The 124,199-nt window shown below is 41.8% G+C and overlaps 6 protein-coding genes across 7 annotated transcripts in view; 1 reads left to right on the top strand and 5 right to left on the bottom strand.

The window, feature by feature from the left end:
- Nucleotides 1-3,753, bottom strand: part of LOC129456326 (ubiquinone biosynthesis protein COQ9, mitochondrial-like) — a 4,217-nt gene extending 464 nt beyond the window's left edge. Inside the window, exons 1-3 of the mRNA XM_055222538.1 lie at nucleotides 3,655-3,753; nucleotides 663-858; nucleotides 32-167 (exon numbers count right to left, since the gene is read on the bottom strand). Of these exons, the coding sequence (XP_055078513.1) occupies nucleotides 32-167; nucleotides 663-858; nucleotides 3,655-3,724 (402 nt within the window). The 5' untranslated portion in view covers nucleotides 3,725-3,753. The remainder of the gene's footprint in view (nucleotides 1-31; nucleotides 168-662; nucleotides 859-3,654) is intronic.
- Nucleotides 3,754-4,201: 448 nt separating this feature from the next.
- ciapin1 (cytokine induced apoptosis inhibitor 1) lies at nucleotides 4,202-10,505 on the top strand. Of its 2 annotated transcripts, none has more exons than XM_033967936.2 (9): nucleotides 4,202-4,263; nucleotides 6,770-6,931; nucleotides 7,052-7,195; nucleotides 7,264-7,325; nucleotides 8,421-8,571; nucleotides 8,651-8,724; nucleotides 8,823-8,944; nucleotides 9,100-9,181; nucleotides 9,302-10,505. In XM_033967936.2, exons 1-9 carry the CDS (start codon nucleotides 4,248-4,250, stop codon nucleotides 9,410-9,412), a joined length of 924 nt encoding a protein of 307 aa, XP_033823827.1. In that variant the 5' UTR covers nucleotides 4,202-4,247; the 3' UTR covers nucleotides 9,413-10,505. The 2 variants fall into 2 exon arrangements, with proteins under 2 accessions (XP_033823827.1, XP_033823826.1); XM_033967935.2 differs by having other exon boundaries at nucleotides 7,264-7,343; nucleotides 9,302-9,516.
- Nucleotides 10,506-51,970: 41,465 nt separating this feature from the next.
- On the bottom strand, nucleotides 51,971-75,318 carry tle3a (TLE family member 3, transcriptional corepressor a). The gene is made up of 20 exons (XM_033968022.2): nucleotides 74,727-75,318; nucleotides 74,414-74,514; nucleotides 74,195-74,258; nucleotides 73,961-74,005; nucleotides 70,287-70,349; nucleotides 69,214-69,318; nucleotides 62,900-63,113; nucleotides 61,283-61,290; nucleotides 59,665-59,787; nucleotides 59,548-59,598; nucleotides 59,327-59,479; nucleotides 58,840-58,972; nucleotides 58,057-58,214; nucleotides 57,903-57,976; nucleotides 57,027-57,276; nucleotides 55,084-55,331; nucleotides 54,175-54,322; nucleotides 53,539-53,689; nucleotides 53,031-53,107; nucleotides 51,971-52,470 (listed from the first exon to the last, which is right to left on the bottom strand). The coding sequence occupies exons 1-20, from the start codon at nucleotides 74,748-74,750 to the stop codon at nucleotides 52,363-52,365; spliced, it is 2,298 nt and encodes a 765-aa protein (XP_033823913.1). The 5' UTR covers nucleotides 74,751-75,318; the 3' UTR covers nucleotides 51,971-52,362.
- Nucleotides 75,319-99,035: 23,717 nt separating this feature from the next.
- Nucleotides 99,036-102,747, bottom strand: morf4l1 (mortality factor 4 like 1). The gene is made up of 12 exons (XM_033967865.2): nucleotides 102,597-102,747; nucleotides 102,099-102,145; nucleotides 101,959-102,026; nucleotides 101,807-101,893; nucleotides 101,604-101,681; nucleotides 100,812-100,837; nucleotides 100,575-100,666; nucleotides 100,261-100,362; nucleotides 100,077-100,165; nucleotides 99,832-100,004; nucleotides 99,339-99,423; nucleotides 99,036-99,276 (listed from the first exon to the last, which is right to left on the bottom strand). Exons 1-12 carry the CDS (start codon nucleotides 102,634-102,636, stop codon nucleotides 99,192-99,194), a joined length of 972 nt encoding a protein of 323 aa, XP_033823756.1. The 5' UTR covers nucleotides 102,637-102,747; the 3' UTR covers nucleotides 99,036-99,191.
- Nucleotides 102,748-103,495: 748 nt separating this feature from the next.
- Nucleotides 103,496-112,644, bottom strand: pias1b (protein inhibitor of activated STAT, 1b). Its single transcript, XM_033968062.2, has 14 exons — nucleotides 112,606-112,644; nucleotides 111,319-111,751; nucleotides 110,586-110,670; nucleotides 110,450-110,497; nucleotides 109,908-109,998; nucleotides 109,709-109,843; nucleotides 109,507-109,612; nucleotides 109,278-109,351; nucleotides 107,447-107,607; nucleotides 106,239-106,372; nucleotides 106,010-106,172; nucleotides 105,701-105,837; nucleotides 104,838-104,875; nucleotides 103,496-104,764 (listed from the first exon to the last, which is right to left on the bottom strand). Exons 1-14 carry the CDS (start codon nucleotides 112,627-112,629, stop codon nucleotides 104,450-104,452), a joined length of 1,944 nt encoding a protein of 647 aa, XP_033823953.2. The 5' UTR covers nucleotides 112,630-112,644; the 3' UTR covers nucleotides 103,496-104,449.
- Nucleotides 112,645-113,355: 711 nt separating this feature from the next.
- Nucleotides 113,356-118,549, bottom strand: skor1b (SKI family transcriptional corepressor 1b). The gene is made up of 7 exons (XM_033968390.1): nucleotides 116,945-118,549; nucleotides 116,780-116,870; nucleotides 116,367-116,471; nucleotides 116,217-116,273; nucleotides 116,054-116,128; nucleotides 113,745-113,819; nucleotides 113,356-113,453 (listed from the first exon to the last, which is right to left on the bottom strand). The coding sequence occupies exons 1-7, from the start codon at nucleotides 118,547-118,549 to the stop codon at nucleotides 113,356-113,358; spliced, it is 2,106 nt and encodes a 701-aa protein (XP_033824281.1).
- Between the last annotated feature and the right edge of the window lie 5,650 nt (nucleotides 118,550-124,199).

Raw genomic sequence — 124,199 nt, 5'->3', positions numbered from 1 at the left:
TATCATGATCCCTAGTTAGTTTTATATAGACCTCTGCCCCTGCTGCAATGGCCTCCATAGACCAGCCATGCACAGGTACAAACTGGAGCGCTGCACTCAGGATTCTGGCCTGCAGCTGTTCCTCAGTCTCGTACTCCTCATCCTGCTCTCCATTCTGCTCCTGGAAACTAGAAAAGAACACACAATTGGCACACTTTGCACAGTGAGCATCATGGTTTTGTCCTAAAGGTGGATGACATGCCAAAAAGGATCTTTAGAGCCTAGACCACATTTTTCAGTTTTTATAACAATTCATGACTTAAGAGTCTTTATATTGACTTCGAAAAGGCACTTAACCCAACTTTCTTCTGAAAGTTCAGACTAGACTCAGGCCCCACACACACCCTCTATTCTAAACAATAGAAGGGGTGTGTGGGGAATAATCAGATTATCATATAGCGTACAAATGGCATTGAAAGTGCCAAACAGTGTTAAATTACCTACATGTGCTACACCCAACAACTTCAATGCCTCACCATCCTCCCTATGAATGGCTTTCCACATCCAACAATTGTGGCCACTTTAGAGAAAAAAACTGATAGTCTTATACAATAGAACCAAAACACTTATGTAATGGACAGGTTAGTCATCTTTAGCCAACAGTCAAAATAGAACCTGTGTACCTGCTGCTGGGCCTGTGGCCCTCGTCTGAGGTTTGCTCTGAGACAGCATCCTCCGTTGGAACCTGCTGGAAGTTATGGTGCACATGATGGTTGGCACTGGCTGCAGCAGATGCGGCTTTGTCACATTTGGATTCATCTTGCATTCTCAGAGCTGCACCATGGAACGTGCGCTTCTGGACACACTGTGGAGCCAAAACTGTGCATAAAACATCAAATAATAGAGAATAAGAACCAGGAAAATCTGATTATGTAATTAAAAGTATTACTAAGATAAAACGAAATTGTAAAAGCAAATGACCAATGCCTCTTTTGATTGGGAAGATCATTCACATGTAGGCATAGATGGACACAGTAAGATTTTTTTTTTTTCAATACCAGTACTTACCTGCTTTTTGATACTGTCCTTTTTTGTAAGTGTAAATTAATGGCCAATATTATTAAAAGGCCAAGTTAAACCACATCTAGCGTGATGTGTAACTGCAACTGCAGTGTTGTGCGCGTTCAGTGTGTGCAGGCCTGTACGAGCACAAACCAAACAACTGTCTAAGACGCATTTCTGGCCTTCCTCTCCAGAAACAACTTGGTCAATTTCAATTGTATTTTGATTACATTATGCTAGTAAACTTGTGAATTGCTAATAATCATTAGCTTTCCTTGCAAACAATTGTTACCATGTCACCATGGCTCACATAACTGCAGCTTGCAAACAAGTCACACATTACTTACATAATATTGAAAATTACACTCATGTAATGCAAATAAACTAAATGCATTACGTGCAGTGCATCTGCCAAACCAAACCAAAACACGCTATGTAGCTACACAAATGCAATGACTACCATCAAGATTAGCATGAAATTATAAGTGAGGTACATTAGTTCTCATTTCATAATTAAATTTTACCTTCCCATCAGAAGAAAAGCCAAATGTGTTACTGACAGTTCCATTGGAGGATAACTATAATTACTTTTTTGAAGGATCTTACCCAACACTGTTTCTTATACCCAGTGTAGATCTCAGCTCTCAATTTATCAAATGCAGCTCCAATATTTACTCTTGCCTGACTCCGATGCTGGTCAGACTCCAAGTTTTCCTTTTTTTTGGTCGTACTAGAGAAAACCTTTTTGTGATTTCAGTATTTGATAGTGTTAGGGAAGTGCTGAAGACTGTCTCTTTCTTGATGATGCAGAATCCATCTTCCAACTCTGCTGTTATCGTCACAAAAACCACTGTTTAGTTATGGCAGTGTATCAGGAAGTCAGATCCCATATCTAACCCATATTGCCCTCATATAATTGGCTGTGTAGGCTTATAGACGCACCTGCGAGGGAAAAACTCATTCTGTGCGTCAGGCAATTGCTTAAGCAAGTATAGGAGTGAAATATTGTCATTTTGAGCATTTTAACTTGGGCAATGCACCTTTTAAGAATTTTTTTTTTTAAATATTTACGTTATAACTGTAAAACAAATGTGCATGCAAATAAAGCATGCTTTTTATTTACGCTTTTACTATGTGGTCACCCAAGAAGAGGAGGAGGATTATAGCAAACTTTACACAGACTCGCTTGACTGCATCTTTATGCTGCAAACTCCACACGGGATATTTACTACACCAAATTTACTTATGCTTTCGCTAGGACTGAGGAGGACGATGATTTCGGCTGAGTTTGGTTCATGCTATGCTAAATGTTTGTTTCAACTTTTTGACTGGATGTGGATTATTACGCACTTTGACACCCTGTAAAGGCCCCGCACTGGAGACTTGATGCTTTGTCAGGTTGATACAAGTTGCAGCTCTGCTTGCTGTTTCTTCATCTCTTGTTTTATGGTAAGATGATAAAGTTTGTCTGGACACATGTAGGCCTATGTTAAAACACTGGTGCTGCTTATGCAGAGAGTAGTCGTGATGTGCAAGCACCTGTGCTGCTGATGAATCAGTGCGGCGGAGTTATTGGCTCATTGACACAGGCTTAGACTGTATATATACACTGCCTAGCCAAAAAAAAGTCACCACCTGGATTTAAATAAGCAAATAGGTACAAGCAAATAGGTACGAGCCTCTAGGTACGAGTCAGGTCTAGGTTCAGCAACAGTCTGTGCTCAAAGAATGAGGTCAGCTGACACCTGAATATACTGAATGACCAGGTTATTTCATCAATGGATTTTTTTCTTCCCTGATGGCACGGACATATTCCAAGATGACAATGCCACGATTCATTGGGCTCAAATTGTGAAAGAGTGGTTCAGGGAGACATCATTTTCACACATGGATTGGCCACCACAGAGTCCAGACCATAACCCCATTGAGAATCTTTCTGGAGCTGGAGAAGGCTTTGTGCAGCGATCAGACTCTACCATCATCAATGCAACATCTTGGTGAAAAATGTATGCAACACTGGATGGAAATAAATCTTGTGACATCGCAAAAGCTTATCCAAACAATGCCACTGCGAATGTGTGCTGTAATGAAAGCTAAAGGTGGTCCAACCAAATATTAGTGTGTGACGTATATATATATATATATATATATTTTTTTTTTTTTTGGTGCTGACTTTTTTCTGGCCAGTCAGTAAAGATTATGACTATATGGTCTATGCATGTAGCAATACAGTTTCAATAGGTGATTTAAACTAACCATTCGAAATTAACGCAACTGTCTGCCAGCAAATCATGAATTAAATTGTTTTGTAGTTTCATTGTTATAATAACTTTCAGTCCAGTTATAGCTCCACGTTGGCATTCTGTTAGGTTTGAATTGAATGAGGCAATTTTGCAGCAAAAAGACAGCAGCCTGCAAGAAGTCTCCTGGTCTCTCACTCAGACAGACTTACGACTGCGGAATGACACAAGTTTGTATTATTCCACGGTGCCCTTCATTATCACCTTTTGCTCTCAGTGCTGTATTTGAGCCAAGGTCTGGGTAAACTACAACCGCACGGGCACGTTTTCAGCGCACTGTCTATAACAGGAACACACAGTGATCTCTTCGTACCTCTAGGCCGTTCCCGGAGTGCCCTTCCGGCTCCGTGTCCTGCTCTCAAAGCTCGGACCAGTGCCGCCATGACAGCTGCTCTCCTACTTCTGCGTATTTACTGCGCAACCATCTGCGCAGCACGTATTTGCGCATGCCAAATATAGACCGTGGTTCATACCATAAATCCATGATATAAACCAACACAACAAACAAGGTTGTAATCAGTCAACGCAATTTATATATATATATATATATATATATATATATATATATATATATATATATATATATATATATATATATATATATATATATATATATATATATATATATATATATATATATATATATATATATTATATTATATATATATATATATTATTATATTATATATATTATATATATTATATTATTATATTATTATATTATTTATTTATTTATTTATTTATTTATTTATTTAAAATACATATTTCCAGCAGCCCGGTGTTAGGTTTCTCGTCTTGCCCACAAAAATCAGTTCTTAAGATTTGGATTTATTTTGAAAATCCCAACCGGAAGCGAGTTCACTATTTTCATTGGACAACACGGAAGCGTACCCTAAACTCGAAACGATGGACGCTTGTAAAGGTACTGTTCCATGTCCAATGTTTGAACAGATATTAAAAATAGTTATATACTTGGTCTATTGCTTATATGTCCGCGTAAAGGATTGGGTTTGATGACAGAGGACGCCTGGCTGAGGTGACCGGACCGCAGCACCGGCGCATCTGCGTTACGTCATTTTACTAGAAATATACTCGCATCATAAACCCAAAGTTGATTTCCATTTAGGCTTGGAGAGGGACACTAACTACCCTAACGCTGTAGTTTATAGAGACTAATTTTGACTAAGAACATGGTCATCCAGCCCCACACGTTGACGAGAGTTCTGAAGTACTGCGGACGGTCTTAACCTCTGCATACGCCACATTTCCATCAGATATGATCAACGTCCAGACATGTGGTCAAGTAAACATCATTTATAGCTTAGGTTAGCTTATCTTAGTCTAGCCTATATCCTATTTTATTACATACAGCCTGTCTTTACAATCGGACGTGTCATTTGTGACATTGTGTAACAAGTTGGTCTTTAAATACTGTAAGTACTGTCCAAATACTTGAATCACGATATAAAAAATCTCTAAAGGCATTTGATAGTAAAGCACTTTCATTCCATGTTTGTAATATTTTAAATAAGTACCATCTTTATCTTTTAAAGGGCCCATATTACGCGATTTTCTGACCTATGTTATTATGTTGTTTCCTCAGCAAAACAGACCTGGAGTTGTGTTTTGTTTCATTCACACGTGTTTAACATAAAAGCCCTGCATATTTTGCCTGAGTTCTATTCTTAAATAGAAAACACTGTGTTCCACCTTGGATGTCATTTGGATGATTTAAGCCTTGAAGTTGCCTATCTACCTACCGAACAAAAGATAAAAGGAGCTGTTAACTTGAAAACTACAACTGGAAACACAAAGTGGAACAGAGCATTTTGAGCTTTGAGAAATCCTCTATCATTAGTCCATCTACTTCTCCAAACATGTGTGAATGAGACAAAACACAACTCGGGGTATGTTTTTCAGGAGGCAACAACATTCTAACATGAAGTTAAAGTTAAGTTAACATGAAGCTAAAGTTTTTTAACAGTTCTTTGTGTGTATTAACTTTGTATTTAGGTCCTAGTCCCTACAGGGGATATGGCCTCTTGCTTTCCCAACAATGAGTGCATGGGCTTCGCACGCAACTTCATCCTCTCCTTTGTCCCCTGCCTTGACTACAGTATCCAAGCAACCCATGCTGTAGGCATGGAATATGCATATTTGTTCTTGCTAACATGTCATTGTCAAACACACTCCTGGCATCAAGCACTATCCAAGCACCCATGCCACAGGCACAGGCCATATTTATACCTGCTAACCTGCTAAAATGAATGGAAGTCAGTGGGAGTCAATGGGTGACCCCGACAAGATGGCAATCCTGACGTAAAGTTTGTGGTAGAGCCTCAAATTTCGGTACAGACATTTGTCACATTTTCCCTCAGGATCATTTTCATCCGTTGTCCCAAAATCTGGAGTCACAAAAGGGCCAAAATAGAAATTGCACACTACACTCATTGCACACTTCCCATTATTGCACAATCCAAAATATTGCACATTAGACTCAATCAGACCCATGTCATATCTTACTGGGTTGCCATGGCGATGCACATAAGACCCCATGTCATCCTAATGGAAAAATGTCCTAATTTGCCAAAATTTCAAACTAATATAACAACTTATTAGATAGATATTTATATATATATATATATATATATATATATATATATATATATATATTATTTTATATTTATATTTATATATATATTAGATTGGTAGCTATATTATGGCATATTTTGCATTTATTCCAATGCAGATGTTTTTTTCATTCATGTTCATATGCATTGTCCCTGTTAAATAAACAAACAAACAAATAAAAAAGGAACTAAAGGAAACAGAGAGCCTTCCGTTTTGTGTGGGATCACTGATGTTTTTATTGCATTATCATCACCCTTTTTATTTTATTGTACACCGGGCTGTAATTTGTTTTACTCGCATAACTTTGCGTTTCCTGTAGCTCAGCTGCTATCTCTTATTTGGTGAGAATTCATCACAATTTATTGTTCATATTTTTGAACGAATGAGCCCAGCATGTAGTGCCTTTTTAAAACCATGAGATAGCGCTACAATGCATAAACACAACACAATGTCATTGTGTCAATACAGGAGGGGAATGTGACACATACTCAGTGGCCAGTGAATGTCACATTCTTTTACATGCCTAATGCTGTTAAAGTGTTTTCCTCTCCATTAAAAACACAAACAAAGAAAAAAATAGAAAGAAAGAGAACCTTTATTTGTTTTATAATGGAGGAATTTCCATGTTGCAACACAGACTACAAGAACAGCAGGAGAATTAAAAATAATATATTGAAGATTTAAAAAAATATATATATATTATATATATATATATATATATATATACACACACACACACAAAATGTACTTAAATCTAACCATTTAAACATAAACACAGTCATTTATTTTCTCTGCAGCAAATGTGGCAGGAGTTGGCCTTAAACTCGGCGACAGGGTCCTACTGGTTTGGACACAGCCTTCAGACCCAGAAGTCTTGAGGACGATGGCAGCTGACGTGCAGGCCTCTGTCGGCACCCAGGGAAAGGTGTCAGTGGAAAATGCAGAAAGACTTCTTTTATGTGAGTCAAGTCAAATGAATTAGTTCTACCAGGGCTAATTAGTTTGGTCAAATTACAAGATTTGATTCCATAATTAAAAAGAGATGTATAGTTTGACACTGATCTCCCTGCTCTGTATAGCTTCTCATGTGGCGTCGTCTTTTGACTGGGTTCTCTCGTATTCAGTGTCTGATTCCTCCTTCAGTCACAGTGCAGATGGCCTCTCAGAGATGGCCCGAGTGCTTAGGCCTGGGGGAAAGCTGCTTCTAGAGGGGCCTATGACAAGTAATTAATTGAAAACATATCTTTCTAGGAAGTTTCTGGTTTAGATTAATTGATGCTCTTGTTTTTAGGTTCAGAAAGGGAGAAGCTGGAGTCAGCTCTGAAATTGTCTGGCTTTGTTTCAATCACAGAGGTCAGTGCTGGCACAAAGGTAAGGGGTATTAACATGAAATCCTCTCTTAGAATGTCTGTCACATCCACTTTGTCTTTGGGAAAGGTTCATCCTGTCTTCAGTTTTAAACTTGGCATTGGAGATTCTTTTAGTCATGTTTTAGGTACTTCCTGTAGCCTTCCTCAGAAGCATCACATGATGATGTTGTGATGTGTCTTATCTGCTGGTCTTATCTGCAGTAGGGGAAGCTTACACTTCCTGCTAATGTGATGCCCTCTCCAGGACTGCATCCCATGTGAATATGACAGAATAGAACCAGAACACAAATGCGATGTAATATATGGATAGGGATGGGAAATATACGATAATAACGCTAATCGCAATAAAAAAGGTCCGCAATGTTTAAATGTTAGTTCTGGTGTTTGTCCACAAGTGCACCTCTGTTATAGCAATGACACTTTTTAGCTTCTGTGCCTATTCTGAATTGGGGATGGTTCTTCACCTCATGGTGACCATCATGGCTCATGGACAGTGGATCTGGAAACAGTGACAGTGCACATCTATATCCTCAGTTCAAGGTTAATAATTATCATGATAACATTGTTAATCGCAATTATTTTGGTCACAATAATCATGTTGTATAAATTTTAACATCATCCCATCCCTATATATGGGATAACCATATCTAGTGAAACAGTAGGACCATTTGGAATATGGACAAAAGAGACTCCAAAAGAGTGTGAAAGGGCCAACAGATAAACAATACACATCACTACACTATCACTTCTGAGGAGATACAGGAAGGAGCTGAAACATGGAAAGCAGATAAACAAATCTACAGTTTGACAAAAAGAATTGCTAAGATCTGGTGGTTTACCTCAGTAAGTTTGAGTCTTAAAAAGACTCAAGGCAAAACACTGCTGGCAAAACATGTTTCTTTTATATTCAGAAGTTTTCGCTCCAAACCTATTATCTCAAACTGCATATATTAACATGCAATTATTATTGTGCTTGTAGTACACAGGCCATGAAAAAAAAGTTTTAACGGTGAAACTTTTGAAACTTTCACGTTGAAAAAACTGTCACCCAGCCCTAATTGTTACTGTGCATGTCCAGGTGAGTCCAGTGGAGCAGAGTGCTGCAGTTCAAAGTGCTCTTGGCACAAACCCACTGGGAAGGACATGCTTGTCTGCCTCAAAACCCAACTTTGAGGTGGGCTCTTCAACCCAGATAAGATTGTCATTTGGAAAGACAACAAAAAAGCCTGGTATGACTTTATAGCTACTAACTCCTTGTGTCTTTGGTTTGTTGTGTATGAAGTATGTTTGTAATCTATTATTTTTTAGAGAAAGCAGCTCTGGATTCCAACACTGTCAAGATGTGGATGCTGTCTGCCAATGACATGGCAGATGATGAAGTGGTGAGATTATACAAGGCTCTATCGGTCACACTGACACTGGCACTTAAAGTGCAGTGAAGAGAGGCCTCACAGGTCACACTCACTGACTCTTTTTGCAGGATCTATTAGATTCTGATGCTTTGCTGGATGAAGAAGATCTAAAGAAGCCAGAGCCAACATTGCTCAAAGTGGCCACCTGTGGAGAAGGAACCAGCAAGAAGAAGAAGGCCTGCAAGAACTGGTAAGGAGGCTAGTTTTCCAGGAGTTTCCATCAAATCATAGCCAGGAATAGTAAAATAATATTTGATTATAGTAAACTACCGGTACTGTTCATAGAAATGGTGAATTGCCAGCCAGAGTTTGAGTTTACTAGAATCTGCTTTGTCTATCTGTTAGCACATGTGGACTGGCCGAGGAGCTAGACCAGGAAAGCAAGGGAAAACAAAGCAGTAATCTACCAAAGTCTGCATGCGGAAGTGTGAGTATATCAGCCCATCTACTGAGTATTTTTGCTACAATCAATATATTAACAATGTCATTGCTTGAATGTGATAAGATTTGTTGTCTTTTTTCCCTCACTTTGTTCTTCCCACATCAGTGCTACCTCGGAGATGCTTTTCGCTGCGCAAGCTGCCCATATTTGGGCATGCCAGCTTTCAAACCAGGAGAGAAAATCCTGCTGGATAGTAATATTCTCACGGACGCTTAAGTAGTTTCCTCCAAACCTTACATTCCTGTCTGTTTTTAAATCTCTTGACTTTGTGAAATATCTATCAATATGGCCATTAAACAATTAAGCACATTAACTGTCTTTTTGATTCAGCCTTATACATTTTGTCCTGGCAATATTGATGAATTTGCGATTTAGCCAAAAGACAAATTATTTATAAAAAGTATTGTTATGGATATAAATTTCACTGACATCGCTCTTTTTCAAAATACTCAAAACTACTCTTACAGCTACCCCTGTTGACGGCTGCTATAAATCTAAACATTTAATAGTGCACAAAGTTAGGCTAAAGGTATGAAGTATTCCTCTACAATGGTAATAGGCATATGTTCAACTGAAAATCCACTGGGAAACTACTTGGATGTGGGTGGAGAGCCACTGGTAGACCCTTGATGAAATCATAACCATATTATATTCCAGATTATACCCAGATTACAACCATAAATAATTTATGTAATTAAAGTACAAGTGACTCATTTGTGCTAAGAATAAGTCTACATGCAAGTCAGAGGAACCGCAATAGGAGCGGTGTACACACCAAACTATGCCAGTCTATACATGGGACATTTGGATACCATGATGCAAACTCATACAACAGACAATATTAAACTACATATAACATAGTATACTACATATAAAGTAGTATAAAATACATATGCACAGATCAGCTTCTTTTTTTTTTTTTTTGAAGGTATAGTCTGCAGACCTCCAACACTAAAAGACCATCTGGCACTAGCCTTTACTTAAAATGTCCTTAGTAGCAAGAATTAACTGTGTCAAAATGAATGTTTTGCCTCGCTTTTTGTACTTATTCCATTGCATTCCCCTTTTCCTGCACAGCTCTTCTCTCAGGTAGAATCACTTGTGTCTGAATTCCTTTCGGATAAGAAAGTTTCTCAACTTTCTAAGCAATACCTACAGAGACCTAAACTATTGGGAGGAATGGCTTTACCAAGTTTCAGGTATTATTACAGGGCCTCCAATATAAGACTTTTTAAATATTGCCTTCAATCCAAAATGGTTTTCCCTTTGGATTGGTTAGTCATGAAGTATTTTGTAAAACTAGAGCCTCATTTTTTTCCTTGCCTCACGGGAAAAGATGGTTAACTTTATTTTTATTTATTTATTTTTTTTGCTTTTTTGCGTGTGTCATTTTGTTACAAAAGGAGACTGCTGAATACCTTTTTACTTTTTTATGGTTTGTGATGTAACATATTTTTTGTATAATTTCTGTGTAAGTCAAATAAACAAATTTTGAAAAAAAGTCACATTCAAGTGATAGTAACTGTAAAGGTCAAGTTAACTCTTCTATACTTAACATACAGTCTGTGATGCTTAATAGCAAGTTTAACATGCTTTTATTTTTGAAAACTCCCTGTGTGAGCAGAAGTAACACAAAGTCAAACACAAATTTTCTTGATATACAGAAAAGACACTAAGGAAAGACAATTACAGTTAAAGCTGAAAAACTATGGTGAAAATTTACAAAAATCTCAAAGATAGCAACAATCGATAGGAGAACAAGGCTTGTTTTATTTATTACTGTGTATCTGAGCAACTTGCTGCCACATACACATGAATGGGATTCTGAGCGGCAGTTGCCACTTACTGTCCTATCTGCCCGGGCCTTAACTATGCAAATTATTTTTCTTAGTTTTTAAATGGAAAATACTAAATAAAAAAACTGGTGAAGCTCAGCGCTTCCTGGGACCTCACAGGCAGAGAACCGTGCTGCTGGGCTGCTGCAAACCAGCTCCACAATCCAAGTAATATCTAATCAACAGGTCAGCATCCTTTACATCTGAAGGATTGGACAATGTTTTGAAGACCTAAGTAATAATAATAATACAAATTTTTATTTATATTGCACTTTACATTTCAGAGAAATCTCAGAGTGCTACAGACACAGAAGAAACATATAAAAACATTATAAATCAGAGAAAATAATAAACATATAAAAAGACATTACAATTTAATTTACATTTACAGACATTAAAATAATTAATAGCAGTAAAAAACAAAAAGTCATAAAACTTGATAAGACTTTTTAAACTTAAGTACATTTATTGTGCAAATATTTTGAACTTGCTGTGACATATCTTGGACTTAACCAGTGGATTAACTACCAGAGAGCAGGCCCCAAACCAAGCCTGCTTCTAAAAAAAAAAACAAATCAAAACAAACATTCAAACCAACAATGGCTAATAAAAACTGGCAGAAGGTGTTGAAGACATAAAGAAATCTTTGGATTTTATGTCCCAGGAAATAACCAAAGTGGCAAAACAACAACCAACCCTGAAGGAACTAACAGATGAAATTAAACAACTGAAGACACTGATACAAGAAAAGGACAAGAAAACTGAACATTTAGAATCACAGTTTTTTTTGTTTGTTTTTTTAAAAAAAATTTTATTAGGACAATACATATTAATCAATGCGGAGTTAGCACTGGAGCTAAATTTGGAACAATATTCTAGAATGGAGGATCTTTTGATTTCAGGTCTTGGAATCCAACGCTCCTATGCCCAGGCTGCAGCAGGAGAAGGTAAACTGCTAACTCCCATCCAAAGTCCTGGTTTGTCTCCCCTAGAACATCAAGTCATAAAGTTCTTTGAAAGCAAAGATATCCCAATAGACAGCAAGAACATTGCGGCATGTCATACACTGCCGCAGAGAAATGATAAAAAGCCTAACATTATCATTCGCTTTGCCAATCGAAAGAACAAAATGGAGGTGCTGAAGAATGCCAGAAAATTGAAAGGTACAGGTGTTTATGTGAATGAACACTTTACCAAAAGAAATGCTGAAATAGCAAGACAAGCAAGAATGTTAAAGAAAGAAAAGAAGATTCAAGACACCTGGACGAGAAACTGCAAAATTATGATCAAGCTGAATGGACCCCCTGAACAGGCCCAGGTGATTGTCATAAAGGGCGTCAAAGAGCTTGAACAATACAAATGATACAATTTAGAAATGGATAAATTAAAATGAGAAGATGGGACAATGACAAGGATTTGGATTTATTATGCATCCAGATGGACTTAATCCAACTACAGCAAAGTAAGAATGGATTCAGATTATTTGAACTATGAATATTTTCAGTTAAAATCATGTGTCTATACAGAGTATAAACCTCAAGACATACAGAATGACCTCGATCCAGAGAATAACTTTTATACAAAAATAAAAAAAAACACATGTGAATATTACACAGAGGACCAATTTGAGTCGCAAATAAGTACAAACGATTCATTATCTGTTATACATTTTAACTGTAGAAGCCTAAATGCAATTTTTTCTAAAATTCTACACTGCTTGAAACAAACAAAAAAACAATTCTCTGCTATAGCAATTTCCGAGACATGGTTGTTTGAGGATCAATGCTCCCAGTTTCAGATTGAAGGATATAACATGTTTTTCATAAGTATAACCTTTCAAAAAGGTGGTGGTGTAGCTTTATATGTTGGTAAAATTTTGAAAAGATAGTGAAAGACATGTGCTTAGTCATTGATAAAATTACAGTAATTTCTACTGTTTTTCTTACAGTAGAAAAACAGTAGAAATTGAAACTGAAAAATCAAAAAACATTATATTAAGTTGTATATATAGAAAGCCTGGCTCATGTATTGATACATTTAGGGGAAAAGTGTATGATCTATATGAAGGTTTAAATGACAGGAAAATGTTTTTTGTTTGTGGGGATCTTAATATTGATTTATTGAATCCTTTATAACAAACTGCAATTACTGAATTCATAAATACAATGTACAGCTTGTGTTTATATCCGTCGATAACAAAACCAACTTGAATAACAAGAAATAGTGCAACACGGATTGACAATATATTCACTGACATTATAGAAAGTAAAATAACAAGTTGACTTTTAATAAATGATATATCAGATCATCTACCAATATTTACAGTCAAAAAGAAGGCCACAAAAATGCACAAAATGTCAAAATATACAGACAAAAAACTCACGAAACATTCAGTCAATGTAAACGTGATTTAATGGAGCAAAATTGGGACAGTGTGTATGTAGATAATGTAAATACAGCATATGAGGTTTTTCTGAAAACCGTTTGCCCTGTTTATGAAAAAAAAATTGTCCTTAAGTTAGTAGAGCAACTTTCTAACAAATTTGTTGGGAAGCCTTGGATGAGGTATTCAAAAAGCATGCAAGAAAAAAATTAACTACCTTTAAAAAAAACGAACAATTGAGGCAGAGGTTACCTATAAAACATACAAGAATAAATTAATAAGTATTATGAGATTAAGGAAAAAAGAATACTATTGTTCAATTTTGGAAAAAAACAAAAATGATTTAAAAAATACTTGGAATGTTTTAAATAAATTAATTTTAGAAAGGGCAAATGGAATGTTAACTTTCCTACTCACTTCTTGACAAATGACAGACATCTCCTCAGTCAGCTCAAGGAAATTGCAAATGAATTTAATAATTACTTTAGTAACATTGGTTCTAAATTGGCAAAAGATATTCCGGAATCCAACCAAGAGAATAATATAATCAGTAGAATAGCTAAGCAGGATAAAACAATATTCTTACAAGGTACAGATGAAAGTGAAATATGTACAAATGTCAAACAAAGTAAGAACAAAAACTCAACAGACTGGAATTGACTGGACATGTGTGTGTTGAAAGAAACCATTGAATATATAGTTAAACCAGTCACCTATATTTTTAATTTGTCTTTGCAGTCGGGTGTATTCCCAGAATGAATGAAGACGGCAAAGGTTATCCCTATTTACAAGTCTGGTGATCAACGTGACCTTACAAACTATAGACCTATTTCTCTATTGTCTCATTTTGCAAAAATTATGGAGAAATTATTCCATAAAAGATTATATAATTACCTCGAAAAACGTAATATACTCTGTGAACAACAATATGGCTTCAGACCAAATAGAACCACTACCTTGGCATTAATAGATCTAGTCGAAAACATATCTAATGCAATAGATAATAAACAATACCCCATTGGAGTGTTTCTAAATTTAACTAAAGTGTTTGATACAGTCAATCATGATCTACTACTCAGGAAACTGTACAGATATGGTATTAGGGGTGTGGCTTTCTCTTGGATCAAAAGTTAGTTATAGAAAATAGATCACAATATGTCCATATAAATGGAGTGGATTCAGAGCTTCAAACAGTGACCTGTGGCGTCCCCCAGGGGTCAGTGTTGAGCCCCTTGCTCTTTATCCTTTATATTAATGATATATGTTTGGTTTCAAAAGCTTTGCATCTTATATTATTTGCACACAATACAAATATAATACACTGTGGCAATGATTTAGAAACAGTAATTGCGGAGCTAAAAAAATAAAAATAAAAATGCTGAAAAGCTGGTTTGACTCAAACAAATTAACTTTAAATCTAAAGAAAACTAAATTCATAGTATTTACAAATCGCCGAATAAATGTGAACAGGAATCTTATTATTCATAACACAGTAATAGAGCAAATAAATCAAATTAAATTTCTAGGAATAATAATCCAAAATAACCTAAATTGGAAAAGCCACATACAATTTATAAAGACAAAATTATGTAAATCTTTAGCAATTATATCAAAAGTAAAAGAATGTTTGAACAAAAAAACATTGTTAATTTTGTATATTTCATTGATACTGCCCTACATGACCTACTGTGTGGAGGTGTGGGGAAACACATATCAAACAAATACCATTCATATTGCAGTTATCCAAAAACGAGCAATGCGAATAGTGAACAAAGCCTCCTATAGGGCTCATACAAATGAACTGTTTATCCAAAAAAAAAAACACACAATGAAATTCAAGGACCTGGTAGATTATAGAACTGCACAATTTATGTATAAAATTAAGAGTAAACAATTACCATTTCATATCCAAGATCTGTTTAAAAATCGAGATTGTGCTTATAATCTTCAAGCGCATGATGTATTTAAAAATCCAAGTGTCAGAACAAATGTAAAACAGCACTGCATTTCAACTGTTGGAGTAAATGTTTGGAACAGTTTAGATGATGTTGAAGATTGCAAAACCTTGAGCCTTGAACCTTGAGTTTTAAAAGTTTGTACAAAAAGAAAATCATAAACTCATAGGCTGAATGCTGAATTATGCTTTCTTGTTTCTTGTTTTTTATTTTTGTTTATATTGTATACACTGTTGAATACAGCAGCTCTTTATGTTTAGTACAAAAGGTGTAGGCATCATAAGCTTAGGCTTCTGCCTATTTCCTTTTCAGGCTTTATGTACTTTGATTTGCTTTTGTGGACTTAAGACAGAAATGTCTGAAACAAATAAAGATGATGATGATGATGATGATGGATACTGTACAGCCACAGCAAAAGCTGAAGAAGGTGAAGAAGTTTGGGCATGAGATTGTGTTTGATCGTGTATGCTCCCCCAGTCTGTGGGCTTGTCTACCCTTATTTAACATTGAGCAGTAGGAGGTGGTAGGCTCACTTGGAGGCTTCTCAGCTGCGCCGCGGATCTCGCTCTCACACATTGTTTATTTATTTATATATTTATTTGACAGGGACAATGCAAGCAGACATAGTTACAAAATGAACATTGCAGCTGATGTGATGCATATAGAGTTTATAGCAAGAGCTCATTTTCAACTCCCGTCCCTGGTTGGGCTTCTCCACAATTCACCAATATGCAAAGTATATTAAAACACCTGCCCCTTAAAATAGTTACATCAGTGCCCAAAAATACATTCAACACACGTTCTCACACGTTCTCTCACTCACCAACTGTCGTACTACTTATTTACAAGTGGGTACAGTTTTGACTCATTTTCAGCCAGTTCTTAACCCTATAGGTGAACATTTTCAACTCAGAAATGTTTTTATTTCAGTGGGCAGTGAGTTCCACAGTTTGCAGCTCTGATATGAAAAGGCAGACTGTCCAAAAGAGGTTCTGCGTTGTGGGATTGTACAGTTCTTGTTTATGGTGCCTCTTGTCACTCTGGTGCTGTTTAGTCTTTGTATAAATGTACTGAGTGATTCTGGGGCCACGTTATGAATACACTTAAAACATAATTTAAGAAAACATAAACTAGTAAAACTTTCAAAACTTAATAGATTATATTTTTTAAGGATGTGACAATGATGAAAACGGATTGGCTTTCGATCCATAATTTTGATTGCTTGGTTGTACAAAGAACCAATGTGCTTTGTGTCTGAGGGAGATGCCTGGGCCCATGTGTCATGCAGTAGGAGATATGAGAAAAAATCATACCATGCATGTACAGCAGGGCTGCCTGATTTGGAATATATTGCCTTATCAATTTAAAACAATTTAGATTTCTTTGTATTGTTTTGGCTATACTCTTAACATGCTTATCTAATTTTAGTTGGGGGTCTAGGACCAAGCCAAGATATTTAAAATCGTTAGCTACTTGTATTTTATCATTTTGCAAATTTATTTGAAATCTTTGGTCTACATTTATTTTTTTAATAATAAAAGACAGGTAAATTAATCAACAGAAAACAACCAAATGGATAACTGTCTCAGAACATCCCCTGTCCTGGGCCCTTCTTCTAGGCAAGGAAAAACAAAACAAACAAAAGAAAAAAAACAATGGGGAAAAAAGAAACCTCAAGGAACCAGGTGAAGGATGACTCCACTCCCATGGATGTGTTCAGAACTAATGCACATCCATTTGCAGATAGAGTTCAAGTTTATAGGACCAGAGCCCACTCAACAAAGGAACAGAGGGAGGCTTATCCACAGTAGAGTAGGGGTCATCCAGCCAGGTGAGGGATAGGAGGATCCGGGACCACAGAACAGGATCAGGGCACATGTGGGGCTCTGGGGCGGTCAGCAGCCAAGCACCTGAAACAGTCGCACTCTCCAGAGGTGTGGGAGGAGGAACAACATGTGAAAAGCAATGAACGAACTCCAGGTGACCTGAATGGTAAATGCTGTTGACAGGGAAAATAGGAGGAAACAGGATAGTGCTCAAGTTACCAAAACAGTGCTTTCACACACTGGGGGTGCTTCTCAAGTAAAAACGAATAGAATCCAGCAGCAAACTCATAACTAAGTTTGTGTGTGGAGGGCACTCATATGACTTTAGGCGGAATTCAGTAGAATTTCCCATAGGCACCCAGAACTTAAAAAGTGAAATTTTGAAAAAACTACAGGAGATAGCAACCCAATTTTGCTGTGCAAACAGGGAGTTGGTACCTGTACAACATAGAGTTTAAAGTTTGGTTCTATCTCTAACCCTAACCCTAACCCTCTAACTTTAACCATAACCCTCTAACCATAACCCTACCCTAACCTTAATCCTAACTGGTGGCTGATAAGTCGCAGGTGATGCACGAAAAGGGTCAAATGCAGATGACAATAATGTGAAGCTAACACTACGCTGGAGAGGTGCTGACCTGCTGCTAACACAGACCACTGCCACTCATGAGGTATGGGACATGTTCATTTTTAGTAATATTAATGAGGGCTGCAAGATAAATCATGATCAAACTGACAACTCAATTTCAATGGTGAAAATAAGCATTTTCAAATGTGTATTATTGCTGACTTCACCTATGGTTATGGAGAATTTGGAGCATTTTGTTCAGATAAACTTTCAACTGGGGTTTATGCACGATGAAATACTGTGTCTTTTAGCCCACCATCACCACAGTATCATTAGTCTAAGTACTTTGAAGGGACACTGCCAGCATTTGAGTTTGTTTAGTCGGAGGAACCAAACAGATTTGAAAGAAATTGCTATATCTGAACAAAATGCTCCAAATTCTTCATAACGCACTGATCATCATTCACACACAGCAGACTATACTCTCATAAAAATACAACTTTATTCTCGTAATATTACGACTTTTTTCTTGTAATATTAGACTTTTTCTGGCTTTGACTTTATTCTCGAAAAATTACGACTTTAATGTCGAAATGCTACGACTTTATTCTCGTAGCGCCCGCATAATTTATTTTATTTACGTGACCCTTATACTCCGTCGTAAAATCCTACTTTAAGAATTCAAATAATTTATTTGAAACTTAAGGTCATTTAGGATATTTTATTACAAGAACACTGTCAAATTGGTTATATTTATTATAAAATCTTGGGCTCATGGTCCGACTATTTGGTCACTAGAGCGTAATCTTTTGAATCGATCCATGTGCCTAATATGCGTGTTGCGTGTGGTTGGCATTGGCGTTTGCAGTGTGTCTCGGTTCCTGGATGAGCGGCCCATGGGCTAGAGCTGTCCCATTTCAGCACGACCTTTGCGGTCCACAGAGGCTAAACGGAGGAGCAGCCTTTGTCGGCCGGGTCCTTCCAGGGGTGCAGCCGTTGAATTGGGACATGGCTATAGTCTCTGACCGAGGGCCCCAATTCATCTCGCAAGTGTGGAGTTTCTGATGAGCCCTTGGAACTAAGGTGAGCCTCTCATTAGGTTTTCATGCACAGATCAATGTACAGTGTGAAAGAGCCAACCAGGACTTGCAGGCAGCCCTTGGTTGTGTTGCAGCCCAGAACCTTTCTAGTTGGAACCAGTACCTTTCCTGGGTGGAAAACACACATACACTGCATGCCCCCAAAAAAAGTCGCCAACTGAATTTAACAAAACAAATAGGTACAAGCCTCCTGCAGTTGGTCAGGTCTAGGTTCAGCAACAGTATGTGCTCAAAGAATGAGGTCAGCTGACACCTGAATATCAATAGATTTTTTCTTCCCTGATGGCACAGACATATTCCAAGATGACAATGCCAGGATTCATCAGGCTCAAATTGTGACAGAGTGGTTCAGGAGCATGAGACATCATTTTCACACATGGATTGTCCACCACAGAGTCCAGACCTTAACCCATTGAGAATCTTTGGGATGTGCTGTAGAAGCTTTGTGCAGCGTCAGACTCTACCATCATCAATGCAACATCTCAGTGAAAAATTAATGCAACACTGAATGGAAATAAATCTTGTGACATTGCAGAAACTTATCAAAACAATGCCACAGCGAATGCGTGCCGTAATTAAAGCTAAAGGCTTTTTTTTTATTGGTGGCACCTTTTTTTTGGCCAGGCAGTGTAATTCCCTGACATTTGCTGCAACAGGTATGGCACCATTTGAATTTGCTCTTGGCTATCTACCACCTGTTTCCTGAGCGGGAGAGTAGTATTGCTGTTCCATCTGTCCAAGACCATCTCAACTGATGCTGCCTCATCTGGAAGTGTGCCCGTGCCACCCTAGTGCATTCTGCTGAGCATAAATGGGAAATTGCTGACAGACATAGGGCTCCTTTACCTACATACCAAGCAGTTTAGAAAGTTTGACTTTCAACTAGAGACATTACATTGCAAGTGGAATCCAAAAAGCTAGTACCACATTACATTGGGCCATTTGAAATTGACAAGATTATTAACCCTGCAGTTGTAGGACTTAAGTAACCTTACATCTCTCAATTGAAAGCTGTTCATGTAAGTCCTCTCTTTGTTAAATATGTTACATGCATAACACATCTTTTGAAAACAAACACATGTGTTCTCACTTCCCTTCAGCCTTAAGTAACAAAATAGGAATTTGGAAGATGTACGCAATATGAACTTAAGACCTAGTCATTGTATCTAGCAGGGCATCTTACTGCACAGGCACTATGTGTGTAGCATTTTGGAGTGTCTTTAGATGAATCATCTGGTGGATCATGTGTTGATGGTCCAACTGACTCTGGGGTTTGAGAAGACAGTTCTTCCAGGTCAGAGTCCAGGGATTTTTCCTTAAACAGACTTGGATGCCTCCTGTTTCTCCTCAGGACTCATCCTGCTGGTGTGTACACGGTGTAGGAGCGCGGTTCCTCTCTTTGTCAAATGATGACTGCTGCCTCCCAGCACCATTGTGTTTGCGTGTGTACAGTGTCACCAGGTGTTAACACCGTTAGCGGTTTTGCATGTTGATCAAAATGCTGCTTTTGTTTTAACTAAATGTCCTGTACCTTGTTGTAGACGTCTTGTGGAGTTGATTGTTTCAGTACAGCACTTGTACATGGCAGTGTGCTGTGAAGAACTCTACCCATTAACATCTGTGCAGGTGATACATTCAGTCCAATAACTGGAGTGTTTCTCAGGGACAAAAGCACTAGATGTGCATCAATACCTGTCAACAGTGCTTTCTTAAGTGCATGTGTAACAGTTTTAATGGCACGCTCAGTCATTCCATTTGAAGAGGTAAAACCAGGGCTGGAGAATGTGAGCTTGATTTCCCATGAATTTGCGATTGACTTCATCTCTTAACTCGCAAATGGTACGTGATCACTCACTGTTTCTTTTGGAATCGCGTGCCTTGCAAAGACTGATTTCATTTTTTGAATCACAGAGTGAGCTGTCTTACTAGGCAGATTCAGAACTTCAGGGTATTTGATCAAGTAATCAACTAACAGGAGATATGACTGACCGTTCAGCTGAAAAAATGTCTGCTCCAGTGTTCATCCATGGGAGCTGCTGCAATAAGTGGCTCCACTTTTTTTGTTTTTTTGGTTGCATTTGTTGGCATTGTTTACACATCATAGTCTCTATATCATGTGACATACCAGGCCAGTACAGAACTTTTCTCGCTTTGGCTTTCATGTGCTCTACCCCTCGGTGAGCAATGTGCAGCTTTTCTAGTATCACGTGAAGTTTTGTGGTATAACAATCTTGTCTCCTACCATGACAATGTCCTTGTTAACACTGATGGTATGTCGCAATGGCCAATGGCTGTGGAGTATTTTGTCCAGACTTTTCCTTTCTGCAGGCCAAACGATCATGTGTCTGTCATGCACAGCCTGTAGCACACTGCCTGCTGCTACCACTGCTTTCAGCTTGCCTCTGTGGCCTCTAAAGTGTACACAACTCTTTTGTCACTTGATGTTTCCGTTTCGTTGTCATTGTCATTAGTTGTTGTGGCACGTGAAAGTGCATCAGCTATATACATGTGTTTGACAGGTATGTATGTGACAGTGAGATCGTATCTCTGCAGTTGTAACAGCATATTTTGTAGTCTTGCCTTACAGAGTGGCTTGCGCATAATTACTTCAAGTGGCTTGTGATCAGATTGCACAGTCACTGGTCTTCCGTAGAGATATTGTTAAAATATTTTGGCAGCAAACACAATGGCTAGCAACTCTTTTTCTTCATTTAGAATGTACTGTGTCAGAAATTTTGTCATTGCAAGAAGACATTGAAGGCTTTGTTTGTCCTCTGGTGTGGGCATATTCACAATAGCTTTGGTCTTTGCATCATCTGCCTTCAGTCCAGCTGCAGTGTGACCCATGTATTTCACTCTATTCTCTTTGAACTGTATTTTTTTCATTTACATTTGCAGTTTTTGCTCTTTCCATTACCTTTTGTAGGATCTCATCATGCTCTTGCTCTGTAGCTGCTGCAATGATCATGTCATCTGCTATGATAAACACACCAGGAATGTCATCAAAAAGCTCACAGTTCATTTGTTGAAAGACCTCGCTGGCAGATTTAACTCTAAATGGGCGTCGGAGGAAACAGTACCGACCCCAGGGCATGTTAAAAGTACAGAGCTTGGAGGACGGCTCGTCCAGTTTGATTTGCCAGTAACCATCCTATTCATCCAGAATGGTGAAGACAAATTTTCCAGCTAGCTTACTGCAGACATCCTCATGTGTGGGAATGGAGTAGTGCTGGCATTTCACTGCTTGGTTCAGATCACAAGAGTTCAAACACACCTTAGTGTCCCATTCTTCTTCTGTGTGATGACTAAACTGTTCACCCATTCTGTAGGCTCATTGACAGGTGTAATAACATCTGTGTTTTGTAAACTCACCAAGTCCTGTGAAAACTTCTCCATACTTAAGTGACTCAACTCGTTTCACCAGCTGCAGCTCTTCACATGCTTGTCCACCCAAGATTGATTTATCTGCATAGCTAGACACAAAAAAAATCAAATACAGCTTTGCTCTACCTTATTTCACATTTGAGAGACACCACACCATCTGCGTGTATGCAAGCTCCACCAAAAGCTATGAGTTTCTGTGGGCTTCAATTGAGGTGCACCGGAAAGTTTTTTGTAAACTGACATGGGAAGCACATTTGTATCTGCACCTGTGTCAAGCTTGAAAGTGACTGGCAACCGTTTGATTTTGACAGTTACAATCCAACTTTTATTAGTCTCTCTCTTGTCACCGCACGCCATTCCTATGTACAATGAATCCACTTCTGTCTCAATGTTGTTCACAGTTTTAGTTTTCTTGTAGTTACTGTTCTTTTCTGCAGTACATCTACACATCTTTGCTAAATGATTAGCTTTTTTACACAATATGTTGTTCCATAGGCCGGACACTGCCTGAGCTCATGCTTATTGTCACACTTGTTACAAACGTTTGCTTGATACTGTTTTGCAGGTCGACTGTGTCCTGTTGCTTTTCTTAACGCATCCACTGACATGTCTTGTGTGACTGGAGCCGACTGCATAGCCTGGATCTCAGATGGTCTGATCTGCGTATTTCTATTGCTTTGCGCAGAGTAAGGTCATTATCACGAAGCAGTCTCTCTTTTTATCTCGTGTCAATAATGCTGAAAACCGACTTGTCTCTGATCATCTCATCTTCATTACGTCTGAACTCACAGTCTTTGCTTTTTTGACGAAGTTCTGTGACATATCTATCCATCATAATTCCTACTGACATTGGATGTGACCAGAACTGATGGCATTCAAAAACAAAGTTTTTTGCGGGCTACAATAGCTCTTGAATGCTTGCACCGCAACGACGGTTTGAATTGCTCCATGCCATTAGCAACTTGTTTAGCTGTGTGTTGTGGCAGCTCAAACTTTAGCTTTATGCTCTTTGTAGTTTTTAACATGGGTTATATATATGTAGAAGACGACTGAGACAGGCGTGGTGCAGGTCCACTGTTTTTAATACAATTCTCAACACTGTTGTACAACAACACTGCCTATTGGCTGGCGGCGGTTATAGCGCTGAGCGCAATATACTACAGTGGCTACCAAGTACCTTGTCGATTGGGAGGGGTATGGGCCAGAGGAGTGCTCGCGAATCGTGCCCTCATTCTTGACCCTGACCTGTTTGCTGAGTTTCACTGTACCCATTGTGGCAGGCTGCCTGGTAGCGTTCATTGCGAGGGGGGGCACTGTCACACTCTGCTCTGGTTCCATCCTGCTCTTCCAGTTGTCTCCCCCTCCTCAGTGACTCTGGTCAGAGGACAGTGGAGACATGACCCAACACACTTATACCACTCTGTATGATGCATCCCTTGTCTTCCAGATTCCTGAACTCAGGTAGCTCTGTCCGCTGCACAGTAGGATAATGTTTGAAAGTGACAAAACTATTACAGGTTAGGCTGAAATTAGGTTCACACTGCATGTAATAAATATTATTCAGAGCCACTGGCTATTTATATAAATACAAACAGCTATATGAAGTCAGCAATAGTACATATTTCAGGAATGCTTATTTTCACCATTTTTAAACTGTGATTTCAATTTCATCATGATTCGTCTTACAGTCCTCATTACTATTACAGATTTCAATAGGCAATGCAACATGTCCCATACCTAATGAGTAGTAGTATGCAGTAGTATGTGTTGGCAGCAGGTCAGCACTAGGTTCAGGTCAGTATTAGGTTCACATTATTGTCATCTGCATTTGACAGGTGATGCATGTTATCAGCCACCAGTTCTATGACCCTAGCAGTGTTTGTCATACAGGAAGCTGCAGATGAGGAAAGAAAATTAATATCAGACATTTTAAGCAGTTTAAAACATTTGAAGCTTATATTGCGTAATTTGCACGTAAATATAAGTTTAATATAATGTAATTAAACATGAAATAAATTACCAAATGTTCCAACCTCCAAGCTCCACTGGCCAAGTGTCAGTGGAGTGGTTTCTTGGCCAGCCAAGAGACATAGTTGCTCTAGTGTGCCCTGGGTCTTTCCCGGGCCCTCCTGCCAGTGGGACATGTCCGGAACACCTCCCTAGGGAGGCGTCTAGAAGAAATCCTGAAAAGATGCCCAAGCCACCTCAGCTGCTCCTCTCAACATGGAGGAGCAGTGGCTCTACTTCGAGCTCCTCCTGTGTAACCGAGCTCCTCATCCTACAGTGGCTTGCAAAAGTTTTCATCCCCCTGGAAATGTTTCAAATTTTGTCAAGTCACAACCACAAATTTAATTTTTTTTTAATTTGCATTTTATGTGAATAAGTAACACAAAATGGTACATGAGTGTGCAGTAGAAAGAAAAGTATACATCATTTCCAGATTAAAAAAAATTAAAACAAAAACTGAAAAGTGCAGCATGCAAAAGTGTTCAGCTCCCCTAAGTTAATACTTTGTGGAAACACCTTTTGTGGCAATTTCAGTTGCAAGTCTTTTGGGGTATGTCTCCATCAGCTTTGCACACCTACACAGTGAAATTTTTGCCCATTCTTCTTGGCAAAACAGTTCAAGCTCTGTCAGATTTGATGGAGACCATTTGTGAACTGCAGTTTTCAGATCTTGCCACAGATTCTGAATTGGATTTAGGTCCAGACTTTGACTGGGCCATTCTAACACATGAATATGTTTTGCTTTAAACCATTCCATTGTCACTTTGACTTTGTGTATAAGATTGTTGTCCTGCTGGAAGGTGAACCTCCGCCCTAGTCTCAAGTCTTTTGCAGATTCCAACAGGTTTTCTTCCAAGATTGTCCTGTATTTAACTCCATCGATCTTCCCATCAACTCTGACCAGCTTCCCTGTTCCAGCTGAAGAAAAGCCCCCACAGCATGATGCTGCCACCACTGTGACTGTGGGGATGGTGTGTTCAGAGTGATGTGCAGTGTTAGTTTTCCTCCACACGTAGTGTTTTACTTTTAGGCAAAAAGGTTTGATTTTGATCTCATCAGACCAAAGCACCTTCTGCCACATGTTTGCTGTGTCCAAATCACTTCTAGTGAACTGTAAATAAGACTTCTTATGGATGGTTTTCAACAATGGCTTTCTTCTTGCTACTCTTCCATAAAGACCAGATTTGTGTAGTGTACGATTAATAGTTGTCATGTGAACAGATTCCTCCACCTGAGCTGTGGATCTCTGCAGCTCTTCCATAGTCACCATGGACCTTTTCTTCTTGTTCGTTCTGTAAGTTTTGGTGGGCGGCCATGTCTGTGTAGATTTGCAGTTGTGCCATACTTTTTCCATTTCCGGATGATTGATTGAACAATGCTCCTTGAGATGTTCAATGCTTGGGAAATCTTTTTAGATCCAAGCCCCGCTTTAAACTTCACCACAATTTTTTTTTCTGACCTTTTTGGCGTGCTCCTTTGACTTCATTTTATGGTTTGCTCCTCAACACTCTTTTAACAAACTTCTGTGGCCTTCACAGCGCAGCTGCATTTATACTGAGACAAGATTACACACAGGTGCACTCTTTTTAGTCATTAGGTCAACATTCAATCTTTCCAAAATCATCAGGCAACTTTTAAAAGCAATTGGATTGCATTCAAGAAAAAGGGGCCGACTACTTTTGCACGCTGCACTTTAAAAATTTTTCATTTTTAAAAATGCGGCAATGCGAGCACAGCTCCGGAGCAGGAGCAGTAAGTCAGACCTGTTCCCGGTGCATGTTGGACTCCGCCAGGGCTGCCTTTTGTCACCGGTTCATTATATTTATGGACAGAATTTCTAGGCACAGACAGGGGCCAGAGGGGATCTGGTTTGGAGACCACAGGGTTTCATCTCTGCTGTTTGCATATGATGTTGTCCTGATGGCTTCATCGGGCCAGGACCTGCAGCAGGCACTGGGGTGGTTTGCAGCCGAGTGTGAAGTGGCTGGAATGAGAATCAGCTCCAAACCCTCCAACCATGTTAAGGTGGAGGTTCAAGGATATGATATATTGAAATACATTTTTACATATTTTTAAAACCGACCTGATTTAATGTAACACAAGAGACAGTATTCCATAAACAGAAAGTATAATAGGCTCCTTCACTTGGCAGTTACAATATCAACTGACATTTTTTCCTAAAATAACACAAATTAATTTATAACAATGGCATATTTCCAAATGGCATTCTAAAAGTGATTATAATATATAATTATCAGCCTTTACATTTCAATACAATAATTTGAAGTTACGAGCAGCTCTCCTGTACCTCCACAAGCTTCAGAGAATCCTGCTGGGGATACAGAGCCTGTACAACCCATTTCCAACTGTTACACTTAGCAACGAGTGTCTCTAATTGACCAATCCTAACAGACATTTGGTGAAATTAATACACATTTAAACTGTTTAGCCATGTGTATTTTCTCTAAATCTTTATATTTCTGTTGTATTCATCTTTTCTGTGTGCTTTTGCTGTGAAGATGAGAGTTGGATCTAACATGGGCCTTGGATATTTATTTGTTCTAACCTCCGTGTTTTATTGTAACACAAAATAATGAATGGTTTAAATATATTTAAACATGTTCACAAAGTAGATAATCATATTGTGGCCATTTTTTTATCCCTGTGTCCAGAGACCAGAGCATCTTCACCGTGTCCATCTCCAAACAGGCTGTTGTCACTGTCCATGTGCTCTGTATTTGATTCATTTAAGATACATAATACAAGAGTGTGGAAAACTAAAGTCTTTTTGTATTTGTTTACTTTTAAACCCTTTAAGGACATTTGATGTCCTTAAAATATTTAGACAAAATCAAATCATATATAAAACAATAACACCATAAAAATGGTTAATTTTCATGATTACGTAACATAAAAAAAATATGTCCATTCAAGATGTTTTGACACATTTCTTCAACATGAAAAAGTTGTATTTGTTCTGTGGAGATTATGCCTCAAGGCCTCCAGGATATCAAATAAGAACACAGAATATTATTACACGCCACCACTCTCCACATTTTTACACAAATCCAGTGGCTTTTTTCAATATAATAGAATACAATTTGGTCAAAAAAATAAATAATCATGAATTGAATAAGTTTTATTTTAGTTGTTTTTCTAATTTGTACTCTTTAATTCAGTAATCATAGTTTCACTAGATGGCAGCAAAGACCTTCAGGTAGTTCAGTTGGGCCCCTTCCTATTCACTAGTCTTCTCAGGCCTCTGTCTGTCCCGCCCCCTCAGAGGAGACGACCAATAGGAAATGTTCGCTCTTTCCTTGCTCTTTGATGCACTCTGTGTGGGCTTTGCAGGGGCCACTCACACCTCGGACATACTACTGTTAGCCTGGACTACTTCTCCATGACAGCCTTTTTCTAATGACACTTGCAGCTGATGTCATCAAAATTCCCTGGGGGTGTGAAGCTAACTGTAGGCACTACTTTGTCTGAAGCTCTGTTACCCAAGTTAGACTTTAATCTGAGCTTTATTTTAACACAATTTGGCCATAAAGAACTGACTTATCTGAACTACAATAGGTGAGCTGATTGATGCTGTGAAACAAGTCCCTCTCAAATAATGTCACAGCATTAGCCAACAGTTTTTCAATGAGCTCTCACCTTTTTGTCGAATATCAAACTCCTAACAGGCAGAACCAGCTTGATCACAAGCTCCTAAAAATGTGCTTTTTAAATGAGTTTTTTCTTAAGTTTTCAGACAAGCTTTTTGACAGTGTTTGCTAATGTGTGTCTGGTAACTGCTGGTAACATTCCACTATAGAGATACATGTAGAACAGCCCCCAGTGTGATCTCTCTGCAATCTATTATAGTACATTTTACGTTTTCTTGGTGAGGGATGGTGACTTACCTCCATCCACAAGGCCCTAAAAGACCGCCAAAGTCCACTGTTTTCTATGTAATGTTACAAAAGTTGAAGTTTTACATTAAAAACCCTTTTCCTAACCTTAACCATTACAAATTTGTGGCTAATCTTTACACCGGTCACCGGTGAATCTACAGGCATAGGTGTGCAGGGGTAGGTCTGAGGGGGTAGGTGTGTTGGGTGGGTCTGAGGGGTAGGTGTGTGGGGTGGGTCTGCAGGGCAGGGGGGTAGGGTTGGGTTTAGTATCAGCCCAGTGACAATGGTGTAGCATCATTAAAGCAGTTTACTGTCCTGTGAGGTGAGGAGAAAGACTACTTCCAGCAAAGAGTTTTTAGGTTTTTAGCCTTGGAATTTATCAAATAAAATGACTTTGGCATATCTGAGTTTTGGTTTTGGGAGGTTTGGTGACCACTTAAAGGTAGACTCATATGATGTTAGAAAGGAAGAATAACACTATTCTTTACTCTCTCTCTTGACTTTCTTTGTTGTCTCAGTAACATTCAAACAGCTGATTGTACTCTATAGTAGCTAAGTCAATATTAGCAAAACACACAATGCAGCAGCAGGGCAAATAGCGCTCCCTACTGACCCCTGTTGCCCTCTGTACTCACTGAGTTTAAATGGAATATGCCATAACTTTGAAAATCTGCTCTCCCTCACGTTAGAGTCACTTCGCAGCAGTAGTAGTGGTGCCTCCCTCATCTTCCCCTAAGCCTGTGATCATGATAGTAGTCATCATACCGTGTAAACAAACTGCTGTCTTTAATGCCATAACATGAGGCATGCCCAGTCAGCTCATTGTGATGTGCTGACAGCAGGAAAAGCACCAGTGGCTAATGCGCTACTTAAACACCATAATGGCTCCTGTTAATGAATGCTAATTAGAAGAGGGAGCGCATTCTGGCACTGGTTGAGTCTCTAATATTGTTGCTACTCCACTGGATCAGCACTAATGCTTCTATGGCTGATATTAAAAACACATAAGCTCTCCATCTTTATCTGTTCCATCCAAAACTACTCCCAGCACAGCGCATGAACGGCCTCCAGATCAGGGTCATAGAGGGTGTTAGACACACAACTGTTACGTGACAGAAAAGAATGGTTGAATATGGATTTTTTTGAGTCAATACTGAGATCTGATATTTGACTTCTTGGGTCAAATATCCAGCAGGTGAAAAAGTAGTGCATTCAAATCTCCCACAATGCACTTTGAAAAGTAGTGTTCAGCACTGGTCACTAGACAGACAGAGCATGAGTAATGTTGTGTGATAGGAGTGAGTTCATATGTCATCACAGTATACGGGACTGGCTCTAAGCGTGCGCCTGGCTGAGTGTGCCCTCAATATCCCACTTTATGTACAACATGTAATAAGTGTTCTCTGGTTTATAGACTATGAATGTAAAAATGATATTGGTTGCCTCTGTCTGTGTTTTTACGTTTTAACAAGACATATTTTGTTAAAGTTATGAAGTAGCTACAATTGAGAAAAAATCAACTCGAACGTTATATTTGCCCATTGATATTCAAAGGGAAAAATAACGTATGTAACATAGGTAACATACATAACATAAGCACAAAGACACCAGTGGAAGTACGGTCTGGTGATACTCGCGGTCAGAATTCCAAATATGGAAATCTGCTCCAAATTGCCCCTATAAATGCTAGCCTCGATGAGCTTCATTTGGAGCCAATCACTGTGGGTGACGTCACACTCACTTAGTCTACTTCTTTATACAGTCTGTGATATAGTCGTTATTTTGCCAACCTGAGAAACACTATCACAAAACAGGAAGACCCATGTGGCCTGTTTAACGGTAAAGGTTAGACTTGTTATGTTAATGTCTGTTCTTTACTTCCTGATATGTGTAACAGTTAATTGCTTCCTGCCCTAAGCTGGAATGTTTCTGATTTTACACAGCAACACCCAGGAGCCTCAGAGGTGCCACTCAGCCAACAGATGAGTTCTTCATGTGTCAGATGAAAGCAGTAACCGTGAGACCATGGACCTCAGGCACCAAACCAGTTAAAAGGTGATTACTATAAATCTAAGAGGTGCTGACTGTGGGTGGGGCCAGTGCCTGAGGGAGAAATGGGTTTATGGCACCCGCCTCTCCTCTCAAATGACAAACAAAAGACTGCTGTTACTTCCTTATTTAGGATCATGCATGCAATCCTATCAGAGCATCCCCTGTTCCACACAGAATTCAGATGGAAGGCAGAGGTCTATATAACTCTATGTATCCACTTGTATGATTAGAGACTCCACGTAATCTTAACGTACTTTGCAACGACAACAGTGGCTGCAGTTACACGCTCACTCAAAATCTGATTATTATCTGATTTCTGTTTGTTACCTTTTAAGATTATTTAGACAAAATTCACAAAATTTGATGTGCGTACCATGATCAGAAAGAGTTTATATTTCTTTTTAATAGACCTATATTAAAGAAAATGTGATTATAATCAGATATTAAGCGTGCATGCAACTGCAGCCAATTACCTCTTTGGGACTGAATAATGGACCCACTTTCTGAAGCCTTAACCTTTTTTATACAGTTGTCTCTCGCTATACCGCGCTCACCTTTTCTATGTGATGTTTCTATGTTGCTGTTTTGCAGATTTTTCAAAGCTATACGCTTTTTTACAGTGTATGAACGTGCATGGTGTTCTGCATCCTGATTGGATAAGGGATTTTACAGCCTTAAAACATAATTATTTTTTTAAAAAAAAGCTGACTACTTTGCAGATTTTGCCTATTACGGTTTATTTTTAATATGAAACCCCCGCGATAAACCAGGGAACACTGTATTTAAGATGACAGAGAAGACGAACTTTGAGCCAATTTTAGTTTTGTGTGGCTAGGCCCAGTTATTACAGAGATATGAACCATGAACCAGGTCAACACATTTGAAATCTGGCAGATTCTGACCTGTTCTCCAGGTTCTCCACCACATATTTCTGTCGGTAATCTAGAATGTTGTGATGTCACATGAACACAACCTATTTATATTAACTAATTGGCTAAGTTTACATGCACACAAAAATCCTATTCTTAGCAGATATCTGGAGTTGTCCCATTATTAAAATGACTTTCAAATCCAATATGAGTAACCTGGAACCATAGCCTCACATCAGATATTGCTGTTTACGTGTCATTGTAATAAAAACTCCAGAGATCTGCTAATAATCTGATTTAGCTTGTAGCTGTAGCCGCTGTAACTACCAGTGCAGACTGACCTGATTTCACTCTAAACAGTGAGAATGTGTGAGGGGCTCCACGGAGGTCATTAATAAGAGCCTGTGCTGAGCCTGACAGCTGCTGACTGGAATGTGAGCCACAGCAGACAGCTACAGGCAGGTCTCTATTAGTGGCTAGCCTCAGCTGCCAAACAGACGTAATCAGAGACAGAAACACCGCTCACTACACCATCCCTTTCCCTGGGCTTATATATGCTCTCAACAGACCTGAGCCATTTCAACATGTTTCAAATGTATCTGCCTCCCAAGTGTGTAGTGATCTTTTGAATTATGTAATGATTATATACATGTATGAATCATTTCAATTCATCTTTCTGCTTCTTTCTGCTTCTTCTGCCTCTTATACTGTGTCAAACCCGTATGAAGGTGATGAAATGAGTTTTCCACTAGAGTTATCAAAAGTACCAATACCAAGACACAAAAATAAGAGACATTTAGACCTTTGCTGAACATTTTAAACTTATTTTTTTGTGTCAGAGCTAGATTTTTTGTGTTGAAAAGAGTGTTGTTATTATTATTATTATTATTATTATTATTATTATTATTATTATTATTATTATTATTATTATTATTATTATTATGGGATCAAAGTCAGTCTGAAGTATTGAGACTTTCCCTTCACCAAGTTTCTTCACAGACTCAAGTTTTTTTTTATCATTGTCATTTATAGTATATAGTATATTTGTTTTTGTTGACTTTTATGTGAAACATTTTTCTTCAACTGAAGCTTTAAATGTCCATAGAAATACATGTATATTTACAGCCCCTCACTGGTTTGACTTGTTCCTGCCACATTTAAGAAGTTTGATATTTATGTTGTGAGATTAGAACAATGAAACCACAAGCCGAGCCTCACTGACTCAGAGTCAACCAAACAGTCAACTACGGAGTCAACCGCAGAGTCAACCACAGAGTCAACCACACAGTCAACCACACAGTCAACCACACAGTCAACCACACAGTCAACTACGGAGTCAACCGCAGAGTCAACCGCAGAGTCAACCGCAGAGTCAACCGCAGAGTCAACCGCAGAGTCAACCGCAGAGTCAACCACAGAGTCAACCTCACGTTCTCCAAATTCACAAAAGTGGCTGTGAAGACTGGCTCTCAGTCATAAAGACTCCACATCCTCAGTATGTGTGTATATATATATATATATATATATATATATATATATATATATATATATATATATATATATATATATATATATATATATATATATATATATATATATATATATATATATATATACACACTTTTTTATATATTTTTTAAACTACTTTTGGGGTTTTTTCTTTTTGGATGTGGAAGAACACTGACCAGACTTGCATCTCCACAAACCTGACACATACTTGGCTTGGCTTGGAGGAGGGCCTCCTGCTGCTTGTTGTCTGACGTATGTCTGTCTGAAGTATGTTTTGTTTTTTGACAAGCTACCCACTCATAGTTTTGCTTATACAACTTATACAAATCCCCCCAGCACCATTCAAAGGGGTTCACTTTCTGCCATTGTTTAAGTGTGGTTTCTTATCACTTTGTTCATAATGACTTCTTAAGAGCAGTCCTCAGCTGCTGCCTGTAATTAACTGAGTCTGGAGTGGTATGTGAGAGCTAACCTTGCTGTTTATTACACTCACCGTATCACTCACAGCTTCATACCATTAAAGTGAGAGACTTGGGTTGTGTTTCTCGTAATGTTTCTAGTACTGTGTTTGCCTGTTCCACCTGGAGTCACGCCCACAGACTCAGCATTGATGTGAGTGCACTGTGTAACCTTTCTAAAAAAGTAGAGATGTGGAGACAAGCAAGTGATGCCACTAGGCCAAATTGCAGCTCCGATCTGTGGAGGGGCGAGCCCACCAATAGTAAGAATGCATGTCTTTCAAGTTAAATGCAGTACTGTGGAACAAACCAAGCAAAATAATACAAGCTCATTGGAGACAATCAAAACAAAAGGCACTGTTATTTACCAAAAGTGTATTAACTGTTAACAGCAGTGTTTTAACACAAATACAGCATAAGGAAGTATTTCTCTTTCTGAGTGGGCCTAACTTCAGATCTAAATCAGGTCTACAGAACTAAACCAGATTTGTAACATTACAAACCATGCAGGCCTGTAACTATCTATGGAGTTCTGCTTCTCGTGTTTAAGATATTTTACACCAAAAATACTCTTAAAACATAAAACTGCAGATTTTTGACCCAACTATGATGATCTTCTGACCTCTGACCTCTAACCTTGTCCTCAAATGGCCAAAGTTTCCTTTAACCCTAATCTATCAACCAACTGCTGCGTGTGATTAATACAGCACCACAAATAACATGCTTGATGAATGGAAGTGAGGTGCAGAGATGTGGCCTACAGTGAATGTGCAGAGCCAGCCTCTTTCTGTGGCCAGTGCCATCTGCCTCCCTGTGGGACCTGCTCCTCCACAGCGCCCCCTACATGCATGTATTAATAACTAACCTCTGACAGTGGCACCGCAAATGCTACAGAGGTCTGCTGATTTAGGAGCAGAGATGGAGGCTTATGTGACAGAGACTAAAAGTGATGTGATGTGTCTAAGCAGTAACATAATATAAAGTGTTTATGTCTGAAGCTCCTGACTGTGATGCTACAGGGATTAGCACGTTGCTGAAGGCTGCTAATGGTTGGTTCTGGGCAGGGGTCCTAATTCAGACAGACAGGTCCAGGTGCTGGAGAAGGACTGGGGGCCCTATGAATTTAATGGGAGCCTAAATTTTCCTAAGATCTAAATTGCTTAAATGATCCAAGATACTTTAAGGATGTGAGACTGGTATATGTATGTATTTTTATTTACTGTATTAGCTGACAAGACAAATAAACTGTGGCCTTTCAAAATCAATTGGATTGAGTGTAAATATCTCCCCCTGTGTGATCCAACCTTGTGTAGTGGAAAAAGTGACACTATTAATGCAGCCATGTTTGCACTCTGATTCTACAGATAAATATACCACCCACCCTCCCACCCCTCTGTCCCCCTTCCACCCCTCTGTCCCCCTCCCTCTTGTTTCTGCCCCCCTCCCACCCTCTCTCCCCTCCAGGCGATGCTATCACAGCCCTGATTACACTGTCGACCCAGGGGACAGAGGCTGGGCAGGAATCACAAGCAGAAAAACATCAGTCTCAATTTACTCCACAGTGCTAAATATGAGGTCCTCTGCCGCAGACCTCTCCCTGGTCCAAAAGACAATTATCTCAGTTGGTCACATACGAATTCAGCCCATGGCCCTGGATGTTTATGGAGGTCAAACAACACACACACACACACGCACACACCCCCCCCCCCCCCCAAACACCCCGACACACACACACACGCAGACACACTCACACACACGCATTGGGATTCCATGGTTCTTGGGGACACTTACATTGACTTACATTCATTTCCTGGAGACTGATCCTAACCTTTACCATAATCACTACTTGCCAAACCTTAACCTATTTTAACTCATATCTGAACACTAAATCGTGTTGTTCATCTAATAATAAAGGATTTATGTCATGGGACCTGATTTGCGTTCCCATAAGGAAGGCAGGTCGAGTGTGAGTGTGTACAAATTTTAGTCCCCATAATGTAATAAACACCCAGCCACACACTTATCTGGCCTCTGCGTTCTTCGGGGACGTCCACCAATGAGCAGCAGATACAACATTGATTTGAGATGGCACCGGTTTCACACTGGCTCCGCAGCTCTAATGACAGGATCAAATGCATCACACCTCCTCCACCGACCAGCCAATTTCCAGCCCCAACTCAATCACACGTCTAATTCTGCACTGGCTCCCAGAAGTGTCCACTCCTACAACACATTCATGGGATGGGATTTGATTATTATCATGAATGAAATGCAACAATAACAGCTCAAAAGGGCGGTGAGCACATCCATCTGCAGTGTCATTTATATTCAGAGGCTAACTGCTGGCTCCGACACAGATGTAATATGCACTTGGAATGAATTGGAGAGCTGTTAAATCCCCTGGGCTGGTAGGGTCTGTGCACCTTTTGCTCTCATGTTTATATAACAGTATAGTCCAATCACTATTTCCAGCTGGCTGAAGGTTGCCGGGGCAAGAGGGGTAACAAATGGGCTGGCTGCACCTTCTGAGAGGAGCGGCTGAAGCCTGGATAATGGCCTGTCATAATGGACAATATAGGCAGAGCCCTCCTGAGACCAGGAACCAAAGAACAAGTGCCTGAATTATTCATGGTTTCCATGGCGGCCGCACAGCTGCATCGCATTAGGCTCTTCATTAACTCTGTCGGCTTCTACAAAAAGCTCCGAGCTAAAACAGCACCACTATTTCCCATTGAGGGAAAACATTATCATTGGCTCTCGAGGGCTTTAGTCCTCCTTAACTGTGCCTGACTGCTGACCTTCTTCACATATAATAATAATATGGCTAGGATTAAAATGTGATTCTATCTTTGACGAGAGCTGCTGCTTCTTCTAATGATGAGAGTGACAGAGTCTGACACTATCAGAGAAGGAGCAACAGAGGAGGAGGAGCGACAGAGGAGCAACAGAGGAGCAACAGAGGAGGAGGAGCGACAGAGGAGGAACAGAGGAGGAGGAGCGACAGAGGAGCAACAGAAGAGCAACAGAGGAGAAGAAGCGACAGAGGAGCAACAGAGGAGGAGGAGCAACAGAGGAGTGACAGAGGAGTAACAGAGGAGGAGAAGCGACAGAGGAGTGACAGAGGAGCAACAGAGGAGGAGGAGCAAAAGAGGAGGAGCAACAGAGGAGGAGTGACAAAGGAGGAGCGACACAGGAGGAGCAACAGAGGAGGAGAAGGAGCAACAGAGGAGGAGAAGGAGCAACAAAGGAAGAGAAGTGACAGAGGAAGGGCCAACGGAGGAGGAGAAGGAGCAACAAAGGAAGAGAAGTGACAGAGGAAGAGCGACAGAGGAGGAGGAGCAACAGAGGAGGAGGAGTAACAGAGGAGGAGGAGCAACAGAGGAAGAGAAGCGACAGAGGAGGAGGAGCAACAGAGGAGGAGGAGTAACAGAGGAGGAGAAGCAACAGAGGAAGAGAAGCGACAGAGGAGGAGGAGCGACAGAGGAGGAGGAGCAACACAGGAGAAGGAGTAGTGACAGAGGAGAAGGAGGAGTGACAGAGGAGTAGGAACGACAGAGGAGAAGAAGGAGTGACAGAGGAGAAGGCTGAAAAGTGACAGAGGAGGAGGAGAAGTGACAGAGGAGGAGCAACAGAGGAGCTGAACAATGATAAATGAACAATAGTAACCTCGTCCTTTGTGTATTCTTTGGTTGGATATTAGTGAGAGCTCATAGACACAATTTATATATGAGTGTGTGTGTCCATTCGACAGTTTTGACCTCAATAAAACCTTACCTTATACAAGTTCCAGCGTCTGCAGTGTGCTCCTCACAGTTGTTCGGTGCATCTGGCTCAGAGCTACAGGCCAAATGGAGATGCCACATGGCAGCTCCAGATGTTGCTGATCTGTTTATGCAGCACTCATCAAAACAGCGTGCTGCCACTACAGCGCCATCTGGAGCCCGCGCCTGGAGGAGCCCGCGCCTAGAGGAGCCCGCGCCAGGAAGAGCCTGCGCCTAGAGGAGCCCGCACCTGGAGGAGCCCGCGCCTTTCACTGCTGCCGAGGAATTGTGTTTTGTATTATAGTCTTTTGCTTTCACTTACACCTCTGTATTTGACCCATCCATCAGTGACTATTAACTTCAGTCCCTATCGAGATTAAAGCCAGGAACTTGGTTCGCATTATCTACTTAAGGAAATACAGTATTGTTTATTTTCAGTTAAAGTGTGACTGAGAACCACCATTGCTAACAATATAGACAAAATCACATTTATCTTTTAGTTCATGCTTGACAGGCTGTGAGAGAGCTCTGTACAGTGCCAGTACAAGTACATTATTTCAAAAAAGAGAAAAATTTGATTTTTTTTAATTGCTCTAGAAAAAAGTCCTGAGAAAAAAAAAGCATAATTCAGGTACAAGTTTCGTTTATATATCTATATTTTCCAAATGTGAGTTCCTCCATGAACATCTTCTTGTTGCCCCAGCACAAATCTCTCTGAAATCATTATTTAGTCTTTTTGTAAGCAGCGTCCCAGATCACAAATTAATCTTTCATATGTTTCCAAAATCCAGCCTTCTGTAATCCCATCTGTGCGGCACAAAGCAGCGGAGGGCTTCATGAATAATTCACACGGCTCCTTATGTCTGTCATGTTTCGCTCTCATAAAGAAGATCCATTGATCTGGATTTTTCTTTACAACATGAACAAACCACATCAGATTCTCAGAGGTTAGAGGCATTTACATTCATCGCAGTCAATGTAGAATGCAGAATAATCACATCTGCAATGGGACTCTGTTTAATAAATATACTGTATGAAAGTATGTAATACAGGAGAGGATTAAGGATTCACTTGAAGATCAAAGTTGCTAGAGGCAGATTTTTTCAGAATAGATCTGAATTGTGTGACATCAACGAGCTTGTACCAACTGTTTTTGAACTCCACAATAACTGAACCTGTCGACATGAAACATGCAGAATGTTATATTTATTCCTTTATATTCAATATTTCCTCTCAGCAACAGTGAACAAAGGAGAAATATTACAAGAATATCACAAGATTTTTAATGAAAGAATAAATTAATACAATAAAATAGAGGTTCTCTTATCTTATGAGTTTTGTTGTCTGACCTCCCTGATACTCTCTATTTGAAATGGTGAGATTGTCATAAACACTTTACCTGATGCTGATTAATCAAGGGGGTGTTGGTTCAATTCCCCAATAGCCATGTTACATTTGTTGTGTTCTCGGGCAACACCCTCTCATGCCTTGGAGTAGCTGGAGCTCCATTGTTTGGTAATCCTGTTGTGCTTTGTTGGGTTTGTTTGAATTGTGTTGCTGTCTTGTTGTGAGCTAATTTAGGAACAAACATTTGCTTGCGCTGCAAACACTCTCTCTCAGGAAGTGCTTTTAATAGGATAATTAAGCTCTCGCTAATGAGCAGGATTACAGCTAATTATGACAAGATTTGTTTTGGCATTTGGCTGAGAGCAGCAGAGTGGAAGAGAGGAGCAGTGTGGGGGAGAGGAGGAGAGGAACAGAGTGGGAAAGAGGAGCAGAGAGAGAATCAGAGTGGGAAAAAGGAGCAGAGAGAGGAGCAGGAGAGGAGCAGAGTGGGAGAGAGGAGCAGAGTGGAAGAGAGGAGCAGAGAGAGGAGCAGAGAGAGAAGCAGAGTGGGAAAAAGGAGCAGAGAGAGGAGCAGAGAGAGGAGCAGAGTGGGAGAGAAGAGCAGAGTGGAAGAGAGGAGCAGAGAGAGAAGCAGAGTGGGAAAAAGGAGCAGAGAGAGGAGCAGAGAGAGGAGCAGAGTGGGAGAGAAGAGCAGAGTGGAAGAGAGGAGCAGAGAGAGAAGCAGAGTGGGAAAAAGGAGCAGAGAAAGGAGCAGAGTGGGAGAGAATAGCACAGGGAGGAGCAGTCTGGAAGAGAGGAGGAGAGGAGCAGTCTGGGAGAGAGGAGGAAAGGAGCAGAGTGGGAGAGAGGAGCAGAGAGTATCACTGTGTGAGACTCAGCGTCCTGTTGCAAACACATAGCTCAATATTATTGCTCTGGAGCTTAACAGCAGAGTTTATGATAAATAGGAGCTCTGTGACAGCTCTCTGTAACTGTCCTTACCATCGGAATGACTTTGTTGTTGTGTCATCTGACCTCCAGCCATGTGTCTTGGACATTTGGGTGAAGAGAGGGAAAGAGCTGTCAACCAATCACCACCTGGTGGTGAGTTGGACACGCTGGTAGGACAGACCTGGCAGACCCAAGGGTCTGTGGGGAAAGTCTGATGGAGCCCTGTGTCAGTGAGGTCTTCAGCACCTCTGGGAGAGCTTCTCCCAGATCCTGGGGGAGGCTAGGGACAGATTGCGAGTGGGCCTTGTTCTCTGCCTCTGTTTTTGGTGCAGCCACTCGTAGCTGTGTTCATAAGGTCTACAGTGCTTGTCACGGCAGCAACCCCCGAACCTGGAGGTGGATACCATAAGTAAGGGATGCCGTCAGGCTGAAGGAGACCTAACGAGCCTTGACAAATGACATCTGCCTGAACACTGATGCAGGCAAAGTCTCAGTCTTGATCCTGTTAGATCCGAGTGTTTCCTTTGACACTGTGGATCATGGGAACCTCTTACAGAGACTAGAGAACTGGGTGGGCATCTCTGGTACTGCACTAAACTGGTTCAAGTCCTATTTAGAAAACAGGGAGTACTTTGTTGAAATTGGAAAATGTATCTCAGATAAAATGTCCCTGACCTGTGGAGTGCCCCAGGGGTCAATCCTGGGATCCCTGTTGTTCAGTCTCTTCATGCTGCCGTTAGGCCAGTTAATACTCAGCAGTAATGTGTCCTACCACAACTTTGCAGATGACATTCAGGTCTATGTCTCACTAGCAGCAGGTGAATATGGACCAGTGGATTCACTCTGCCACTGCATCCAACAGATCAGTGTGTGGAAGTCATCATCTTTGGCCCACAGAAACATAGAAAAAGTGTTAGCAGTCACCTTCAGTCTCTCTCTCTAAAACCTTCAAATCAGGCAAGAAATCTAGGGGTAATAATGGACTCAGACTTGAACTTTAACAGCCACATCAAATCAATAACATCTGTAGCTTTTTACCATCTAAAAAACATTGCAAAAATAAAAGGTACACTGTCAAAGCCAGACTTAGAGAGACTTATCCATGCATTTGTATCCAGTAGGTTAAACTACTGTAACGGCCTGCTCACTGGCCTCTCCAAACAAGCCCCCGACTAGAACCAGGAAGTACGAGCACATAAGTCCTGTGCTCAGGTCTCTGCACTCGCTTCCTGTAGCTCAAAGAATAGACTTTAAAGCAGCTCTGCTTGTGTGTAAGTCTCTTCATGGCCTAGGTCCAAAGTACGTCTCTGACATGTTAGTGCCATATGAACCATCTGAGGTCTTCAGGGACCGGCCTCCTGCTGGTCCCCAGAGTCAGGACTAAACATGGGGACTCAGCGTTTAAGTTTTATGCAGCTAAAACCTGGAACAATCTTCCTGAAGATGTGAGACAGGCCTCTACTTTGACAATGTTTAAATCCAGGCTCAAAACAGTTCTGTTTAGCTGTGCATATGACTGAAAGGTTTTTATTCTGCACTCTTCTGTTTTAATGATAATTTTATGATTATTTATGTTTTGATTTGTCTTTCTTATTCTGTAAAGCACTTTGAATTACTTTGTGTATGAATTGTGCTATACATATACACTCACCTGTAGGATTATTAGGAACACCATACTAATACGGTGTTTGACCCCCTTTCGCCTTCAGAACTGCCTTAATTCTACGTGGCATTGATTCAACAAGGTGCTGAAAGCATTCTTTAGAAATGTTGCCCCATATTGATAGGATAGCATCTTGCAGTTGATGGAGATTTGTGGGATGCACATCCAGGGCACGAAGCTCCCGTTCCACCACATCCCAAAGATGCTCTATCGGGTTGAGATCTGGTGACTGTGGGGGCCATTGTAGTACAGTGAACTCATTGTCATGTTCAAGAAACCAATTTGAAATGATTGGAGCTTTATGACATGGTGCATTATCTTGCTGGAAGTAGCCATCAGAGGATGGGTACATGGTGGTCATGAAGGGATGGACAGGGTCAGAAACAATGTTCAGGTAGCCCGTGGCATTTAAACAATGCCCAATTGGCACTAAGGGACCTAAAGTGTGCCAAGAAAATATCCTCCACACCATTACACCACCACCACCAGCCTGCACAGTGGTAACAAGGCATGATGGATCCATGTTCTCATTCTGTTTACGCCAAATTCTGACTCTACCATTTGAATGTCTCAGCAGAAATCCAGACTCATCAGACCAGGCAACATTTTTCCAGTCTTCAACTGTCCAATTTTGGTGAGCTCGTGCAAACTGTAGCTTCTTTTTCCTATTTGTAGTGGAGATGAGTGGTACCCGGTGGGGTCTTCTGCTGTTGTAGCCCATCTGCCTCAAGGTTGTGTGTGTTGTGGCTTCACAAATGCTTTGCTGCATTCCTAGGTTGTAACGAGTGGTTATTTCAGTCAACATTGCTCTTCTATCAGCTTGAATCACTCGGCCCATTCTCCTCTGACCTCTAGCATCAACAAGGCATTTTTGCCCACAGGACTGCCCCAAACTGGATGTTTTTCCCTTTTCACACCATTCTTTGTAAACCCTAGAAATGGTTGTGCGTGAAAATCCCAGTAACAGATTGTGAAATACTCAGACCGGCCCGTCTGGCACCAACAACCATGCCACGCTCAAAATTGCTTAAATCACCTTTCTTTCCCATTCTGACATTCAGTTTGGAGTTCAGGAGATTGTCTTGACCAGGACCACAACCAATCACATGGCAATTGCCATGTGATTGATTGATTAGATAATTGCATTAAGGAGAAATTGAACAGGTGTTCCTAATAATCCTTTAGGTGAGTGTAAACTTGCCTTGCCTTGCCTTGTTGGCTTGTGGGACTCCTGAGGCAGGTGACTAGTAGCAGCGAGCCAAGTGTGCTGTGGCTCAGGGAGTCGGGGACTGTACCTCTGGACTGGAAGATCAAGTTGGTGGTCCCTCTTTTTAGCATCTAAAAAACATTACAAAAATCAAATTTATACTGTACTGTCAAAACCAGACTTAGAAAGACTTATCCATGCATTTGTCTCCAATAGGTTAGACTACTGTAATGTCCTGCTCACTGGCCTCTCCAAATGAGCCTTAAGACAGCTGCAGTACATTCAGAACACTGCTGCTCGGGTCCTGACTAGAACCAGGAAATACTTCACACATGTGTCCTGTGTTCAGGTCTCTGCACTGGCTCATATGGCTCAGAGAATAGGCTTTAAAGCAGCTCTGCTTGTGAACAAGTCTCCCCATGGACCAGCACCAAAATACATCTACCACACTTTAGAGCCATATGAACCAACTCACGCTCTCAGGACTAAACCAGATGTAACAAGACTAAACCGGGACTAAATAATGATTAAACCAGGACTAAACCAGGACTAAACAAGGACTAAACCAGGAGTAAACCAGGTCTAAACCAGTACTAAACCGGGACCAAACCAGGACTAAACCAGGACTAAACCAGGACTAAACCAGGACTAAACATGGGGAATATTTATGTCTTGATTTGTTGTATTGTGATTATAATGTCTTTCATATTCTGTAAAGCACTTTGAATTACTTATAAACTTATAAACAAATAAACTTCCCTTGCCTTTAAGAAGGGGGACCACAGAATCCGATAGATAGTCAAACCTCAGATTCAGAAGTAACAGTGCAGTATTTGTCCCAGTTGCAGAACACTGGACCAGCTCTATACTCACCACCGAGTGGTCGAGGCCTCATGGGAGGTTGCTCAAGTAGTCCTCATGCGCTTTATGGATCTGGAGAAAGCACTGGACCGTGTCCCTCGTGGTGTCCTTTGGGGGGTGCTTCGGAGGGTTCTTCACATTACCGGTAGTAAGTCAGACCTGTTCAGTTCGCGTTGGACACAATTAAATTGAATGTTTTAACTTGCTCATGAGATGCCAACATAAAAACAGTCAATTTCCTATTTGTCATGACCAAAGTAGAGCAGAACTGAACTGACCTGACATAATTATCTATTTGTGTGGGCATCAAAACCATAGGGCAAAGTTTCCATCACACGTCTTCTAAATCTCACTATAGTCTTGAACATTTGCACGGCCTTACTGAAACTGTAACCTCAATTTGTGAAATCCAGCACCAGGCCTGGCTTTGAGGAGCAGTTTGAAGAGAAGTCTAGGATCAGATTAGAACAGATTAGAATTAGGAGCTGGGGTCTGGGAGGGTGGATACAAGGATTTGGAGCGCTTCATGACACAGCCCATCACTGATAAGTTCTGCTGAGCCTGTGGTAAGAGGATTGGCCAGACTAATCCAAATCAAAGACATACCATGTGAATTACATCCCAAACAGGTTCGCTTACACAGATTAGGAAGTGCATGTAAATCCTGTCACACTGGCTTCAGTGCTGGAGACAAGCCACCACACAAAAGAGTGCGCTGGTTAGAGCCAGATCCATTTGTTAGAAGATTACTGAGCATGGCACCCTAATCATGCTCTAGTCTTAGACATGCAAACTCTAGAACATGTTTCAGTGCTTTACATTACATTGACTTAGTTAGCGAGGGCATCTGATTTTCAAACATTTAAAGTATGCATTGAGCTAACTGGTTCCTAGTGCTCACAAAGCTCTCCATGATCTATTAAAATAACAGAATAGGCTATTGCTAGCTTAGAGCCATCTCGAGTTGGATTAGTGGCCACTCATTGATACTACAACGAAAAAAATCCCTCCTGCCCAGAGAGGATTTTTCTTTCTTTCAATGTAACCACAAACTGCTCGTGCTCGGTTGACAGGGCACCTACAACTTTCACAAATTTCAAATTTTGTGGCGATTTTGATCTATTTTCAGGTCATAAACTTTTTCTCTGCTCAAAGTTTGTCTGTTGTCTTAAAAACGCTTTTTAATCGTTAACTTCAGCTTTGCTCTGTCTGCGCTTTAGCTCATCTCAAGCACTGATTGGTTGGAGCGGTCACGTGGTACGACATAAATGACCGTGTGAACGAGCCACACTGTCTTGAACGAGCCACAGGTTTAGAACATGGTTAAGAAGCTCCTGAAGCACAAAAATTATCATTTATGATTTGTATTTTATTTATTATTCTTTTGTCTCCTTTGCAACCGCATGGGGGGTAGCTCAACTGCATGTTTTATATGGACTTGTATACTTGTTCTGTTGGCTTTTTCTGTTTGTATTGTATTTTAAACAGGACGTCCATGGAACAAAAAGCCCAAATGCCCTCAATGAGTTCCCCTGTATAAATAAAATAATAAATAAAAGTAAAACCATAGTCACTACTTACTTAACCCTAGCCATCTAATCTATTTTAACTCATATCTAATAATACAAGATTTACACCATGGAGATTAGATGTTTTGTCCCCATAATGTGATTGTGTATTCTTATTTAGTCTCCGCAATGTTGTAAATAACCTCCCAAGATGCCTTACAGTTCACTATTTTTGTGACAATTATATGAAGGCATCAGCTTGGTATATTGTACTGTACAGCTTTCAGTGTCTGTCAATGCTGAAGAAAAAATAGCTTATTTTTTCCCCTGCAGAACAAACACGGCGTGTATCTGTGGCCCAGAAAGGCTTCAAAGAGCACACATCTGCTGGGAGCTGGAATGTGGAACACTGTAGGCTGCTGAGCTGTGCATTTATGCAGAGCTGCTCAGAGCTCCACAGAACAGGGAGCACAGCCCAAGAAGCAGACAAGGGCCACCAACCTGACAAGATGTGAATTAATAAAACATCAGAGAACCATTAGACCCCAATAGAACCAGAATCCACAAGAACCTGACCAGACTAACGGCCCGGTTGCCTGATCTATTCTATACCATGTGTTTTCAGTCATTTTATGTATTTTAACTACATGCACATTGACATGCTTAACACATTATTTTTGCCTTTTTACACAATAAAGAAATAAAAACAAGACCTAAAAGATTTTATTTAATTTTTTTTACTAAATCCAAGACACATAAAACAGAAGCACAGCCTGGCTGGGTTCATGGTTCCTTCATGTTAACCATGAGTTCCATCAGCTCTCTGACCAGTTAGGGCCCGATAAGTCCGTTTTGTACCAGCTTGGCCTGGCTAAAACCTGGGAAAGTTGAAACAAAAAAAGTAACTGATACTGGTTAAAAAGGGAAATAGAATCAGGACTTAAGAGAACATGACATAACTTCACATATCCCCAGAACCTGTTAGAACCCAAAACCTGGATAAAGACTTCATCCAAGTAGTAGTCTCCTTCAGGGACAGAAACCACATCCACAGATACAATAACACTGAACTGGACTTTGCACATGTCGGACTGTGAGACCCTGTGATGCATTTTACTCCTGATGCCCTGCATGCTGCTGCTAAGACTACTGTGCTGATGTTCATACTGGGGTTATTTATGGGATGGGCTCTTGCACCTTTTGTATCGGAGTTTACATCAGAACTGTGCAGTGTTTGATGCTCTAAATGTCGTTTGGTTGTTTTCTATGAGAATGATAATAAAGTCTTGAATCTTGACTGAAAATCAGTTATATTTGCCATGTGTTCACAAGTCTGTTCCATAGTATGAGAAACCAAGTGATTGTTACCAATTATTTGAAACAAAATGTATTTTTATGCTAGGTTTCAAATGATGTATTGATATGCACGGACCTGCAGCTGGAATGAGAGCAGCGTGTGTTTGTCTGGGGGAGTGTTGAGGTCAGGATTCTGTTAATGAGGGACATTCTGTGCATAATGGAATGGGCTGAGCCATATTGACTGTTGGAGCAGAGGCATTTAAACCTTTATGCGCAGCACTGGTTATTTATGCAGTGGTCTCCGGGCGGGGGCTCTGTTTCACACTGCTGAATGTGAGTGGATCAGGCCAGTGCACTGTAGAGCAGGCAGCCAAGCGTGGACTCATTCCTGGGGATAACGTGATGGCTCTAGCAGCACAATTATTGAGCTGTGCTGTATTTAAAGACCCAGAGATGGGCCCTAGAGGTTGGTGAATGAGTTTTGTGTGCACCTCATCAAATAGAAGAAAAAGCTGAACATGAGCAGAATGTCAAAACTAACAGGCATTCATAGCTGTTAGCTTTGTCGACATAAACATAGAAGTTAAAACTGAAGTTATATGCAATGGTGATTTTGCCTTTATAACTACAGCAATAAGTATCCCAATAATAATCATGATTCTTATTATCCAAGTTTAGCAAATATATATATATATATATATATATATATATATATATATATATATATATATATATATATATATATATATATATATATATATATATATATATATATATATATATATATATATATACATACATGTGCAGCACGGAGAGAAGTGAGCCAACTGTCAGAGGCCCAGAGAGGTGGAATGAAAAAACAAGTACCCAAGAGGTACAGCCAGTTGCCCATACCTGAAGCATTGGAAACTGCCAAACAAAACAAACAAAGGCTCCAAGCTTTGGCGAGCCACCTAAAGAGGTACACACGAGATAATGAAGCCAGACAAATAAACCGTCTGTTCGCAACACAACCAGCAAAAGTGTAGGCTCAATGGCAGGGTAATAACACCAGAGCAGACTCACCAAGGCTGGAAACTGAACAGTACTGGAAAGGTATATGGGAGAAGGAGGCGTCACATAACAGCGATGCACAGTGGCTGGTGGCTCTGAGGGAAGACCACAGCAACCTCCCTGAACAGAATCCAGTTACCATCACAATGGCAGACATCCAGGAAAGACTCTCATGTATGAAAAACTGGACATGATCCACGCCTACTGGCTAAAGAAGCTCACTGCTCTCCATGAGCGCCTGGAAGCACAAATGAACCAGCTGCTAATGGATAGGACGCACCCTGAATGGCTAACTGAAGGGTGTACAATCCTGATCCAAAAGGATCCCTCAAAGGGTACAGTATTAACTATCGGCCAATAACCTATCTCTCAACTACATGGAAGTTCATGTCAGGCATGAAGATAAGTGGGCACACGGATCAATACATGAGCACAGCGCAGAAGGGGATCGGCAAAGATACCAGGGGAGCCAAACACTAGCTCCTGGTAGACCGAACAGTCTCCCAAGACTGCAGAACCCGTAAGACCAACCTGTGCACGGCTTGGGTTGATTACAAGAAAGCCTACGACTCAATGCCACACACATGGATCACTGAATGCCTGGAGCTGTACAACATTGACAGGACTCTAAGAGCCTTCATTGCAAACTCGATGAGGTTGTGGAAAACCACCCTTGAGGCCAATGGCAAGTGACCATCAAATGTGGCATATACCAAGGAGACGCACTGTCCCCACTGCTGTTCTGCATAGGTCTGAACCCCCTCAGCCAAATCATCAACAACAGGGTCCATGGCAGGGGTGTCAAACTCAATTTCACTGAGGGCCACATCAGCAAAATAGTTTGTCTCAAATTTGCAAAGATATAAAAAAATATGTCTGTGTAACTGCGCAACTCCTGATAAACTGACATTTTAAGACAGTCATATATTTAAATTTACCTTGTCGCGGCCACATAAAATGACATGGCTGGCTGCATTTGGCCCCCGGGCCTTGAGTTTGACATATGTGGTCTATGGATACCCACTCAGGAATGGAGCCACCATCAGTCACCTCCTCTACATTGATGACATCAAGCTGTACGCTAAGAATGAGCGAGACATCGACTCACTGATCTACACCACCAGGATCTACAGCACAGACATTGGAATGTCATTCTGGCTTGAGAAGTGTATCCGAATGGTGACAAAGAGAAGGGGTCTCACTCCCAGAAGGAACAATAGCAGACATTAAGGACAGTTACAAGTACCTTGGTATCCCACAAGCAAATGGCAACCTTGAAGAGAAAACAAGGAAAGCAGCCACGGCCAAATACCTTAGACAAGTAAGGCAAGTCCTAAGGAGTCAATGGCAAGAACAAGACCCAGGCAGTAAACAGCTATGCCCTGACAGTAATCAGATACCCAGCAGGAATCATAAGCTGGCTAAAGGATAAGATAGAGACCACAGATGTTAAGACCCGAAAGCTTCTGACCATGCATGGCGGGTTCCATTCCAAATCCAGCACCCTGAAACTGTATGCAAGCCGTAAGGAAGGAGGCCAGGGACTAGTGAGTGTGAGTGCCACAGTCCAGGATGAAACATCCAAGATCCATAAGTACATCAAGGGCAAGGCTCCAAGAGATGATGTGCTAAGCGAATGTCTCAGACAGTGGAGCACAGAGGAAGAGGTGCTGGAGGAGCCATCATGGAAGGACAAGCCCCTGCATGGGATGTACCACTGGAACATAACTAATGTGGCTGATGTCAAGAAATCCTACCAATGGCTTGAGAAAGCTGGTCTGAAGGACAGCACAGAGGCACTCATCCTGGCTGCACAGGAGCAGGCCTTGAGCACCAGAGCGATAGAGGCCAGATCTACCACACCGGACAAGACTCAAGGTATCAGTGGTGCCTGTGGTCATCGGAGCACTCGGGGCAGTGACCCCCAAACAGATGGAGTGGCTACAGCAGATCCCAGGAATAACATCAGACATCTCAGTCCACAAAAGTGCAGTACTACGAACAGTAAAGATACTGTGCAGAACCCTCAAGCTCCCTGACCTCTGGGAGAGGTTCCGAGCGTGGAAAAAGAGGGGATGAGTCTACCGGCGGAGGGTGAGCGGGAGATTTTATATATATATATTATTTATTTAACATTTTTATTGGTCAAAAAATGAAAAACTAATTCTTAGACATTCTAAGATACCTAATATTTTGACATCCACAATTTACAACTACATGAGAAAACTGGGAAAAGCATTTAAACAGTGCTAAACAAAGACAAGATAAGCCCTATTATGTGTATCATTTGAGTTTTACTGAGAAGGACATTCAGGGTTATTGTTAAAGATATGATTTACATTCACAACACTCAAATGGCTATAGAATATACATCCGAACTTCTGTGGAGGAGGCTGATGGAGCCCCACAAAAAGGCACACCCTACTTATGCTGTGTGATCCCCCACCAACCTCACAATACAACACACAGTACAACACACTGAACGACACACCGTATGACACACGGTACGACACACCATACAACACACGGTACGACAAATGGTTCGACACACGGTACGACACACGGTACGACACACAGTACAACACACAGCACAACACACAGTATGACACATAGTAATGGAGGCCTAAGCCGGGAGCAGTCCTCAGCGGGACAGCAGGCCTTTGTCACTGACTGAATAGAGGTTAAATATCCTTCGAATCAGAGCTCTTTAGCTTTCTGGATGCAGTCACAAAAGCCAGGCTATTCACATGCTAATGATAGTGCTTTTCATTTCCTTTGTAACCATGGCTCGGCAATGCTGTCAAGCTAAAGGCCGACGAATAAAGACTTTTTCCCAGAGCAGTGTTTTTCTCATCTATTCCTCTTTTTCAGCAGCTTCTTACAAACTCTGTTCTGAACAAAAAGGATATAATTTTAAATAGAAAGAGCTCACACAGCCTTCTCCTGACAGTCATTCTGTTATCAGCTGAGGACATGCTGTGTTGAAGCCTCATGGTATAGAGATGGACTGTGTTTTAACTGTATTCTGAAGGAGATTCTCTTTGCTACTGTCATGTTCCCCTGGTCTTTATCTGGGCTCTGAGCTGGTTCTTGAAAAGCTCCTTTATCCTTTTAAACCAGCAGTGACAGACAGACCTCCCCGAGCCTCCGAGCACAAAACACTTAGGATGTAACTGAAATAATGAGCTATTGCATTGTCACAAGTCATACAATAACAACAACAATAATAATAATAATAATGACCAACTGCAGTAACCCCAACCTATTTGCTTAGTTAAATTCAGGTGGTGACTTGTGTTTGGCCAGGCAGTGTATTTTCATACACAGAATATTCATATCAATCAAACAAACAAATAGACTTAAACGGTAGAACATACACTCTGTTATGACTTGACCAAATAGAGGACAAACTACCATAAATTCTAATCTGAAAAAAGGAGCCACCTGTAAATACACAGAACATCAGAGCAGTCCGGTTTAATTCCTTATGGACTGGGGGGATTACCGAGAGCTTGGCCATGCCCTGCCTCAGTCGTCTATCTGAAATAACATCCTCTCCGAGAGCAGAGCCGCATCCACATGCACTAATCCTGATGAGTCCTACTGCTCAGCCACTGTGGGTCCAGGTGGAGGTGGGTCCAGGTGGAGGCGGATCGCTGCACTCTTATCTGAGGCTCTTTGGGTCATACCACCTCTGCTTATCTGCCCCAGGAGGAGGAAGAAGACGCGTGTGAAATGCAATGAGAAATAAGCCTGTTTCCATGGCAACCCCTACACGTAGCCCCTCCCACTGTAATTGAGAAGCTTTATTTTATTTAGCAGCAATGCCAAAGTGCCCAGGCCAATGAATGAGGAGGTTATTAGCCAGAGCAAATGCAATCCATTGGCACTACTGGGGACGTCTGTGCTGCTCATACACATGCACACAGTTTTAAGAATGGATTGTGTCTAAGTTAAGAACAGGCCTATTTGAGTCCCGGTTAATAATAGTAATGTTTTTTTGTTTTTTATAAAACCTTTCCAGATGCCCAAAGTAACAATTTCACACAATATTTAGTCTCATATGCAATGGTGGTCAGCTCTTTTTATGTCCTGGAGAACACTCAGAAAATTGTTGCTGACAATCTGGTACCTCTCCAACTGCATCATTCCCTCACATACACACACCACATTCATATATAAGTAAGGAAAGTGAAGTGTCTTGCGCAAGGACAGAATGACGGTATATTGTGGTCGATGTCAGGGGAAAGTTAAAATCGCTACGACCCAATGTTAATTCTCAGTCCGAGATGTTTGGGCAGATCATTTAGAATAGTATTGTATTGGCACCTATTTGGGGAACTAAAAAGTTGAAGAATTTAAGGCCTATGGCAGGGAAAAACAGACAGTGCTGTTGGGAAGTTTGAATTCCCAGTGTGCTATCGGTTTGGAGAAGAAAAACACTTGTCCTCTTATTTTTTCTGTCTCCCTAAGCCTCTGCATGAGAAATGGCTGAAAGCTCTCTGAGAATGGATCTGCGGAAGGCCCCACAATGAGCCCTTCAGAGTTCAGCAATAGGAACTTCCAAGTACACACTTTCATCTGTTTGATTATGTGAGAAGAAGAAATTGTACTTGAGCAGAGGGCTTAAGCTACAGATGCACACAGGAAGTGCTCTCTGGAGTGGGAACAGGAGGAGGATGGCACTGGGCTACAGCTTGAAAGCCTCTACCCACAACAGCCCGAGTGAAGAGGCAGCTCTAGAGAGGAGTCCAGACCTCTTCACGTCCTCAAGAGCAGCGCCTGCATCATGGTTGGAGTGGTGTGGCATGGAAACCCAGATCTTCCTCATTGTGAACTCTTAAGTACTACTCCTAAACTGAATGCATACTTGTACCTCAGTGACCGCTAAAGATTACTGTAAAAGCTCCAAGCACTGCTCACATGCTTTGGTGCAAATTACTGCTCAAGATATCCCCAAAAACACTTTGGCTACTGATTTTGAACAGTAGATAACATGAAGCGGTAGTGGCACAGTTGAAGTGTGTTTACCCTCCAACCAGAGGTTAGCCAGTCCAAAACTGATAAAAAGGGATGAACCGAACTGAATGAGAATACATCCAGACAAGAAAACATAACATAATAAAAGATAGAAAAAGAACAGACCCCACCTCATTTACAACAGACTGTCACTGGCAAAAATCCAAATGAGATTTCCCAAAAGGTCACCCCAGACTAATATAAAAACAGAATACTATTTTACAAAGTCTCTAAATGCCTTTCAACAGAAAACCACAACAAGCAAACACAGAACTGAGACCAAATAAAAATCTACAAAAGAGATTTTATTACTCCATAATGTACAGTATTCACAAGCTGAAGCACTGCTTCAGTAAGTCACAAACTCTCCAAAATAAAACAATAAAAAAACAACAACTGCTCCTTAGTGTCCCGCAGTGTTTTATGTACATGTTTTAGTCAGGAACGGGCAAAGGGTACATTCCAGTCTGTGTGCCACCAGACCAGGGCACGAGACCCAGGCACAACACCTGGGGCACGACACCCAGGTACGACACCTAGGCATGAAACCCAGGCATGACCCCCAGGCATGAGACCCGAACATGACCCTGGGCAGGAGTCAGTATGAGAGTCCAGTGTTAGACTGCTGTTCACAACAGCAGCTCAGTAGATCAGTCCATACACAGTGGTCAGAAGATCAGTAGATCACTTCGTACACTGTGGCCTTCTTGTCTCCAGAACCCGTCACGATGTACTTATCATCAGTGGAGATGTCACAGCTCAGGACGGATGAGGACTCTTTGGACTGTCAGGAAGAAAACAACACTCATTAGACCATGGCAGCAATGTATCAATGATTTAAAGTCTTTGTTTAATTTAAAGGTGTGCTTTTCACAGAGCAGAAAGAGTAAATAGATATTTAAATCTGTCCCTAGCTCTCACAAACGCTTTAGTACAGTTTTCAATTTTTTTACGTGCTGCTCTTTATACTTAAATTGTTATAATCTCTTTTGTAATTCTAGCTCTATAGAGCACACTGCATGGATGCTGCCACAGCTCTGCCTCAGGCCTTGCTTCAGACTCTGCTTCAGACTCTGCTTCAGACTCTGCTTCAGACTCTGCTTCAGACTCTGCTTCAGACTCTGCTTCAGACTCTGCTTCAGACTCTGCTTCAGACTCTGCTTCAGACTCTGCTTCAGAGTCTGCTTCAGAGTCTGCTTCAGAGTCTGCTTCAGAGTCTGCTTCAGAGTCTGCTTCAGACTCTGCTTCAGACTCTGCTTCAGACTCTGCTTCAGAGTCTGCTTCAGACTCTGCTTCAGACTCTGAAGCAGACTCTGATCCAGAAAGAGATAATGATCCTCATACCTGGAATATGCTGGCACCATAGGGAGTCCTCCATGCATTCAGCAGATTGTCCTTCCCTGTGCTCACAAACCATTTGCCTGCAGAGTAAACCAGAAGAAAAAGAGATTCATTTTTGCTCTATAAATCTGAAAAAGGACAGTTACGTTGAATGCTAATGTTCAATGTTAAAGGTGCACTATCTAACTTTTCTGATGGGCAGTCTGCCACTAGCTTATTACCATGGAGACATTATTTCTTCGAAGCATCCACAGTGTGACAATAAGCTTATGTCTCTTGCGTTTTATTTTCATTACATATTTATTTCATTAAACATTAATTTGTGCTTGTCTGGTTTGGACTTTGTGTTGAAACTGGACAAGCACATTAGCTCTGCCATAAAGTCCAGCTTCTTTCAGTTGAGGCTTGTTGCCAAAGAGAAGCTCAGACAAGCAGTTGGAAAGAAAAAGTTACACAGTGAACCTTTAACAATTAGGCAGTTTCAAACATAAAAACGTCTGAGTTTTCTTACCACAGTAAGCAAACTTCAGGGACAGGACACAACTCTCGTGCAGATGGAGCTGGTACTTGTCTGGTTTGGAGTGGTGAAGAACTTCAACGTTACTACTCTCCATCCCCACTGCCAGCCATTCCCCGGTCGGACAGTACCCCAGGGAGAAGATCTAAACCCATGGAGAACAAAGATAGACATTTCCAACAGGGACAAAAGTGAGTGAGATTGAAGGGGGAGAGGCTGGTGATGTATCATGATATATACGGGAAAAATATGACATTTTAAATATTGTCATACAATCATGGCTAATGGCCATCGCTGAAACCTAGAACAACTTTAACAGAGGGTAAAAACTCGAATTAAAAAATGATGAAATGTGAGGACTGGAAGCAGAACTTATAACTATAACTTAAACATGTACAAATAATAAAACAGCCACTAGGGGGACAAGATGGGACAAGATCTCACGCCACGAGATATTCAGAGATCAAATTTGAGGCAAAAACCTTGTCTTGTCTCATTGAATCTCAAGTTGTGCCTTGTCTCCTAAAAATAGTTTCTTGTCCCATGACTAAAACCCTTCAGTATATTGCCATCTCAAACCTTGAATATAGTGATAAAAGTTCTACACTCAGCCCTGGTCTGGGTCCGTACCTGTGAAGTGAAGTCATGCTGCTGCAGTTGGCGGCCCTCCCTCAGGTCCCAGGAGCGCACAGTGTTGTCCAGTCCACCGGTCCACAGCTTGGTCCCGTCATGAGAGATGTCTATGCAGCTGGCTCCATCTGTGTGGCCCTGGAACTGCCTGTAGTAGACAGTAGTCCTGTCATTATAATCACTATAGCGACTTATGATTGAAACAATATATTTATCGTGTTACTACTTCTTTGCAATCATGTGAAGATTTTTGCCATTTTTATGTAACAAGCTAAGATTTGAGCTATAGAGAGTTGAATAAATAACTTTTATGGTTAATTATGGCTTCATTCTGCTGTTTATTTGTAGCAGCTCAGGCCTTATAATGATCTAAAACTGGGTTTACTGGGATTATCTTGCATAATTTTATCAGTGGCATTAACTAATTTCAATATTATTGTTTATCTTAGTATTTCTCTGTAGCAATATACTTAGCTTTTAAATGTGTTATTGAGACAGGGATAGCAGACAAACATGTTTGATTATATCCATGGGTTTCAGAATGATATCCTTTGAATGGGGTAAAGTCCTCAAAATGTCAGATTCGATATCAGGAAATAAATCCCACGAACACACAAATAGGACTGGTTCTAGGCTGCTGGCACCATTACAGTTTTTATTGTTAACATAACTACTACATTAAATATGTTTGCGTGCAAGAGTCTGAGGAGCTAATATTTTAAACCTAAGCTGGAGTGCAGGTAAGAAACGTATACAAATGGTTTATGGTTAATAGGTCTGTAATTAATGGGCCTATCGACAGGTAGAAACTACTACTTTCTAAAAAATATATAAAAAATAAACTGAACCCTAAATATTAATATAAGACCCTCACATATCACTATAGACTATTAAACAGTATTCGCTTACCTGACGAGGGTCTGATTGTGCAGGTCCCACACTGCGATGTTGCCATCGCTGCAGCAGGAGAAGCAGACTTTGGCATCAGGGCTGATGGCCAGAGCGTAGCAGGCCGGAGCAGATGATGTGAGCTCAGCTTTGATACGAGGCGTCTGAGAAGCCAAGTCCCAGATGGTCAAAGTGCTGGCTTCACCCCCAACTATGAGTGTGCGCCCATCGGGCAGCAGCTTACAGGATCGGATGTAGTTATCTCTGTTCTGAAGCACAAAGGACATAACAATCAATAACTTTAACAAGAGTACAGGAGTCATTCTGAGATAAGGAGGAGAAAGGAGTCATGTAAGGAAAGGACAGGAGCCAGTCTGAGTTAAAGAGAGCAGAGAAGTCATGTAAGGAAAGGACAGGAGCCATTCTGCACTAAGGAGGAGACAGAAGTCATTCTGCACTAAGGAGGAGACAGGAGCCATTCTGCACTAAGGAGGAGACAGGAGTCATTCTGCACTAAGGAGGAGACAGGAGCCATTCTGCACTAAAGAGAAGACAGGAGCCATGTAAGGAAAGGGCAGGGACCACTCTGAGCTAAGAAAAGAGGACAGGAGCCATTCTGTACTAAGAAGAGGACAGGAGCCATTCTGTATTAAGGAGGAGACAGGAGCCAATTTGCACTAAGGAGAACACAGGAGTCATTCTGCACTAAGGAGAACACAGGGGTCATTCTGCACTAAGGAGAACACAGGGGTCATTCTGCACTAAGGAGAACACAGGAGTCATTCTGCACTAAGGAGAACACAGGGGTCATTCTGCACTAAGGAGGAGACAGGATTCATTCTGCACTAAGGAGAACACGAGTCATTCTGCACTAAGGAGAACACAGGACCTATGTAAAGAAAAGACAGGAGCCAGTCTGAGCTAAGAAGGAGACAGGAGTCATTCTGCAGTAAGGAGAAGACAGGAGCCATTCTGACCTAAGAAGAGGACAGGAGTCATTCTGCACTAAGGAGAACACAGGAGCCATTCTGCACTAAGGAGGAGACAGGAGCCATTCTGCACTAAGGAGGAGTGCGCTAAGGAGGAGACAGGAGACACTCTGTGCTAAGGAAGAGTGCGCTAAGGAGGAGACAGGAGTCATTCTGCACTAAGGAGGAGACAGGAATCATTCTGCACTAAGGACACCACAGGAGTCATTCGGCACTAAGGAGAACACAGGAGTTATTCTGCACTAAGGAGAACACAGGGGTCATATAAAGAAAGGACAGGAGCCACTCTGAGCTAAGGAGAGGACAGGAGCCATTCTGAGCTAAGAAGAGGACAGGAGCCATTCTGCACTAAGGAGGAGACAGGAGCCACTCTGCACTAAGGAGGAGACAGGAGCCACTCTGCACTAAGGAGGAGTGTGCTAAACAGGAGACAGGAGTCATTCTGCACTAAGTAGGAGACAGGAGCCATTCTGCACTAAAGAGCACCTGCTGGACAGGCTATTTTTAGGTCTTATTTTGAATGTCTGAAAAGCGGATAGCAGCCACTCCACGTTGGTGTATACGGTCTGCTCTAGAAGTATTTATGTTTAAAACATGTTGAACCTTTTTATTTTATGTTTTATTCATCACAAATATATTGTTCTCTGACCAATATAAAATCAGACTTTGTGTTAAAAGAAGAGTGTGATATTCACAAAAATGTATATATCAATATTTGTTCATGGGATATGATATTATATCCAACTATTTGAATTATATTCAGATTAAATTTGAATAAACTTTTAACTGCATTTTAAAAATTATAATCAATAAACCTGGTATTCAAAAATACCAGGTATTCCTGCAAATCTTCAAAACATTTATAATATCAGGTATAATGCATTAATCTGCACACCTCTGCTGACAAGATCACATCAACTCTACAATAACATAAATAGAAGGATTGGTCCAGTGAGCTGAGCCTGTGGAACGTACCAGGCAGTCCAGCTGAGACACAGGGCTCTTGCTGCCCGGCTGGCTGATGTCCCAGATCTTGACACAGCCCTTGCCCCCAGTGTAGACATGGCGGGTAGGGTTACTTATGGTGACAGCGCAGACGACCTCTCCGTGGCTCAGAGTGTTGATCTGACGGGCGTGACGCGGGATGCCTGGACCAATCAAAGCATCGGGCGGGAAGGGCACCGGCTGCATTTGACCATCAGCACTCACGTGGAATGAATATGCCCTGAAGTCATACACAACACTGTAAGAAGGCCGACGCGTGTGTTTATATCCAGTGTTTTTGGTAAAATGTCTGTTCATATGTTCCTGGATATCTTCTGGACATGTTTATCATTTATCATGTTTTTGAACACAGATAGAACCTAAGAGGAGCAAGGACTTATACTTAACTCATTCCTACCTCAGCCTGCTATTATTCTCAAAGCATTATGTAATCTCAAAGTCTACATGACGTTTTAAACACGACACATGATACACTCTTATACATTATGATTTTTGAGTATTTAGTATTAAAATATAAAGTACGTAAATCATCATTTGGTCTTTTGAGATAAAACAGCTTAATAACAGAAACAGATCCATTGACTTTCTGTTGAAAACGTTTGGAACAGAATTACTCAAATATTTCTTGTCCAGTTGACAGATTTTGTATTTTTCTTTTACTATGGATCAGACCTGGACGACTGAGGGACAACACCGACATTTACTCAATGTATTAATCACTCTAAATATTTTCTTTGAAGAAGTAAAAGATAAGGGACCACAGTTATAACGTGGTGAAAAAGCTCATAAATGTTGGACATTATGTCCCCTTACGAACACGAGCAAGACCTTTACATTCAGACTTACGGTTTTCCTCCAGAGATGGATGTGAGGCTGGCAGGAAGTCCAGGTGCTCTCATGTGAGTGTGAGGGTCAAAGGCCTAAACACAAACAGAACACGATTAGCCCAAGTCCCCCCCCTCAGTACAGTTATAATCACATGACTGTGTGGGCCGTTTACCATTGGAGAGCGCCCATAAGCCACTGCAGCAGCGCTCATCTGCGGAGAGATATGGAGACCGGCGTACACCCCAGGACTGGTCAGACCTCCATTCATCTCGTGATGCCCCATCATGGCAAAAGGGCTGGGGTATGACAAAGGAGTGCGCAATGCTGGAGCTGTTTACCATAAAGCAAAAACAATAATAAAACATATGATAAACTGTTTACTGATGATTTACAACTAAGACTACAACATATAGGGTTAAAAAAAAAAAAAAAAATATATATATATATATATATATATATATATATATATATATATATATATATATATATATATATATATATATATATATATATACATACACATACATACATACATACAGAGCTTTGTAGACCTTTGTAGTAAGCTAATGTCAAAAATAGATTTCTGTCAAAAATTCACATTTTAAATGTGTCCAAAATAAGACAAAACACTGAAAAATAAAGTGACAAATGAACAGAACACAAGAATCACATTTCAGAACATTTGAACAGACTTAAACTACAGGGTTACACAGGGAGGGCATCTGACTCACAGTACTGATCTAAACTACAAGGTTAGATGTCTTCATGCAGTGTAACACAGGATATTTTCTTATTTGTGGATAATATGTCACTTCAAAACATGTAGCCTTTGTGATTTTGATTGTGACACATTAAAAGGTGAAAGTGATATTTTTGTATATTATTAACAATAGTATGTTATGGTATGTATGTTATTACATCTTTTGTTACTGCACAACATGTTGGCGAGACTCACCCAGAGCGTCCATGCCTGATGGTTTGCCCATGATGGGCCTGAGCCCAGGGGTGGAGCTGGTGCCAGGGGTTGGGGCATCATTTCGAGGGGTGGGGGTGCTGGACTTCAGACCCGGTGTAGAAGATTTGTCATTCTGTCATGAGAAGCACAAAGCAAGCCTTTTAGAATCCAGCAGCAGCTCTGTGCAATCTGAAGTTAATCTTGTCTCATAGGATTCAGTGTGTAGAGTCCTCCTGCCCTCAACCACTCAAACCTATTAGAGCCACAATAGAGATGCCACCATTATCCCCTTATGGCTCTAATCTGTGAGTGTGGCAGAGCAATCCTCGTCTGTTTAAATACTTTCACTATTACAGCAGCTCATCCTTGTGTGGAACAATATTATCCCTGACATTTGGCTCTGCTCTTCCAGCTTCAGCGCTCTAATCCACTCTATACATCCTCACTCTGACCCTGTTCTGTCCCACTCTTCCTGAACAGTACTTACATGACTGAGCTCCTTGGCCTTGGAGGACGGGGTGCTGCCAGAGGACGCCACGGACGCTGGGCTGTTAGGCGTGTCCTTCTTTGGGGGGCGGGGCTTATCAATGCCGTTTTCAGGTGGAGAGTGTGCAGGACTAGCTCGAGGGGTGGCAGGATCCTAAAGATACAGGATTTTGTATATATTCATATTCAACGCCACCTTAGATGTAGCTGGTAATAGCTCACCTCATTAGACACATCCACCACTAGGTCGTCACTCTTCTCTCCGTCACTGTCCTGGAAACAGAGGTCAGTTTTAGATGATCATTAAGATGAAGCTCATGCTGATGGGCTAGTCCTTACATATCTGCTCATGTTGTCCTTTTCTTCGACTTTGCGCTTCTTTGAGTCCAGGCTGTAATCGGATGAACTGCGGTGCTTTTCTGTGGCAGTGCGCAAACTGTCCGAAGGAGATACTGAATTATTCTGTCAGAACAAAACACAGGTGTTAACACTTACAGGCGATTCAAAAGAGAACTATGTAACTGAGGGCTCTGCCACCTGCTTGTCTCCATAGAGATGATATAATCTTCCATAGTATAGCCTTACACTTATCTAGCTGACTCCATTACAGGTGATACAAACACGTTTCTCGCCTCTCTGCAAAGTTGATATGTAAATTTGCCTGTTTTAATGCCTTATTATGGAACACTTTGAGCAAGGCATACTATTGTGGTATTGAAATTCTGAGTATTCTAGTATTCTGAGCCTTTTCAACTTGTAGACAGTATACCTCCCATTTATAGACTGCACTCACTCTCTACAGACTCTATTTCATTTGAGCATTCTATATAAAATGACCCAAACCAATTCAACATGGTAACTAGTTATCTCTTGTTTTTCTCATCTTTCTCAGCAGCAGTAACTGGCTCAGCATAACTCATTTAACAAAGTCACCAGAGAGCGATCAGATGACCTGAGACAAGAACATGGCCTCTAAATGCTGCAGCTCTGTTTCCTCAGACATGACTGGACCCATTCAGAGTCCTGTCTGAGAAACCCAACCCCCCCAATACACTGAGGCCAGCCTGATCACAGCCACCCCAAAGACCACATGAGCAAGCATACGTGTGAGGGGGAAGAGGGGTAGTAAACAAACACGACTCAATTTGACTTAATAAATATTCAGATCATAGCAACAAAGAGGAAGAATGGATTTAGGACACTGTATACATCCAACAGACTTAGAGCCAACAGGAGCCACTCAAGGACTCACTCAAGTCAATGTAAACTAAATAGTAGGAACACAATTAGATTTGATTAAATTAATGTTTTGTTAGAAGGATTAACATTTGACAAAAGATGTTTGTAAAGATCTAAAGAAACAAATGAGTCAGCAGTTTTTACATATAAAAGATTCTGTTGTTTGCAGAGGAAATGGGGTTAAACCAATTCAGCCTTTGTTAGCTTTGTTAGCTATCTGCAGCTATATAATTTGCAATTTTGATTTGACTGTGTTAAATCTTGAGCTCTGATTAATGTCAAGCTGGAACATCATGATCCTAAATGCAGTTTTGAACAGTAAGACCTCTGTCACCTGACTACAGCTGTCAGTCAAACAAAACCTGCTACTTTAGATTCTTAACCAATCACCTTGAAAGCCTTTCATATAGAGTAAATGCATTCTTTTACCCCTCTTCATTCAGCAATACCACAATATCACAACATTCCCACACTCTATCTCAACAGCAGAAACAAAATGAACACCCTCCTCAGCCTTGTCCTACCAGTGCATGATCCAAGATGTCTATGTCCCGTCAACATGTCGGGCTACTAAAGATATAAGGATTTGGGTTATAGTTCGCCTAACTCTATGTTTCCTGGTAACTGCTGTCAATCATTACTACACAAGCATAAAGACCCCGAACCCTAACCGTCAAAATCATATTGTAAATATGTTTAAGCATTTGTCTGTACTCACTGTGCTTTCTACAGCAGAGATCAGAGCAGCAGTCACCAAGGTGCAAAGAAGACAAGAGAGAGACAAACAGATCAGATGATGAGACCAGAACATGACCGACCAGCTTATTTATGTTTGTGCGTATGTTTGTGTATGTGTATGTTTGCGTGTATGTTTATGTTTGTGTGTGTGTATGTGTGCATGTATTTGTGTTTATATGTATGTATGTGTTTGTGTGTATGTTTATGTGTATGTTTGTGTTTGTATATATGTTTATGTTTATGTTTGTGTGTATGTTTGTGTGTATGCTTATGTTTGTGTTTATGTTTGTGTGTATGTTTGTGTTTATGTCTTGTGTGTGTGTTAGTTTGTATTATTACCATGTAACTATTGTCTGTGAAATCACTAATGACATAGAAATGTCTGTAACTGGATGTGTAAATGTTTATCCAGTTTTATGGTGCGTTCACACCGGGGCGTCAAGAATGCGTTGGACGCCTCTGGTTGGACACCTTTGCATTTGAGGGCAGAGTGTGTCCGTTGCAGTCTGCGAGTGTCTTTGGATGTTTTGTTTTCCCTGTGTTTTTGTGAAGACTGCAGACCGAGTTGAGAGAGTGGCTTTAGTGTATTTATTACATAAAACCCATCAACGGAGGCGACTGGCTCTGCTGCGGCGTGTCTGGGTTTGTGACTAGCCTTTATGTTAGCTGGTGTGCCCAGTATAACTAAGTTGCTGCTAGTTTGTGGCTGATGTCTTTCTACTTTATACTTTCTAACGATATCTCTTTGTCACTGGAGTGTAGTGTCTGATTGGTTGACGCTACGCATCAAACGCCAAAATATTTTTCAACTTTTGGACCAGCGAACACCTTTATCCAGCCGTATCCAGTCGTATCCAGTATTATCCAGTCTTATCCAGTCTTATCCAGTAGTATTCAGTCATGTCCAGTCTTGTCCAGTCTTGTCCAGTCTTATCCAGTCGTTTCCAGTTGTATCCAATCATATCCAATCGTATCCAGTCTTATCCAGTCGTATCCAGTCGTATACAGTCGTATACAGTCTTATCCAGTCGTATACAGTCACTGGTCACACAGTAATTTATCTTTTTTCTGGTTTAATTACAGTGAATATAAAAGTGATATTCACAATCAGAACAATAACACAGTGTGTGAATCGCTCTGATGCTTGAAGACACGCCATAAAAATGCAGGGCAACTAAGACACGCATCCACCATAGACTTTGCATGTAAACTCAATGCCCCTCACGCCCTGGTGTGAACACACCATTATCCAGTCATATCCAGTTGTATCCAGTCTTATCCAGCCGTATCTAGTTGTATCCAGTTGTATCCAGTCTTATCCAGTCGTGTCCAGTCATGTCCAGTCGTGTGCAGTCGTGTCCAGTCGTATCCAGTTGTGTCCAGTTGTATCCAGTCGTATCCAGTCGTATCCAGTCACTGGTCATACAGTAATTTACCGTTTTTTTTTTCTGGTTTAATAACAGTGAATATAAAAGTGCTATTTTTCACAATCAGAACAATAACACAGTGTCCTTATACAAGTTAAACCATGTGTGTGAATCTGTTTGGAAACTGGCATTCTGATTGGAGAATGGGCCATGTTCACATAAGTGCCCACCTCTGTGCTCCAGGTCATGATGGTTCTTCTCGTCCTTCACAGGCAGGTGGGCCTGACTCCCCAGAGCCCCTAAAGCCAAGAGCCCAGGGGCAGATGCAGAACCAGGGGGCAGACCTGGGGGCAGACCAGGGGGCAGTCCCGGGGGCTGCAGGCCTGACGGGTGTCCGGGTAGTGGGACTGGAGGTCCATGAGCGGCATGGGACAGGTGCTGCTGCTGGAACACACCAAACAGATGCACATCCAGAGTGAGAGTGCAACACATGGTAGCTCTACTGGACTCCATATGAAGGTAATACCAGCTATAAAATACCAAAGTTTACAAAGAATCAGATGGGAACAAATGCAAATGGTTTATGTCCTATTTATTTATGCTGGAGCCAGAGCCAAATATTAAGAGTACTCAGCCCTATGTTTTCACTGTACGTGCATGATAATGGTTTTTTTTTTTTTTTTTATTTATATGTATATCCCATATAGAAGTTAGACTGGTCTCATTCAAGGCTGTTTTATCACCTATGTATGGTTTTTGATTGAATATTTGTGTTCTTCTGCTGTTTGCGTTGCTACACTGGGACTTCCCCATTGTGGGACAAATAAACATTCTCTTATCTTAATAACTATGATAAGAACAGGGCTGGCCCAAGCTTTCAGGGGGCCCGGCTGGGCCCTAACACTGTACCACTGTTCCCCAGCAGACAAAAGCTGAAACCTCCGTTCTACTAGGCCCTGGTACAAGATTTCATTTCTTAAACAGAAAGTAGAATGAACCAATAACCAACTCTGGAACACACTGAAGCTTTCAATTTTATAAAGCATCAATATTTGAGAGGACAGATAGAATGGCTTTGAAGCATGAGAGACTGCAGGGTCCACTACAGGTCAGCCATGAAGAGCACAAGGAGCCGGTTACAAGCTACAGATCTTACAACATAAAATGATGGGAGCAGATCTCACAGGTTTTAATGCAACAGAGAAAATATTATTACTGATATTGGTGCTTGACCTGAATTGACACAAGAAACCAGTCCTGTACACAACCTTAGTCTTTGCTGGAGGCGACCCAAATGTTTAGTCTCAAGCCTGAGAACACCTGCTCATAGCACCATTGGAGAGGGAGCACTTCACTAATGAGGAGCAAAAATAACTTGGATAACTTTGTCGTGCAGTGCACACTAGAGGGAGGGGTCTGGAGGCAGGGGACCAGCCGAGGTCTGGCTCAAGAGGCGGGGATCTGGCTGCAGAGGCGGGGATCTGATTGCACAGGCAGGGGTCTGGCTGCGGAGGCAGGAGTCTGGTTGAGTCTAGTTCATTTTGACCACTTTGAAAGTTTCTTGAATGAAAATCCACAGCACAGGGTTCCGCCCACAATGGCCGACTACCTGTAGGGGTTAGGGTGGGGTCATAAAATATTTTTTTACTTGTAGCAAATTGAATTTGTCTACAATGAAAAAGGTCTCTCATTGCCGTAATGTATTTGGATTTTTCAGGTGGCAATATTGAGTTATTTTGAAAGGTGTGTATATATATATATATATATATATATATATATATATATATATATATATATATATATATATATATATATATATATATATATATATATATATATATATATATATATATATATATATATATATATATATATATATATATATATATATATATATATAAAATGAGGGTCCAGTAAAATTTTGTTTTTGTTAACATTCAGGAGGTCAAAAATTGCCCCAATCGGGCATTAAATTATTATTATTTTTTATTAATCATTATTATTAATTATAATAATAATAATAATAATAATAATAATAATAATAATAATAATAATAATAATAATAATAATAATGGAAATATTTTTCCACCCATTATTTTTCTCTTAAACCATAAAGAGTCATGTGACTTTCTCACATTGTGCCCCATCACAAATAAGGCTCCTGTGAATTTTAGTCTATGACAAATCAATTGTCGTATATGAATATTTGAGAATAAAGTTTCAAGAGGGCGCTAGAGAGTCATTTTGGGAGCTACTGCCACGGTTTTCATATCATTGTGTTCAGCTCTGAAATCTGCATAAACGCTGTATTGGGTTTTTCCAAACAAAAAATGTGTGAAAGAGAAATATATTTTTGAAATGTTTCACATCTTGCAATTTTGTTGAAAATTCACCATGACCCCACACAAAGTCATATTCAAAATGCAATTGATAATCTTTAATCACACATGGGATTTGTGTGTTTTGGCCAAGTGTTTGCAATAAAAACTGCAAGAAGATGTCCTGAATGCAAAGGTGTGTGCTTGTGTCACTCCCGGATTTGATCCAATATGGCCAACTTCCTGTATGAGTCATAATATAATTTTTGTCATGTCCTGACATATGTTCTATATTTTTATGCAAGTTTCTGATTTTTACGTAGATTTTTTTTCGTGTCCAGCTCCCATTGGCCCCATAAAAATCAAAGTTTGAGGGGGCGCTTCTCTGTCATCTTTCATTATTTTTTATCAGGGTCTTCAGTGACAATTTGAGCTCATAATAATAATAATGATTAATAATAATAATAATAATAATATGCTTTAAACCTAATAAGGGTTAAAGATAAAGTTATGTTTGTGGGCTGTTGTGTGTATTTTACCGTCATTCTAATTGTCTGAAACTAAAAGCTTAATTTAAATATTTAGAGGCATCCTCTTTACACAAGTTTGTTGGTCTAAATATTATTAGGGTGAGCGTTAGGGGGATATTCCAAAAAATACCTCTCAGTATCAGCCAACTCTCGACCCACATTCACAAGCATAGCCTCATGTTCTTATCTGAACCGAACAGTCGTATAGAGACTCTCTTAACCAGGCTGAAGTGGGGCTGCTTTGCTATACTCCCTGCGCACTCAGTCTGCAGTGAGCGATGTGGCGCCTCGTTAAGACCTTAGCCAATTAAAGGCTTCCCAGCAGTGGAGGGATCTGAAGAGCTCTCAACGCACATTTATAAACACAACAAGGCATTGAAGATGCCACGGAGACCAGGCCCAATAGCGCAAAGCTTTAAGAGAGGCTTAGGTTGAATACACCATGAGCAGAGAGAGAGAATCGCGGCAAGAGCAGATAGAGTCACGACGAGAGCAGAGAGAAAGACACAAGACCGAGAGCAGGGAGAGAGAGGACCTATTCAAGAAAAGAGCAGAGAGAGAGAGAGAGAGAGTCAGGACGAAAGCAGAGAGAGAGAGTCAGTACAAGAGCAGAAAAAGAGAGTCAGGACGAGAGCCAAAAGAAAGTCAGAACAAATAGAAAGAGAGAGAGTCAAGACAAGAGCAGAGAGAGACAGAGTCAGGCTGAGAGCAGAGAGAGTCAGAACAGGAGCAGAGAGAGAGAGAGAGAGAGAGAGAGAGAGTAGAGGGGGAACAGAGAGAGAGCCAGGACAAGAGCAGAGAGAGAGCAGAATGGGAGCAGAGAGAGAGTCAGGACAAGAGCAGAGAGGAGAGTCAGGACAAGAGCAGAAAGAGAGAGAGTCAGGATGAGAGCAGAGAGAGAGCCAGGAAGGGAGCACCACCAGGATATCAATACAATCAGGATATCGACACTACCAGAATATCGACAAAACCAAGATATCGACACAAACAGGATTTCGACACCTCCAGGATATTAACACAACCAGGAAGTCGTCAGTCAGTCGTCAGTTTATCAACCAGGATGTTAACATGACCAGGATATTGACACAGCCAAGATATCAATACAACCAGGATATTAATACAACCGGAAGATCAATACAACCGGGATATCGACACGACCGGGATATCGACACGACCAGGATATTGACACGATCAGGATATTGACATTACAAGGATATCAATACAACCAGGACATCAATACAACCAGCATATCACCAAGACCAGGACAACAATTCAACCAGGATCTTAACATGACCAGGATATCGACATGACCAGGATATCAATACAACCAAGATATCAATCAATGCAACCATCAGGAAATCAGGGAATCGTCTTATTAAATCAGTTTATCAATCAGGATATCGACACAATCAGGATATCAACACGATCAGGAAATCGACACGATCAGGATATCGTCATGACCAGGATATTAACACAACCAGGATATCGACACGATCAGGATACTGACTCGACCAGGATATCAATACAACCAGGATATCAACACGACCAGGATATCGGCATGACCAGGATATCAATACAACCAGGATATCAACACGACCAGGATATCGGCATGAGCAGGATATCAATACAACCAGGATATCGACACGACCAGGATATTGGCATGACCAGGATATCAATACAACCAGGATATTGACACGACCAGGATATCGACAGATGCAGGATATCGACACGACCAGGACATTGACATGACCAGGATATTAACACGACCAGGAAATCGTCTTATTACATCAGTTTATCAAACAGCATATCGACCCAACCAGGATATCAATACAACCAGGATATCGACACGACAAGAATAGCGACAGAACTAGGATATTGACATGACCAGTATATGAATACAACCAGGATATTAACATGACCAGGAAATCGTCTTATTACATCAGTTTATCAAACAGGATATCGACACAACCAGGAATTCGATACGACCAGGATATCGACTGATCAAGATATTAACACAACCAAGAAATTGTCTTATTACATCAGTTTATCAACCAGGATATCGACACAACCAGGATATTGGCTTATTACATCACTCCAACTACGATATTGAACAACCGATCTTTTGGACCCAATATCTGATACCAGCATCAGTGCATCCTCTCAATGCATCCTCTCATCTTCTCAGAGCATCCTCTCATTCTCTTGGAGCATCCTCTCAGAGCATCCTCTCATTCTCTCAAAGCATCCTCTCCTCCTCTCAATGCATCCTCTCATCCTCTCAATGCATCCTCTCAGTGCATCCATCGTTTTAGGATCAGTGTTTTAGGATCGCCGTGTTTTAGGATTGTCATGTTTAAGGATTGTCATGTTTTAGGATCGTCATGTTTAAAGATCGTCATGTTTTAGGAGCGTCATGTTTAAGGATCGTCATGTTTTAGGATCGCTGTGTTTTAGGAGCGTCATGTTTTTGGATCGTCTTGTTTTAGGATCGTCATGTTTAAGGATCGTCATGTTTTAGGATCGTCATGTTTAAGGATCGTCATGTTTTAGGATCGCCGTGTTTTAGGAGCGTCATGTTTAAGGATCGTCGTGTTTTAGGATCGTCATGTTTAAGGATAGTCATGTTTAAGGATCGTCATGTTTTAGGATCGCCGTGTTTTAGGATCGTCATGTTTTAGGATCGTCATGTTTTAGGATCGTCATGTTTTAGGACCGTCATGTTTTAGGATCGCCGTTTTTGGATTGTCGTATTTTAGGATCATTGTATTAGGATTGCTGTGTTTTAGGATCGCCGTATTTTAAGATCGCCATGTTTTAGGATCGTAATGTTTAGGATCATCGTGTTTTAGGATCGTCGTGTTTTAGGATCATCATGTTTTAGGATCATCATGTTTTAGGATCATCATGTTTTAGGATCAGTGTTTAAGGAACATTGTGTTTTAGGATCATGTATTTTACGATCATTGTGTTTTAGAATAATGTTTTAGGATCGTCATGTTTTAAGATCATCGTGTTTTAGGATCATTGTGTTTTAGGATCATCATGTTTTAGGATCCTTGTGTTTAGGATCATACTGTTTAGGATCATAATGTTTTTGGATCCTTGTGTTTCAGGATCGTCGTGTTTTAGGATTGTCGTGTTTTAGAATCGTCGTGGTTTAGGATCAGTGTTTTAGGATTGGCATATTTTCAGGATCGTCGTGCTTTAGGATCCTTGTGTTTTAGGATCATTGTGATTTAAGATCATAGTGTTTTAGGATCATAGCGTTTTAGGATCATAGTGTTTTAGGTTGCTTGTGTTTTAGGATCCTTGTTATTTAGGATCCTTGTTATTTAGGATCCGTGTGTTTTAGGATCCGTGTGTTTTAGGATTGTTGTGTTTTAGGATCGTCGTGTTTTAGGATCGTCGTGTTTTAGGATCCTTGTGCTTTGTCTTATTATGTCAGGGGCAGATCATCATCTGCCCCTTATCTGTTATAAGGAGAATATAAGGATGATCATTATTTTATCTCATCTCAGTACATGTTCTGTAGAAAGGTCTCACTGTTCTATATCGTGACAGACCTATAAATACACCTATGGTTATTAATGCAGATGCCACAAGAGGAATCCAAACATGAAAACAGAATATATTACATGTTCATTTGTGCTACTCGGGCCTTGTTATAGTGAAATAGAAAATAAGGGGTATACACACGGTGAGGGGCAGATTGGGAAGTCCACGTACCCCGATGATGGCATTCAGCTCGGTCATAGTCACCTGCTTTGCCCGCTCCACGGCCTGAGCCACCTGCTGCTGGTGCTGGAATCAACACAGAAAGGAGCCATTACAATAGTGAATGGGGGTTCAGCTTCCTGTTAAGGGAGACATTTTGATCATATAAAAGAGTTTGTTGTTGTGGTGACATGGTGTCTTCATTTTTCATCATTGTGAAACTCATGTATTGGTTTAATTCAAAACATTCTAGAATCTGTAAGTAACAGCTTTAGATAAAGGGCGGGGTTTTATATATAAAGGATGGGGTTTAACAAAACTCTTCACTGTTGACCTCCAAAAATAAACAAAAAAAAATAATGTTTGGGACGTGATCATGAAGTAGTGATCATGGGCGCGCTTCCAGCTCCATCAATTCTGGCTCCAATTCACTTTACATTGAAAAACTGTGTCCACTCTCTCTGTAACTGCTGCTTTGGTCTTAAATGTTCATATTAACCACCTCTACATGATCCTGTTTTTTCACTATTGTGTCTGTAAATCAAGATATGAACATTAACAACAGACAAATCAGGCGCCTCTTTTCCCTGAGGTCACCCACTAGCATTAGAAACAGGTTTGATTGACGGCGTTGCTAAGCGCCTGCTCCCTGCTAAATCAGCAGTGTGAGCGGGATGGAACGTTACCTTCCACAGCCTCGCTCCAGATTGGCTCTTTAGCTGCTATGATACTCATTGTCGGAATTCCAAATATGGAACTTGGCTCCAAATTGGCCCCTATAACTAACATCTCACTCAGCCCACTTCTTCATACAATCTGTGATGCTGACAGAAAACATTCAGTGGTTTGCCAGTGTTTGTTTCAAAAGAACAGGCCCAGTAGGTACAGAGATATTAAAGTGGACACATCTACATTTTGACATCAAATCTACCATAGAATTCTGTGCTCCAGCTCTATTTTAAACTATAGGTGTTCTAAAGTGTTGTAATGTTGTGAACCCAATCTATTAACAAGAACTACAAAATCTGTTCAGCTTGGCCTGTTTGAAAACTCACCTCTTGTGACAGGAAAGGCATAATTTGTGCTAAGATCGCATTGAGTCGTTTGGCAATCTCCGTCTGAAAGGGCAAAGAGGAAACAGTTAGAATAAATCAGACCTGGATGGACACGAAGCCAATATGCCGACTCCTTCTCCTCGCCCTTCAAACCTGGAGCCTCTTTTTCTACACAAATATCACAGCTCAGAGTAAAACTACATGAGTAATACTGTGTTTGTATCAGTATCAGTATCAGTATTTAAAGTAACAACCACAGAGCTAATAATACTGCTAATACAAGCTAACACAAGCTAATATGAGGTAACACGAGCTAACACGAGCAAACACAAGCTAACACAAGCTAACACGAGCCAACACGAGCCAACACAAGCTAACACAAGCTAACACGACCTAACACGAGCTAACATGAGGTAACACGAGCAAACATGAGGTAATACAAGCTAACACACGCTAACATGAGCTAACATGAGCTAACACTGAGCTAATTATAATGCAAATATAAGCTAACACTGAGCTAATACAAGAATCACTGCTGTTCATTTCAGAACAGGTAGAGCTCTAAACTGTAGCGCTGGCAGGGTTGTAGATAATAGGATTGCAATTTTTTTTTTTTCAGACAAAATCATGTTTGTTATTTACAAATTGTGAGCATTCAGATTTCAATTAGCTTGTATTTAGGGCTGTGGGGTTAATCGCTAACGACGTGAATGGACACAATTAGCATCTCAAAGGCCAACCAAATGTCATTATTCTTATGTCTTATTCTGCATAAAACCCTCTTAAAAAGACCTTGTCGTTTAGATCTGTACAAGTTGACTCTTATGTTCATTTGTGAACTCATATACAACTTGAACAAAATTGTATTATTTAATAATGAATAGCAAATCGAATGGCAAACCTTGTCCGAAAAATTACAATGAGATATTTTACCCAAATGGTTGAGTCCTGTTTGACACATCAATGCACATCACTCATATGACAGCCATGTGAGGGCAGCACAGGGTCTCTTCCTAAACATCTGCAGCACAGTAGCCATACAGTGAAAACCACAACCGCACCCAGGAAGTCCGCACCAACCATTCTGTGTCCGCCTCGTTCCATTTACGCACCACTCCGCAGCAGTAAGCAACAGTAAGCTAACGAGCTGAAAATGATCAATACCATTTGACAGTGGCCAGGCCGTTCTAGGCTCTGAATGCTTCCAGTCCTTCTGCTGCTCTGCCTACTGCCATGGCAACCAGCACCACCCCCTTTGCTCTGAAATCATTAAACAAACAGCAGCTCTGTTTGACCGCAACAGGCTTTAAAATCATAGTACACGTTTGGGTCATAAAATTGAGTTTGCGGCTCATCGATAATAAACAAATGAATGAGGGATGAGACGGACGTGTGAAGGGAGCTGTTGTTAGCAGATGTGTGAAGGGAGCTGTTGTTAGCAGACGTGTGAAGGGAGCTGTTGTTAGCAGCTTTGGAGACAGGAAATAGCTACATCATCTGTGGAATTTACGAGGCTCAGTTCAAACCAGGGCCACTGCAAACGCAAACATCACATCGTCTCATTTGAACTGCAGACTGAGCATAATTTATGACACAGGCTTGAGCTGCCGTGTAACACTAGCAAGAAGCTCTAAATCTGCTCTAGGCCAGACTGTGACATGAGCAGGACAGACCCTATGGACAAAACTATGGACAAAACACATTACTCCATATTAGCTTTGGGATTAAGACCAAAATCACGCGGTGTTTTTGCAATCCATCAGAAATGCCAAAACGTGTCAGGAACAGTCTTGGTTATGACACAACCACAAAAAAGGAAGGTGATGGACCCCATTCCCTCAGCTTACGTAGTCCATGTTTTTCACAGTGTCACTTATATACTGGCATACATATATAAATAGAACATGTATGTTTACAGTATACACTCATGCATGTAGTCTGTATGAAGTGTGTATATGTGTATGTGTATATGATACATTTATAAAGATCCAGAGACAATTTTTCCTATTGATTATTGACTATGATGCACTTTGCCATGAAATCTCCAAAAGGTTCATTCACAAATGTATGACACAGCTGCCTCTATCTGTATTGAATATGATTGACCTATAGAATGCCGTGATGTCATCTGAAACCCAGCAATAGAGTTACATACATTTTGACCCAAAGTTTCACATATGGTCTGCTTAGGACACTGTGATTCAGATACTACAGGGTTTGTGTAGAAAGCGCCTCGTCCGAAGATTCACATGTGCTCTGCTTAGGATGCTGTGAATCAGATACTACAGAGTTTGTGTATAAAGCGCCTCCTCTAGAGCCTGTGTGGCTGTGACAGCAGTGAGGGAAACCCAGAGCTGAACATGTAAACACAGAGGAACACGTCTGGGGTTAGGAGAGCACGGTCGCTATGGGCACCGCCGCCCTCATGTTCAACTCCTTCAAACCCACTTCAGAGCACTCAGGGCAAAGTGCCATACTGTTACTGCTCTGTACAGCTGAATGTGTCTAAACTAATGGGACACGTATTACACTGACGGTACAGTATCTTCAAACTATTTTAACATCAAGTCTGTTTAAGTCTTTATCTCAATTTTGTTCTGAGAGGACAGTCACATATTTCACAGCTAAATGTATCTACAGGTGAAACAAGCAACAAATATAAGTGATCATAATGAAGACAAACTAGCACATTTAGCTCATTTAGCACGTTTAGCGCATTTAGCATATTTAGCACATTTAGTGCATTTAGCATTTTTAGCACATTTAGCACATCTAGTGCATTTACTGCATTTAGCATATTTAGTGCATTTAGCACATTTAGCACAATCAGAATAACCCCCCAAAATATATGATTTTTTATCAGTATCTTCCACTACTACCAGTGTCTACACTTAGAGAGAAAAGCCGTGAGCTAAAGGTGCACTGCTAAACTCCTGTGATGTAACTCCACAGACAGAACAGAGGGTTTTAAGGCAGATATAAGGATTCAAGATTCTTCCCTCATACTGACATCACGATTTTTGACTTGTTTTATTTTGCTACAAATCAATAAAAATTCAATACAAACTTAATAAATGCCATTTAAAACAAAACAAAGTCTGAACTTAGCTCCAAAGCACATAAATAAATAGACCCAAGAATATCAGGGACAATTAGACATGACTGAGTCGCAATTCAAATTTGATTGAGTCTCATATAGACGAACTGGTGAACAGGAAATAAACCCATTGTAATGCACTCAACCCTGGCCCCTCCTCCTCCATTCTAATGTGGGCCCCCAGTTTCTGTTTGCACACAAACACAGCTCCTGCAGGTTAGAGCCCCTCTGATGAATTATTCATTGGCTGGAGAGAGTCAGGTGCTAAAATGGATCAGTCGATTAACCTGTTTTCACAGCACTGTGCGGTGCCCCCCCCCCCCCCCCCATACCCCTATGGGCCCCCGTACCCATCTGACCCCTACCCCCCCTCCTCTCTGCTCTAAGTGCAATAAAAGCAGCTAGCATCATTAGCACCTGTCTCATTCAAGTCCCTACATACAGCACAATTGTATATATATATATATATATATATATATATATATATATATATATATATATATATATATATATATATATATATATATATATATATATATATATATATATATATATGATAGATTTAAAAGGCACACACCTGTTTGTGCATCTCGATGTTCAGCCCGTAGGACATCTCATAGTACTGAAAACATAACAACAGCTCAGTGTATTTAGGTCATTGTGTTTTAATGTGTCTGTAAAGTACACAGCCTGCACAGGTTAGACAGCTTTGGGTCTGACAACCATGACAGTTATTGTGTAATAATAATAATACTAATAATAATACTACTACTTCTACTAATAATAATAATAATAATCATAATCATCTTACCATGACATAGTGGCGCTGCATCTCTGTCTTCTCACTGGCCAGTTTGTCGTACTCCACCTTCAGACTAAAACAGGACATGTGTCATTCTCAGGTGTCTCTTTAGTCATTCACACTGGACCAGGAGACAGCTGGGTATTTAAAACAAACACACCCTGGTCTTTGGTCAGAGCCAAATTCAGAGCTTATCTTTTGTGCTTTAGAACACTGTGGGCTGTTTACCTGTGGTACTGGGCCTGTAAGAACTGGAACTCATCCTTAATCCTGTCACAGGATTCTGCTACAGTAAATTTGAACCCGGGCTGGCCGGGCTGATGTGGAGCCTGAAAAGAGTCAGATATGAACATGTAGAGTCACACATTACAGTGTTTTTCAAAGGGTTATGTCAGCCCGATAATAAGGATTCCATGTGTTTTATCTAGCTGCATCATAAAGAACCAAACATGACCATCCCTCCTGTTTTATCTATCACGCCATGTGCTTTATAGAGTGACATGAGCATTCCTGCTCCTCACAGGACACACACTGGACTCACCGGATGTCGGCCTTGTGGATACATCTTCAAATGTAAAGTCTTTGTTTATGTCCCGCGGTATTTTTTCTGTCAGCTCGAAGTGAAACGGGGAGTGTGCTCAGAGGTTTCCTTCAACAAAGGTCCGTTTGTGATCCTGTCCAGGTCCACTGTGGTGTTTACCTCAGGCGGTCAGCCATTTGCAAACACAATGGGTCAAGCTTCACTACTCCCCCTGATGTTTTGAAACAACACGGAATTCAATTTCCATCAAAACCACGTCTTTACTGGCCACAAGCGCCATGAGCTCGAGCCGCAGTCAAACTGTGCGTAAAGTGGAGGCAAACAGCGCGCTGAGGAGCGCACGCTCCAAAACCAGAGCTACATAAATCTGACGCGGGCGAGCCATCCGCCTGACAGTCCTGAAGAACAAACAGTCCGGTTTATTTGTTTAAATCCATCCAAATGTTCTTCTGTTTTATGTCAAATGCCCTCTCTTCGGGACAGTCGGTCTCTGTTCTCGGGCTGTGTTCTCAGGTAAGAAGCTCCCAGATCCCAAGAAGAAGAAGAATGGAGGATCAAAAGGGAAACTCTCCCGCCTCGTGCAGGCTGTAGATTGGACGCGTTACACGGTGCTCTCCACAGCTCGCGTTAGCCCAGTCCAGCGCAGCTTGGTTGCCACACACAGGCAGAAGGGCAAGACTATCTGTCCAATCGGATTAAAGGAAAGCACCGAGCCACATCTGCCTATCGGAAAAAGAGGCCCCACGTGGGGTGCACTGGTGTATGACATCATCTCGTAGATACACGCATCATCTGCCCGCAAGAACAGCGCTGGTGCTCGTGCGCACATCTAAAAAACGACTGTGGTGGCGCAAACTCCACCGCCTCATTAATGGGTCTCTGCCACGTAAACAACACTCATTTATGAACTGAGATCACAAGAGCTGCTCCATCCGTCTGATCCCTGTGTCTGCACAAAGGCACAGACTTATGAAGTGTAAAGCAGTGTTTGGTGTCAACGTGGAGCCCGCACACAGGTTTAGGAAAACCCAGTTTCCGTCTCGTGCAGCGATGGTCAGGGCTGGACATAAAGGACACAGGGCCATGATGTGAGCGCGCATAGTCTGCGGGGGGAGATGATTGCCTTTGTCTGATAAGAACATCAGCCGTGTCTGCCTTGTTTTGAAGGCTCCACTCTGCCCCACGTGGGCTTCCTCTGTGGCTTTAAGGCGTCTTGTCCAATCAGGACACGGCGCGCTTCCTCCCCGGCTCCTCATTGGCCTTGTGCTCTGGTGCCTGTCATTCATTGAGCAACGCTGTCCATCAATACCACGCGGGTCAAGCGCTGACAAATGCCTGTGCTCCTCGGTCCTCTGCTCGTGAATAGAGCCGGGAATGGCTGCTTAATTAGCTTCGAATGGCTTTTCTCTCCAGTTCAAACAATCTGTTACCACCACGTGGTAATGAGAGCCGACATTAAACAAAGCAACAGGGGAAGCGCACCCGTTATAACATTATAACCTGGCCACACAGGCCAGGGACAGATCCAAAAACCACCAGCATCTCCAGGCAGAGGTCAGCTGATAGATCCAAAAAACACACCATAAGAATTCTACTCGAATCCATGTGTGACCTCCATAGATCTGCTCCTAACATATCTGAGTCTGGCTGATGAGACTTGATTTTTCAAAACCAAAGGGAGACTCTGTGTTTGTGTTGTTCATTTTGTCAAATGTAAACTTAACCATAACTTTATAACTCCCTTTTAAAGAGGAAGAAGCTGCATCGCAAAGTTAATGTGAAGCAGAGCCCTCATGCTTTCAGCACATTAAAGGCAACAAAAGATCCAGGCAGTGAGGCCTGTATTTATTTACACAGAAACAAGTGAAACAAGGGCCCCCGGGCCCATACACTGCTGTTTGCAGAGCTGTGTCTCACACAGGAGGGACTGTCCTTAGAGCAGGACCTCTCTCACCAGGTCACATCAGCCACTGAGCAAATATTTGTCCTGATTGTGCAGGTCTCTGGTCTCATTGCCCTGTTGCCCGCGAAAGTCTGTGGGCTGTTGTCACTGCTACCCGCCGGAGTCTGTGGGCTGGTCTCACTGCTGCCTGCCTGCTGTGGGCTTGTCCGTCTAAAATCCAATACAAAAAAGCAGATCTCAAACGGCCAAACAAACTGGGGGGTTGTTACAGCAGAGGAAAATGCCACTACTGCTGCAGTAATAACCTAGAAAGTAACTTGGAAACATCTGGAGACTTACTAAAATGGCCTAATACTTTCGCAGTTTGGGCCTGATAGGAGCAAAAATAATGATTAGCGCTAATATACACGGAAAAAGTGGGCTGGTATTTTCCATGTTGAGTCAAACATCGCCCCCTGGTGTTAGACAAAGTCAAAATGTTTGCGCTTTTACAGTGTGACATTTAATTATACTAACTATGTAACTATTATCGGTTTATTAATCTAATATTTTGTCCCAATGCTCTGCTCCAGTGAGGTTCATTCATTTAAAATAAACCCAATGCTCAAGTGTCTCATGAGCATGTACCATATACACCAACATACAGGACTATAACAGGTCTGCATGAGGGCTAAAGGTCATCTACTGTAAATGAGACCAAACCCTAAGCCAAGGGAAATAGACTGATCAAACAGCAGAGGGCACACGCACCACATTTTGAGAAATATTGGTCTAGTCTTTGGAATTCTTTACATTTTTGGTTTATTTGTGTGGCCTTTTTTTTCCAGCAAATACATTTTTCTTTGAAACTCTTTGAATGACGGCCAACCTGCACTGATCACCTGAGAACGATTTCAAAGGTAAAAATCCTGTTGCTGTAAAGTCGATTTGAGACCTTTGATAATGAACCAGGTCCTAACACCCAAATTTCTGTCTCCACCATGGGCTCTGGGTGTCTGCTGGAGTTTAGGCTTTAGAATGACGGAGGTTGGCAGGGCTCGGGCGGTTTTGTGAATGCGGTGGAACAGCTACAGTTAAAGGGGCAGTGGTTGCAGTGGACTTTTTCAGAGTGACCACAGCGGTCTACACATCATTATAATGGCTCCTCAGGCACGAAGCCAAACATCCTTCAGAAGTCAGCACATTCTTTTCCTGTATGTTTTTCTGACCAGGAGACCACAGCAAATTGAGCGAAAGCCACAGGAACCACATATGAGCTGATGCAGTGTCATCGGCTGCTCCGAAAACACTTCAGACAGTTACACTAAAAAAGCATAAAAACATCATCTTAAAAAAAAGCATAAAAACATAATTATAAACCCATTTTATTTGGTTGGATAAAGTAGCCATGATGAACAGTCTACAGGCTCGTCTCCAGAGCTGTTTCTGTGGAGGGCCTCATTCTGTTTGAGGGCCTCTGTACTTTACAATGACAGATTATTTCAGACAAAAAGTAAAGTATATTTATTATTATTATTATTTATATTTATCTGATTTGATTCACAAACATGACACAGTTTATTTCATCTGAAGATACAGTCATTAAAGTGGGAGTATAAAGGGTAAAACACTTTTATGGGGTATATTTATTTTTAAAAAATGGCAAAGTGAGGGCACTGCAGAGAGCTTCCTGGTTGCATAGGCTTGTGGGCTGAGGCTTGCACGGGCATGGGCTCGCACCGCCAACCATAAGAAGAGTTCGAATAGTGCTCTTGTATGGATTACATCCAAAACTTCTTCAGGCATGTTTTTGATGAGGGAATGACATTATAACATGGGGTCTTTGTAATCCCTACACAAACAGTTATAACATTGGAGAAAGCTCCAAAATGTTGAGTTTGCAGAAGACCTCCTCTTTAAGCTAAGGCCATATCCAAGAGAACCATAAGGATTTAGATGATCATGATGTCAGGGCTCCCTTCCTTGGCACTGAATGATGACATCATCTGGTCCATGAGCCTGAGGGCCAGTTCATCGCCATAGCAACATAAAAATACATTATTTTAGCACTGACCCAGCACAGACATGACAGTAGAATAAGTCATGTCTTTTTCATAGAATCTTGCATTTACAATTTATCACAGAGCACAGCGAGATCATTGAGGCAACCTCCCAGAATGCAAATGGAATAATAATCAGACGGGCCACTGTTTCGGATACGCACACCAAAACATTACACTGTTAGTCATTGCTAATAGAGGACACCTTGTGACCTATTTTATCTTAGAAAGTAATTTGTCCTTTCAAAATAAAAACTAATCGGTTTGAAGATGAATGTGTTTGAGAGCTGCAGCGGGACGAGCCTGCCACCAGCCACTACATCACCACATTATTAGTTTTATGAGCCCGGCCCACGGGAGAATAATTGCTAATGTTCCCAGAGTAACCAGGGAAATAAAAGTAATGGAGCAATTTATAAATTCTGATTGGTGTACACAGACAAACTCCAGCCCTCCCCTTGTATTTTTATGGCTCCCAATGAAACCAGCCAAGCCACAAACAGCGTCACAGATCCAGGTGGGAGGTGGGAGGAATGCAAACAGACTTATGTCTTTCGAATAGCTACAAATGTTTATTTTGGTATTTGTAAAAGATTTTGTAGTTTGCCTTTAGTGTCGCAATGGTAGTAGTAATATATTTCCTTCCCTGCTCAGATGTGGATAGGTCAGAAACACTTTATAATAACTGTACTTTGATTAGCCTAAAGCCTAAAGCAAGAACAAAAACTTAATGAACAAAGTGACAGATTAATTCATACTCATAACTCTAAGAGGTACAGAAGTTTACATACACTATATAAAAAGACACATACACTTTTTTCCCCACTGTCTGACATAAAATCAGATTAAACTTTTCCTGTTTTAGATCAATTAGCATTACCAGAATTATATCTATTTGCTAAATGCCAGAATAATGAGAGACAGATTTTTTAAGACAATTTTTCATGACTTTCTTCAAAGTCAGAAGTTTCTTAAATAGAGTAAGATTTCTATGCATTTAAATTATGTGGAAAAACTCAGATGATGATGTCATGTCTTTGGAAGCTTCCGATTGGTTTATTGACAACATTTGAGTTCATTAAAGACATACATGTGGATGGATTTGAAGCACACCTGAAACACTTTGCTTCTTTGTGTAACATCATGGGAATGTCAAAAGAAATGAGCCAAGATATCAGGAAGAGAATTGTGGACATGCACAAGTCTTGTTCATCCTTGATGCAATTCCAGACGCCTAAAGGTGCCACGTTCATCTGTTCAAACAATTATACACAAATATAACACCATGCTCAGGAAGGAGATGGGTTCTGTGGCCCAGAGATGAACGTGCTTTGGTCTGAAATGTGCACATCAATCCAAGAACAAAAGCAAAAGACCTTGTGAAGTGTGTCATTATCCAAGGTGAAATGAGGTCTGTACCAACATGGGCTGAAAGGACACTCTGCAGAAAGAAGACATTACTGCAACAGAAACATGAAAAAGGCCAATTACAGTTTTTAAATGCACACAGGGACAAAGGGCTTCATTTCTGGAAACATGTCCTGTGGTCTGACCAAAATAAAACTGAACTGTGGCCATAATGAGGATTGTTGCATTTGGAGGAAAAGGGGGAAGCTTGCAAGTCTGAGAACACCATCCTAACTGTGAGATACGGGTGTGGCAGCATCATGTTGTGGGATTATTTTGCTTCAGGAGCGACTGGTGCACGTAACAAAATAGATGGCATCATGTGGAAAGAACATTATGCGGAAATACTGAAGCAACATCTCAAGACATCAGCCAGGAAGTTAAAGCTTGGGTGCAAATTGGTCTTCCAAATGGACAATGACCTAAAGCATACTGCCAAACTGGTTACAAAGTGGCTTAAGGATAACAAAGTCACTGTTTTGGAGTGGCCGTCACAAAGCCCTGATCTCAGTCCTATTGAAAATATGTGGGCAGACCTGAAAAGGCATGTGCGAGCAAGACGACCTACAAACTTGGGTCAGTTACACCAGTTCGAGGCCAATATTCCTGTCAACTATTGTGAAAATTTGCATTTGTTACTTCCAGACTTGATTACTGTAATTCCCTGCTTGCCGCCTGCCCCAAAAGTACTATAAGGAGCCTCCAGTTGGTCCAAAATGCAGCGGCCAGAGTCCTAACAGGAACTAAAAGAAGAGACCACATCAGTCCTGTACTAAAATATCTGCACTGGCTTCCTGTCGAGCTTAGAATCAAATTCAAAGTCCTCCTCCTGACATACAAAGCCCTAAACGGTATGGCCCCATCCTATCTGCAAGATGCTATTGTCCCGTACCAGCCAAACAGAGCACTCCGCTCTCAGAATGCAGGACTATTAGTGGTTCCTAGAGTGTCCAAAAGTACAGTGGGAGGGAGAGCATTCAGTTACCAAGCTCCTGTGCTATGGAATCAACTCCCTGCTGATGTTAAACAGGCCCCCACAGTCTCTGTATTTAAGACCAGGCTTAAAACCTTCCTCTTCGGTATAGCGTATGACCAGGTTACTTAGTGAGGGAGTTAGGGTTATTAAAACCCGGGATAAGATAAGCTGCAGTAGGAGTAACTAGCTGGGGGAAGTATGGCAACCTGAGCACTATCCTCTACTTTGCCCTATTTTCTCATCAGCAATGCTATTCACATGTTGTCCCCTGTCCCACTCCCCCTGTGGAGTGTATCTCTTTCAGATGCCCCGATGACAGTTGGACCTCCTCCTTGCCTGGCTCTCCTCCTCCTCGCCCGGCTCTCCTCCTCCTCGTCTGGTCTCCTGGCCGATTTCTTATGTTGTCTGATTTTTCCTGTTGTGTCTGATTTTTCCTGTTGTGTCTGATTTTTCTTGTTGTGTCTGATTCTTCCTGTTGTTTTGTTTTTTGTGTCTTGGCGGCACGGTGACTGAGTGCCATCACTCATGTCTCACAGCAAGAAGGTTGGTTCGATCCCCGGGTCACCAGGCCTTTCTGTGTGGAGTTTTTCATGTTTCTCCCCGTGTCTGGATGGGTTTCCTCCGGGTACTCCGGTTTCCCCCATCAACCAAAACATGAACGCCCTTCGAGACAACTGTTGTTGTGATTTTGGGCGTTACAAAAATAAATGAATTGAATTGAATTGAATTGAAAAGCTTGTGGAAGAAAATCCAAAACATTTGACCCACATCATACAGTTTAAAGGCAATGGAACCAAATACTAATGAAATGTATGTAAACTTCTGACTTTGAAGAAAGTCATGAACAAATTCTTCTCTCATTATTCTGGAATTTAGCAAATAGGAATAATTTTGTTAATCCCAATTGACCTAAACCAGGAAAAGTCTGATTTCATGTCAGACAGTGAGAAAAAAAGCATACATATGTTTTTATATAGTGTCTCTACACTTCTGGTTTCCATTCTAGTAACTCTGACCTTGAATTATGCTTAATAAATGTATGAATTCAGTCTTTTTTGATCCTTTGTTGGTCCTTTATTAAGCCTCATTAAGGTGTAGTTAACACAAAGTGATACTGACACATTTGTGCATGGATCCTGCTGATTTGGATGAGGCAATAAGTCGATGTATAATTTCATATAAGACAGATGTACATGAGAAAAGGCTGTGGTATGTTGAATAAAATACCAATATAACAAGAGAATCTTAAGGTACACTTACTCAGAGAGGTCAGGAGGTCAGCACACAGTTAATCTCTTTCACATTTTTGGCCCGGGGTTAGTCCCAGGGGCCAGAGGGGGCCAGAGGGGGCCAGAGGGGGCCAGAGGGGGCCAGAGGGGGCCAGAGGGGGCCAGAGGGGGCCAGAAGGGGTCAGGGGGAGGCAGCAGGGGCCAGTGTGGGACAGGATATTGATCAGATGGACTATTACCAGAGCTAAGCAGTAGATCACTGTCTGCACACTACAGCGGCCTCCCACACTGTAACCATCATCGATTCACCATCCGCCCTGTGCCACCGCGCTCTGTGGAAGGGGCTTACAGACCGCTCCCTCAGGGGTGGAGCCTGTCAGGGTGAAGGATGCCCCATTGTTTCTGTCCTGTAATGAGCCTTTTTGGACACCAGTTAGACGAATGACAGTCTAAGCGCTGACAAAAAGCTGGCTCAGGTTGTAAAGATCTTACAACTGGAGAGTTAGTAGTTCCAGGTCTGACCAGTCCATTGTTGTTGTTCCCTTAAGCAAAACGGTTCAACTCTTACTTCTGTGAATATGGTATGTGTGTGTGATTGGTGATCACTGAATAAGGGCAGATGTGTAAAGTAAAGAAGTATCTTACCACCACTGAGATGGCGTCACAACATCCTATAGGCCAGTAATCTTTCATACAGATGGGCATATTTTAGCTCCCTGGTCAAACATTCACTTCATGGAGACGTCTTTGTGGGAGCAAAAATTAGGTCAGCATAATTTAAATCCTTTGTTTCTAGATCAATAACATGATTTAAAGTTCAGATGTGGGTTCATATGATAAAGGATCAGGTTAAGGTTATGCCAATAGTGCCAATAGTGAATTAAGATCAGTCTCGAAATGACTCTAAGTCCATGGAATTCCAAGCATGGAAGTCCAAGCATGGAAACCCAACATTTGTGTGGTGGGTGATGGACAGGCAGTAGACTGGCACCATTTACACTGCTCAGCTCTGGCCTCTTGTGTCCCACAGCACTTTCTCCACACTGGAGGAGCTCAGGTCAGAGGGTGAAGCTGATGAGGCTTTAATGATCCATCTTTGTGGCTGTTGGTAGTGGAGTCAATGATGCGCTCTGTGGCTGTCTGTGATACACACAGATTAGCAGCTCGGTGCCAGATGAAAACGTCACGATCGATAGGACACAGGGGAGAATCGATACCTGCATCTACTCTGAGCCTTTCATTTGGACAGGGCCTCGGGCCGTTTATGCTGGGCTGTCAGGGCTCTCATAAAAGATTTTTCACACTCGCATGTTAATGAATATAAACCCCTCGTGCGGAGGAGGGCTAGACGAGCTGAGCTAAAGAGCCATGCACTACATTTAAGCTCCCACAGGGGGCAGTAGACAAGCAGACAGCTGAACATGAACTCCCTAAACAAATATCATAATTACAAACACCCACATAATTGAGCATAACTGTGTGGTAAATTGCTATAACAACAACAACGAGAATGCTAAGCATGCACTTCCTGATTATTGGACAATAAAATGCTGCTATTACTGGAGCAGGACACTTTTTACATGTACATGGAAAGAAATCAGGTACAGGCCCTTTAAGTACAGGCCCTTTAAGTACACGCTTTGCAGCAGTACATTTGTTTGTAATTGAGCACTTTAACTTGAGTACAAATTTGCAGTACTCTTTCCGCCACTGTCAGAATGTGTGTAAATGTTATAATTAGCTATAGTCATGTTTCATTCTGCTGCATAGATCTCTGTATGAGTGTGTGGACCCAGATGACGCCTGAGGTCGTGTTCACTTTACAGCTCACACTTTGTCCTTTTCACAACTCTGACTGAAAACACTGATATGCACATAATTCCTCCTCGAGTCTGTGTGTGATCCAATTAACCATTCCGCACAAACAGGAGGAAGTAAACGTGCTTCACACACACAATAATAACACACATAATAACATAACACACTTTCTGTGTTTTAAAAAAGTGAATGGAGGGTGGGTTTGTTTATGTGAAACACAAAATGCCATAGACCTAATTATAGTCATGAGTCTTCTAATCTCATACAAATAGTTATGCTTTCTGGTCATTCTAGGCCATGGAAAAGGGTGTTTTATTTTCATTAAAACCTAAAAACTGTGACAGTTCTAACCCAACATCTGTGTGAAGAAGAGGGATGTGAGTGGCTAAGGGGGCTCATTGCTCTGTTGCTGTAGAGAACATTTAGTGGACACATATGTACAGGGATGGTGTTCTCTTTTGCATTACTAAAAAATCATGTGCAGTTCAAAACTACTGTGCATTTCCATGCTACTTCCTCACTCTGTATACACAGCAGAAGAATGCAGGTTAATACAGAGCCTGAAGTCATCTTTAAAAATCGTGAGCTACAATCTACACAGGCTCTCAGCAAGAATGACTTTACCACTTTAATAATTGATGTTATTTTTTTTTAACCAGACAAGTACATGATTATGAGTGTAATGAAACACACAGCAGAAAGTGGAGCCCCTCTGAAACAAAGAGCGCCCCATTTGGTAGCATGAGCGCTCCTTTCATTAGCATGTACTCTAAGCTTCTCGGAATCAGCTAACACTGAATTAGCGCTGTTACAATTAGCAGTGGGTGTGTAAATAAATGGCTGGGTTAATTTCTTCCTCTGATACTAAAGGGAATTATGAAAATGAGCTCTGGGTAAACGATGTATGAGGATAATTGTGTTGTAGTATTAAGCCATGACGTGCCCTGGTGGAGGAGTGAAGCGGTGGCAGCCGATTCCCCCGGGACTCCAGCCAAAATAATGATATCCAATCAGACGCTGGCACCATGAGTGAGGAGCACAGGCAGAGGGCCAGGAGGTGACGAGGAGAGAGAGACATGAGCTACAGGCAAACTACAGGGATTAGTACAATTATTAGTTAAAGTCCAAACTGTTGAATCCTTAAGCAAGGTACATGGCCCTCGTTTGGCTGAACCCAAAACCCAAAAACGATGAAGGAGATTGAATCTCCCTTTTCTCTCTGCCCTTGTCATCTCCTTCTCTCTTTCTGCTCCTGTCATCTCATTCTCTCTTCCCTCGTCATCTCCTTCTCTCTCTGCCTCTGTCATTTCCTTCACTCTCTGCCCTCGTCGTCTCCTTCTCTCTCTGCCCTGTCATCTCCCACTCTCTCTGCCCCGTCATCTCCCACTCTCTCTGCCCCGTCATCTCCCACTCTCTCTGCCCCCGTCATCTCCCACTCTCTCTGCCCCTGTCATCTCCCTTTCTCTCTGCCCCCATCATCTCCTTCTTTCTGCTCCCATCGTCTTTTTCTCTCTACCACCATCATCCATCCCCTTCTCCTTCTGCCCCTTTGTCTTCTTCTCTCTCTGCCGCTGTCGTCTCCCTCTCTCTCTGCTCCTGTCACCTCCTTCTGTCTTTGCCCTCTGTCGTCCTCCTCTCTCTGCCATCGTCATCCCCTTCTCCTTCTGCCCCCGTCATCTCCTTCTCTCTTTGCCCATCATCTCTCTCTCGCTGCTCCTGTCGTCTCCCTGTCTCTCTTCCTCTGTTGTTTCCTTCTCTCTCTGCCCCGTTGTCCCCCTTTCTCTCTGCCCCCGTCATCTTCCTCTCTCTGCCCCCGTCGTCTCCTTCTCTCTCTGCCCCGTCATCTCCCACTCTCTCTGCCCCCGTCATCTCCCACTCTCTCTGCCCCCGTCATCTCCCACTCTCTCTGCCCCTGTCATCTCCCTTTCTCTCTGCCCCCATCATCTCCTTCTTTCTGCTCCCATCGTCTTTTTCTCTCTGCCACCATCATCCATCCCCTTCTCCTTCTGCCCCTTTGTCTTCTTCTCTCTCTGCCGCTGTCGTCTCCCTCTCTCTCTGCCACTTCGTCTCCTTCTCTCTCTGCCGCTGTCGTCTCCCTCTCTCTCTGCTCCTGTCACCTCCTTCTGTCTTTGCCCTCTGTCGTCCTCCTCTCTCTGCCATCGTCATCCCCTTCTCCTTCTGCCCCCGTCATCTCCTTCTCTCTTTGCCCATCATCTCTCTCTCGCTGCTCCTGTCGTCTCCCTGTCTCTCTTCCTCTGTCGTTTCCTTCTCTCTCTGCCCCGTTGTCTCCCTTTCTCTCTGCCCCCGTCGTCTTCCTCTCTCTGCCCCCGTCGTCTCCTTATCTTTCTGCCCCCATCGTCTTCCTCTTTCTCTGCCCATTGTCTCCTTCTCTCTTTGAACCCATTGTCTCCCTCTCTCTCTGTCCCGGTTGTCTCCTTCTCTTTCTGCCCCCATCGTCTCCCTCTCTCTCTCTGCACCTGTTGTCTCGCTCTCTCTCTGCACCATGTTGTCCCCTTCTCTTTCTGCCCTTGTTGTCTCCCTCTCTGCCTCCATCGTCTCCTTCCCTTTCTGCCCCCGTCGTCTCCCCCTCTCTGCCCCCTGTCGTCTTCTTCTCTCTGCCCCCGTCGTCTCCTTCTCTTTCTGCCCCCATCGTCTTCCTCTCTCTCTGCCCATCGTCTCCCTCTCTCTCTCTGCCCCCGTTGCCTCTTTCTCTCTTTGCCCCCATCATCTCATTCCCTCTTTGCCCCTGTTGTCTCCTTCTCTCTTTGCCGCTGTGGTCTCCCTCTCTCTCTCCTCATTGCACACATGTTTTAAATGAGCAATCTTAATGGAACTCAGCGCCTGCTATCGAGCGTGTCCCTGACTCTTCTCAATCCGTTTCCAATCTCTCCAGTGTTACCTGCACCTGCTGGTTGCCATGGAAACAGGGGTCTAATCACAGACTTCAGAGGAGCACTTCTGACGATAAAAGCTCTCACAACTGCAGCCGGAGGTCAATGGTGAGGTTCAAAAAGTCCCTGAACATGACAAGCACCGGCCCCAAGCACTTCATTATAGAGCTGCTCATTACAGAGCTGCTCATTACTGTCCCTCTCACACGCGCACACCCATACAGAAGAAGAGGTTATGCCAGTCACCGATACAGAAGAAGAGGCTGAGCCAGTTGCACTATTACAGTGTTAAAGATACACTGTGTAACCTTTCTGAGGGAGGTGGCAGGTTGGGTTCAGATAATTGTTTGTTTTGTTAGATCAATACATCTATGGTCATCAAAAACAAAACTGCTTTATTTTCATAATCATCTTCATTGCCCTTCTACCTTATGAAGGTGCTACAATCTGTCTAACCCATTCTCCATCTCCAGCAGTCAAATCATCAGCCTCCTCAGTCTCTCTATCTTTTCCTCTTCACTTCTGCCCTATGGGTCTTCTCTCTCTTCTTTGTATCGTTAATAAGAGTACCGGGATCTAAGCGTCAGTGTGTCCATTCAAACAGTCTGAAATGTTTGTCTCTTTAAGTCTCCTCTGGTTGAGGGAGAGGGAGATTATGTGACCTAAGGACATGAACGCAGCCGTGAATTATTCAGTAAAAACAGTAAACTCTATGCTGACGTTTACAGCCTCAGAACAAACATGACAAATTGTGAGATCATCTGTTCAATTAGGATGGAGCAGGTGTGAGCCGCAGCAAAGCATGATGGGAAATACTGTGTTTGTTTGACAGTGATGTAGAGTCTTGTACCTGAAAAAGAGAGGGAAAAAAACACATATTCCCCTTGGTGCTTATTAAAAATCGATGTGGTAGCCTGAGACCCCCTCCGGCTCCTGGCTCTGGACTTTCCACCATCATTCCTGGTGATTGGGCAGAGGGGAGCGGTGGAGCAGAACACATCTGAGCGAGTGAGGGGTGTGGGGCAGAACAAGAAACATGTTTTGAAATATTAATCTGCGGTTTTGGCTGTGGGTGAAAAAATAGGTGAGTCTTTGTAGTGAAGGAATGTGGTGAAGCAGCAGCCATTTTGGAAACAGCTGGCCTAAATTATAATACTACCATGTCATGTATGCAAGTTCTATCACTGCACTGAAGTGCATGCGAGAGGATGTGGCTCTACACTAGAGCGGCATGTGAAGGAGCGTGGCTCTACACTGGAGTGGTATGAGAGGGGGCATGGCTCTACACTGGAGAGGCATGTGAGGGGGCGTGGCTTTACACTGGAGTGGTGTGTGAGGTGGCAAGGCTTTTGTTTTGAAAAGAGTATTGATCTAATAATGTAAAATTTCACATTATGGATATAACTATATCCATCCTCATGGAAATAAGCAGGTGACCCAGCGCTAACCTGTTTTACAGAATCCAAAACCTCAAAAACACATTTAACTTTTTTAATGGAAAGTGAATCCAGCATCCCAGACATCCCCTCTTATTCAACATACAACAAAAGCCCTGTGTCACGTTATATCAAGGTTTCCTTTTGGTTCAGACTATAGACAGGTCACAAAGCAAACATCCAAATCACACCTAGGGCATTAATGAGAACATTAGACAAACAAAATAAATTAAAATATGATAAAGCGAAACACCTGCAGCTGCAGCTCTGGTGCAGATGGCTCTCTGGTGCTCACAGAGCTCTGATGCAGCTGCAGCTCTGGTGCAGACACACTTCTGGTGCTGACAGTTCAGGGGCAAACGGAGCTCTGGTGCAGATGCAGCTGGAGCTCTAGTAAAGATGGGGCTCTGTTGCAAGTGCTGGGAGAGAGCTCTGATGCAGACGCAACTCTAGTGCAGCTGCAGCTCTGGTGCAGCTGCAGCTCTGATGCAGACAGGGCTCTGGGACAGATGGTACAAACACAGCTGCGGCTCTAGTGCAGAAGGACCTCTGGTTTAAACGCAGAGTTGTAGACGCAAAGGCAGCTCTGGTGCAGAAGGAGCTCTGGTGTAGACACAGCTATAGCACTGGTGCAGACAGACCTCTGGTGGAAACTCAACTACAACTCTGGTGCGGACATAGCTCTAGTGCGAATGCAATAGCAATTCTGGTGCAGATGCAGCTGCAGGTCTAATGCAGAAGGCAGGTGCAACTCTGGTGCAGCTGAAGCTCTAGTGCAAATGCAGCTCTGGTGCAGACAGAGTTCTGGGCAGACAAAGCTCTGGAGAAGATGCAGCTCTGGTGCAAACACAGCCCTGGAGCAGACACAGCTGCAGCTCTAGTGAGGACAAAGCTCTGGTGCTGACGCAAGTCAACTCTGGTGCAGCTGCAGCTCTGGTGCAGATGGGGCTCTGGGACATATGAAGCTGTGTTGCAGATGGAGCTCTAATGCAAGCACAGCTGCAGTTATAGTGCAAAAGGAGCTCTGAAGCAGACGCAGCTGCAGTTCTGGTGCCATGGAGCTCTGATGCAAACTCACAGATGCACACAGCTGCAGCCTTTGGTGCAAACGCAGATGAAACTTTGGTGCAGATGCAGCTGCAGCTCTGGTGCAGATGGAGCTCTACTGTAGACGCAGTTGGAGCACTGGTGCAGATGGAGCTCTGGTGCAAACAGAGCCCTGGAACAGACAGAGCTCTGGTGCAGATGCAGCTGCAGCTCGGGTGCAGTAGGATCTCTGGTTTAAACACAGAGTTGCAGAGGCAAAGGCAGCTCTGGTGCAGATGGAACTCTGCTGCAGATGCAACTGGAGCTCTGGTGCAGACACAGCTCTGGTGTAGACACAGCTGCAGCTCTGCTGCAAACGGACCTCTGATGTAAATACAGCGGCAGCTGTGGACGGGGCTCTGGGGCAGACGGAGCACTGGTGCAGACGGAGCTGCTGCACTGCTGCAGAAGGAGCTCTGGTGCAGCTGCAGCTCTAGTGCACACGGCGCTCTGGTGCAGATACAGCTGCGGCTCTGGTGCAGAGGGAGCTCTGCTGCAGACAGAGCTATGGTGTCAATGCAGCTGCAGCTCTAGTGTGGACGGATCTCTAGTGTAAGCGCAGGTGCAACTCTGGTGCAGACGCAGCTGCAGCTCTGTTGCAGATGGAGCTCTGAAGCAAGTGTTGCTGAACCTCTGATGCAGACTTAGCTCTGATGGAAGCGCAGCTGCAGCTCTGGTGTAGACGCTGCTCTGGTGCAGATGCAGCTCTGGTACAAACGCAGCTCCGGGACAGACACAGCAGCAGCACTCGTGCAGATGGAACACTTGTGCCGATCCAGCTCTGGTGCAGACGCAGCTCTGGTGCAGATACAGCTCTGGTACAAATGCAGCTCTGGAGCAGACAGAATTCTGGTGCAGACGCAGCTCTGGTGCAGATGCAGCTCTGGTACAAACGCAGCTCCAGTACAGATGCAGCAGCAGCTCTGGTGCAGAAAGAAACGCTGATGCAGAAACACCGCTAGTGCAAATGCAGCTCTGGTGCAGATGCAGCTGGACCTCTGAGGCAGAAGGAGCTCTGGTGCAAATGTAGAAGCAGCTTTGTCGTAGACAGAACTCTGGTGTGGACACAACTCTGGTGCAGATGCAGCTCTGGTGAAAACGCAGGTCTGGTGTAGACGGAGCTCTGATGAAGATGGGGCTCCCATGCACATGCAGCTCTGGTGCAGCAGAAGCACTACTACTGCAGATGTAGTTTTGATGCCAGCAAAGCCGCAGCTCTGGTGCAGGCGGAGGTCTGACGCAGACGCAGCTCTTGTACAAATTCAGCTCTTTTGCTGATGGAGCTCTGGTGTAAATGCAGTAGCAGCTCTGGTGCAGCTGGAGCTCTCGTGCAGATGGAGGTCTGGTGCAAACGCAGCTCTGGTGCAAATGCGGCTGTGGTGCAGACGGAGCTCTGGGGCAGACGGATCTCTGGTGCAAACGGAGCTTTGGTGCAGACAGAGCTGCAACTCAGTCACAGATGAAGCTCTGCTGCAGATGCAGCTAGAGCTCAGGTGCAGCTGCAGCTTTGGTGCAAAAGGAGCTCTGGTTCAAATATAGAGCTGCAGACACAGCTGAGCTCTGGTGCAGATGGAGCTCTTCTGCAGATGCAGCTGCAGCTGTGGTGAAGACAGAGATCTGCTGCAAATACAGCTGCAACTGTAATACACACGCAGCTGCAGCCCTGGTGCAAACGCAGCTCTAGTGCAGATGGAGCTCTGGTACACATGGAACTGCAACTCTGGTGCAGACAGAGGTCTGGTGCAAATGCAGCGGCATCTCTGGTGGAGAGGCAGCTTTGGTGAAGACACAGCTCTGCTGCAATTGTAGCTCTGATTCAAACGGAGCTCTGGTGCCGACGGAGCTCTGGTGCAGACGCGGGCGGCTCTGGTGCAGAAGGAGCTCAGACACAGGTGTAGTAAATTTGCAACAGCTGTGGTGCAAATGCACCTCTTCTGCAGATGGACTTTTGGGGAAGACTGAGCTCCGGTGCAGACGCAGCTCTCGTGCAGACGAAGCTGCAGCTCTGATGCAAAGACAGCTTTAGTGCAAATGCAGCTCTGGTCCAGACGGAGCTCATTGCAGACACAGCTCTAGTGCAGATGCAGCTCTGGTACAAACGTAGCTCTGGTGCTGATAGAGCTCTGGTGCAGACGCATCTGCAGCTCTGGTGCAGATGGAGCTCTGGTGCAGACAAAGCTCTATTGCAGACGCAACTCTGGAGTAGATGCAGCTCTGGTATAAACACAGCTCTGGTGTAAACACAGCTCTGGTGCAGACGGAGCTCCAGCTCTGATGCAACACAGCTGCAGCTCAGGTGCAGTTGCAGCCCTGGCGTAAATGTGCAGATGGAGCTCTGGGGCAGACAGAGCTCTGGTGCAGACGGAGCTATTGTGCAGCTACAGCTCTGGTGCTGTAGTACAGACAGAGTCCAGATGGAACTTTGGGGCAGATGGAGTTCTGATGCAGACACAGCTGTAACATTGGTGAATTATGCTTATGTTAACCACAATTCATACAGAGTTTTTCAAAGTGCTTTACACAATATGAAAGACATATCATTCACAAACAAACTAAAACATAAATAATCAGAATAATAAGAGAGCAGTCAGTCATATGCACAGACAAACAAAACCACTTGAGCCTGGATTTGAACATTCTTACAGCAGAGGCCTCTCTCACACCTTCAAATTCATAGCTTTAGCTGCATAAAACTGAAACGCAAGAAGGTGGTGAAGAGGAGAAGAGGCTGATGGTTCTCCTGCTGCGGTGAGGATGTGTCCAAGAAATGTACAAAATGAGTAAACAAAATGACCAAAAGGAGAAAAGAAAAACACCATTTGCTTTAATAACGCAAGAGGTGATGATTGCTTGAGGGAAAAAGGTCAAAGATTATGATTGGCTGGTACCAGGTACAGGTACCAGGAAGTAGGAATAATATTGAGAATACTTTGGGAAGAGTACACCTTTATGAGTAATAGAACAGAGAAATTCATAAACACGCTTCTGTCTTTCCATGAAAGAATACAAAATAATAAAACCTATTTACTGATCTCACTAACAGTCACCCCCCCCCCTCTCCTCCTCTCCCCTCCACCCTCATCTCTCTCTTTTCTCTGCCACTCTCCTTTCTCCTCTCCTCTCTCCCCTCTCCTCTCTCCCCTCCACTCTATCCTTTCTCCCCTCTCCCCCCCTCTCTCCTCCTCTCCCCTCTCCTCTTCCCTCTCCTCTGATTCTTATTCAAAACCCTGTAGAACCAATTATCTTTGGCCCTCCTGACCCTGGGCTGCTCTGTGATGAAGCTGAAAACACAGACTGGAGAGAAGCAAAGGTTTGAAACTGTTCTGGTTCTGATTAATATTGCTGTCAGGGATATCAAAGCCTCTTAAGAGAGTCTCCTTTATGACTTCTGCTGCTGTGTTTCTCTGCTGTCTGTTCAAAGTGTAATGATAATAATGGCGAAGCACCTCTCCTGTATTCTGTCAGATAAATGCACAGCTAACAGGCTAATGAGGAGGAGGGTTTCAGAGGGCTGGTGCAGTTAGCTATAAGGCCCCACTCTGGCCATCTGCCTCTGATATAAAGGCCAAAGAGACAAGAGACCTGTCGAGCAGTGACTATAATATAGATCTCGGTAATCCCTCAGTCCAAACACCGTGGCCTTACCTTTGTGTGTGTTAGCTTGTCAAATGGGGCCAAAGCACTGCAGTTCATACAGAGTCAAAACATGGATTTGAATTTACATCGATATTATCCATTCAGGATTATACAATTCTGGGTCAATGTGTTTGTTGAGTAAGAGCTGATTCACCCTATTTCATGGAGCTCAAAGTAAAGTTTCTGCTTCTTCATCATGAAACAGGAGCAGCTTGGTGGTTAGGTGTTGCAGGCATGTCCCATTGGAAAGTAATACATCTCTGAGCTGGAGGAAGGACTTAGCAATTAATACATTTAAGTCAAAATATTATATCTTTTGAATGGTTATAAAGTTGTCAAAATATCACCTATAACAGGAAGCTGTACCCCACAGATACAGAAGCAGAAGTATGCAGTAGTAGCTGGCCCAATCAAACCAGGCCCAAGCAAGATAGCCCCTAAAGCGCCGTGTGACTGCAAACGAACTGGGCCCAGGACTTTGGGTTAGTTGGTGGGCCAAAGCATGCCCTGGTTGCTCATGTATACACACACATTTATGTTTAGAGGCCTGTGCTGCGGAGAGGACAAAGGAGAAGAGGAAAAAGTGAATGACGTTTCCTGTCGTCCTTGTCTCTTGTCGTCTTCGTGTCCTTTCATCATTGTCTCTTGTCGTCCTCATCTCCAGTCATCCTCATTTCCTGTTGTCCTCATCTCTTGTCATCTTTGTCTCCTGACATCCTTGTTTCTTGGCATCCTCATGTCCTCTTGTCATCCTCATGTTTTTTCATCCTCATTTCCTTTCATACTTGGCTCTTGTCATCCTCGTGTCCTGTCATCCTTATCTCTTGTCCTCCTCGTCTCTTATGGTTCTTGTTTCCTGTCCTTCTTGTCTCCTGTTGTCCTCATTTCCCGTCGCCCTTGTCTCTTGTCATCCTTGTCTCCGGTCGTTCTCATCTCTTGTCGTCCATCGTTTCCTGTCATCCTTGTCTCTTGTCGTCCTCGTCTCCTGTTGTCCTCATCTCCCGTTGTCCTCGTCTCCTCTCATCCTTGTCTCCCATCGTCCTGGTCTCCTGTCGTCCTCATCTCCCGTTGTCCTCATCTTCCGTTGTCCTCGTCTCCTGTTGTCCTTGTCTCCTGTTTAATCCATAAAACTCACAGAGGAGTGTCACAGCAGGACTTAGATCTAACTCACTGTTTAACGTATATTTCATGGCTCTGGTCTTATTTTCTTTGCTAAAGCATTAGCTCTGCTGCTCCACATGTAAACAAACAGGGCTCGGTTGTGCAGGTGCAAGTGTGGGAACTCTATGGTACTGTCATGGCACGGTTCAAAATTCCTTGTGTGAGTGTGACCATAGTATTGTTAGAGTAACAGTATTTGCAGTAGTAGTCCTTGATGTGCCCTGGAGGTGTTCCTAGTGCAGTAATTAGCGCCGTTTAGCCTCTTTAATTTGTGTAATTGTCGTTCGCTCAGACTCAGCCTGATGCAAGAGCCCGCAGGCTCTTAGGAGCAAAGTAAGTGGACTCCTGTTAAAGTCCTCCATATTCACTTTATCCTGATAAAAATGCCTCTCACCTTAGGGTATATTATTGTTTTAATTTCATACAGAATGACTCTGGCTTATATAAGTGCAGACAACATTATGTCACGCCATTACTGAGACAGAGATGCACAAACAGGAGGCGGCTCCTAAACCAGGTAATAGCACCTTTTATTCAGTCACTGAGCCAACTCAAATATTTTGTCAGACAGAAGGCGTTATTACAGAACACAGTGTAGTCCCACGTGAGTCTGCACGAGCTGATGTGAGAATAACACAAGTTTATTCACTAATTATGAGGTCTAATGGGATTCTATAAATACATAAGATATACTGGTCTACAGGGACTTTTTCAGTTGTGAATTCTGTCAAAATCTAAAATATACCTCTAGTTGAGTTTTGTTTCATTTGGGCACATTTCGGCTGTGTTCATACTAAACCAGGTCTACAGCATGACTTAACCAGACCTAGACAAGACCTAAGCAAGTCTACATCAGGTGTAAACTGGGATCAAACCAGGACAAGTGTGAATGCAGCACAAAACACTGGAGTGCTGTGTGTTTTCTAAACTCTTAACAAAGATGACATCACAACATTCTCTAGGCCAATCCTATTCACAGATAGAGCAGATGAAATGTATATTGTTGAAATGCAGATGTGTCTTGCTGTTGGTGTTGTTGTTGCTATTGGTGTTGTTGGTGGTGATGGTACTGGTGGTATTGTTGTTGATGTTGTTGTTGTTGCTGGTGTTTTTTGTTGGTATTGTTGTTGGTGTTGTTGTTTGTGGTGTTATTGCTGTATTTGCTGTTGGTGGTGTTGTTGCAGTTGTTATTGTTGTTTTGGTAGTGGTGTTATTGTTGCTGTTGGTGTTTTTGCTGTTGTTGTTGTTGTTGTTGTTGGTGATGTTTTTGTTGGTGTTGCTGTTGTTGGTGGTAGTGTTGCTGTTGTTGTTGTTGTTGGTGATGTTTTTGTTGGTGTTGCTGTTGTTGGTGGTAGTGTTGCTTTTGTTGCTGTATTTGTTGTTGGTGGTGGTGTTGTTGCTGCAGGTGGTATTGTTGTTGTTGTTGTTGTTGTTGTTGTTATTGGTGTTGTTACTGTTGTTGGTGGTGATGTTGTTGCTGTTGTTGTTAGAATTACTGTTGTTTTTGGTAGTGGTAGTGCTGCTGTTGTTGGTGTTGTGACTGTTGTTGTTGGTGTTGTTGCTGTATTTGTTATTGGTGGTTTTATTGTTGCTGTTGTTGTTAGTGATGTTGTTGTTTGTGGTGTTGTTGCTGTATTTGCTGTTGGTGGTGTTGTTGCAGTTGTTATTGTTGTTTTGGTAGTGGTGTTATTGTTGCTGTTGTTGTTGGCGTTGGTGTTTTTGCTGTTGTTGTTGTTGGTGGTGTTGTTGGTGATGTTTTTGTTGGTGTTGCTGTTGTTGGTGGTAGTGTTGCTGTTGTTGTTGTTGGTGATGTTTTTGTTGGTGTTGCTGTTGTTGGTGGTAGTGTTGCTGTTGTTGTTGCAGGTGATGTTGTTGCTGTTGTTGTTAGAATTACTGTTGTTTTTGGTAGTGGTAGTGCTGCTGTTGTTGGTGTTGTGACTGTTGTTGTTGGTGTTGTTGCTGTATTTGTTATTGGTGGTTTTATTGTTACTGTTGTTGTTAGTGATGTTGCTGTTGTTTTTGGAGTTGTTGCTGTTTTTGGTGGTGTTGCTGTTGTTGGTGTTGCTGTTGTTTTTGGTGTTGCTGCATTTGTTGTTGGTGGTGTTGTTGCTGTTGTTGTTGCCGCTGTTACTGTTGATGGTGTTTACTTGTTTATTTATTTATTAGTTTATTTGAAAGGGACAATGTGCAAAAAACATTAAAGATGCCCTGCACCAGATTATAGCCGAAGCTAGTTTCCATCTGTAGTTCCTGAGCAGGTGAGAAATACAATAAAATTTAAGCAATATAATACAATACAATACAATATAAAATGTAAGCAATATAATCAATACACACTCACACACTATAAAATAAGACTTGGAGGAACAATATACAAATATGCAGTAAAATAAGTATTTACAAGTCAAGAGTGCAATGTGCAATACAATGCAATGCATGCAATGTATTGCATTGCATTACCCACAAGGGTAACACCTGATGGCAAAATACCCGTCTGGTATTGTTAGTGTGAGCATGTTTGGTGCTCCAGAATCCAATTTTTGACAGCCCATGAAAAGCTGTAAAAATCAGTCATGTTCTTTAGGTTGCCTGGAAGCCCATTCCATTCCTGTTGATCTTGGTGGTGTTGTTAGTGTTTTGGTGGTGGCTTTATTGTTGCTGTTGTTTTTGGTAGTGGCGTTGCTGTTTTTGTTGTTGGTGTTGTTGTCGCTGTTATTGTTGATGGTGGTGTTGTTGTTTTTGCTATTGTTGGTGCTTGTGGTGTTGTTAGTGGTGTTGCTGTTGTTGTTTGTGGTGGCGGTGTTGTTGTTGTCGCTGTTATTGTTGGTGGTGTTGTAATTGTTGCTGTTGTTTTTGGTGGTGGTGTTATTGTTGTTGTTGGTGCTGTGTTTGGTGTTGTTGCTGTTGTTGCTGCTGTTATTGGTGTTTTTGTTGGTGTTGTTGTTGTTTTGGTGTTGTTGCTTTATTTGTTGTTGTTGGTGTTGCTGTTGCCACTGTTATTTTTGTTGCTGTTGTTGTTATTGGTGTTGTTACTGTTGTTGCTTGTGTTGCTGTTGTTGTTGCTGTTGTTGCTGTGTTGGTGGTGTTGGTGGTTTGTTCAACATTTGTAAATTTACCTTTTGGAGATTTCGTGGTAAAGTACAGGGCAATCAAAAGAACTGTGTGTGACCCCTGACTCCATATGAAGTATGACATTATCACATTCTTGAGTCTTCAAACACCAATACAGACTTGTCATGAGGGGGGTTATTACTATTGACACATAAAAACAATGTTCTGCCAGGTGCCAGGTAGAGTGTACGTTACCTGCTTGTGTCCATGATGTTTTGCACTTTGCCTGAAATGTTCCACAGCGTAGAATTAATCCCATCTCCATGAAAAGAGGTATGTGACATCATCAGGCCAAGTTAAGAGTCAGATCTTTGGAGATAATTAAATCTAAGGCAGATATGTGTAATGCCATACCGTGGAACATTTCAGGCAAAGAAAAGCAAGTGTGTCCATGTCCACACCCCCCTCCTCCACCATCCAGAACAGCCATACAGAGCGAGGCCCAAAATAAAGCCCAAAAAGGGATCTTTTGTACAGCTGATGGCTCTTTGCCGTGACTCTCCAGTTTGATCATAGATTATAATTAGATGATAAAAGACTATAGTTATTCACATTTGGTTTAGACAGTACCTATAGTGAAGAAACAGTGGTCTGGTCGTGTCCTGTGTAACCTGCAGTGAAAAACACTGGTCTGGTCATGTTTTGTGTAACCTGCAGTGAAAAATACTGGTCTGGTCATGTTCTGTGTAGTCTAGAAGAGCAAAAACAAGCTGAATGTGTTCAACTTGTGTTTGGTCTCCCTGCCCTTGAATGACCTTATTGAACCTGAAAACTTTTGAAAAGTGGTTTAGAAGCTGAAGGCTCAGTTTAACGCTCTCTGTGAAAGAAGCACCACAAAAACACTGTCCTCCGAACAAAGGCCAGTGATCCTGAAAACTCCTGAAAACTCCTGAAAACTCTCAGATGGACCTCCTGTTCACTGCTGTGGACTTTGCTTTGACACTTAAAACAGGTGAATGGCAATCCACAGAGAAATAGGGGCAGGCGGTGTGTAGGGCTCATGTTCAAATACATGAATAAACCTGAATATCACAGACATCTATGTTTTTCACACAAGTCTGAACAGATATGTCTGAGTGAATGCTGCCCTCTGCTGGTGATCTCACAGAATATAAGTGTGCCTCTTTAAGTGTGCTTAAACTACCCTGCATTGTTTCCGAATATGTCATAAATAAACGAGGCTTAATAATTCCTCACGACAGAAGAACTTTTGTCCAGACGCACACATGGCTTTGTTTCACTATTTTTTTTCTGCATAAGAGCGGCTCGTGTGCGCGTCACGTGGACGCTCGGAGTGACCGCGGCGCTATTTGGCACGCGCACTTCTACAGAAGGATTTTAAAAACACTGCAGCATCGCCAAGTCTTTCAAGTGTTTTTAAGGGAACGTTAATATTTGGCTGAGAGGAGAAGAGAAGAGGGGGCCGAGAGGAGAGAGAAGACAGGAGAGAGGGGAAAAGAGAGGAGAGAAAAGAGGAGGAGAGGGGAGAGAGAGGATAGAGCAGATGAGGTACTTGCGGTTTATGATGTCTGCCATGTATATTTATGCAGTTAAAACTTGTTACTTCTGAATAAACACTCCTAAAGCTGGTAAATATGAAAAAGCAAAAAACACGACTGAGAAAAAAAAATACTTTTAATAGAAAATGATGGACAAACATCAGAATAAAACTAAAAAAAGTGGAACTGAAAACATCACAGAAAAAAGTGCATTTAAACTCCACATGAAACAAAACGGATCAAAGAAAATGTGACTTTGTCCACCATGTGACCTCACACAGCCTTCCGGTGGTACTCAGGGGGCGCCACCTCGTAGTCACTGGCATTGAACAGTGAGGCAGAGTTCTTCACCAGGTATCTGCAAGACAGAACCCCTTCAGCACATTCACTTTCACTTTGTGAACAGAGACAGAAACTCACTTCAAAAAGTCCTGGAGGTAACTGAGGAGCAGAGCGAGGCTTTTCTCATCCAGCGGTGTGTACGCCAGCATGGCGCCGATTCTCACTGGAATTCAGAGAAAATGATATTAAACATTGCATTTTATATATATTGTTTGTGTGTATGTTTTGGCACTTTTATTTAATACTGTACACATAAAGAGGTCAGCAGGTCTTGAGAAACAATTTGCCTTCACTTTATATTTTAATGCTTGAAATCTGGTGTCTGTAGTGCTGCCCTCTCCTGGCAAGTTCCCTGTGTAGTTTCACTTTTACAGCGTCGAGGCGGATTCAGATTGCCAAACTGGATGATTATTACATTGATCTTTTTTTCAGATATCATTAAGTTAACATCATATAGCACTTTTCACACTAATAATGAAAATTCAAATGTTTTTTCTCGTGTAGATTTGTTAGCAAGAGGCTAGAATGCTTGTTTGGCATCACCATAGATGAGATCAGGGTCTTTGTTTACCGAAGAGTCGGAGCAGGTGAGGAGCGCCGTAGATCTGGGACATGGACGTGTCTGGGTGATTGGCCAAAATGTCAGCATACTGAGGCCGCTCAAACTTGTACAGCAGCTGTGTGCCCAGCATCACATTGAAATATTCACGGATTCCAGCCACCACCTCGTTCACAGCAAACTCTCTGAGAAAACACAGCTTCACTAATGCAGCTCTTTAAACCTTCACCATATTCAAATATTTTTGTTTAAATTACTTGCTGTCCGTGTTTCCTCTTGATTTCTTATAGTTTGCATAATCTTCAAGAACAGCGTCAACGTTCTTTTTAGCTGGGAGATGGAAAAGCTTAAAAATGACATTTAAATAAAGTTTAAAACATGGTTTGGACCTGGTCCAAATATGACAAATGTTATATATATTTATATATTATAAATAGTCACCTGTTTCTGACGAGTTATCAAATCCCAGTCATCAACAAGCCATGGTTTCAGTTCTTCTGGGATTTTCACTTTTACCTCAACACGATTTATAAAAGTCTCCTCCTGTAGACACACAGTGTAACATTAATGCTCTGTGTGAACTTAAGTAAGGGGCTGTGAACCTACACTATCCATGGGTCAACTTAAGGGCTGTGAACCTAAACTCTCCATGTGTAAACTTCAGGGCTGCAAACCTACATACCCTATGTGTGAAATTATGTAAAAGGTTGTGAACCTACACTATCCATGGGTCATCTTAAGGGTTGTGAACCTACACTCTCCACTGTGGGGTCGACCCGCGCTCTCTTCTTTCGTGGAGGGTGGGTTGGATCGCCTCCTGAGCTGGTTCCTTCTCCGGCTCCAGGAGCTAATTCAAAAACACAAACATGAATTAATGTACAGATACAGACCGTTTCACATGTGCACTGCAGTCACCTCATTATTGTGATAAAAACACATTCACCTCATTATTGTGATAAAAACATTACCGTAATGATAAAAACACTACTTACTTTTCTGTTTATTCTTTTTGGCTTTCCTGCAGAGAAAAACATTGAGATACTGTTAACCCTTTGAATGCTGACATTTTAGACAATTCTGAGGGAAAAGAGAAACCTGTATAAAATATGTAGTTTAAAAACAGCAGAGATGAGGCGCTGCTGTGAACTTACTGCCCTCTAGTGTCTTAAATCACATGGTTCTATAGAAATGAAAGGACTACCCAAGTGTCCACGTAGAACTGTTGCTGTTCCTGTGTTATATTGCTTGTATTTTATAATGTATTGTATTTTTCACCTGTTCAGGGACTACAGACGGAAACTAGCTTTGGCTATAATCTGGTGCAAAGCATCTATTAATGTTTTTTTGCACACTACCCCTTCAAATAAACTAATAAACTAAACTAAACTAAACTGAAGGAAGCGTCCACACCTGCAGTGAGTTTAAAGTGATGTCCACCTGTGACACAGCCTGAAAACACACACGGGTTCTGACCCTGTCCTCTTCAAATAACAGCTTTAAAAATATTTTCTGAGTGCCTCATATTTTTCTTTTTCTGTCATGTACGTTAAGCTTAACCCAATATATTGCTAACCAGTTTAAAGTAAACATGGTCCAATTCTTCATACATTGCTGAAGTGCACATAACATAAGTTGATACTCCAAATATTCGCAAAAAAAATAAAAATAATGCAGACTTGTTCTATGGCAAAGGATCATCCAACCAGGGGCATCGGACTGTTGAGTAAAGGGTATTTGGAGCTACACCCCTTCGTACAGCCCTGGTCTGTACATGCAAAACTCACACTTCATTTTTCTGCGGTGGGGCAGGGATTTTCTTATTTGGTGCAGCTCCCCTCATTCTTCCTTCTACATAATGGTCTCTGTAAGACAGATAGCAACATCAAACTATCTGCAGTGTCCTCTTTACACCAGTGAGGTTATACAGGGTGAAATGGTATAAATTATAGAAATTATACAGGGTGAAATGGTACAAAAACATTCTTACTGATTAGCCCTCTGAAGCTCTTTTTGTTTTTGCAGGTTACTGTCCACATACTTCAGAACACGGCTTTCAGGAACCCATTCGTCCCAGCTGAAAGAACATCAACGTGTCAAAAATCAGCAGTACATAGATTCGTGAGCATGACCCACACCTACTTTTTGTTCCAGCCGCTGTAATGAATAAAATATTTGATCTGTTTGTCTTTCACGTTGATTTTCACACACTGCAGAGAGAACAGTCACAATCAGTGAATATGAAAATGCATCACACATAATGATCTGAGCATTAGACCTACCTTAGCTTCGTAGAGCAAAGGCCCATGAAAACACAGCACTCTTTCACCTAAAATAAAGGGATTTCACACAGTCACTGCAAACACCACTGTTGTGACGCACATGTACCTCAAAACCCCGTTCATTCAACATCCCTGTCCCCTGTGTAACTGCTAGATCAAATAATGTGTTATATAATGTGTTAAAGAGCTGAGAGATGCGCGTGAAGCCAGTCTGAGCAAACAATGAGCTCCACTCCACAGAACTGAGGCCGCTTTATGACGAACGAACACCAACTTTACACCACCACGCACTAAACACTTATCTGGAGCAGGTCGACAGCGGTAAATAAAAATCCTATGGGGAAAATGTGTTGATTTTGTACAAAGACACAATGCGCCCCTGAGCTCGGGGTCTGTGAGCTCTGGGGGCTGCTTCAATGGCGCCTCGTTTGTCTCGAGGATCAGCCCGATGCCCCCGCACGTGCAGTCTACATTTCATCGACACTGTTAGATCATTACCTTCTTGAAATTTAGGTTTCGGGTCCTGTTTCGGCGCCATTCACAGATTACACTATCAAAATAATGAAAAAATCGCCAGCTCCCATTACAGTCTGAAACGGCGCCGCTCACTATAAACGTCATCGCCGACGCGCTGATGCAAGCACGACGCGACGACGCAGGCACGACGCGCTGACACAGGCACAGCGCGACGACGTATATGAGCCACTGAGCTGCAGAGACAGAGAGCTATTAAACTTATTTTAATAGATCCATGTATTAAACTAACGATATGAGCCTTCAGCGTGGTTTAGATCGATAACAGTTTGAAATGTGTGCGTGTGTGTAATATATATATATATATATATATATATATATATATATATATATATATATATATATATATATATATATATATATATATATATATATATATATACATATATATATACATATATATATACATATATATATATATATATATATATATATATATATATATATATATATATATATATATATATATATATATATATAAAAATATATAAATAAAAAAAAATATATAAATATATAATATATATATAAATATATAATTTATATATATATATATATATGCTGATTTGAATACGTTTTTTAAATAAATATGATTTCTGCTGTTTGTGGTCCAGAATATGCATACAAATGTTTACCTTTAATACATATTATTATTATTATTATTATCATCATCATTATGGACAGGCAGATTTCAGCTATTCAGAATAGTCACATTAGCACATATATGGAGGTAGAACTTGATCCAGAACAGTTACATAAAGGAGCATTATGACTTTTTGGTCTTGAAGTCTTAATATTGGATCATTTGAGTGTACACTACCACAACCTCTGAGCAATCCAATTTGTACAACAAACTGGACGTGGTACTTATCAGACATCTTTAAATATTTATTTTATAATTACAAAAGAAAGTCACTTACATTGACAGCAATGCATATTCACAAATCAAACATATGCTGAAAATATATAGTAAATAAATAAATCTTATAAGCACAACTCAAATAATGCAAGGTGGTGTTCAAAACGAATGAATGGCTTGGAGTTCAAAATGTCTGATCTTCGAGGCAGCTGGAAATATACTGAGCAAGATCAATGTCTTTTGTATCAAAAAGTAAAGCAGATGAGTTTGGCAGTTCGCCTGCACATGCAAAGCTGATACTGCTCTAAAAAAATGGAGGACAACCACCTTCACTTGTGTGTGGAGCTGGGGTCCAACACTCCCTCTCAAGGAGCTTCAAAGTCTTATCTGGAAAAGTGACAGGCCAAACAGCCTAACGCTTTATGAACTCTCTCTTTTCATTTTGCCCCTTTAAACACTCGTTTTAAAAGAAAAAACAACAATCTTTTGTAACCTAGTGAAGAATATGTCTAAGGCAGAGGGAGTGCATTAAACTGCATCTACCCAATAACTTGAACCATAAATAATTTAAAAATAAAATGAATCTACAGTAAGTTGAATCAGTCACCATAATGAAGCATGGGTTTGTTGCATCCGCTTCTACACACAGTCATGTGCTTCACATTCTACATGTGTGCGGATTATAACATTATACTTAAGTAATGCCATTCACATGAAATATCCAAACAAAACAGTACAAACTGAGTAGAAAAGGTAGAATAATTATAGGGCCACATGGGGAGGTGAAAAAGTCTTCAGTGTTCACAGAAAAATATCAACTGAAGAAACTCAGAGGACCAGCGTCCTAAGTGTATATACACAATAAGTCCAATGGAAAATAGATTTACTCTCTGTACATAGCACTGTAATCCTTCTTTCTCTTTATTTACAGACCTCCAGAGTTCACTCCGTCCTGTGAGTCCTAGTCCAGAGAGATCACGTCCGACATAGATCCATAAATGGCTGCTACGGCAGCGGCAGCCTCCACAGAGGAGCGCGAGAGTCCAGACATGTCCCTATCCCGGTCTTTGTCCCTCAGGCTGCTGGACGATACCAGGCTGGAGCTACTGCCGCTGTTACTGCCGCTGTTACTGCCGCCGTTGGTAACTCCCAGAGAGCCGGACTGCTCGCGCATCATGTGAGCCGAGCTGTAAGGCAGGAAGCGGCTTAGCAACAGCTCGTGCTCCTCGGAGGTGGAGGCGGACGCAGCGGCAGCTGCCATGACCATGTTGTAATGCTGGAGGACACAGAGAGCTTTGTCACATCTCACGGTAGTAACAGATAAAACAGCCAGATGGAGCTCAACATACCTGATTGTCACCTTGAAGGAAGGAGAAGAAGTTTAATTCTGGAAGAAAAGAATAAAACATAATATTACATTTACACAATGACAGAACTGTTCCCGTTTTAATGCTTGATTTTATGTTGTAAATTTTTGTGATATTTTATTATTGTATCCACTGTGAAGCGACTTTGAGTGTCCTGAAAAGCGCTATATAAATAAAATTTATTATTATTATTATTATCATATGTTTCACGTGTTTCATGTGTCGTCTGGCTCATCTTCACTCCACATCTCTGTTTATTACTGCTTTTGCTGTTTTTTCTACTTTTACTGTTTCTACTCATTCTGCATCAGGGGTCTAGTTGTTGTTGGCGGAACTGATCAAATGAGCCTAAAAAAGGGCTTAGTACATTATTTTAAAGGTAGCACTGTCACCATAACACAAGTTTGATATATCACTGAAGTAAATATAGATGATAAACAATAACACTGAAACTAATTTCTGCCACTGACACAATAACTCGAGCATATTTAAACTACAAAAACTATTCAACATTGTTAAAAATCATGAGCTGCAGAATGAAACACTTTAGTTGCTAGTTTGAGTCTGTAATGGGTTATTCATTCAAACTTTTACGCCTCAAATCTTATCATATAATAAAAAAAATAACCAAAAATATTCCAGTACATGAAAAATATTGACCCAAAAAATGTAGTTCCCTCTTTTATATACTGAGTGATGAGTTGATTTATTTATAGTGACAGGCCAACTTCAAGTCAAAAATAAAACTGTATAAATAAAACTGAACTTGTCCTTAAAGGAGCCTGCACAGTCGGGCAGAGCACTGTCCAAGACAAAAGCTGCGTGTGCTTCCTGTGGACACATACCAGGCAGGTCACTGGTGGTGTGATAGTAGTGGCGGTAGTCCTGGATGAGTGGAGGAGGTGGAGGGATGTAGCTGTTCTCTACTGGAGGCATGCTGGGAGCTCTGGCAACGGGAGAGCTCTGGTGCAGGTTTAAAACTCTATAAATAAAATACACACAAAAAAACACAATCAGCCACAGAAAAGCATTTGACCCTGTCTAAAACTGACACTTTGCAGCTGATGTCATTCCCTAGGGGTCTGATGCTAACTGTAGGCAGCATCCCCCCCAATGTCATGTCAATGTGCAGTATCAGAACAGACTACACTTACCCCTTGTTGATGGGCGGAGACACAGGGGAGAGAGAGGGACAGGGCCTTTTCAGAGGCGGCTCGTCCTCTTCTGACGAGCTGTCGAGGGTTAAATCGATAACGTCCACTTTCTTTTTGCTCTCGTTTGACCTTTTCTGTTCGTGGGCTTCTGTCCGAGACAAATCTGAAACGCACAGCACAATGTCTATATAATATATGCACTGAAATAAACACTATTAACAGATCCTACCTGATGCCACACCATTGAAAGTCGCAGACACCTCCTGCACCTCTTTCTTAGACCTCATTGGACACCAGCTTCCATCTTCTTTAAACTGGATCTCATCACAGTCAGAACAGCTGCTCAAGATCTCCATAAAGAGTCTGTAAACATGATGATTTATCTGTATTTTTGGGTTATTTATGGGAACTATTGGATGGTCTCTTACACGTTTGGTTTTACATCAAAACATTTCTGTGTTTGATCTGTTGTAAATCAGTGGCTCTCAAACTTTTCACAAAAGGAATAAATATCACTAAAGGAAAAATTTGGCTTACAGAGTCTCACCAGATCTAAACCAGGTTTATAACAGGACTAAACCAGGTCTAAACCAGGTCTAAACCAGGTCTATTCCACATCTAAACCAGGTTTATAACAGGACTAAACCAAGTTTAAATCAGGTCTAAACCAGGTCTATAACAGGACTATTCCAGATCTAAAGCAGGTTTATAACAACACTAAACCAGGTCTAAACCAAGTCTATAACAGGACTATTTCAGATGTAAAATGGGACTATTCCAGATTTAAACCAGGTCTAAACCAGGTCCATCACAGGACTATTCCAAATGTAAACCAGGTTTATAACAGGACTAAACCAGGTCTAAACCAGATCTAAACCCGGTCTATAACAGAACTATTCCAGATCTAAACCAGGTTTATAACAGGACTAAACCAGGTCTAAACCAGGTCCATGGTAAATGGTAAATGGTCACATTTTTCTATAGCGCTTTTCCACCTTCAAGGTGCTCAAAGTGCTTTATGACAGGAACCACTCACCCATTCACACACCAGTGTACGCAGACACTGAGGTGAGTTAAGTGTCTTGCCCAAGGAAACAATGACAGCATTCATCTGTGTGAGCTAGAATCGCACCGCCAACCTTCGGATCAGTGGACAAACACTCTACCAACTGAGCTACTGTCGCCCATGACAGGACTATTCCAGATCTAAACCAAGTTTATAACAGGATTACACCAGGACTAAAAGTGGACTACATCATTTCCACTGTAGTTCTAAACAGAAATTATCCAAAAAGTGGGTCAAATGAGCTGTAAATGAGTCAAACATCAGTCTCCCAGTCCCATCTGAAGGAGCTGGACCACAGTTTGAGAAACATTGCTCTAAATAACTAATGTTCATTCACTTGTTTATATTTACACAGGGGTGTGGTCTCTTACCCATCAATAATAAGATGTTCATATGGGGCCTTCTTGTCACACACAGGACACACCCACGTGGGCTTCTTCTCGTTCATCTGGATGTACAGAGTGGCATCAAAGCACTGCAGGTGTGAGCAGGTCACGGAGCGACAGGGGATGGTCAGACGCATCTTCCCCAACTGAGAAAAAACATGTTTGAGAAACAGAATAAACAGGTCCAAATTATATAATACAACAACATACATACATGCACATGCACACACACAACATGCATGTCCAGACACACACACAACACACATGTGCAGACACACGCACACAGACACAGATCCACACGACACTCAGATGCTGACACACACACACACACAACACGCACGTGTGCACACACTCACACACTTCACACACGCAGACACACACACTACGCACACTATACGCACATACACATACACACACTACATGCACATCAACACAGAGACACACTACATGCACGTGCAAACGCAGACACACACACTACGAGTACACACAGGTGCACACACAAGCACACAGACACACACACACACTGCATGTATGCACGCAGACACACACACTACTTGCATGCGCACGCAGACACGCGCACTTGATGCAGACGCACACACTACATACACGTACGCACACACACACTACACGAATGTACATGCAGACACACACATTACATTTATGCACACACACTACGTGCAGATGCACACACACACTCCACACATGCACAGACACACACACTACACGCACGTGCACACGCAGACACACACACTACATGCACACACAGACACAAACACACTACACACACATGCAGACACACACTACATGCACATGTACATGCAGACAGACACACACAGTACACACACATATACTACACGCATGCACACACATATACTACACGCATGCACGTACACACACAGACACACACGCACATAGGGATGGGACGATATACGATAATATCGTTAATCACAATAAAAAAGGTCCACAATTAATCGTTCATGGCATTTTTTAATGATCGTGATCATCGCACACAATTATAATTGCCTTTACAGCACCAGACTGCCTCATGTTTCCGGCTGCAATATAATGTTTAGATGTTAGTTCAGGTGTTTGGCCACAAGGGGGCCCTCTATCATAGCAATGAAACTTGTTAGCTTCTGTGCCTATTTTGAGTTTGGGATGGTTCTTCATCGTCAGTCACGTCATGGCTCATGGGCAGTGAATCTGAAGCCCAGTGACGGCGCACTCCACTCAAGAAGGTAACAACACATTTTGGGTTGCCTCGGTTACAATACTTTTTTTTTTCTCTACAAGGTCCTGGTGTCCACATATGAGGACATTATAGGGTCTTGGTTTAATAATTATTGTGATAATATCGTTAATCATTATTTTGGTCACAATAATTATTAGTCTAAATTTTAACATTGTCCCATCCCTACACACAAACAAAAGTACATACATACACACACAACACGCACGTGCGCACGCAGACACACTACACACACACATATGTGTGAATGCAGACACACACACTACACACAGACACACACTACAAGCAGACACACATGCACCCACAGATGCACACAGACACATACACTACACGCACCCACACACACTCACACACGGGCGCACACACACACACTACAGAAAGAGGTGTGAAGGTCCTAAACATCAGAAGCAGCCTGAGGAACAGCAGACTGAACGTCAGAGGCTGGAGTTGAGGAAAGATCCTATTCTATGGTAAATATTTATATTGACGATAGACTCTCTGACTCTGTCGGAGTCTAAAAATGATCATGTCACAGATGCAAAAAAATGTATAAAATCTTGTATTTACTGGACACAGCAGTGACACCCGCAGGCTGGTGGTGGCAATCTCACTCTCTGGATCCGCTGTCAGTTTCTCTTTTACTATGGAAGGAAAAAAACAGCAGTTGAAAATATTTCGGTGTGTTTTATGTTAAGTAGAGCTCCTATAATCTATGAACATTCATAATTAACCTTTATAAATGCACAATCAACAGCTTAGAAGAGGCTTAGAGGCCTTTTAGGGGAAAATGACTTACTCAAAGCTCGTGAGTGGTCTGGGTTTCGAATCCCTTTGGCTCGTAGCCTTTGCAGCAGCACTGCAGACGACTGCTGTCTCACCAGATAGACAGCCATAGAAAAACTCTGCTCAAATCACAAAGTTCAGTCAGTATAAAGGTAAAGTGTGGTCTTCAGCATGAAGCAGGTGCTCTCGCCCTGCATAAATGACAAGCTCCTCACCCTTCCGATCTCCGACGTCCAGGACACCACGATGGTGTTGGGCACCGTCGTGGACAGTCGCACTAGAGACGTGATGTTAATGGGACGACTGGGTCTTTTTGGTTCAACACCATTTTTGGTTGGAGGAAGATATCCCTGAAAAACATGATCTTTGAATAAAGTGTGACTTATAGAGAAGAACAGGCTCACTGTCACTTACTGGAAGGTTACAGGGCTTCCCATTGACTTTGACACAGAGATTAGGAGGAAAGTGATCCTCTTGTGGACAGCTGGTTTCTGATAAGCAAAACCTGAACATAAAAGAGTCGCAAGGTCAAATATAAAAATATAAAATACCAAAGAAAATCTAAAATGTAACAAAAGCAAATGATTGCAGCAACATGGATATACTCGAGTATATGTTCTGGATTATGTACTCGGTGTACTTGAGTACACGCTCTGGATTATGTACTCTGTGTACTCGACTATATGCTCTGGATTATGCACTCTGCGTACTCGACTATATGCTCTGGATTATGTACTCTGTGTGCTCGAGTACATGGTCTGGATTATCTACTCTGTATACTCGAGTATATGCTCTGGATTATGTATCACGTTTACTCGAGTATATGGTCTGGATTATGCACTCCGTGTACTCGAGTATAGGCTCTCGATTATGTACTCTGGTTACTCGAGTACATACTCTGGATTAATAATCCACATAATCCAAATGTTTTAATAAAACCTTGTTTATGAACTCACCTTAACTGCACCTGGACTGCAAAGTCACATTTGGTCCCCGATATGTCCCTGTATAACACGAAAGCAGATGAGGTTAGCCCAGTCCAGGTTTATAATGATCTCCTCATATGTTTATTATATATAGTATTTGACTTACATGGAGCTGCTGATCTGTTGAACTTGCTGTGGTGTCAGTGCAAAAGCATAACATGCCTCCTGAAAACGCTGACTGCTGTCTGAGGCTAAAAATGTAAATAATTCACAAAAGGAAACACTTTGATTAATTTAAGGAACCACTGTGGTACAGCAGGGGGCAGACTACAGACACAAGTCTGCTCTCCCAATATCTATATGTATATATGTATATGCCTCACATACGGAGCAAGTCTATGCTAATCCAAACCTCTCCCCAAAATAACTTTAAATTTATTACAATAAAGATACACCTCCTGTCACTTGAGAAGGCAAAGATACGGGAGAGTTAATTTTGCATCTGTGTTAACGTGACAAATTCAACTCCTTTTTGAACCCAAAGAACTCTGATCTTTGACCGCCGCAATGCCCTCGTGATAACGTCTGACTGCTGCACATCTACCACAGTTTTTACTTCAGAACTGTGTTGAACAATGTATATCATCAAATGTAAATAATAAAATATATATAAAGGAACACAAATCTACCAATTTCCAAAAATCTCATTTGAAGGAATCTTTTTGTCTTACAATATATTTACACCCAACACCATGATACTGCCCTTTAGATCCCCACCAGACTTGTGTGTAACTACACAAGACTCATGTGTGTAACTACACAAGACTAATAACTTTAGATTAATAACTGCGTAATTTCGCAAAGTGGCAGAATAATAAAAAAAAAAGATGAAAGATTACCGAGAGAAGTGGGTTTGATGAGCTCGTCCAACAGGTCATAGAAAGGTAGTCTCTGGAGCTTGACGTCTGGGTGAACAGGCAGGTGAGGCAGGTGCGGCAGGTGAGGCAGGCTCAGCTCATGTTTGGGTCCAAGCAAAGATACTGGAAGCAGAGGAGATGCAGATGCCAGTGGAGATGCCAGCTGAGCCAGGCCAGAGGACAGGCTGCTGGTAGAGTGCACGCCGGGTAGTGCCAGGTCCACTGGAGACACCATTTTAGTAGGAAACCTTCTTCTGTACAGCTCCTTGATCTTCATCTGCACTGCGGCGCTGCACCCGGCTTTGAGCAGGTGCAGTGCTTTGGTCAAAAGTTCATGTTTGCGTCCGTGCTTATTCCGGCCCGCGTATCCCAACAGCACCTGCAGCTCCGACACTCGGAGGCTCATGACCATTTGCTGAAGGCAGAGGTTACATTTCAGACAAAAGCCAAACGAAATATTGTTGCTCTAATATCATTCCTTTCTATTAATCTGAGATCAAGGTTTTCTATTTGGATGCTAAACACGTAATCTTATGATCTAGTATTTCAGGATACTTGTAGATTTGTCTTTACAATTATTGTCAATTATAATGACATATCAGACAATTAAGCAAGAAAAGAAATGTCGTTGTGATGCTTAAGTAAAACAAACCTCAGACTGAGATCAGCAGATTCCCAAAAGGATAGATTATACACACAAATCTCTAAACTACATGTTTGTCAGAACTCCTCACTGACAGGACTCACAACAGTCGGCCTGGCGTTACAAGAAGTTTAACACGTGATATCTTATCCTATCGTGTCTACGTGTTTACATTTACAGCGCCTGCTGTTGGATAATAAACTCTATTTATTATGACACATTTTGACTGATGTTGACCTAAATGCGGTTGGTTTCCAGAGATTAGCCCGATCCCGTTTGACGCACATCACAGTGTTAAATACCAAACTGTCTCATGGATCAGGGACTTTTGTGGACACAATAATATCAATGTGGTACTTGTATGTGATGCTGTGGCCGTTGGCACAGCAGATGCTCCGTGAACAGTCTAACGGATCGTCTGTAACAATAACAAAGCTATAGCTAGCAAGCTCGCAGTCGGCTAACACTTTGACTGTCTTTTATTCTTCAGAAAGTGTCGGAGTTAGTGGACTCAGCTTCTCTTTTCAAGGCTCCTTAATGTTAAAGGCAATGGCCAAACGGAATAAAATCCCAACAGCGCTTCACAGGACGCATATTTTACAAGCTAATGTGAGCTATCGCTTTACCTTCAGTTCCGCACTCTCCGCCATCTTGTTACATTGATGCGCATGCGCAGCAGTCATTCTCAAGGGACGCCCAGCTGTTCTCAAAAACTACAGCAGATGGCGCAATAATCACCACTATGCGCGCGCGCGCGTGTGTATGTACGTACGTACATATATATATATATATATATATATATATATATATATATATATATATATATATATATATATATATATATATATATATATAATCTTTTATAATAAATCACAACAAAATGTATTAGTTAAAACCATTTATTCTTTACAGATTCAAATAAATAAGAAGGAGTTGCTCATCTCATCATTTGCCTCATATGTTGTAGCCTCACACAGACATGTGTCATGTAGGAGGAGCAGATTTAGGAGGTCAACGTGGTGGGGTTCATTTTTATAATATTATAAAGTGCATTCAATATGTTAGCTTTCCCCCAAGCCTTAACAATTTATAAGACTGCAAATTCAAATACAGACTGAATGTTCCAATGTGTTTATGTGTGTGAAGGAGAGAGAGATAGAGATAGAGCAGCTGTCACACCAGGACATAGGCCAACGCCAGGACATAGGCCTACGTATGGCCTGTTACACAACACATTTGAACATTTTCATTGCACGTTGCCACAAATAAGACATATTAATGATAATTTAGTCATTAAAATAGAAACACTGAAAGTGAAGAATCGTGGACAAAGGGAGTTAGGCCTGTTCAGTTTGTGTGTCTCCTGGAGCTGGTCGTCATGGCGGCATCAAAGGAGACTTGAACGTGCAGGAGCCAGCACAGTGACGTGGAGTCAACATCTTACACGAGAAATGATGCAAGGCGTCGTGAGCTTCTAAGGCAAAGAATGCTCATTAAAATGAACATATGAATACAAACAGCAGCCATTAATAATGAACACATGAACACAAACAGCAACGCACGAATATAAACAGCGGCCATTAATAATAAATAATATTTATTCTATATTGTATATATATATATATATATATATATATATATATATATATATATATATATATATATATATATATATATATAAGCTCTGAACCTGTTTGAAAGGTGTGTGCGAATATAGTAGTGACTTAACACACACGTAGACCAGTGTAGGCGTGTTGTGTCTCACCTCTGACGATGTGCAGCTGTTGAACCATCTCCTCTCGATACGACAGCTCCCTCTTCATCTGATCCTGGAAGTTTTCTGCACAACACCACACTGCATCAGTCAGGCACAAGCAACTCAAATGATTCCACAGTGCTTTATACTGTGAAGAAGTATCTGACTTAGAGTGGGGCAAAAAAGTATTTAGTCAGCCACCAATTGTGCAACTTCTCCCACTTAAAAAGATGAGAGAGGCCTGTAATTTTCATCATAGGTACACTTCAACTACTACAAAAAATCCAGGAAAATTGCATTCTCTGATTTTTAAAGAATTTATTTGCAAATTATGGTGGAAAATAAGTATTTGGTCAATAACAAAAGTTCATCTCAGTACTTTGTTATAGGGTATATATTTGTTGGCAGTGACAGATGTCAAACATTTTCTGCAAGTCTCCACAGGATATTCACACACTGTTGCTGGTAGTTTGGCCCATTCCTCCATGCAGATCTCCTCTAGAGCTGTGATGTTTTGGGGCTGTCGCTGGGCAACACGGACTTTCAACTCCCTCCAAAGATTTTCTTATGAGGTGGGAGATATAGAGACTGGCTAGGCCACTCCAGGACGTTGAAATGCTTCTTATGAAGCCACTCCTTCGTAGCACAGGTGGTGTGTTTGGGATCATTGTCATGCTGAAAGACCCAGCCATGTTTCATCTTCAATGCCCTTGCTGATGGAAGAATGTATTCTCTCAAAATCTCACGATACATGGCCCCATTCATTCTTTCCTTTACACAGATCAGTCATCCTGGTCCTTTTGCAGAAAAACAGCCCTAAAACATGTTGTTTCCACCCCCATGCTTCACAGTAGGTATGGTGTTCATTGGGTGCAACTCAGCATTCTTTCTCCTCCAAACACGACAAGTTGAGTTTTTACTAAAAAGTTCTATTTTGGTTTCATCCGACCATATGACATTCTCCCAGTCCTCTCATGGGTCATCCAAATGCTCTCTAGCAAACTTCAGACAGGCCTGGATATGTACTGGTTTAAGCAGGGGGACACGTCTGGCACTGCAGGCTTTGAGTCCCTGACAGCATAATGTGTTACTGATGGTAGCCTTTGTTACTTTTGGTTATGGGATTGGTGCTCACCATTCTTGTGATCATTTTGACCCCACAGGGTAAATCAGTGGTCTTGTATGTCTCCCATTTTATAATAATTGCTCAGTTGATTTCTTCACACTAAGCTTCTTACCTATTGCAGATTCAGTCTTCCCAGCCTGTTGCAGGTCTACAATTTTGTTTCTGGTGTCCTTTGACAGCTCTTTGGTCTTGCCCATAGTGGAGTTTGGAGTCTGACTGTTTGAGGTTGTGGACAGGTGTCTTTTATACTGATAATGTGTTAAAACAGGTGCCATTAATACAGGGAACGAGTGGAGGACAGAGCTTAAAGAAGTTACAGGTCTGTGAGAGCCAGAAATCTTGCTTGTTTGTAGGTGACTAAAAACATATTTTATTGAGGAATTTACCAATTAATTCATTAAAAATCCTACAATGTGATTTCCTGGATTCTTTCCCCCGTGATGAGAATTATATATATGTGTGTGTGTGTGTGTGTGTATGTATGTATGTATGTATATATATATATATATATATATATATATATATATATATATATATATATATATATATATATATATATATATATATATATATATATATATATATATATATACACACACACACACACATACATACACACATACATACACACATATCTGACTTATGAAACATTTCCAGGTTTGACAAAGCCTCTCAGAGGTCTACACTCTGTCCATTATTCATCCATACAAATACATATATGTGGTGTTAAATAACTAACTAAATAAATAACTCTTCCTTCGGGGGAGTGATGGCTGCCAGTCTGCTCCACTGGCCCTTCCCTGGGGGCTGTCCTGGTGTATAAGGACACAATAACATCACTTGGTTCAAGCGGGAATTGATCCTCCGACCTTCAGCTTGGGGGATGAGTGCTCTACTGTCGCCCCAACCTAAATACTGTTAATAATCATGAGCCAAAAGGTGGCGCTGTTCACTAACTCGACTTTAACATCCTGTATAGAGCAAAAACACTGCTTAAAACCATTTATCTACGCAATACTACTACTACTGATAATAATAATAATAATAATAATAATAATAATAATAATAATAATAATAATAATAATAATAATAATAATAATAATAATTATTATTATTATTATTATTATTATTATTATTATTATTATTATTATTATTATTATAGGCTGTTTTATTATCAGTTGCAGGTTTGTACCTTTCAGATTCTGAAACTCCCGTTCCAGCTTCTTCCTCAGTTCCACCTGCTCTAGCAGTTGCTTCTGTAGCTCCTCTGGAAAAAGAACAAGCTCGTCCCGTTTTTGTTTGATAAAATAACGAAGCGCATTGAAGCTGATTGTAAAAAGTACAGAGCATCTTACCTTTTGCCAGACTCTGTAAGTCTCTTTGTGCGGGCCCTGCTCTGTCCGGGTCTTCTCCTGAAACACATGTGTGTCATAAATATGTGTGTCTCATTTTAAAGTGTTACGTCGTCGCGTTACGTCCTCGAGCATCGGCCTCGTGCGGCTCACCTTCGTCCCGCTCGCGCTGCGTCTCGTCTCCGCTGTGGTCATGGAAACATTTGGAGTCTATCTCCTCCACCGTGGAGGACGGCTCCTCTTTGCGCACGCCTTCATCTAACAGCACAACAACAGGAGGATATTTACGCCAATATAATAATAATAATAATAATAATAATAATAATAATAATAATAATAATAATAATAATAATAACAAAAAAATTACAGCACATTTCCTTAGAAGAGCTCTGTCTATGAAATAAACTCTCAACACCTCCACGGACTCGGATACTGACTACTACTACTACTACTACTACTACTACTACTACTATTACTAATAATAATAATAATAATAATAATAATAATAATAATAATAATAATAATAATAATAATAATAATAATAATAATAATGCCAGAGCTCTGACCGTGCGCACTGCAGAGCAGCGCGGGGCTGTATTCTTTCGCCTGATACTGTCCGCTCCTCTGCTGCGTCTCCGCGCGCTCTGCGGGGTAAACCTGCGGGACAAAAACAGTTATTTGACCACGCACGCGCCTAAAGGCTGAATGATTTGGACAGTGGATGTGGTCACCTCCGTGAAGGATGCTGCGAGCGCGTGACTCTGCGGGGGTAAGTTCCTGTGGGCCTCTGTTCCCGGGGCCTCCGCTCCCGGGGCCTCGTGCGGAATGAGGTCGAGCTTGTGTTCGGGGGCGCGTGAGCCCGGGCGCGTGTTAGGACACCCCGATGGTACGAGCATGGGTTCCTCGTGCTCTGCTCCTTTGTGCGTCTCCACGTCCACATCAGCCTCACCTTCACTGTCCACGCACGGGGACGCGGATCTGAAGCTCGAGCTCTCGCTCAAAAAGTCGGGGGACATGTATCCCGGACGGCACGCGCCCCGGGGCCCGTAGAGTCTCGCGATGCAGTCTGTGTCTTTGATCACAGGCCGGAATGCTGACACGTAGCTGAGTTTCCGGGGCACGAGCGAGGTCACGGAGCCCTCAGTGGGTCTGGCCTCGTCTGCGGACTTTTCGTCCTCGTTGCGCAAAGATTGCGTGCTCGAGCACCTGTCATTTTCAATAAGCGCACTGTCCTTGGACGTGTTCGTGCTACGGTCACTGCAGTGCTCCACGTCGACGTCTACGTCCACGTGTCCGTGGGGGTGTCCGTGGGGCGGGGGGTAAGGCGGCAGGGGCCAGAACATAGGAAACGGCGGATAAGTGTCCTTGGATGCCCCGTGCCACAGGACCCCGGGGAGGCCGGGCCGCTCCAGGCCCTCGTCCTTCTTGGGGCACAGGCCAAACGTGGGAAAACCATAAGGCGACGGGAAGAGCGGGGGGGGGATCTTCTGTAACACCCCGAAACCTTTGCTGGGCACGGGGATGACGGGATAGCTCCGTGCGCTCGTGCCTCCTCTGTTTTCTTCGCAGCTTAAGATCTTAGCGGGAGTCTCCGGCGATCCCCGGGGCGCGGGCTTTAACGGGGCCTCGGAGCAGCTGGACGGTAAGGTTCTTTTCCTGCTGCCTCCATTAAACATGGCCTTGACGTCCTCCCAAGCGTGTGCTACGTCCGTGGGAGAGTTCTTGTCGGTCAGCTTTAGATGTCTGCGCCATGAGTTGAAGTTGGCCGCGTCGGGCTGCGTATACTTGGCGTCGGGCGTGCGGTGAGAGTGGAAGATGAACTTGTTTGGGGAGAAGTACATGTTACAGTAGCAGCACTTGATGCACTTGGCTCTGGAGCTGTTGTACCGCGCGGGGATAAAACTGCCCCTGCTGCCCCAAGCGCACTCGTGGGACACGTCAAACGCAAAGTTTTCTGGGAGTTTCGGAGGAGAGTGCGCCCCCAGGAAGGACTTGCACAGGCGCTCGGCCTCGCGCTTCGTGATCATGCCGCAGCGCCGGGATGAGATGGGCATGGCCCCGGCTCTGCGCAGGATCTCAAGCTGGACCGGCGTGCACTGCACGCACGTGATTCCCAGGGCCACGCGCCGGTTATGTATTTCGTTATAACTGTAGTTTTTAAGCAGCGTGTTGGAGATTTGTGCCAGGCATAATCGCTCCTGTCCGTCTATGACCAAAGACACTATGGGTATTCCATACAGCACCGTCTCGCCCACCTGGTTCGGTTTAAGGCCACCGCCGGGGAACGCCGCATCCTTAGAGCCAGACTCAGCACTGTCCCTTCCCAGAGAATCCATCCTGAGTCCCGGAGCTGTGTGGCACAAGGCTGCTCATGTTAGGTTCATGTTAGGTTCATGTTATGGGATGTAGCTGTAGAATAGAAATGGTGCATTCAAATAAGCTCTAAAGTCCAAATGACAAAAACATATTACAATTATATATATATATATATATATATATATATATATATATATATATATATATATATATATATATATATATATATATATATATATATATATATATATATATATATATATATATATATGTCTGATTATGAAATAGTCATAATATTAAAAATAAATATATATATTTTTTTTTAATTTATTTATAGGCTTATGTCTGATTATGAAATAGTTATAATATTAAAAATAAATAGAATTGTTTCTGTCTGGTGAGTTAAATATAGACGCTGAGTCTTTTTCTGAAACCAGTCTCGTTCCCTGCATTTCTCTGTTGTGTCTGAAGTCCAGCTGCGGTATAAGCAGCAGTTTAAAGAATGCGCTGTTTACAGAATGCGTTGTTTAAAGAATTAGCTTTAAAGAATGCGCTGTTTAAAAAAATGCAGTGTTTAAGGAATTAGCTGTTTAAAGAATGCGTGTTTTGGACTTACCTTGAGCTCGCTCCTTTCTCTGAATGGCGCTCTCTCTGTGGGCGCACAGTACAGCGGTGTCCGCGGTGTAGATGTCCGCACAGCAGCGCCTCGCGCACAGACTTGTCCTCCACGCGCGCCTCTGTGCGTCTGTCCGCTGGTGCGGGCACCATGTGATGTGTTTGTGCAGCGGCAACAGGGTTAGACCCATATGGAACAGCCCACTCTCCCTGTCATCAAGTGACGCGGAAAACCTGAAGCGCGCTCCGCCTGTGCCAGCAGCTCCACCTGAGCTCTGAGGTCTCAGTCTGAAGTCTAAGGTCTGAGGTCTGAGTCTGAAGTCTAAGGTCTGAGGTCTGAGTCTGAAGTCTAAGGTCTGAGGTCTGAGTCCTGAGTCTGAAGTCTAAGGTCTGAGGTCTGAGTCTGAAGTCTAAGGTCTGAGGTCTGAGTCCTGAGTCTGAAGTCTAAGGTCTGAGGTCTGAGTCTGAAGTCTAAGGTCTGAGTCCTGAGTCTGAAGTCTAAGGTCTGAGGTCTGAGGTGTGAGGTCTCAAGTCTGAGATCTATTATGAGCAGTGTGTCAGTGCCGCGTGTTGCCTAATCAATTGTTAAGTTATTTTAAAGCTCAAATAAAAAAACGGGTTCTGGCCAAACGAAACACGCTTCATCTACAGAGACAATGTGACTTTAACTTTTCTACAGAGACAGTTGTTTGGGCAAAGTATGAAGGCGGCGGGTTTAAAACGTAAGTGTCTTGAATGGGCCAAACTGACTAAAATAATGGGAACTGTGCATGTGGATTTTTTTTTTTTTTTTTTTGGCCCTTTGGCTTTACATCATATTGTATCTTGTCTTTTTATTGGCATTGTCCCAATCAGTCAAACAAATAAACAAATAAATAAATACGTTCTCTTCCGCTTACTGACGAGCTGCGTGTCGTGGGATTCGGCAGTGTGCTTCAGCCGTGCGCGGGAACAGCGTGGAGCCTCACACTTTATTGTGCGCGTGGATGATCGTCTGTGATGAATGCGCCACGCGAGTTCATGTCACCTGCTGAGTTCCCATGGATTTCCACGCTGCGTCCACGCGCCCTGACCCCAGTGCGCGAGAGCCCAGTGCGCGAGAGCCCAGTGCGCGAGAGCCCAGTGTGCGAGAGCCCACATTCACTCAGATCCTTCAGACACAGGATTATTGAGATTTTTGCTGCAGATGGGCCGATTACATTCAAATAAACACATTTGTTTCCTGTTTTTAACTGCGTAAACGTCTGTCCCTGAGTCCATGTGCCCCGCACTGTCTCTGTGTCAAACATTGTTTCTGTGTCCCGTACTGTCCTTGTGTCCATCTGCCACGCACTGTGTTTGTGTTCCGCACTGTCTCTGTGTTCCGCACTGTTACTGTCCATCTGCATTGCATTGTCCCTGTGTCCCGCACTGTCTCTGTGTCCAACACCGTCCCTGTGTACAGCACTGTCTCCGTGTCCATCTGCCCCGCACTGTCCCGTGTCCATCTGCCCCGCACTGTCCCCGTGTCCATCTGCCCCGCACTGTCCCCGTGTCCATTTGCCCCGCACTTGTCCCCGTGTCCATTTGCCCCGCATTGTCCCTGTGTTCATCTGCCACGCTCATCTCCACGTTTATAAAAACACAAGGCACTAAACTAAAGTTCTTCCTTCGCCGTGAACCATCCTCCGGAGGCCGCGTGCACGCGCTCCTGAGCCCGTGCAGAGCCGTTCTCTGGACTCAATATCTTCGCGGTCCCGATCCCGTTCGGTGTGTGCGTTAATCACAGCCTCAAAGTCGAATAATCGCCTGAAAAGCGGCGGCTCGGGGTAAATCTGACCTGTTCCGTTGTTTTGAGGCCGTGATGTTTAATCCCAGATTCAGTTTGTGTTTTTTGTTCTTTAATAATCACACAGCGGCTCGTTCATGAGACTGAGCTTCAGTGTTACACATCCTCCTTCTATAGCACAAAAACACTGATTTAATCGTGAAACAACCGAGAGGTAAAAAAAAAAAAAAAAAAAAAGAGGCAAAAAAGAACAGAACATATTTAAAAAGGGAAAACTGTCTAAATGAAATATGAGTCAAAATAAATACAATAAAATTGGGATTCTTTCGATTCTTGGATATTTTTTGTAGTGTTTTTTTTTCTTAATTTATTGCTCCGTTTTCCTTTTTAAATAATGTTTGTTTTAAATGTTAATAATGCTGTTTTTTTTTTTTATGTTGGCCTTCATCATGCTGCTGTTTTATCTCAGTCACTGATTTCAAATCTGCACCTGCTTCATTTTCAGGCAGCTGTGAGCACAGCTTTGAAAAACGATTTTACAAACATGATGAAATGATTATAAAGTGAAAAACTGTTTTAAAAACATGATGAAATCATTATGAAGTTAAAAACTGTGTTTAAAACATGATGAAATGATTATGAAGTTAAAAACTGTGTTTAAAACATGATGAAATGATTATGAAGTGAGAACTGTTTTTTAAAACATGATGAAATGATTATGAAGTTAAAAACTGCGGTGTAAAGGAGGCTCTCCCTGAGGCTGTGAAACATGAGACATGAAGTTTTACACCAGTACACTGAAACTGCACTGAGAACCAGTCGCTGCCGTTCACACAGTCACATGCATTCACAGTCATTCACGTGCATTCACAGTCATTCACGTGCATTCGTAGTCATTCACGTGCATTCGTAGTCATTCACGTGCATTCATAGTCATTCACATGCATTCACAGTCATTCACATGCATTCAAAGTCATTCACGTGCATTCAGTAATTCACACACATTCACAGCCATTCACAGTCATTCACGTGCATTCGTAGTCATTCACTTGCATTCGTAGTCATTCACTTGCATTCATAGTCATTCACGTGCATTCGTAGTCATTCGCGTGCATTCGTAGTCATTCACGTGCATTCATAGTCATTCACGTGCATTCAGTCATTCACACACATTCACAGTCATTCACGTGCATTCATAGTCATTTACGTGCACTCAGTCATTCACACACATTCACAGTCATTCACGTGCATTCATAGTCATTCACGTGCATTCATAGTCATTCACATGCATTCACAGTCATTCACATGCATTCAAAGTCATTCACGTGCATTCAGTAATTCACACACATTCACAGCCATTCACAGTCATTCACGTGCATTCGTAGTCATTCACTTGCATTCGTAGTCATTCACGTGCATTCGTAGTCATTCACGTGCATTCGTAGTCATTCACGTGCATTCGTAGTCATTCACGTGCATTCATAATCATTCACGTGCATTCATAGTCATTCACGTGCATTCAGTCATTCACACACATTCACAGTCATTCACGTGCATTCATAGTCATTTACGTGCACTCAGTCATTCACACACATTCACAGTCATTCACGTGCATTCATAGTCATTCACGTGCATTCATAGTCATTCACATGCATTCACAGTCATTCACATGCATTCAAAGTCATTCACGTGCATTCAGTAATTCACACACATTCACAGCCATTCACAGTCATTCACGTGCATTCATAGTCATTCACGCGCATTCAGTCATTCATACACACTCACAGCCATTCACATGCATTCACAGTCATTCACGCGCATTCATAGTCATTCACACTCATTCACAGCCATTTACACGCATTCGCGGTCATTCACGTGCATTCAGTCATTCACATGCATTCACAGCCATTCACGTGCATTCATAGTCATTCACATGCATTCACAGTCATTCACATACTTTCACAGTCATTCACGTGAATTCAGTCATTCATACACATTGACAGCCATTCACACGCATTCACAGTCATTCACCTGCATTCACCTGCAACTCTAAATCTGTAGAATTTATTTTATTTGATAATTTTCTACATTTTTATCTCTATGATCTGAACTGGAGTTCTGCTCGGGTGTCCACCTGGTGGTGAAAAAAATATGTATTTAATATGTACATGTTTATTTAGTTACTCTACAAACCAAGACATAAAATACGAAAATGGATTTTAAATGGATTTCAGTGATTCTGTGACTAAAGGAGCCCCGAGTGTTCCAAACAAAAAAATATAATAATTCATTTTGGATTATAACAGTGTTTTGTCCTAAATATAATTATTGTATATTCTTAAGATGTCTGTGTAATCCCAGAACTGATTTTTATTTTGCTGCTGAGTTAAGTACAAGATCATCACTGTAGATCTGGAGATCTACAGTGACGACATATTGAGACCTAATGAAAATGGATTCTGTCTCTAAATGACAGAGGGAGCAGTGTGCTCGCCTCATAAAGAGAGTGTCAGATCAGTCTCTATCTGCTGCAGAGCTGTAATGAGGAGTCAAATACAGATGGGAATTATCCTAATGCTGCAGAGGTGTGTGGCCTGGGGCAGGAGCCTGTGTGAGCCAGGCTTTTGTTCAGGCCAAACACATCACAATCATGACGGCGCTGGATTCCCGCTGTGGAGCCACATTTTCATGCAGATAGCACGTGATGGGGGGGCATGATGGGAAAGGGGGGGTTCACAGTCGCAACAGGAGCTGTCCGTGGTAGTACTTCTATGATATTATTTTTGGACAAACACACATTGGACATTTAAAGTAGATTAATTTTGGTTCTCATTGTCTTATCGTGGCGCTGTCTACATTAGTAACTTCAATTTTTGTTGTCATTGTCAATTAGGGTTTATTTAAAACTATTCATTTACAGTTCATTTTTTCATATGTTTGAGTCTTGTTTAGGAGCTGTCCATGGTGCTGAAAATGTCCCACATTTTTTGTTGCAGAATGAGTTACAGTAACATTCTGTCAGTTAGTTAAGAATAGATACTTTTATTCAGTATGTTTGTTTGTTTTTTCTTTGTTTTTTTTTTCTTTGTTTTTTTTTTCCTTTCCTTTTTTTTATGAGGAGCTGTCCGTAGTTCTGAAATTATCTCACAGTTCTAAATTCCACTTTTAAGAATCCGGTTAGAATTAAGACTTTTAAGAGTGTTGCTGAAATGGCACCCTACGTCCCAAAGACAAAAGCAAATTGTTCTACTTGAATGACTTGAATATGAAAAAAAATTATAAAAAAA

Source organism: Periophthalmus magnuspinnatus, chromosome 6 (genome assembly GCF_009829125.3).
Source record: "Periophthalmus magnuspinnatus isolate fPerMag1 chromosome 6, fPerMag1.2.pri, whole genome shotgun sequence".
In the NCBI taxonomy this organism is placed as follows: Eukaryota; Metazoa; Chordata; class Actinopteri; order Gobiiformes; family Gobiidae; genus Periophthalmus; species Periophthalmus magnuspinnatus.
This window is presented reverse-complemented; position numbering and strand designations above follow the sequence as displayed.

Excerpts from the sequence above, each read along its gene's own strand:
- ciapin1 (XM_033967935.2), top strand. Across the intron at positions 8,725-8,822 it reads ACATGGCAGATGATGAAGTG|GATCTATTAGATTCTGATGC; the intron begins GTGAGATTATAC and ends CTCTTTTTGCAG. Across the intron at positions 9,182-9,301 it reads CAAAGTCTGCATGCGGAAGT|TGCTACCTCGGAGATGCTTT; the intron begins GTGAGTATATCA and ends TTCCCACATCAG.
- skor1b (XM_033968390.1), bottom strand. The coding sequence starts at position 118,549 with ATGGATTCTCTGGGAAGGGACAGTGCTGAGTCTGGCTCTAAGGATGCG. Across the intron at positions 116,472-116,779 it reads GCTGCTCTGCAGTGCGCACG|ATGAAGGCGTGCGCAAAGAG; the intron begins GTCAGAGCTCTG and ends TTGTGCTGTTAG. Across the intron at positions 113,454-113,744 it reads ACAGCTGCACATCGTCAGAG|AAGCTCACGACGCCTTGCAT; the intron begins GTGAGACACAAC and ends TCTTTGCCTTAG.
- pias1b (XM_033968062.2), bottom strand. The coding sequence starts at position 112,629 with ATGGCGGAGAGTGCGGAACTGAAG. Across the intron at positions 106,373-107,446 it reads GAACATCTTATTATTGATGG|ACTCTTTATGGAGATCTTGA; the intron begins GTAAGAGACCAC and ends TCATGTTTACAG. Across the intron at positions 105,838-106,009 it reads TCTCCGCCCATCAACAAGGG|AGTTTTAAACCTGCACCAGA; the intron begins GTAAGTGTAGTC and ends TTTTATTTATAG.
- morf4l1 (XM_033967865.2), bottom strand. The coding sequence starts at position 102,636 with ATGGCGCCGAAACAGGACCCGAAACCTAAATTTCAAGAAG. Across the intron at positions 102,146-102,596 it reads GAAACCTAAATTTCAAGAAG|GTGAAAGAGTGCTGTGTTTT; the intron begins GTAATGATCTAA and ends CCTTTATTTTAG. Across the intron at positions 102,027-102,098 it reads CTTTGCTCTACGAAGCTAAG|TGTGTGAAAATCAACGTGAA; the intron begins GTAGGTCTAATG and ends TTCTCTCTGCAG.
- tle3a (XM_033968022.2), bottom strand. The coding sequence starts at position 74,750 with ATGTATCCACAAGGCCGACATCCG. Across the intron at positions 69,319-70,286 it reads TGCCTTTCCTGTCACAAGAG|CACCAGCAGCAGGTGGCTCA; the intron begins GTGAGTTTTCAA and ends TGTTGATTCCAG. Across the intron at positions 59,480-59,547 it reads TGGTGGATGTGTCTAATGAG|GATCCTGCCACCCCTCGAGC; the intron begins GTGAGCTATTAC and ends CTGTATCTTTAG.